Source organism: Erpetoichthys calabaricus, chromosome 11 (genome assembly GCF_900747795.2).
Source record: "Erpetoichthys calabaricus chromosome 11, fErpCal1.3, whole genome shotgun sequence".
Taxonomy (NCBI): Eukaryota; Metazoa; Chordata; class Cladistia; order Polypteriformes; family Polypteridae; genus Erpetoichthys; species Erpetoichthys calabaricus.
In genome coordinates, this window is record NC_041404.2 from 51,882,282 (window position 1) to 52,026,460 (window position 144,179).

A 144,179-nucleotide genomic window follows, 5' to 3' on the forward strand; every position below is an offset into this window, starting at 1 on the left:
CAGCAATGTTTGTAATGTAACAATGGAGTAATCAGTTCATTAGTAGAAAGATGTAATGTTACTTAAGTAGAAAGAGGGAATGTTATGTTTGTAAATGCAAAAGGCCAAATTAAATTAAACGAGATTAGATAAACTTTATTAATTCCAAGAGAAAATTTTGATGAATATAGCAACAGAAACACAACATAATAAAGATATAGAGAGGACAGACAATACAACCAATCAATCAGATAATCAATAATAAATTTATATTACGTAGAGATTGCAAAATGAACTTAAAGAGAGTCAGCATCTAGTTTAGGACATCAGGAGGAAACATCGAATTGCAGAAAAGACAGGGCAGGGGTGCTTCTAAGCCCACCTTGGTGGAATGTGCCTGTGGCTAAAAGTGCAACAAGACAGAGCGCATCCTGGAGGGGGTGGAAGGGGGTTTTCATGGTGGCGTCCAATTCTGGAACCATCCTCTTTTCCACAACAGCTTCCTGTGTGTCCAGGATAGCAGGCTTTACCGATTAGTTTATTGAGGCCTTGTGCTTCTGTTGAGCTCAAGCTGATTCTGTAGGAGAGCACAGCGTTGGACACCACACTGGCTACTATGGACTGGTAGATTATTAGGCTGGATTTAATAAACTTTATTAAACCTATGAGGAAACTCAGATGCATATAGCAGCAGATACACGAAACACAAGAATACAGACTCATGGGACAGATAATCAATCAATCAATCAATCAATCAAAACAATCAATAAACACACTGATAGATAGATAGATAGATAGATAGATAGATAGATAGATAGATAGATAGATAGATAGATAGATAGATAGATAGATGTGAAAGGTGCTATATGATAGATAGATGTGAAAGGTGCTATATGATAGATAGATAGATAGATAGATAGATATGAAAGGCACTATATAATAGATAGATAGATAGATAGATAGATAGATAGATAGATAGGAAAGGCACTATATCATAGATAGATAGATAGATAGATAGGAAAGGCACTATATCATAGATAGATAGATAGATAGGAAAGGCACTATATCATAGATAGATAGATAGATAGATAGATAGATAGATAGATAGATAGATAGATAGATAGATAGATAGATAGATAGATAGATGTGAAAGGTGCTATATGATAGATAGATATTAAAGGCACTATATAATAGATAGATAGATAGATAGATAGATAGATAGATAGATAGATAGATAGATAGATAGATAGATAGATAGATAGATAGATAGATATGAAAGGCACTATATAATAGATAGATAGATAGATAGATAGATAGGAAAGGCACTATATCATAGATAGATAGATAGATAGATAGGAAAGGCACTATATCATAGATAGATAGATAGGAAAGGCACTATATCATAGATAGATAGATAGATAGATAGATAGATAGATAGATAGATAGATAGATAGATAGATAGATAGATAGATAGATAGATAGATAGATAGATAGATGTGAAAGGTGCTATATGATAGATAGATATTAAAGGCACTATATAATAGATAGATAAATAGATAGATAGATATGAAAGGCACTATAGATAGATAGATAGATAGATAGATAGATAGATAGAATTTGTGTCGTTTGGCTTGTCCTGCTGTATAACAATAACATGTGAAACCTTCCAGGAAGGAGAATAATTTTGATAGGCACTGTGGTGCAAAAATCAGAAACACCGCCATGAATTATGAGTGTCTTCTTGGACGGCGTCTCTGCACAATTTAGCATTTATTTGTAGGGAACGCACAGCTTTTGAATACCAGTGTAAGAAAAAGCAAATTATTAATGAAAGAATGTTAACGTCACCCACCATTTCCTGCACTTTTGTCACAGTTGTGACGGGGGTGGGGGAGGGTGGCGGACCATGCGGGGGGGTTTTGGGTCTGCTAAGCCACACTTTGGTGCCTTCATAATTTATTCCCTGTGATTTCCTTGCTCCTGTAGTCCCCTGCTCACCCATCCACTAACAAGCTGAAATATGAGCCAATAAATCAAAGGCGTCTGGTTGTCAGAGCCAGGCAGTTGGCCACATCACAGACGATTACGAGATGTACAAAAAGGACAATTTCATGTAGAGCTTAGCAGAAGTACTCAGCCATCTGATATTCTGTTTGATTGAAGAAGCCACATGAAGGTTAAAAAAAAAATTAGGGCAAAAAAGTTAATCAACTTAAGCCATTATACAGAAAAATACAGAAAAATGAGGAATTTCTAGACGGTTTTTATTAGTTACTCCTTCTCTTTCAAAACTTGGAAGATTTTATTTTTTGTGTATCAGTACTGAATTTTGGACTCTCTGTTTTCCAAAAACACCACCAACACCCTTTCATGGCAGGAAGGAGCCATTTGTGGCTGGGGTGCCATCAGGTGTTCTTAGCCTTTTTGAGGCAATAAGCAGTTAGGGGTATGTTGGGGCTGAAACATCCTCTCAATGCAGACTGGGGGGCTCCCACTCCAGCTGTTGGTCCTCAAGGGGTCACTTAGCCTATTTATACCAGGAAATGACCATGGGCGCCATAGGTTAAACATTATTAACTGAAATGACAGATGATAACATTTTATTCTTACATTAAATTCTCTCAAGGCCATGTCACTTTTCACGACTTTTTCAGTGGTTTTGACTCATTGCCTTTATTTACATAATTTTAGTGAGTCGGAGGAAGTTGGCGGCGCACTCCCGTGAAGGACGGTCGCATAGCCTGACGTACCCAGCGACTCACTCTGACTTTAAGTTCACCCGTGGATAAGCCAGGGCTTTGATTTCCATAACTTTATATAGTCGTAAGTGGAAAACTCATGCCATGGTCAAAGAGATTACGATATGCTAACGCCCACCTGAGAGAGTAACCATGGAGCACACGGCCTTTTTTTTATATTCACTGTACCCACGTGACCACACAGTAATACCCAAACTATTCCGAAGTGACGTTTGCACTTATTTGTGTTTTGTGTGTCTCACACTCATATACACCTTTATCGTAAGAGCATCCCTTACCTACGATGGAGCATTCGATCAGAAGAAAATATGAAGCTGGTTTTAAATTAAAAGTCGTTGAAGTTGGTAACTGCGCTGCTGCAACAAAATTCGGTGTGTCTGAGAAACTGGTGTGAGATTGGAGGAGGGAAGAAGATGTAAAAAAAAATGTAAGTGTCGTATTTTTGAACAGGCAAACAAGTCGGGGTCTGATTTTATGACTGATTTTTTTGGGTTTCAAGACCCGACTTATATGTCAGTATATACGGTAAATTATCTTAAACCACATATTCCCGCAGGCCTTTCTCATCACGGTATGTCACATTAGGCGATCGTCTTCATGGGACCGCACCTCCAACCGGCGAAACATTTAAGTTCTCCCACAGATAATTCGGGGCTTGATTTTAACGTATAATATCCAAGATTTTATAATGTCAGTCGTATAAGTCAAATGCGGAAAACTCACACAGTTGGTTCAAGAGATTATGACATGCTAACGCCCACTTGAGAGAGTAACCACGGAGCACACGGCCTTTTTGAAGATGTAAAGATGTAAAAAAAAAATTTGAAGTGTCGTATTTTTTGAACGGGTGTCTAAGTCAGGGTCTGAATTTTTGATCGATTTTTCGGGTTTCAAGACCCGAGTTATATGTGAGTATATATGGTAATTCAAACAGATCTGATTTTGTCTTTGGTCATAGCACGTGATTGCTGATAACCGATGAATGCTCATCCAGAAGATCGTGGCATAGAATGCAGTCATAGAATGTTTTTTTCGGACACTTGGACTCACCTCCTTGTCTCTTGTGCAAGTCTGTGACCAACACATCGTAACAAGTATGGGCAATATGAGCTTTGTTAACTCAATAGCTTTATTAAGTGTTGTCACGCACGTACGCATAGGGAGCCGCGTAAAGACCCGACGAGCAACGTAACATATCGTGCCAGGGGACCAAGGCAGGGTACTAACTTTTTTTTCTTTTATTCCCACAGAAAGACAGAAACAAGGAAGTCATATCACTGACCATATTCTTTGTATGCAAAATCTGTACAGTATACGGGGCCGGAAACCCCAAACCTTTATGAGACTTTGTGTCTTTATTACACTGTATTAACTCAAAAGAATGTCACAATGGCACAGTGCACTTTGGTACAATCTCGTAAGTTCTCACATACTCACAACTGTAAACCTACTTTTGCCCACCTCTGTATACACACACACACACACACACACACACACACACACACAGGTCAAAAAATGAAGAGAACGCTTAAATCACACATCGGATCTTGATGAACGAAATATTCAAATGCAAAATCTTGAGTAATACTGTGAGAATTCGTTGAGAACAAAATGATGAACCAAAATCACCAACCCATGGAGGGCTGATTCAACATCACACCGAAAATCAAAGTGAAAAATTGACATCCCAGGCTGATCCAACTTGTGTGAATTTCCTTGCAGGAACTCCTAATGTGACTCCATAGTGTGTGTGTGACCCCCACGTGCCTGTATGCCCTCCTGACAACATCTGGGCCTGTACCTGATGAGACGCTGGATGGTGTTCTGGGGGATCTCCTCTCCAGACCTGATCAGGGTATCAGTGACCTCCTGGACAGTCTGTAGCACTACTTAACAGCATCAGATGCACCGATACATAACATCCCAGAGGTTCTCAGTTGGATTCAAGTCTAGGAATGTGGAGGACAGTCAATGGCATCAATTCCTTCGTCATCCAGGAATTGTCTGCACACTCTGGTCATATGAGGCCTGGCATTGTCCTGCACCAGGAGGATCACTGGGCCCACTGCACCAGTACAAGGTCTGACAATGGCTCTGATAATTTCATCCTGGTACCTAACAGCAGTCAGAGTAGCATTGTTTAGCACGTAGAGGTGTGTGCGACCCTCCAAGAATATGCCTCCCTAGACCATCATTGACCCACCACCAAACCAGTCATGCTGGATGATGTTTCAGGTTGCATAATGTTCACCACTGCATCTCCAGACTCTTCTACGTCTGTCACTTGAGCTCAGTGTGGATCTGCTGTGAAGAGAACAGGGTGCCAATGGTGCAGCTGCCGATTCTTTGGTGAATGTCCATTGAGCTGCACAGTGATGGTGTGTGATCACAGGTCCTTCTAGAGGACATTGGGCCCTCATGCCACCCTCATGGCGTCTGTTTGTGAAAGTTTGGTCAGATACATGCACACCAGTAGCCAGCTGGAGGTCATTTTGTAGGTTCTGGCTGTGCTCCTCCTGTTTCCTCTTTGTACAAAGGAGCATATAGCGGTCCTGCTGATGCCCTTCCATTGCCCTGTTCAGCTCTCCTCATGTAACGGCCCTTCTCCTGGTATCTCCTCCATGCTCTTGAGAGTGTGTTGGAAGACACTGCAAACCTTCTTGAGATGGCACATATGGAGAGTTAGAGAGAGAGACTTTTGGTTAGATAAACGCTCCAATCTCTAATAAACATATTCCCAGGCAGCACGCGCCCCCTACTGGATACATGCGCTGTGCTTGTTCAAATTACCCATAAACCACTGCAATCATAATAATAATAATTCTTTACAATTATTAAGTGCTTTCTCACTTCTCAAAGCACTTTTCCTAGTGAGTGGGGAGCCACTTTAACTACCACCAATGCGCAGCATCTGCCTTCATGATGTGACGGCAGCCATTTCTGCACCAGTCCCCTCACCACATATTAAGCTGTTAGGTGGTAAAAGGGTGAATGATAGTTAGTCAGTTAGAGACAGGGGATGATTAGGGGGGTCAGAAAGACTGGGCCATGGTGGGCAATTTATCCAGGACATTGGGACACACCCTACACTTTATGAAGGATACCCAGGAGTCTTTTATGATCACAAGAGAGTCGGGCCTTTGGTTTTACATCTCATCCAAAAGACTGCACCATTTTTGCAGCACAATGGCTGTTATGACAGAGGTAGCTGAGAAAGTCCTTTTACAGTTTTTCACAGATTATCCTGTGCTTTTAAGTGACTACGTTAAACTTACGTTCTGTTCAAAATAAGCAAACAGTTACTGTACAGTAATCCCTCGCTATATCGCGCTTTGACTTTCGCGGCTTCACTCTATCGCGGATTTTATATGTAAGCATATCTAAATATATAACGCGGATTTTTCGCTGCTTCGCGGGTTTCTGCGGACAATGGGTCTTTTTACTTCTGGTACATGCTTCCTCAGTTGGTCTGCCCAGTTGATTTCATACAAGGGATGCTATTGGCGGATGACTGAGAAGATACCTAATCAGAGCACACAGTTAAAGTTCCTGTGTGCTGATTGGCTCAGCGACGGAGTGCTGCATTAACCAGGAAGTCTCATCTCACTCATTCAGCATTAACGTGCTCCTGCTACTGCTTCAGGGGCCGTGTCCAAGCGCCAACAGAAGATGCAAATGATTGCAGAAAAGGTAAAAGTTTTGGATATGTTGAAGGAAGGGAACAGCTACACCGCTGCAGGACACCATTACAGCATCAATGAGTCCACGATTCTTTTTATTTAAAAAGGAGGAAAAGCATATAAGATCTACGGCGGCAGTGTCCTTTAACCAGGGCGCAAAACGAGTTGCAAGTGGACGTGATAAGGCAGTAGTCTGGATGGAATCTGCTTTAGGGATTTGGATTGAAGACTGATGGAAGAAGAATGATGGCGGTGCTACACAGTCGCCTGAAGAGGCTCCTTTAGAAGAGCTGTAACGCTATCCTTTGTTGTGCAGTAAAATTAAACTCATCGTTATCGGACAAGTCGTCGTGTCATTGTTGGTGAGTAACCATAATTAATTATCTACGTACAGTACTTATTACATGTACATAGTTTAGTGTCACTGTACACACATTTTACTGTATACAATTTTTCTTGCATTGTACGTATTTATTGCTGGTGGCCTGTCTGTCGTAATGGCTGTAACATATGTGATATCAGAGACGCTCGATATCTTTAAAATAATATTTAGGTTTTACTGTATATAAACTGTGTTTACATACATAATTTCAATGAATCTTACCTAATATCTAAGAGAATACAAAGGGTTTATGCTGTATAATTGTGCGGGAAATGTTTATAATAGTGTGGGAGAGTTTATAAGGGCTTAAAATATATAAAAAGAACCATATGAACATATGGTTTCTACTTCGCGGATTTTCACCTTTTGCGGGGGGTTCTGGAACGCAACCCCCACGATGGAGGAGGGATTACTGTATATACTTGCGTATAAGTCGGGTCTTGAAACACAAAAAATCGTTCATAAAATCAGACCCCGGCTTTTACGCCCATTCAAAAATGTGACACTTAATTTTATTTTTTTTTTACATCTTCTTGCCTCCTCCAATCTCACACCAGTTTCTCAGACACATTGAATTTTGTTGCAGCAGCTCAGTTACCAATTTCTTTTGCCACTTCAACGGCTTTTAATTTAAAACCAGCTTCATATTTTCTTCTGATCGAACGCTCCATCGTAGATAAAGGATGTTCTTACAATAAAAGTGTATGAGGGTGTGAGATACAAAAAACACAAATCAGTGCAGACGTCTCTTGAAAATAGTTTGCGTATTACCGTGTGGTCATGTAGGCTCAATGCATAGAAATAAAAGGCCGTGTGCTCTGTGGTTACTCTCTCAGGTGGATGTTAAAATATCGTAATCTCTTGGATTAATCGCGTGAGTTTTACACATTCAACATTATAAAATACCAGAAATTACAGTGATCCCTTGCAATATCACGCTTCGACTTTCGCGGCTTCACTCTATTGCAATTTTTTCTCATACTATGCATGCGCTTTCTGAGAACTTTTATCTAAGCCCCACGATGGCTCCTAAACGTGCTGCTTTTTCTAAGCCTTCTAACAATAAAACTAAGCGCCGGAGGAAGATGCTTACCATCCAGGAGAAGGTGAAACTCTTGGATATGATCAAAGATGGCAATACCCTACAAAAGCCCCCTCACGCATATGAAAAGACAGCGCCAGCAACTGCCTATCAAGATGTTCTTCAGCCGCGCACCCAGACACCCACTGCCTACTCCTAGTACTCCTTCAGCGGAAGAAGACAACGACGCACCTGCTGAAGATACTGCACCACCTGAAGACTCTCCTACTGAGCTTGTGCTTTCATAGGTTAGTGGTTGCTGTGTGTGTGTGTGTAATTAAATGTACAGTACAATAATCTACTATATAAAAGCGGTCGGGATTGTCCTTCCGTCCCATGAGTGCAAAGCGTAGCGGTATTCCGCTTATCACAGACTTACTACTTGCGGCTTGCTTTTGTGTGCAATGCGCTGGAAAAATAGACAAAATTATGTCTCTGGAAATAATTAATGTTGATGGAGTACAAATGCCTCACCGCGTAGTAAATACCGGGAGATGGTGCTTGCTTATTCTCATCTATAGCTTATTTAGTGCATGAAACTCCGTCTTTAGTGGTACAGATTGTAACGGCCGACCCCTTTACCCAGCCGGCAGCTACACCTCCAAGACCTGTGGCCTGGATAATTTACTGAGAAAGAATCTGACTATCAAGCCGTACTTCTAACCAATTAAACTTTTCCCCACAATCGACGGTGTAAATATAAGTACACAAAAGCAGAATGTAAAATTAAACGGATTAAATGTATTAAACAACAAGACATGCAAAAAATAGAAAACATATAAATATAAATATCCCTCCACCCCAGCAACAAGAAGACATCCCCAAATATAAATACAACAAAAACCCTCCCTTGCCCCTGTAACATATAAACACACAACACGAATAACAAAAATTGAATGATATATGGAAATGAATGTGAACTTGAGTCCGGTAATAAAAAACTGTCCTGAATGCGGTTGACTGAATTAGCGAAAAATTAGTCGTTTGATTTTCCCCGGACAAAATGGAGCAGCCTCACCGTGAATCCTCGGTGCATGGTGGATGATTAATTCAGACCCCGGGGTCTCTCGTGATGAGATTCTTGAAGCAAGTCCGCCGGAAAGAAAAACAAACTGGATGGAAATGCGCGATGTGGAATATAACAGGTACAGATGGCTCGTGAATGTGAAAAATTTCCTTCTCTCCTCTCCTCTCCTTCTCCTCCTGCTGGCTTAAATAGTCCTGTGACGGCAGTAATTGATTAATTGCGAACAGGTGTTTTCCAGGTTTGCGGCTGTGGTCTCCTTCCATCATCGGGGACGGCATTAACTGATACACATACAAACAGCAAACGGGACAATGAAACAAGACGCACTCAGAACTGACATTTACAACACTAACTATGTGGCCCCGCTACAAGATTCGGGCTGACATTGTACGACATGTTTTAAGTAATTGGTCAAGGTTTCAGCCATTTACAATGATGCCTTCAGGAATCTCTTATACAAATGAGCTTCAGTATCTCACTGAAATGTCAAAGTCTCAAACTTATGGTACCATTTCTGAGCTAATGGCAGCGGGAGAGTTTTTCCACTATGAGTTTCAAGTATATTATTATGGAGTCCTACACTCCAAGTTTGGACAGGCACTCGAGGGGATAAAAAAACTTAGGTTTTCGGGAGATGTTATGAAGGGGCACTTTGATGTTCTCATTCCCTACACTTACATGCCTGATGTACACATGGAGCGCACACAAATTGAGGATAAAAGTCGGTCGCCTTAAAAGGCGGGTGAGCCTAGTAATAATGATATTTGAAACGTCTAATATGTCTTATTTTCTGTTATTTTGTCTAATATATTGGGTAATACGAGTGTAATGGTGACTAAAGGGTGTCTTTCATGTCTAGAGGGCTCTAATAATATTAAAAAACGTATTTAGAAGGTCGTAAACAGGTTTTCTATACTCTAACTGCGAAAATATTTGATTTATAAATAAAGAATCCTACTTCGCGAAAATTAATTTATCAAGGTAGAGTCTGGAACGGATTAACCGTGATAAACGAGGGTTCACTGTATACGGTAAAATCAAGGCCCGACTTATCCGCGAGTGTATTCGCTATGTGAATTTTCACCTAAGGTGGGCTCTTACAGTCCCAGTGAGCACCCAAACTCCAGGCTGTCTTGGCTGCCATTTGCTTCATACTGACGTGAAGAAAGTGAATACATATACAAGCATTTTTGTTTTTAAATTTATTAATTAATTTAGATCACTTTGTAGAGGCCTGTGTTCACTTTGACATTGAAGAATGTTTTTATTTTTTTTTGTTGATCAGGGTCTAGAAATCCAAATTCAATCCACCGTGTTTCAGGGTTGTATAATGACACCTTTTATTGGCTAACTAAAAAGATTACAATATGCAAGCTTTCAAGGCAACTCAGGCCCCTTCTTCAGGCAAGATGTAATCTCTACATTCATAATGGCTAACACGGTACAACACCCTAGTACTAGGGTTGTATAACAATAAGCTGTGAAGACCACCAAGAGGTGAACACTTTTTACAAGCACCGTGTGTGTGTATGAATATACAGCCCATAAACGTAATTCCGATTCGGCAGTGTTACAAAAACAGAAGCTGTGTTTCATCTTGCACTTTTTATATTTTCTCCGTCCCTCAATGCTTTAAAGGTGAGCGGCTGCTATTTATACTGAGTGTCCTTGGAGGAAAGACTGCCCGTAAAATTCAATGCCCACCGGAGGTGTGACAGCCTCACTTAAGAAGTACTGGCATTGCAAACTAGGACACTTTCACTATGCATTAAACAATCAAAAATTACCAATTGATCTGCCAAATGTCATTCTCAACAAAAATAAAAAATAAAATAAATTGTCACCGCAAAAAAAAAAGATAAAGAAAAGGACAAGACGACCATCCACTGACAGTAAGCTTACATTCTGTGAAGAAGCGGACCAATATAAAGGGAAAGAGAAGGCGATTGACCTGTTTGAAAGTGTCGCTGTGTTTGCTTGGAGCCGAGCAGCATGGCTGACAGTTGTCATCACTAGGGACGTGCCCTGGAATTTCCTCCCTCCTGCTTTCCTCCTCCATTCTGCCAAGTGAATTTCACACAATGTCTTCCTTCCTCTCTCTGGTTGGCACCATCCTGATTCTGTCATTCAGTCTGCTCTTAAATAGTCCAAAAGAACTAATCCAAAAAAAGGACCTGATTAAAGTTTCCCGGCACGGTCAGGTAAAGGAACCGAAAAGGCGAAACGGAGGCAGCCGAAGAAAAAAGGCCTTGAAAAAGTAATGGAGTGCGAGGATTCCAATCAGTTCAGAAAGGGGACACCCGATTGGTCCAAATGGGGGACACAGAAAATGACAAATGTAACAAATGACAAATCTGTCTAGGCACCATCATGTCTCAACTCAAAGTACCCGAGGATGGAGCCGATCCCAGTGTGTCCACTAGGGGGCACTCGTTCAATGGAAATGAGTTCTTTTGTGATTGCGGCGTGTTTACTTAACTCGAATCTGTATGGATACTAGGGGACTCTGCCCCCTGCTAGCTTTGCTCACCCACCCTCGGGTTTGGTTAACCGGATATACAATTTAAATAGATTGTTATTTTCATGGGAATTGTTTCATACTCTGTTGCATCGCTTCTCCGTGATCATAAATATACACCTGACCGAATTGTGGTTTCTTCGAAATTAAACTTGTCATAAGGATGGCAGGGCGGCTCGGTGGCGCAGTGGGTAGCGCTGCTGCCTTGCAGTTGGGAGATCTGGGGACCCGGGTTCGCTTCCCGGGTCCTCCCTGCGTGGAGTTTGCATGTTCTCCCCGTGTCTGCGTGGGTTTCCTCCGGGCGCTCCGGTTTCCTCCCACAGTCCAAAAACATGCAGGTTAGGTGGATTGGTGATTCTGAATTGGCCCTAGTGTGTGCTTGGTGTGTGGGTGTGTGTGTGTGTGTCCTGCGGTGGGTTGGCACCCTGTCCAGGATTGGTTCCCTGCCTTGTGCCTTGTCTTGGCTGGGATTGGCTCCAGCAGACCCCCATGACCCTGTGTTCAGATTCAGCGGGTTGGAAAATGGATGGATGGATAAGGATGGCACGGTGGCGCAGTGGTAGCAAGGAGTAAGGAGACCTGGGAAGGTCTCCCTGCGTGGAGTTTCATCCCACAGTCCAAAAACATGCAGGTTAGGTGCATTGGCGATCCTAAATTGTCCTTGGTGTGTGGGTGTGTGTGCCCTGTGGTGGGTTGGTGCCCTGCCCGGTGTTTGTTCCTGCCTTGCGCCCTGTGTTGACTCCTGCAGACCCCTGTGTTAGGATATAGCGGGTTAGACAATGACTGACAGATCACTAACTAAACTTGTCGTAGCTTTAATTGTTGCGGGACCACAGATTCTCATAGCGTATGGTCCTGAATCGTGTAAATCTACGTTTTGAGCAATGAATGATGTGAACGTGAAAAAATTATTGTAGACTCGGATATTTTGCCTGTAGTGTTTGTGGATTTCACTTTCACCAAACATCAAATCTTTTCATTTTCACGGATAGGCCTCTTCATTGGGAACAAACACTACTTTTCCCTGATGGCAACACAAATTAGACCAGCATTTCTCAACCTTTAAGTATTTGCGACCCGAGTTTGCATAATGGTTTTAATCGCGCCCCCCCTAATGTTTTTTTGAAACACTAATAAAATTTATTCCTAGATTTTTTGCTGCTGATACACCGCTACAAGTTTAAAATTTCCCTAGCGAAATTATGCCACATATGGCAACACAGTTTGAGAACCGCTGAATTAGACGATCTACAAGTCTCCGACTTAAACTTTAAAGCCTTACAATATCTAAATACTTCTGACATATCGCCCATGTCCATAAATCTTTTTGCTCTTCCGTCATTTCACCAAGTAATAATTTCCATTTGTTTGTGCTAATGCGATCTTTACTTTCTTTTTTTTTGATACTTTCGAATTTTACTACTTTCTTAATCTCTAACCGGCTCTGCATGTGTATCGCGCCAATGTTTTTGAACGTCTTTATGAAGTCTTATATTTCTGACCCTGATTGGACCCACGAGGTTTTCAATGCCACTTGGTCTGGGCTGATTATTATTTTCCTTATTTTCAGAATCTGCTTAGTCGTTCACGTGCCATCTAGAACGTATGAAATTTTTTAGAGCTGGGAGCACATGAAGTGTGTCTGCCAAAAGCATTCCAACAACTGAGAGGTTAGATGTCCGTGATCGTGTTTAAAATTGTAAGTAGGGCGTGACGTGCAAAAGTGACCGTCTCACGGGTCTTGCTTCCAAAGGTTGTAAAGTCTAGTCCTGCGGGACTTCAAAGTGTCTTTCCGAAAAGATCACGTCTCGACCCAAGATTTTTTTATTATAATAGAGCGATAACGTAGAAGACGATACCCCTCCCTAGTGATACGACGGCAAGGAATCATGTAGGAGAAATAACTTAGCTTTGTTTAATGTCAGCTTACACTGCAGAATGAAGCCAGTGACAGGACCCAGTCCTGGAGTGGGGGCCCAAAGAGTGTCGGTGTCGTCAATGCAGATGTGGAAGGCATTCTTAGAAACAGGTGGCGATGTCTTCCATCTGTTCGTTGTCTTCAAAGGTGTGCCAGGCGATGATCCAAGGCTTTATACTGTTTCTCCACATCCAGGGCCCCCTCAGATGAACATGCGTTTCCAAACAAGGGTACAATTCTGTGCTGACTTAACACATAAGAAATAGCACACGGTTACAGCATCTCACAGTCTGACTGCAAACGGTTCCCATTTGTCCTTCTCCATCTTTATGTTGCTTGCAAGGCAGCTGTCTATGTCAACTTAATCTGTCCACGTGTCTGCTATACCACATGTGAGTAAAAATTAGATTTTATAATAATCTACTCTCTATATAGAAAATTCTAAGCCTAAAAGTGCAACGATTTTGTGCCACGATTTTATGTGACATTTTTATGTCACTTTTTTGTCACGCTTTAAATCGGGCTAATTTAAAAACCTACATATATATGTTTGGAATCATTCCTTTCAGAATTTATCAAACTTTAATGTGATGTTGTTAGATTTTCAGATTCTTATTCCGTTTTTAAATTATAAAGTAAAAAAATATCAAGAACTCACGTCCTGTCAGACAAGAGTTTGTGCAAAAAGATTTAACCACACCTGGGGCCGGAAATAAAAGAGAAAGAGTAAATAGCTGCTGTACAGGATTTTAAATGTTCGAAGTGCCGCACGAGATCTGTGAATTTCCCCTTGGGATAAATAAAGTATCTATCTATCTATCTATCTATCTATCTATCTATCTATCTATCTATCTATCTATCTATCTATCTATCTATCTATCTATCTATCTATCAGTTATATAGTGCCTTTCATCTATCTATCTATCTATCTATCTATCTATCTATCTATCTATCTATCTATCTATCTATCTATCTATCTATCTATCTATCTATCTATCAGTTATATAGTGCCTTTCATCTATCTATCTATCTATCTATCTATCTATCTATCTATCTATCTATCTATCTATCTATCTATCTATCTATCAGTTATATAGTGCCTTTCATCTATCTATCTATCTATCTATCTATCTATCTATCTATCTATCTATCTATCTATCTATCTATCTATCTATCTATCTATCTATCTATCAGTTATATAGTGCCTTTCATCTATCTATCTATCTATCTATCTATCTATCTATCTATCTATCTATCTATCTATCTATCTATCTATCAGTTATATAGTGCCTTCTATCTATCTATCTATCTATCTATCTATCTATCTATCTATCTATCTATCTATCTATCTATCTATCTATCAGTTATATAGTGCCTTTAATCTATCTATCTATCTATCTATCTATCTATCTATCTATCTATCTATCTATCTATCTATCTATCTATCTATCTATCAGTTATATAGTGCCTTTCATCTATCTATCTATCTATCTATCTATCTATCTATCTATCTATCTATCTATCTATCTATCTATCTATCTATCTATCTATCTATCTATCTATCAGTTATATAGTGCCTTTCATCTATCTATCTATCTATCTATCTATCTATCTATCTATCTATCTATCTATCTATCTATCTATCTATCTATCTATCTATCTATCTATCTATCTATCTATCTATATGGTTGAAATAGTTTTACTGTCAAACAATGCAAAGAGTACGCATGTGTTTCGCCCTAATTCTGGTCTCATCAGGCGTACACACTCACTGCAAAGCCCCTAACGTTGCGCTACGGCGTGTGGTTCGTTTATTACATATATATATATATATATATATATATATATATATATACTGTGCATATTTTACCTGCATTTCAAACTGGCCAACTAGGCAAAACAACGAAAGCTCCTAAGATGGGCCTTTTCATCTGCCCAGGCAGTACCGCATATTTGAATGCAAGAAAATGAATGAGCGTTTCTGGGAAAACAAAACCCTGAGGTTATTGATCAGCATGCTGGTGGATCCAGAATGATGAATTAACATAATACCCAGACAAATAATACAGCAAGGAGGCGAGGGTAGTTCACCGTTGGGGGAGGCACAATCGATCCCCTGCCTGGTCCATCATGTTAAGCGCAGGCTCACAATGCCTACAAATTGTTCTTCGCACACTAATTGCCGAAGCTTATTTGTGCTGGTCGGTTTGTGCAGCTTTATTTATTTGTAATTCCTTATTGTTCCTGTTTAATTTAGTACCGATGACCATTTAACAAAAACAATATGGAAATTAATCATTATAAAATTAATGAAGTAATGCTGAAAAAATCAATTAAAGCAAAGAAATTGATTTGAACTTGTTTACAATTGGGTTAAAGCGGCAGGAAGGCAGGAGTTATTTAATGTCACTATGGTCCCTTGAGGTATACAGCAAACTAAGGGGAAGCGGGTGCAGGTCAAAGCTCTTTTGTGCCCCTTCAGTCTGGGGGTAACCAGCCTTTTGCCAATGGCATGTTCTTCTGTACCCAAAGCACCACTGACTCTGGTTGTGTTTGCAGATTTGTAGCCCATTGCTCACCAGCTGTTGCCCAGCCTACACGACATCCATCTACCCATCAGCTTTTTAACCCACTGGCACAGTCAAGTGATGCAGGGGAGGTGAGACCCACTCCACTAGTACTGGGCACAAAAAATAATGGATAAAGTGCTAGCCTCACTGATACTGAGCTCATTTCAAGTCATCAGCTCAGCAATGAGTGTCTTAACAACATAACATGACATAACTTTCTCAAATCAGGACCATGGGATGGGAAGCCAGCCCCTTTCTCAGCAGCATCTGGTGCAAGGCAGGAACCAACCCTGGAGATGGTGCCAGTCCATCATGGGGCCCACTCACGTACAGACCTACCATTGCAATAACAGTGAATGAAAGAAATCTCATCTCATTTCGTTTTCATCTCCAATTCTTCTGGTGAGGTTCGTGGTGTCAGCAGACCAGGCAGGTCAGCCCAGGCATCCTCGTCATCAGCTACAGATTCCAGCTCTTCCCAGGGAATTCCCAGGCATTCCCAAAGCCAGTCGAGAGATATTATCCATCCAGTGTGCCCTGTGTCTACCACAGGATCTCTGCCAAGTGGGATGTGCCCGAGCAGGTGCTCCTAATAAAGTGCCCATTTGGTGGGCACACATGTAATGAGATTTAACTCACAGATGGCATCACTAATTTGTTATTGAATCCTGATAATTCTCATTTCTAGCAACAATACGACTTTTTAGTAAGTAAATCCTTGGCAGTCTGTAACCGATGTCTTACATGGTGTGACCTCCTCCTTTAATGCTCAAAAATACAACTGCATACCCAGGAGAACTCAAACTCATACAAGCAGGTTCAAAATCACAATGTCGGCCAAAGTGTGAAGATTACTTAATAAGCTAAGTCAGAATGTCAGGGGTGATTTAATAGCTGGCTAATTACAGATAAGGAGGTGAGTTTGTGTGTGTTTAAGCATTTGTGCTCTTCAGGGGCCGATTTACCATCAGGGTGCTCTGGGTGAACGCCCAGGGGCCTGTGACAGCAAAGGGCCTTTTTACCAAGCCCCCCAACCCTTGACTGAGTATTAGTGTGCCGAAATGATCAAGATGGACCAACCTTCTCACACTGAAATGATCGAGTAACTGTGTGCCTAAATGATCAAGGGGGATCTCCGCCACACTCAATGAAACAACTGAGTATCCACAAATCGAAATGATCAAGGAGGTCGGGAGCAATCAAGTCTCATGGCGAAATCAAAAGTGAGAAATACTGCGCTGCATTAAACTACCTGGTGTCCATGTGCTGCAGTGTTAAAAGTATCATCAACTCTCTGTTAAGGAGACAAGTCACTCAGGGGCCTATGGGGGTCTTAAGCTGGTTTTGGTGTTGCTGAATGCTAATCCAAGTGGCATGTCAGTCTCATTGTGCCAGATGAGCGAACATAACATCAGCTTCATATACATCATATCAAATTTAGAACTGATGGTCACTAAAACCAGCCTTGACATTTGAGTATTTAAAAAATTTCTGATTGGGCGATGACTAGCTGTGACACCTATCCATTACTCAAAAAGGCCTAAATGAGTACATCTTGCTTTTGATTATCATCCTTAATAAAAAGACAAGTGTCTGTGTGTCTGTCTGGTCGCTATGTCTCTGCCATTCTATCAGATGAGGCATCACAAACATTTGTAGAACATATGGTGCATCACATACATTAATACTGCTTTTGCAAGTCCCATACCAAATGGCATATACCAGAGCCAGATGCATTGCATTTGTCATTACAACAGATAGTGCATAACAAACATTTGTAGTAAGAAAATTCATTGACTTGTTATTCCAACAGATGGAGCATCACAAATATTAACACTGCTTTTACAAGTCCAATACCAAATGGCATATTACAGAGACTTATGCATTGCATTTTTCATTTCAACAGACGGTGCATTACAAACACTAACACTGCTTTTGCAAGTCCCATATCAAATGCCTTATGACAGAGCTATATGCATTCCATTTTGCATTCCAACAGATAGTACATCACAAACATTTGTACTAATAAAATGCATTGAATTTGTCATTCCAACAGGTGGACATCACCAACATTAACAATGCTTTTGCAAGTACAGTAACAAATGGCAAATAACAGAGCCATATGCATTGCATTTGTGATTACAACAGATAGTGCATAACAAACATTTGTAGTAAGAAAATGCATTTACTTTGTTATTCTAACAGATGGCGCATCGCAAACATTAATACTGCTTTTGCAAGTCCAATACCAAATGGCATATTACAGAGACTTATGCATTGCATTTGTCATTTCAACAGACGGGGCATTACAAACACTAACACTGCTTTTGTAAATCCCAAATCAGATGGCTTATATCAAAGCTATATGCATTCCATTTTTCATTCCAACAGACAGAGCATCACAAACATTTGTACTAATAAAATCCATTGAATTTGTCTCTCCAACAGATGGAACATCACACACATTAACACTACCTTTGCAAATCCAGTAACAAATGGCATATAACAGAGCTATATGCGTCGTATTTATCATTCCAACAGATCAAGCATTACAAACATTTCTTCTTATATAATACGCTACCGTGGCTCTTCGTTTGTCTGTCCAGGATTTTAAATCACCTGTAGCTCGCAAACTGTTTGACATATTGACCTGAAATTTGGTACACATATGCTACATGATGTCTACTATCCACTTTTGGGGTGATGATTAACCTCCAAGGTTATTTCTCTTTTTATTTTTATTTTATTTTATTGTAGAATCAACTCTCGGCAACGGCCAGCATGGCAGCACATGTGTATGAGCACCGTTCTCGTTCCCTACCTCCTTCACCATCACATACCCTAGTTCTTCATATCTTATTGAGGAAGATTGAAGACTTAAGTGCCAGCTTAAGTGAAAAATTAAGATAAACATACTAAGTAATTGCCACACAAGCACTGACTTAATCAGTTTTAACGTGAAAAGATGCCGGCGGAAGAAGAGAACAAGCGAGCCGCTAGGGTGGAACAAAGAAGAGCTGCTCAGGAAGCAGCAAGCGCATCAACCTCTGAGCAAATGAATGCTAAACGAACAGAGAAAGAGGATGAAAACTATATGTCAAGTGTATTCACTGCATGTTATTGTGCACTGCGCCGTTACTGATAGAGTAATAAAATGCATTGCATTTGTAATTCCAACAGATGGCACATCACAAACATTAACACCGCTTGTGCAAGGCCCATACCAAATGGCATGTAGCAAAGACATATGCAATGCCAACTGTCTGTCCAACAGATGGCACATCGCAAACATTTGTAGTAATGCATTTTTTTACAACAAATTTGTGTGATGTGCCATCTGTTGGAATGACAAGCGCAATGTAATTTATTACTACATGCATTACAAAATTCATGCAGTGTAAACATTAACATCGAGTTCTGTGTTGAGTATTTAGATTTCAAGCCGTCTTAGACATGGAGCACAGTTGATAAGTTATATAAATACAGCACCTATAAAAAGTTCTCATCCCCTTGGAATTTTTCACATTTTATTGGTATACGACATTGAATCGCGGGGGATTTTGACAGGAAATGTTAACCGGTAATTCAGTAGCATAGTGTGGCACTCCGTACCACACAATCAGAATGTGTGATGTAGTGTGTAAGGTGTACTGCAAATCAAAACCAGTAATCTTTATAAACTGAATGAGGAAACCTTTAAAAGAAAATGAAAAAAAGCAAAAAAAAATCAACTGGCAATGCGATATTCTTTAAGCCCTAATTTAGTGAATGGCTGTAATAAAATGTTTTATGAAGCTAACTATGACAATTGCCATTTTATGAGTAATAAATCAGCCCGCTTTGTGGCGATATCTTTGATTACCATGATTACACTGACACGTCTCCCTCTCTCTCTCAACAGGAACACGGAACAAAAGAAGATGTAGTGTTTATGCAGAAAATTAAAAGAATTGCTTCTTTGCAGTAGTTCAGAGTTAATTAGGAGTGGGCCGTTTTCACTTTATGCCTGGAGCACTCGTCACTTTAAACTGTAAAAGAGGGAGACATTTCTTAAAAATTCTATTTGATCTACTAACACAAAAAAGCATAACGTGAGCTACTTAAGGGTCCTTCAGGGTCCGAGGGTTTCAGAGCCAAAACTGGCAGCACTGACCTGGGGGGAAAATCAGGAAATAATTTTGTAAAGGGGCAGCAGTCCATTGAGGAGAAAACAAATCAATCAATCAATTAATCAATCAATCAATTAATCAATTAGCAGCCCCATATCTTCTGAAAAACAGTGACATAATCTCTCCAGGGGCCTCATGCATAACGTCGTGCGTAGAATTCACACTAAAACATGGCGTACGGACAAAAGCTGAAATGTTCGTATGCACAAAAAAAAAACAAATGCATAAATCTGTGTGTTCTCCGACTTCTATGTTCTTTCGCTCCATAAATCCCGGTCAGCGTGAAAAGTAACGCATGTGCACGCGCCTGCTGCCTCTTCCCAAACTCATCCCAGAAATACGCCTCTTTGAATATGCAAATCAATATAAACAGCCCTTAAGCTCAGCGTTCTGTGAAAAGGCAATGTCAAAAGCACGGGGGAAAATAGAAGAAATTCAACGAATACCAAGTGGAGGCAAAGGAAAAATGTACTATTTGTGGGTTTAAGCAGTGGTATAAACAACAAAAGGAAGTTGATCAAGTGACTTAGAGTGTTGGAGAAACTCGAAAGCTCAAGTTCACAAAGTCGCACAGTGCCGAAATAGGGTACAGAGAAAAAAAAATAAGCACATGGTGGGAAAAAAACATCAAAATGTCAACTTTAATCTCGAAATTTCCACTTTAATCACGTAGTTTATTTTGTCATTAAAGTAGAACATCATAAACTTCATCTTTAAATTGTTTAATTTACTAGTTTCTCAAATATCGTCATAACTAAAGTAGCACGTTAAATGCTTTGTTTTGTATTTGTTCTTCTTTGTGCTCTGTGAGTGTGAATCACTATGTGCTTCTTAAATGGGCTTTCTCTTCCTCTGACAGGACACAGAATCCATTACATTCAAGATATTACAGCTCTCTGAATAACTAAAATACTGAGATGTATGCTTGATATCATTTTCATGATGATAGGAGTTAAAGCATGTTATTAAACATGGGAACATGGTGGCTCAGTGATAGTTCAGTCCCAGTAAGAATGCAGTGCGAGGCAGGAACAATCCCTGAACGGGTCACCAGATCGTCGCTAGTGCTGCGCCACCGTGTCCTCACATGTTTAATTATTAACAATATAGATTATTTAAATGATGTTAACATTTTATCTGTATAATGTAATAAACATATTTTGCTGCATTTCATCTTAAAAATGATATCATCATCATATGTAAATATGCGCTTTATAAATTGGCGCAGGTTGTGCAATATTATAAATGTAGTGCAAGTTTACAGTGAGGTGATTGTACTAATAAGTACAAACAGTTCTACCAGGAGCACTTGATGGACTGATTGAGTGTGTTTAGAGTTCTTGGGATGCAACTGTTTCTGGACCACAAGGTCCGTACAGGATAGGCTCTGAAGCATGTGTCGTATGACAACAGTTCAAATAGACTGTGCGCATGGCTGAGGCAGCGTGTGCTTGATGCTGTATACCGATAATTCTCTTTCCGATCAGTTGCTGTAGAGCTGTGATTCCCCACTCAGATATAGTGATATAAATTCTCAGAGTGGTGCAGTGAGAGTAATATGGAAAAAGAGGATCAGCTGTGGCAACCCCTAATGGGAGAAGCTGAAAGAAGAAGAAGAAGGTGCAGTGAGAGTAACAACGCTAAAGCAGTTATGGTATTTAGAATAGTTTGGCCATTCCGTGGACCATTACACTGAACCCGAGTGGTGTTTTGTTATTGGACTTCTGTGCTCGTCACGGATTGTCCATAACAAACACCATGTTCAAGCATAGGGGTGTTCATATGTGCACTTGGCACCAGAACACCCTAGGCCTCAGTTCGATGATCAACTTTGTGGTCATGTCGTCGGACTTACGGCCACATGTCTTGGAAATTTGGGTGAAGAGAGGGGCGGAGCTATCAATTGATCACCACCTGGTGGTGAGTTGGATTCGATGGTGGGGGAGGATGCCGGTCAGGCGTAGTAGGCCCAAATGTGTTGTGAGGGTCTGCTGGGAACGTCTGGCAGAGCCCCCTGTCAGAAGTAGCTTCAACTCCCACCTCCGGAAGAACTTCGACCACGCCCCGAGAGAGGTGGGGGACATTGAGTCCGAATGGGCCATGTTCCGTGCCTCTATTGTTGAGGCGGCTGACCGGAGCTGTGGCCGTAAGGTGGTCGGTGCCTGTCGTGGTGGCAATCCCAAACCCGTTGGTGGACACTGGCAGTGAGGAATGCTGTCAAGCTGAAGAAGGAGTCCTACTGGTCCCTTTTGTCCTATGGGACTCTGGAGGCAGCTAATAGGTACCAGCAGGCCAAGCGGAATGCGGCTTCGGTGGTTGCTGAGGCAAAAACTCCGGCATGTGAGGAGTTTGGGGAGGTCATGGAGAACGACTTTCAGACGGCTTCGAGGAGATTCTGGTCCAGCGTCTCAGGAGGGGGAAGCAGTGCAGTGTCAACACTGTATATGGTGGGGATAGTGCACTGCTGACCTCGACTCAGGACGTTGTGGGTCGGTGGGGGGAGTACTTCGAAGACCTCCTCAATCCCACTAACATGCCTTCCAATGAGGAAGCAGAGCCTGAGGACTTGGAGGTGCACTCCCCCATCTCTGGGACTGAGGTCACCGAGGTGGTCAAAAAACTCCTTGGTGGCAGGGCCCCGGGGGTGGATGAGATATGCCCGGAGTTCCTCAAGGCTCTGGATGTTGTAGAGCTGTCTTGGTTGACACGTCTCTGCAACATCGCATGGACATCAGGGACAGTGCATCTGGATTGGCAGACCGGGTGGTGGTCCCCCTCTTTAAGAAGGGGGACCGGAGGGTGTGTTCCAACTACAGAGGGATCACACTCCTCAGCCTCCCTGGAAAAGTCTATTCGGGGGTTCTGGAGTGGAGGGTTTCTGTCGGATAGTCGAACCTCGAATTCAGGAGGAACAGTGTGGTTTTCGTCCTGGTCGCGGAACAGTGGACCAGCTCTACACCATTAGCAGGGTCCTGGAGGGTGCACGGGAGTTTGCCAACCAGTCTACATGTGTTTTGTGGACTTGGAAAAGGCGTTCGACCGTGTCCCTTGGGGAATCCTGTGGGGGGTGCTCTGGGAGTATGGGGTACCGGACCCCCTGATAAGGGCTGTTCGGTCCCTGTACAATAGGTGTCAGAACTTGGTCCGAATTGCCGGCAGTAAGTCGAACCCGTTTCCAGTGAGAGTTGGACTCTGCCAGGGCTGCCCTTGTCACCGATTTTGTTCATAACTTTTATGGACAGAAATTTCTAGGCGCAGCCAGGGCGTTGAGGGGGTTCGGTTTGGTGGATTCAGGATTGGGTCACTAATTTTTGCAGATGATGTTGTCCTGTTTGCTTCATCAGGCCGTGATCTTCAGCTCTCTCTGGATCGGTTCGCAGCTGAGTGTGAAGCGGCTGGGATGGGAATCAGCACCTCCAAATCTGAGACCATGGTCCTCAGCCGGAAAAGGGTGGAGTGCCCTCTCAGGGTTGGGAGTGAGATCCTGCCCCAAGTGGAGGAGTTCAAGTATCTCGGGGTCTTGTTCACGAGTGAAGGAAGAATGGAGCGTGAGATCGACAGCTGGATCGGTGCGCCGTCCGCAGTAATGCGGGCTCTGCATCGGTCTGTCGTGGTGAAAAAGGAGCTGAGCCATAAGGCAAAGCTCTCAATTTACCAGTTGATCTATGTTCCTACCCTCACCTATGGTCATGAACTATGGGTAGTGACTGAAAGAACAAGATCGCGAATACAAGCTGCTGAAATGAGTTTCCTCCGCAGGGTGTCTGGGCTCTCCCTTAAAGATAAGGGTGAGAAGCTCAGTCATACAGGAGGGGCTCAGAGTAGAGCCACTGCTCCTCCGCATCGAGAGGAGTCAGATGAGGTGGCTCGGGCATCTGATCAGGATGCCTCCTGGACGCCTCCCTGGTGAGGTGTTCCGGGCATGTCCAACCGGAAGGAGGCCCCACGGAAAACCCAGGACACGCTGGAGGGACTATGTCTCCCGGCTGGCCTGGGAACGCCTCGGGATTCTCCCTTGTATCTTGGTGTCTTGTTCACGAGTGAGGGAAGAATGGAGCGTGAGATCGACAGGCGGATTGGTGCGGCATCCTCAGTGATGCGGGCGCTGCATCGGTCTGTCGTGGTGAAAAAGGAGCTGAGCCATAAGGCAAAGCTCTCAATTTACCAGTCGATCTATGTTCCTACCCTCACCTATGGTCATGAGCTATGGGTAGTGACCGAAAGAACGAGATCGCGAATACAAGCGGCAAAAATGAGTTTCCTCCGCAGGGTGTCTGGGCTCTCCCTTAAAGATAGGGTGAGAAGCTCAGTCATACGGGAGGGGCTCAGAGTAGAGCCACTGCTCCTCCGCATCGAGAGGAGTCAGATGAGGTGGCTCGGGCATCTGCCTCCCTGGTGAGGTGTTCCGGGCACGTCCAACCGGGAGGAGGCCCCGGGGAAGACCTAGGACACGCTGGAGGGACTATGTCTCTCGACTGGCCTAGGAATGCCTTGGGATTCTCCCGGTAGTGCTAGAAGAAGTGGCCGGGGAGAGGGAAGTCTGGGCATCTCTGCTCAAGCTGCTGCCCCCGCGACCCGATCTCGGATAAGCGGAAGAGGATGGATGGATGGATGGATGGAGGTTAATTACAATCAGATGCCTTAAACTAATAAACAATATGCGGTTAATTTCAGTGTATATGATAAAGCTGCGTCAGGGATGTGAATCTAATAAAGTAAGGGAAACCACACTGGAACAAAAGCACTGCTTTGACGCTGGGTGCCTCCAGTTTGCAAAACCAAGCGGAGAACTTGTGTACGCCAAGGTTTGAGCTACCGTGAAAATGTGCCTGGCTTTACGCCACGTTTAGGTTTTATACATTGTGATTTGAGCGTGGAAACAGGCGTACACAACCTTTTTGTGCGTACACACTGTTTATACATGATGCCCCAGATGATAACAGCATTGAGAGTCCTTTGTATGGCAGCTCATCACATTGCTACTACAACCTTCAACCAGGAAAAGCCTGATGACAATGGTGTTGATTATAAAATTATAATGATTATGAGTGATTGCTGCCAATGTTGTTATTACTTCATGAAGACGTGTAGGTTAGGTGTATTGGCAATGGAAAATCGTTCTGAAGAGCTCTGTGACTTCAAGCGTGCTACTGTGATATGATGCCACCTTTGAAATAAGACGGTTTGTGAAGTTTCATCCCTGCTGGATATTCTGTGGTCAACTGTAAGGGGTATCTTTGTGGAAGCGTTTAGAAACAACAGCAACTCAGCCATGAAGCAGAAGATCACGTAAAGTCACAGAGCAGGTCAACGACTGATAAGGTGTATGGTGCGTAGAAGTCGCCAACGCTCTGCTGATTCCATAGCTGAAGAGTCACAAACTTCTACTGGCATTAATATAAGCATAAAAACTTCATGAAATAGATTTCCATGGCCGAGCAGCTGCATGCAGGCCTCACATCACCAAGTCCAATGCCAAGCATCGGATGGAGTGGTGGTAACGTGTTCTATGGAGTGACGAATCACACACTTGTCTGTTTGGCAGTCAGATGGGCGAGTCTGGGTTTGGTGGATGCCGGGAGAACGTTACCTGCCCGACTGCATTGTGCCAACTGTGAAGTTTCTTGGAGGAGGGATAATGGTGAGGGACTGTTTTTTCAGGCCCCCAGTGAAGACATTTTGAACAATGCTATGCTTCCAACATTGTGGAAACAGTTTGGAGAAGGCCCTTTTGTATTCCAGCATGATTGTTCCCCAAGTGCACAAAGCAAAGTCCGTAAAGACAGGATGAGGTGAGTTTGGTGTGGAAGAACTCGACTGGCACACACAGAGCCCTGACCTCAACCCCATCCAATAGCTTTGGGATGAACTGGAATGGAGATAGCGAGGCAGGCCTTCTTGTCCAACATCAAAGCCTGACCTCATCAATGCTGTACAGAATGAAAGGACACAAATTCCCAAAGAAGCACAAAGAAGAGTGGAAGCCGAGGACCTGAGGCTGAGCATCTAAGGACCCCGACCCTCTTTACTCACTGACCCCGATGTCTTACTTGTGCTTCTGAATGGATGAGTAGTAATTTTTTCAGACTAAATAAGGAGAAAGCAGAAATCTTAGTGATTGGCAAAAATTAATATAATGAGGGTATTAGAAATAAACTTGATCCATTTGGCTTAAAAGTCAAGACAGAGGTAAAGAATTTAGGGGTAACTATTGACTCTGACCTGAATTTTAAATCACATATTAATCAAATTACTAGGACAGCATTTTTTCATTTAAAAAATATAACAAAAGTTAGACCTCTTATAACATTGCAAGATGCTGAGAAATTAGTTCACGCTTTTGTTTTCAGTCAACTAGATTACAGTAACACACTCCTCTCGGGACCACCCAAAAGCAGACAACGAGTGCAGAATGAAGCTGCTAGAAACTTAACTAGGAAAAGAAAATCCGAGCACATCACACCAGTCTTAGTGTCACTACACTGGTTAATTGTGTCATTTAGAATTGACTTTAAAATACTGCTTATGGTTTACAAAGCCTTCAATAGTCTGCTCCATCTTATATATCAGAATGCCTGTCACCTTACACTCCAAATCGTAACCTTAGATCTTCAAATGAGGGTCTGCTTAGAATTCCAAGAGCTAAACTTGCAAGAAGTGGTGAGGTGGCCTTCTGCTGTTATACAGTACATCCAGAAAGTATTCACAGCGCATCACTTTTTCCACATTTTGTTATGTTACAGCCTTATTCCAAAATGGATTAAATTCATTTTTTTCCTCATAATTCTACACATAACACCCCATAATGACAACATGAAAAAAGTTTACTTGAGATTTTTGCAAATTTATTACAAATAAAAAAAACTGAGAAATCCCATGTCCATAAGTATTCACAGCCTTTGCTCAATACTTTGTCGATGCACCTTTGGCAGCAATTACAGCCTCAAGTCTTGATGAACATGATGCCACAAGCTTGGCACACCTATCCTTGGCCAGATTCGCCCATTCCTCTTTGCAGCACCTCCCATCCAACCTGATGGAGCTTGAGAAGCGTCGGTGCACGGCCATTTTAAGATCTCTACAGAGATGTTCAATCGGATTCAAGTCTGGGCTCTGGCTGGGCCACTCAATGACATTCACAGAGTTGTCCTGAAGCCACTCCTTTGATATCTTGGCTGTGTGCTTAGGGTCGTTGTCCTGCTGAAAGATGAACCGTCGCCCCAGTATGAGGTCAAGAGCGCTCTGGAGCAGGTTTTCACCCAGGATGTCTCTGTACATTGCTGCAGTCATCTTTCCCTTTATCCTGACTAGTCTCCCAGTCCACGCTGCTGAAAAACATCCCCACAGCATGATGCTGCCACCATCATGCTTCACTGTAGGGATGGTATTGGCCTGGTGATGAGTGGTGCCTGGTTTCCTCCAAACGTGACGCCTGGCATTCACACAAAAGAGTTCAATCTTTGTCTCATCAGACCAGAGAATTTTCTTTCTCATGGTCTGAGAGTCCTTCAGGTGCCTTTTGGCAAACTCCAGGTGGGCTGCCATGTGCCTTTTACTAAGGAGTGGCTTCCATCTGGCCACTCTACCATACAGGCCTGATTGGTGGATTGCTGCAGAGATGGTTGTCCTTCTGGAAGGTTCTCCTCTCTCCACAGAGGACCTCTGGAGCTCTGACAGAGTGACCATCGGGTTCTTGGTCACCTCCCTGACTAAGGCCCTTCTCCCCCGATCGCTCAGTTTAGATGGCCAGCCAGCTCTAGGAAGAGTCCTGGTGGTTTCGAACTTGTTCCACTTACTGATGATGGAGGCCACTGTGCTCATTGGGACCTTCAAAGCAGCAGATATTTTTCTGTAACCTTCCCCAGATTTGTGCCTCGAGACAATCCTGTCTCGGAGGTCTACAGACAATTCCTTTGACTTCATGCTTGGTTTGTGCTCTGACATGAACTGTCAACTGTGGGACCTTATATAGACAGGTGTGTGCCTTTCCAAAACATGTCCAGTCAACTGAATTTACCACAGGTGAACTCCAATGAAGCTGCAGAAACATCTCAAGGATGATCAGGGGAAACAGGATGCACCTGAGCTCAATTCTGAGCTTCATGGCAAAGGCTGTGAATACTTATGTACATGTGCTTTCTCAATTTTTTTATTTTTAATAAATTTGCAAAAACCTCAAGTAAACTTTTTTCACGTTGTCATTATGGGGTGTTGTGTGTAGAATTCTGAGGAAAAAAATGAATTTAATCCATTTTGGAATAAGGTTGTAACATAACAAAATGTGGAAAAAGTGATGCGCTGTGAATACTTTCCGGATGTACTGTACACCTAAAATCTGGAATAGCTGACCGATAGAAGATCACCAGGCTAATACGGTGGAGCACTTTAAACAACTGCTAAAAACACATTACTTTAATATGGCTTTCTCATAGCCTCATTGTAGTGTAACCCTGATATTCTGTATATGCATTTAATTCTCTTTTTTTTCATGGCTTCACAATCCATCTTAACCCCTACTTTCTCTTCTGTTCTTTTTCCAGTTTTCTGTGGTGTTGTGATCTGGGCCACCACCACCTGATCAAAGCACCGTGATGTGCTTACATTGATGAATTGAAGGCCAGAAATCCACATTACCATCATCATCAAATTCTTCCATGTGAACCCTGAATACCATGAGGACTGATTGAGATCATTTATATGAGGAAGAATGCCTAGAGGGGGCTGGGTGGTCTCGTGGCCTTGGAACCCCTGCAGATTTTGTTTTTTTCTCTCCAGCTATCTGGAGTTTTATTGTTTTTTTTTCTGTCCTCCCTGGCCATCGGATCTTACTTTTATTCCATGTTAATTAGTGTTCCCTAATTTTATTTTTATATTTTTCTTTTTTCTTTTCTCATCTTGTAAAGAACTTTGAGCTACATCATTTGTACGAAAACGAGCTATAGAAATAAATGGTGTTGCTGTTGTTGAAGCTGTTATAGTTGCAAAAGCGGGGACCAACTCCATATTACAGTCTATGTATTTGAATGCAGTGTCAGTAAAGTCTACGTAAGTGTAATGGCCACTAGATAATCTATCTATCTATTGTAGAAATATTACAATAAAAAAGAAACTAAACAAAAATAAATTTTGGGGACCGTCCCCGTATATTGTCCTATGTACAAAAATAAAGCAAAAATAGCGAAATAAATGATCAAAAGTACTGTATTGTAGCATTTGACAAAGTTTATGAGACAAGATGACGTTTTTGTACAAAAAGAATTATGGGAACAGGAAATAGTTAGCAGGAATCAATGAATGCAGGAGCCGGAAACGTCATTTTGGAGGAACCGGAAGTGAAGTCATTCGTGATGGCCGGATGTGATGTCATGTTGGGCTGCTGGAGGTGACGTCATGGCGGCCATTTTAGAAATGGAGGTGATTATTTTTCTTCGGTTTTCCTGTTGAAAGATGAAGAGATTCAGGTAAGTACCACGTGACAACCTCTCATCTCGTGATATTTCACTCACCTTTAGGCTTTTTGACTGCCTCCTAATCACACGTGTGTGACATGAACCCCCCCCATCAGCCCAGATCCACCGGGCCTGCAAGGAACCTTTACGATAAACAACACTAAAACAATAAGGCTGAAGGTCCAAAAACCACCTAGTGACACGAGGATTAGACTCCCGGTGAATGGACATCCACAGTAGAGCAGATCACCGGAGTAAATTCCCATCCCAATAGGTAGCATCTTAACTGCATGATAGCCCATTTAATCTCCATGGCTTCTCGCTCCACCACGGCATACCTGGTCTCCCTGTCCAGCAGTTTCCGGCTGAGGTACATTATGGGGTGTTCAGCATCATCGATGCATTGGCTCAACACGGCTCCTAATCCTGTGTCTGATGCATCAGTCTGGAGTATGAAAGGAAAAGAAAAATCAGGAAATTTCAAAACAGGGGCTGACATAAGGGCCAATTTTAGTCACTGAATGCATTATCAGCCTTATCATCCCATATCACTTGTGCCCTGCTTTGGCTGAGATTAGCTCCAGCAGACCCCCCCTCCCCTGTTAGGATATAGCGGGTTGGATAATGACTGACTGACTGACCACTTTTAAAGGTGCTCTTTTCTTTGTTAAATCAGATAAGGGCGTAGCAATTTCAGAGAAACGAGGTTCAAAACAACGATATTATCCCACTAGGCCCAGAAATGCTTGAACCAGCCTCTTAGTCATCAGACAGGGCCAATTTATGATGGCATCAATTTTGGAACACTGTGGTTTAACAGTGCCCCCACCTACCAGGTATCCCAAATATTTGGCTTCTCTTAATCCAAAAAATCATTTTTTGGACATCTATCTATCTATCTATCTATCTATCTATCTATCTATCTATCTATCTATCTATCTATCTATCTATCTATCTATCTATCTATCTATCTATATCTAAGGACTTCATCACAAGTGGAGTAAGCAGCTCCATTCTGTAGACATTCAAACTGCTGAGATACAATACGTGGGCTCATGAAATTAATCAGTGACAGCACATTGTTATCTTAACTACTATTATTCCATAGTACTGAATTAAATAAGTGAGCTCATAAAATGGATAAATGATTATTAATAGAAAAATAACAACGGTGACAAACAAGATTAATTATCCATCCATCCATTATCCAACCCGCTGAATCCGAACACAGGGTCACGGGGGTCTGCTGGAGCCAATCCCAGCCAACACAGGGCACAAGGCAGGAACCAATCCCGGGCAGGGTGCCAACCCACCGTAGGACACACACAAACACACCAAGCACACACTAGGGCCAATTTAAATTTCGCCAATCCACCTAACCTGCATGTCTTTGGACTGTGGGAGGAAACCGGAGCGCCCGGAGGAAACCCACACAGACATGGGGAGAACATGCAAACTCCATGCAGGGAGGACCCAGGAAGCGAACCCGAGGTGTCCTAACTTTATTATTATTGTAATCTTGGGTTATCTTTGCTTTAAAATTTCCCACCCATAATGAATACCCTGGGTAGATACCCTAATGAGCAACTAAGAAAATAATAAGAAACAGATTGTTTTATCTTTATAATTAACTGAATGCCCATCTTGTTTCTGACAGTTCTGCTCAGACAATAAAACAAAGGCCATTGAGTAAAGAGAACAAACAGGACACGCTATTTTACATGGCGCACATCACTTCAAAAGGAGGTCTTTTCCCTGCGTTAAATCTTTTCATTTCATTGGATTGTGGCATCACACCAAAAGCACTTGATATAAAAATTACTTCACCCTGCTATTTGGCTCTCGCCAGGCAATGCGGTTTAATTTGTTTGCAGGATGGAAGACTATTGATTTCCTTTTTTCTCATTATAAATAATATAGAGTTTATCCCCTGTTCGAGTGAATTATATTTTGATAATAAAGGCAAGCAGCTGTTTAACTAACAGTCATTGGAAAAAGAAAAGGTGTCCGTGAAGCAGAAGAGGAAGGAGAATAAGGACGAAATGGATCGAGAGAGGAGAGCACACAGGGCCTGTAAGGATTGCTCACCCCTTACACATATCGTGACCCAGATTCCCTATTGGGTTGAGGTCTGTGCTCGGATTTGTCATGTGAAACAATCCTAACGGGCTCAAAAATCTTAGAGTGATGCAGGCAGAGTGGCGGAGTGGTGGCTCTGAGGCTAGGGATTTGCACTGGCAATCAGAAGGTTGCTGGTTTGAATCCCGTAAATGCCAATAGGGACTCTGCTCTGTTGGGCCCCTGATCAAGGCCCTTAACCTTTGAGTAGTGAGTAAAGCACTATATAAATAAAGAATTATAGATTTGGTCGTACTCTTAAGATTAGGAATTAAGCTATTTGATCAGTTTTCCTAATTACGGAAACTCCTAACCTCACCAGGATTTAACTTGTGAGTTGTCCTGAGATGCTAGGAGCTGCCGGAAGATGGCGTTCAGGCGCACACAACTTGGAAAAGGTGGACTGGTTTGGACACGCTGAGCCACAATAAACTTGTAAAAAGATATCAGTTTGACAGAAATGGAATAATTATTTGGAATGTCTACGCGGAAAAGCCATGCACCATTAAATTAAGTGTCGGTAACTTTATATTTTCTGGCTATAGGGAAAATGCAGCTTTGCAGTAGTGATGATTTGTGTAGGCCTCAACCAACCATTTCCCAAGTTCTCCACCAGACTTTGAACACCCGTACACCGCGTGAGGTAATATGTCGATGGATGCATTTCCCCACAACTCTAAGGTGAGGTAATCATAAAGCAAGCTGCATTAATGCTAATCGACATTCACATCAAGATCATTTCACACCCTGTCATGGCATGGCAAAGAAGATCTTACCGGTTGTCTGATCCACTTGTAATGATACTGGTACCGTAATTATACATCCTTTTCCCTTCTCGGCTAGTTTCTGTTTATGTTTTAATTACAATTATACACGTAAATGTATGTATGTGTGGAAGAAATTACATTAGTACACTTTTATTTTTTAAAAAGGAGACTGTTTAACATCATATCCTTGGTTTACCAGTAACCCCCCGATTCTCTAAAGAATCGCAAATCCAAGAATGGCAATTACTTTCTGTTCCCTTCAATCTTTGTAGGGATGTAAGATCATGGAGGGTGGGAGCGTCCTGGGAAAGTTTTCATTTAATGAAATAAATATATTTGTAGTAAAGCTGTTTCTTTTTGGAGTCATGACTCGTTTGGTTCTGGTGTTTCAGAAGCGCGTTGTAGGCGCCTTCGTTCATTGTTTTTATCCATGCAGTCTCATTTTTGTTTTTCTATGGGTGTGTTGTTAGCTAGAAGTCGTTTGCTGTTAGGAATCATAATTGAACCCCTGACCGCAGGCACTGTGGAGTAGCTGAGCGCTGGCACTGTCAGTAGTCACCACTACCTCAAGTTTAAATACATACACATATATACAGTAGATAGACGCCGCATTCACTGTGTTTCCCAGTAGACACGATACGTCAGCCATATTGCGAGTGGCAAAAGTGCCATTTAAACTAATACAGGTAGACATGGAAAAAGCTGATGAAAAAACAATAATGTTTAAAACAGTATCGTTTACATACAACAGATTTTGGCGAATCGTTTAAATGCAATTATTTATATCCATTTATATACTAATAATGGCAATTATTAAATAATATTATAATTATTATTATTATTAACCATTCCTCCCATATAAGTAACATTTCGGGGACTGCCTTCTTCTATCTTCGAAACATTTCCAGACTTTGTCCTGTTCTTACGCAACACAGTACTGAAGTATTGTTTAATGCCTGAGTCACGTCACGTATAGATTACTGTAATGATATTCTATCTGGCATCCCAAGTTGTTTCTTCGTGTGGTGGGTACAGCAATGCACTGTACAAGTGCATACTCCCCAACTTGACTTGATTTGACTTGTTGTTACACTGCTTCACAATTTCGTCTATCTGTATACTTGTATGTGATTTAGATGACAATAAAGTTCACTTTGACTTTGATTATATTTTATGCTTATAGTATTTGGACTGTATTGGCAATAGATATCTCAATTTTAATCCTCATGCGCCACTGCTGGGGGGCTTGATTTGTTTTGGTCGTGCTCTGTCTCTAGGTATGTCAGAGGACTGGACTTTGTGAAGTGGGGTACAGCCTCACATGGGGAGGCAAAATGGGGAGGGGTGGAGGGACTAGGGGGGGGAGAGAAAGAGAGCAAGCTATATCTCAGCAGTTCTCAAACTGCGGGGCGCGAAGTAACAAAAAAGGGGGCACGAATGTTGCCATATGTGGCGTAATTTCGCTATTCGTAGGAAAATTTTAAACTTGTAGCGGTGTATCAGCAGCAAAAAATATAGGAATAAATTTTATTAGAGTTTCAAAAAAACGTTAGGGGGGCGCGATTAAAACTGTTATGAAAACTCGGGTCGCAAATACTTAAAGGTTGAGAAACGCTGCTATATCTAGTCTGTCAGTGCCAATGTAACAATAGGCTTCATGGCAATAACTCCCAGGAAAATTGCAAATTTAGCTCAAAGCTGTCTCACTTTCAGTTAAGACTACAGAATGACATAATTTCCCCAAGTATGGACGACCATGCATAGGTGAATCATAAGCGATATGACCACCTAGGTGGTCACTGATGCAAACGTATTGTAGTAGCCAGTAAATTAACCTGAAGATAGATGTGAACGTGTCCTCTGAGGAAGACAGGAATAGCTTTTTATATCAGTCACAGATGAGCACATGGATTCATGCGTTGCGAGGCAGAAGACACAGTTCTCTTTTTTCAGTCGGTTTTTATTATTTTCCTCCCTCCGCCTTCCCCTTACTTATCAATAAGCATCATATCATTTATCTAAACATTTCATCCTAAATTGCGCAAATCGGCTAACCATTTCAGTTTTGTGTACGTGTCAGAGGGGATCCTAAAGAAGGAAGATGTCCTCGGTGGTTCTATTCAATAAGGGCGCGCACAAAAAGGTGACCTTCAAAAGGGCGACCTCAATTGGGCGCGGAGAATAAAAGCGCACATAAATAAAAGCGATCTTCAAAGGGGCGACCTCGATTGAGCGCCGAATAAAGGCGCGCGTAAATAAAGGCGAGCTTCAAAAGGACGACCTCAATTGAGCGCCGAATAAATGCGCGCGCAAATAAAGGAGCGCTTCAAAAGGATGACCTTCGGAGCGAATTAAATTAATTGTCCTTGATTATGCTAATAGACCTCATCTCGAATATCTACGTGGCATTGCACATAATCTACAGCTTCAAGTGTAACTTGCTTTCACCTTTTTATATATTCAGTCATTGCCTTAATCTAATTTTCTGTAATTTTGAAAACAAGGAAATATAGAGAGCTTTAGAAATAGTTCGTTAGAAGTAGTTTGTTAGAAGTTCATGCATTAATTAATTGGATGTTTTAATATTTTTGCTTTCACCTTTTTATACGTTCAATCATTGCCTTTATCTAATAAATGTTCTGTAATTTTGTTGCGTTTGCCTTTATTCGCTGCGCCCAATTGACGTCACCCTTTTGAAGCACTCCTTTATTTGCGCGCGCATTTATTCGGCGCTCAATTGAGGTCGCCCTTTTGAAGATCGCTTTTATTTATGTGCGGTTTTATTCGCCGCGCCCAATTGAGGTCGCCCTTTTGAAGGTCGCCTTTATGTGCGCGCCCTTATTGACGGATACCGTCCTCGGTCAGCTGTCTTATAATAGACGCCTCTATGAATAACCTGCCGTTACAGCAAAACAGCTTTGTCAGCTTTTAACCCTTAGTAGCTTACAAGCAGTTCATTTTTCTTTCACATCTGCAGGGCTGGATGAGTGATTGACAGCAAAATGTCCCACAAGTACACTGAGCTTTGCAATCGACAAACTCCTGGAACACTCTCATTACACTTTACGAGTTTGAGAAGGATCAAGCAGGCAGACAGAGAATACCGAGCCTCGCAGGAAGATAAGGTGTGATCGTGAAGAAGGGACACAACACCCGAGTCTGTAAGACAATTGGGAACACAGGAAGAGTGAACACGACTTAGAGCTGAGCCTTGTTTCACAAACGGTTAATCGATGAGGCATTTCCCGTGGCCATAACAGCGGGAAGGTGATTCTTCTGAGAGTACGGCTCTGGATTACTCATTGTTAAATAAACGTTAAATAAATGTGCCCGTTATTGGGCTTTGGTGTGTCACTCGCTCTTTCCTTTTTGGTGTTTGTTAGAGTATGATTCTGGTATTGTTGTAATTTGGGGACATTTGCATGCTGCTTAGCACAATATTCTTACCTTATTATGATTCCCTTCATCTTCTAGCACTTTGAACATTATTATTATTATTATGATTATGTCTGTGGTGAAGCTTTAGTGTTAGTATCAGAAAACTAAAAAAGCATAGTCATGAATGCCAATTTGTGACAAAGGGCACCGTAAAATCAGGACGTCTTGGCTTCCTGCTCCTTGCCAGGACAGGGTGTGGGATTCTTCATAAATATTATTTATCAGAGGGAAGGATGCTGACCGCCAGAATATTCTGTCGCTCCATTGGAATCACCATTAGTTTTAATGAAGCAGCACACAATTTAGGAGTTATTTTTGAAACTATCACGTCATCTAACACACCCATTACAAAACTATCCAAAATATGTTTTTTTTCCTTCTTAAAAATGTTGGACGATTAAGACGTTTTCTAAATATGCGAGATAAAAAGAAATTAATTCCTACATTTACTTCTAGTAGGATTCACTACTGCAATGCGGTGGTCACTGAATACTCAAATCAACAACAACATTTATTTCTATAGCATGTTTTCATACAAATGGTGTGATAGATATGAAAGGCACTATATAATAGATAGATATATAGATATGGACACTATATAGCGCCCAACCAGGCACAGACTGACACAGAGGCATGTGTAAAAACACACAAGCACTTTTATTTTTCTTCAGCTGGAGGGCACGTCTTCCCCGTAATCCCTCCAGCCACAACACAGTCCCAAATAAAGCACTTTAAGGCAACACAAAACACTTTTCTGGCAGCAGCAGCACCACCACTACTGCTACTACTGCTGCTGCTGCTACTGCTACTGCTACTGCTACTACTACTACTACTACTGCTACTGCTACTGCTACTGCTACTGCTACTACTACTACTACTACTACTACTACTACTCCTCCTCCTCCTCCTCCTCCTCCTCCTCCCGTCTAGCTTCGTCCTCCACCTCCCGACTGTGGCCCTTGAGTAGTGGCTATGGGCTCTTTTTGTAGCCCCCTGGAAGTGTTCCAGGTGGTAATTGGCCTAATTAGGCTGCACTTCTGGGTGTGGCTGCATTCCAGCCCACAGAAGCTCGTTAAGCCATGCAGCTCCTCCGGGTGGTGGCCACGGAGCCCAACAGGTCTGAGTCCTGGAAGTCCCACACCTGTGGCCCCGATGTAACCCAGAAGGGCTGCCACCACGCATTCCGGGTGACGTAGAGTGCATCCTATGGCTGCTCCACCTGTCCAAGTGTTGAAGGGGTGTCCTGGCCGGTCATGGGACCTGGCCGCCCGTCACAATAGATAGATAGATAGATAGATAGATATGAAAGGCACTATATAATAGATAGATAGATAGATAGATAGATAGATAGATAGATAGATAGATAGATAGATAGATAGATAGATAGATAGATAGATAGATAGATTACATGAACATATGGCCATTACACTTACGTAGACTTGCATTCAAATACATAGACTGTAATATGGTCTGCCTGCTACTATAAGAGATGGCCCTTCGGTCTCAGCTTTTAAATCCCGGCTGAAGACTCACTACTTCAGTTTAGCACACCCTGACTAGAGCTGCTGATTAACTGTACATACTGCATCGCTGTTGTTAGTCATTAGCACTTAAACATAAGTAATATGACAGTTATAATTGTATACTAACCCTCACTTATTCTGTTTTTCTTCTCGGTACTCAAATGTGGCACTTGGTGCCATGGCCCACATGCCAAGTTGTTTTGCCTGCCTAAGGAAAAGTCATCTCTGATGGAGGATCGCAGGAATCGTGGGAAAGAGGGGTCCTTTCATCTGATTGGCTGGCCCAGCACTGTTTCAGCCGTGGAATGGCCAAATGGGGGAGGCAGCTTGAAGGATGAGGTCTCCAGGACTCTACACAAATCCAAATCTTATCATGGGATATATCATCTACTGTTAAATTCTGCTCTGTACTTCTAAAATTTATATTTTTTATTTCTTACTATATTGAGGAATTGTTCTGTTCTGTGAACTGCATTGTATTGTATTGACCCCCTTTTGACACCTACTGCACGCCCAGCCTACCTGGAAAGGGGTCTCTCTTTGAACTGCCTTTCCCAAGGTTTCTTCCATTTTTTCCCTACAAGGTTTTTTTGGGAGTTTTTCCTTGTCTTCTTAGAGAGTCAAGGCTGGGGGGCTGTCAAGAGGCAGGGCCTGTTAAAGCCCATTGCGGCACTTCCTGTGTGATTTTGGGCTATACAAAAATAAACTGTATTGTATTGTATTGTAATATGGAGTTGGTCCCCCCTTTGCAGCTATAACAGCTTCAACAACAACTCTAACATTTATTTATATACCACATTTTCATACAAATGATGAGAAAGAAAAAAAGAACAAAACATAAAAATAAAATTAGGCCAATACTTATTGCCATAGAATACAAGTAAGGTCAGATGGCCAGAGAGGACAGAAAAAATGTTAAAAACTCCAGATGAAAATCTGCAGGGGTTCAAAGGCCACAAGACCACCCAGCTCCCACTGAACATTCTACCTAACATCAATGATCTCAATCAGCCCTCATGACTTTCAGGCTTCACATGGAAGAATTACTGTAAAAGATGAGGGTCATGTGGACTTCAATCCATCAATGTAGGGACAGCACGGTGCCCTGATCAGGTGATGGGGGTGAGGATCACAACACCACAGAAAACCAGAAAAAGAACAGCAGAGAAATTAGGGGTTAGTACGGATTGTGGAGCCATGAAAAAAAGAGAATTAAATGCATGTACAGAATAGCAGGGTTACACTACAATGAAGCAATGAGAAATCCATGTTAAAGTAATGTGTTTTCAGCAGTTTTTTAAAGTGCCCTATTGTATTAGCCTGGTGAATTTCTGTTCATCAGCTATTCCAGATTTGAGGTGCATAACAGCAGAAGGCCGCCTCACCACTTCTTGCAAGTTTAGCTCTTGTTGTTATAAACAGACGCTCATTTGAAGATCTAAGGTTATGATTTGAAGTGTAAGGTGAAAGACATTCTGAAATATAAGATGGAGCAGATTATTGAAGGCTTTGTAAACTATAAGCAGTATTTTAAAGTTAATTCTAAAGGGCACAGGTAACCAGTGTAACGACACTAAGACTGGTGTGATGTGCTTGGATTTTCTTTTCCTAGTTAAGATTCCGTCAGCTGCATTTTGCACTTGATGTCTTTTTTAGGTAGCCCTGAGAAGAGTGCATTACATTAATCTAAAAACAAAAGCCATCTAATTTTTTTATATATTTCTTAAATGAAAAAGTGTTGTCCTAATTATCTGATTGACATGTGATTAAAAATTTAGGTCAGAGTCAAAAATGAACCCTAAATTCTTTACTTCTAAAAATCATTCTTTATGCAGCTTTTAGTTAATGCTGCAACAAGAATTATTACAAGAACTAGAAAGAAGGACCACATAACACCCCTGTCCTCAGATCCTTACACTGGCTCCCGGTTAAGTTTAGGGCTGATTTCAAAATCCTCCTTTTAACTTATAAACTCTCTGAGCATATCATTACTTACAAACCAAAGTACACATTAAGATCTCAAGATGCCGGCAAGGTTAAGATATCCTAGTATTAATATAATAAGAGTGGGATGTCAAGCTTTTTAGTTACAGGACCCCAAAGCTGTGGAATGTTATTATACAAGATGCCTCTTCACTCTGTGCTTTTAAATCTGGCTGGAGACTCACAACTTTAGTCTGGCATACCCTGAATAGAGCTGCTGATTCACTCTGCATACTGCCTTTCTGTTTATTAGTCATTTGTACAGAAATATAACTAATATAATTTTTCTAACTTGTTATTAACCCTCCTCTATTCTATTTCTCATCTCGGTATCTGGATGTGCCACTTGGTGCCTGCTGCTCCTCTGCCAGGCTGCTCTCCTGCATATAGAAAAGCCAAGTTCTTGGTCATCAGTTGGCTAAGCTTGGTATTTTAAATACAATAACATGAGAAAGATGTCCTATTGTCATCCTTCATTATCTCTTGTTCATTTTATGGATGTGTTGTTCCACTTTACACGATAGAATAATCCATCCAAGTCACCAGACTGTCACTGCTAATATCCTAAAAAGTACATTTTTTCTCTTCTTTTGTTTTCTCATTGGGGATTTTTATGATAAATGCAAACATTTAATTTAAGAACAAGTCAAGCTAACGAAAGGTCAATAAATGAAGATAGAAAGGTGCAATAAAATATGGGGCACATTTGTATTAACTGCCCACCTGCACTGCATCTGCACAGCATGGTATGCCACCCATTCACAAAAAAATATTTGTTAATCATTGACGTGAAAATGGTAAACAACTTTCACACTTTGGCGTGGAAACCGAAATTAAAGCACTCAAATAGGTCCACTCCATCTTTCAAAAAACAGACCCCCGTGGAACACTGACAGAATAAATCACAGTAGTGAGATAGTTTTAATGGGATTTTAATGAGTCTAATGTTTTCTGTTTTAATGAACTTCTTGCATCAGCTTTAATCATTTTAGAGAAATGAGAAATGATTGAGAAATGGCCCATATTAATTTAATTTTCTATTCAGTCTGCCCACAAGCCATTACAGTGCACAAGAGGCTAAAAGTAAGATGTCAGCTTGAATAAAGGTAGCGTCAGTAACAATAAACTCCGACGCTGGGCCTTCCAGACACGGGGCGGTCATGTGTGGGTTTAGGTGTTAATGTGCCCTGCACCTTCAGGCTTAAAAGTAAAAATGAGAGACGCAGCATAGCAGCGCAGGAGTCATCGACATCTGAGCACCCCTCATGTAGTCAATGGCTGGTAGGCAACTTTATCAAAAACTGTCACAGTTGCAGTAAAGATCTCGAGTGTGGCCAAGGAGCAAAGAGCAGCATCTCCGGGCTCAAATTTTTGGATTTCATTTTACATTGCAATCAACTGCAATAACCACAAAAATAAAAACAAACTGAATTGATGGATTGATTGATTGATTGACTGGCGACCCATCCTGGGTTGGCCTTCCTACCCTGCCGCCATAGTGGAGTTAGTGAGTTTAGACAAAAGTTAAGTCTCAACTCACCCAGCTTCACTACGGCCTCACGTCTCTTAAACAACCGTGGAATAGCAATCTCACTACAAATTATTGCATTTAGTCTAAAAAACACATTTTGTATTAATGAGTGAAACAGGTTAGAAGTTACTTTGATATCTGAGTTAACTTGGTTTACTGCCATTTGAAAAGCTTTTGGATATAGACGCATACAAAGACATAGAACGATGGTCAACAGCCACCTTTTACAGTATATGTAACCCCAGAGGTTAAGTGCTCTTTAACTGGCGTGTATTTTATAATAAAACCTCAGGGGTTAAGCAGCTATCTTAGTGTGTGTGTTAAATAGACAATATTATATATGCAACCTTAGAGGATGAGTGCCACTCTTTAGCCTGTGTTTCAGAATAAAACAGCAGACTCAATGTGTGTTACGTTTAATTCAAAGCCTGACTCTTAAAGAATACTCACCAACTATGAATATTCAGACTGCAAAGCCAGTTTTATTTTAGCTGTTATATTTCAACTGGGGGACCTTCACTGGTTGGGTCCTTATTTCATGTTCTTTTTGTTCATTTTTGAGTTATTTATTTATGTTAATGTTTAAGGTAGACAGACATGGAGATATACTATATGGGATAGATAGATAGATAGATGGATATGAAAGGCACTATAAGATAGATAGATAGATAGATAGATAGATAGATAGATAGATAGATAGATAGATAGATAGATAGATAGATAGATAGATAGATAGATAGATAGATGATACTTTATTAATCCCAAGGAAAAATTCACAAATTCATATGGGATAGATAGATAGATGGATATGAAAGGCACTATAAGATAGATAGATAGATAGATAGATAGATAGATAGATAGATAGATAGATAGATAGATAGATAGATAGATAGATAGATAGATAGATATTAATTTTAGCATAGTAGGCAGGACAGATAGATAGATATGAAAGGCACTATAAGATAGATAGATAGATGATAATTTTAGCATAGTAGGCAGGACAGATACATGGATAGATAGATAGATAGATATGAAAGGCACTATAAGATAGATAGATAGATAGATAGATAGATAGATAGATAGATAGATAGATAGATAGATAGATAGATAGATAGATACTTTATTAATCCCAAGGCGAAATTCACATACTCCAGCAACAGCATACTGATAAAAAATAATATTAAGTTAAAGAGTGATAACAATGCAGGTATAACAGACAATAACTTTGTATAATGTTAACGTTTATCCCCCTGGGTAGAATTGAAGAGTCACATAGTGTGGGAGAGGAACGGTCTCCTCAGTCTGTCAGTGGAGCAGGATGGATATGAATAGGCAACAAATGCAAATATGGGACAGAAGCTTAAAAATGGTACTTATACAAATAAGTTTCTCTTTCATCTCAAATCATATCACTCAAGCACCCATTCACATGCACATGAGTACAGTTTAAAATAATAAAATAATAAATCAACCAGTTTGTAAGATAGAAACCAGACAAAGCTAATGCAGAAAAAAAAATTGAAACTCCACACAAACAGTGACTAGGATTCACACATAAGGTTCCAAATAGAAACACATAAAAATAAATAAATAATGCAGCAGCATATCTGAAAAAAGAAAAGAAAAGAAGGGAATAATTGTGCTGCCTTGTTTTTGGAGCTGTATTTACTCCATAATCAATATTACATGGGGTGTGTTTTTTTCATTTTTATAAAACACTCAATCAAAAATGGATATTTTATACCCTGCAATAAGTAAATGTGTCATTCAATGTATGGCTTGCTTCTACAGGAATAGAATTGTCTGTGCACTGTTGACTGCACATATAAACAGTCCCAGCAGGGTGTAAAATAGTGATTCACATATAAAATCGAAAAGTGTGAGGAAGTCTGAAAACAAAGAGTCAGACAACTATTGAAATTACAAAATGGTTTGCATTTCAACAGGATAGATAGATAGATAGATAGATAGATAGATAGATAGATAGATAGATAGATAGATAGATAGATAGATAGATAGATAGATAGATAGATAGATAGATAGATAGATAGATAGGTTATCAAACAGCTGGAGGACTTCCGGGTGGGCTATTAAAGGACCCAGCAGCCTCCACTCCGGGATCCAGAGTTGAGAGGAGGAAGACGAAGTTTGCCGGAGAGGAGTGGAGGAGAAAGAGAAGATTTAATTTAAGAATTGTGTGGTACTGTGCTTATTGGGACTGTGTTGTGCCTGTGGGAACGGGGAAGGTTTTGTCCACAGACAAAGAAAAGGGAATAAAAAACTTGGATCCTAACCTTCTCTTTTCCATAGAATCACTGCTTCAGTTTCTAGGTTTTTCTGGAATGACACCTCAGTGGATAACGAGAATTGACTGAACTTACTTACATGCAACGATGAACCAAGAGACACTGAAGAGTGTTGCAGTCTTGTCCGAATGGGAGTTTGTATGTTAAGTGAGTTTTTCGGATTTCGTTAGCGACTTTGCAACTGTGAATACTTGGAAGAGGATTCTCTAAGAATGAGAGCAGTAAGACAGGACTTGCTGTTATTTGTTCTGTGTGATGTTAAAGGGATATTTTGCAGCCTGTGCCTTGCTGTGTTACAAAACAAGCTGGAAGCGTTTTGCATTTTGGTCGAAATGTTACATAATTTGTGTTGATATTGTTTTCCATTTGGTTTGTAATGCTATAAAATATTCATTTCTTCTCTTGGAGATGCAGAGATAACCCATAGATAAAGATGGAATAAAGATGTCAGTCAAGTAAGTAAGTAACGTGTTCTCTACTGAATGTGTCCCAGTTTGAGGAGGGCTGCACCAGGGATCTTCTTGAAGTCCTTATCTTTGATCTGGTTATGGACATGTTGAGTTGTGGGTTAATAAAAGGACCAATCCCCCTGGTGCAGGTTGTGTTGTGTAGCATGAGAAAAGACTGGGAGAATGGAGAAGGGCTTTGGAAGATGGAGCATTGAAGGTAAATAGGAAGAAGAAGGAAAAATATTTGAGGTTTAATGATGGTCAGGATTCAGAAGTTAGCCTGCAGAGAGAATATCTATTGAAAAAAGTGGATAAATTTAAATATCTAGGATCAGTGGCAGTCCAAGATGGAGAATAAGAGGCAGAGATAAGCCATAGACTGCAGTGTGGATGGAACAGTTGGAAGAAGGTATCAGGAGAATTGTGTGGTTGAAAGAATTAAGGCGAAGATTATAGGTGAGGTGTTTAAGAAGTGGTAGGATCAGCAATGATGTATGGAGAGCTAAGCCATGGACAGTCAAAAGGAGTGCAAGAGAAGAAGTTGGATGTGGCAGAAATGAGGATGTGGAGATGGATGTGTGGACAGAATAAGAGCTGAGATAATCAGAGGTACAACAAAAGTGGGAGAGAAATCTAAGAAAGTACAGAAGAATAGGTTAAAGTGGTATGGACATGTGATGAGGAGAGACAATGAAGATGTGGGCAAAGGAGTGATGAGAATGGAAGTCATGGGGAAGTGAAAGCAAGGGAAACCAAAGCGGAGGTGGATGGGGAAAATAAAAGAAGATCTGAAAGAAAGGAGATGGACTGAGGAGAAGGTGCAGGACCGAGCTGTTTAGAGAAGGGTGATGAGGCAGATTGACCCCACATAGAAGTGGGAAAAGAAGAAGAAGAGGAGGAGGAGGAAGAAGAAGAGGAAGAAGGAGAAGAAGAAGCACAGGAAGAAAAAGTAGTACAGGAATAGGAGGAAGAAGTAGAAGAAGAAGTAGTACAGGAAGAGGAGGAAGAAGAAGATAAATGTGTTTTCTACTGAACTGAATAATTTAGAGGTATCAATGGTACAACAGGCCAACAACAGGGGTCCCTCAAGGATCACTGCTGGGCTTTCTCCTCAACTCGCGGTACACTTCCTCACAAGACCCTATTAACATCATGTCCAATAGCTTTTCTGATCAGTGCTATGCCGATGATACTCTGCTGTCATTTCCTACAGAGGACCACAGGGTATCAGCTATAAGAAGATAAGATGAGGAGAGACAATGAAGATGTGGGCAAAAGAGTGATGGGAGTGGAAGTCCAGGAAATGGGAAAGTGAGGAGGGCCAAAGTGGAGAAGAATGGAGAAAGTAAAAGAAGATGTGAAGGAGAAGGACCCGATTGGCGAGGAAATGAAAGATCAAGCTGTTTGGAGAAGCACATCAACCCCTAAAGAAGAAGAAGAAGAAATCTTCTGTTAGTAACAATGTTGTTGAATGGCTAACACATTGTGAGGCTGAGGTTTAGTACAGATCTGTACCGGGCCCCAAATGTATAATGGGAAACCCTGAGAGGACTCATATGTACAGGACATGAGGAGAATGTGCAATCTCCACACAGACTGTGACCAAGTTAAGATCCGAACCCGGGACTTTTGACTTTGCAGGCAAGGGCATTTTCTGCCAGTGGTAAACGCTTACATATATGAACATTAGCATCAGTGTGCAAAGGATTCTCTAGCATTTAATTCATCAAAGTAATTCTATTATTTCTTTCTTTTTTTATATCAAGTTAGGTACAGTATGGATAAAGAGATCAGCTGACCCACAAGGGCTACAGTACACAGCACATTAATTACTAATGGCTGTCTCAAAATGATTTATGGTTATCCTCCTGGAACGAGGCCACATTTGTAATATGCACTTGATAAAGAATATTGCTGATGTTTGGGAAAATGGAGAGGATCTCACCTCTCCCAGTGTCAGCAATGGCTTTTACGGAGCTGAAAGGTTTTAATTATTTGAATAAATAAGCCATCCTTCAAAAGTTCATTTTGAGGTTTTTTTTTCCTAATGACTACCAAAAAGCCTAAAATGAATAAGAAAAGGTAACAGTTTAGCCTTTCAAGCACATTTCCTATCTTCTGCCAGATGTTAGCGAGGAGTGATGATGGAATGAGTTCATCAAGAACACGGGGACACAGTTGGAAACTTGTGAAGGGTAAATTTCACACAAACATTAGGAAGTTTCTCTTTACACAGAGAACCACAGACACTTGGAATTAGTGACCAAGTAGTGTGGTGGACAGTCGGACTTCAAAAGTCGACTTGATGTTATTTAAGTGGACTTTAGTGGATAGGACTTGACGAGCATTGATGGCCTATTCTTACCCAGATTGCTCGAATGTTCTAATTGTGATTCCTTTTGCTAATTTGTTCATTTTGAATGACCCATTTAAGTGAATTGATTCTTTTGATTCACACGATTCGTTCATAGGATTAGGAAAATGACGTAAAAGACAGGGATAGACGGAGATGGATGATCCACTGTGGTGGCGACCCCTAAATGGGAGAAGCCAAAAGAAAAAGGGGATGAGTGGCTTGACGCCCCAAATACTTCTTCTGGTACCTGCTGTATCTTATTTCAACCACAGTAACTAGGTGTTTGTATTATTTCTCCTCTCTTCTAGGAGCAGTTTGAGACTGGGAGCACCCCACGAAAATGTGAGAACATGTGTTTTCAGAGGTAAAATTAAAATGGACAGAATAGAACATTAGAACACTCTAGATGAGTACAGGCCATTCAGCCCAACAAAGCTCACCAGTCCTGTCCACTTAATTCTTCCAATAAAACAACAAGTCGAGTTTTGAAAGTCCCTAAAGTCTTACTGTCAACAACACTACTCAGTAGCTTATTCCAAGTGTCTATCATTCTTTGTGTAAAGAAAAACTATCTAATGTTTGTGCAAAATTTACCGTTAACAAGTTTCCAAAGGTGTCCACGTGTTCTTGATGAACTCATTTTAAAGTCACCGTCTCGATCCACTGGACTAATTCCCTTCATAGTTTTAAACTCTTCATTCAGGTCTCCTCTAAATCTCCTTTTGCTTAAACTGTAACGGCTCAGCTCTTTTATTCTTTCCTCATAACTCATCCCCTGTAGCCCTGGAATCAGCCTCGTGGTTCTTCTCTGGACCTTCTCTAGTGCGGTGTAACAGATCGAGGCTTTGTCCACCTCTTGAACTCTCAGGTACCACTCTGATGACCAGGTGAACGTATAAATATTCTTTATTTTATAATTATATTGTGCACAAAGCACTCTCCACACCACACTATTCATATAACCACTAAACTCTTTAACAATAAACAATCCTCCTCGCCCAGACACTTCGCCCTCCTACCTCCCAGCTCAGCTCAGTGTCTGGGCTTTCCCATAGTCCTTTTATATCCCCTGACCCGGAAGTGGTTCCTGGCAAAACCCACAAGTCCATTTCCTTCCGGGTCAGGGTAAACAGTCCTCTTCTTCACCCCGGGAGCACGTCGTTCCCTCCGGTCACGTGATGCTGACGCACTCCCGGGTTATAGGGCACACAAGAGCCCACTAGCCCCTACAGCGACTCCCGGTGGTCCCCAAGGTATCCAGCAGGGCTGTGTATATAAACTACAAAGTCCATGAGGCCCTGCTGGAACTCGGGGCACCATCATGCTGTCCGGAGGGCTCCTCCTAGCGGCCTGGGGGTGGCGACCGGAGTCTGTAGCCGGTCGTCCATCATAGCGGCTATGTCCTTTTTGTAGCCTGGAGACCAAAACTACACCCAGTACTCCAGATGAGGCCTCACCAGTGTGTTATTAAGCTTGAGCAGAACCTCCTGGGACTTGTACTCCACACATCAAGGTGCTATCTTGGTATCATCTGCAAAATTAACCAGCTTGTTACTTATATTCCTATCTAAATCATTTATAGATATTAAAAATAGCAGCGGCCCCAGCACTGACCCCTACTGCTCACCACTCTTAACATCGGCCAATTCTGATCAGGTTCCTCGCACCATCACCCTCTGCTTCCTGTGTCTGAGTCAATTCTGCATCCATCTAAAAACATCGCCCTGAACTGCCACTTCTTTTAATTTGATTCCCAACCTCTCATGTGGTACCTCATCAAATGCTTTCTGAAAGTCCAGATAAATAATATCATCTGCTCCACTTTGATCATATCCTCTTGTTGCCTCCTCATAGAACCCATGCTGACTGTTCAGAATATCTCCTGTCATTGCCAGGTGTTGCCCAATCTTATCCTTAATAATTCCTTCCATTAATTTTCTTGTGATCTAGAGTAGAATAGAGATGAGTCCTTATGATACGAAAATAATTGAACATGAAAAATGTATTCTGAAAAATGCAAACAACAATAATTTTTGGATATTTAATCTAGTCTTGATTATTTTGGATTTTTAGTTTCTTTCATTTAATTACTATTATCACAAGAATAACGAGATGACATCAAAAAGGTTTTGGGGCAGCCACCCGTTTATTGTGCCCTGGCTGTAAAATGGGTTTGGTTGATGAGTTGTGTTCAGGTTCAAGTCCAAAACAAAACTGGTTTTAAGGCTGTAAAGATGGCGGCTTTAAAGGTGAAGACAGGAAGTGATGTCATCGGGACTGGAAGTGATGTCATCAACGGGCCTGGCGCCAGAGGTGAAGTCATCAATGGAGCCGGAAACAGGAAGTGATGTCATCTGGACATGAATTGACACCATCAATGGGCCTGGATCAGAAGTGACATCATCAATGGTGCCAGAACCATGCTGGATTTCCCATGGATGGTCTGCAGAGGATTGAGAAAGAAAGTCAGTGCAGCTCGCCACCCCCTGGTCTGGTCTGGTACTACTATTATTCAGGCATTTTAGCTGCCTCCCGATTTCACGTGTGCGACACTATGTCTTTGGATTAAACAAAGTTAACGCGTTTTGTTGAATTATCGCCTGTGACAGAGACGGGCGTAATTGCGACATACCGTCGATCCAAAGCATTTTCTCTATTTTGTCGATTACGGTACTGCGCCTGCGTGTTCATATTGATGTGGTGACGGTGACACTAGGTGTCACAAGGCCATTTTAAAATGCCAGGTGCAGTTGTAATGGACGGTGCTGCTCAATGAATAGAGGCAGTGAAGGATAAATCTCCAGGGGGGCGCTGTACAATGGCTGACCCTGCCCTCTGACCCCCAAAGTTCATGCAGAAAGACAATTTTCTCCTTGGGGATAAGAAAGTATATCATATCAAAAACAGAGATGAGCTGACAATGATGGGGCTCATTAATAGTCACAAGCCATTGAGTGATCTTGAGAGTGACGACCTACAATCTTTAACTTTGTCTTGAGTGAAATTACTTTTCTCTTTAGTGATTCCAGTATACTAAACAAATAAATGATTAGCCATTAATAATGACTTAAAATAATGTTGAAACTAACTCTGTCAACCTTTCTATATTCTATAAAATATCGCTGAAAAAAAAAATTAGATCAACGCACGCAACGCACTATTGGGACGTGGTGAGTAACATACAGAACACACAGGAGTATTATCTGAATGCGCTTAGCAATTAGGCAGAAGTTAGCCTCAGTGTACCGACACTTCATAGCGAAATTATTCTTCTTTCTAGGTGTTCTTTTGGCTTGCTGGAGAACGAATAATGAAAATGTGCTGGGGCAGCGTTAATTAATTAATTTATTTTTAATCTCAAAAATGCCAAATTAATAAAACAGAAATGACATTCAAAGCAACTGACCATGTGTAATGTCTTTGTTACCTGATGGTGAAACCAGAGAAGTAGGGAAAAACACGAGGCGTATAAGTGGAAGGTTACACGTACGTCAGGTAGCGACTCCTATAACTGACCAACAGTAAGCAACCAATGTGCCTTTATGTAACATTAAGGAAATGTTCAGAACTACAAAAGCAAATCTACATCCTGTGGAAGATCATTTTCAATCTGATTTTCCCTGACATCAATGAAGGAACGCAAGAGCATCAGAGGTTCACACTGAGCTTCTACACCCTACAGCACAGGACACCACGAGATTTATCGGTTTAACAGATTTGCTATTCATGGGTGATTGGTTGAAGGCTGCATGACATGTCCACTTGAATCTGGAACTGGCACTGTCTCTGCATACCTGCTGAGGTGGACATCCACAAAATGAAGCGGAAAGAATTTACAATGGTATAATATGAAAGAAGAGAACTGACAGGAGCGATAATACTCAGGCTCACGTGTGTAGTCTAGATATTTACAAAATAATGTCAAAAAAATGAATAATTTATTTTTTTGTCATTTTATTATTGTTACTAGTCAGCCCTTGAGAGCTTCAACTAGAACTTATGATGCTTTCAGTTGTTCTTTTGAAATGCATAATACAAAGATTTCAGAAAAAAAAAGAATTTTTATAGTGTGCATCTTTTAATAATTTAAAAATATTTGAAAGTAAGATAGATAGATAGATAGATAGATAGATAGATAGATAGATAGATAGATAGATAGATAGATAGATAGATAGATAGATAGATATGAAAGGCACTATATAATAGATAGATAGATAGATAGATAGATAGATAGATAGATAGATAGATAGATAGATAGATAGATAGATAGATAGATAGATAGATAGACAGACATGAACGGCACTATATAATAGATAGATAGATAGATAGATAGATAGATAGATAGATAGATAGGATAGATAGATAGATAGATAGATAGAACAAGTATCTATCTATCTATCTATCTATCTATCTATCTATCTATCTATCTATCTATCTATCTATCTATCTATTATATAGTGCCTTTCATGTCTGTCTATCTATCTATCTATCTATCTATCTATCTATCTATCTATCTATCTATTATATAGTGCCTTTCATGTCTATCTATCTATCTATCTATCTATCTATCTATCTATCTATCTATCTATCTATCTATCTATCTATCTATCTATTATATAGTGCCTTTCATGTCTATCTATCTATCTATCTATCTATCTATCTATCTATCTATCTATCTATCTATCTATCTATCTATCTATCTATCTATCTATCTATCTATCTATTATATAGTGCCTTTCATATCTATCTATCTTATCTATCTATCTATCTATCTATCCTATCTATCTATCTATCTATCTATCTATCTATCTATCTATCTATCTAATATTTATAGTGCCTTCCCTATCTATCTATCTATCTATCTATCTATCTATCTATCTATCTATCTATCTATCTATCTATCTATCTATCTATCTATCTATCTATCTATCTATCTATCTATCTATTGTCACACACATGCGTTTGGGAGTCAACCAAAGGGACCAGAAAATGGCAATTCCACGTCAGGCCAGGGGGCAGCAGGTTGCACTAAATCTCTCTCTTTTCTCTCTGCAGATAAGACGCGAGAAATTCCGCCTGTATCCACTTACAGTCTGACGACATTACCTCCGATTGCAGCCCTGGTGGACAATATTTCTGGTCCCAGCCCCCGAGGACATCACTTCTCTTGAACTGCCTTAAAGACCCGCCATCCTCCATACTTGATCAGTTCTGTTTTGGACTTGAACCTGTACGCATTGTACGCAAACTTAAGCCTTTTGCAGCCAGGGAAAGGGAAAAGCACAGAGCGCCAGTGGTGGACCTGCCAATTCTGGTATTCTATGGCAAATGCCATTCAAGCTCCACGGTGCCCACTAGAGGACGTCAGGCCCTCAGGCCACCTTCATGAAGTCTGTTTCTTATTGTTTGGTCAGAGACATTCACACCAGTTGCCTGCCTGCTGGAGGTCATTTTGTAGGCTCTGGCAGTGCTCATCCTGTTCCTCCTTGCCCAAAGGAGCAGATACCGGTGGGTTCTGCTGATGGGTTAAGGACCTTCTACGAGGGGCCCTGTCCAGCTCTCCTAGAGCAACTGCTTGTCTCCTGGAATCTCCTCCATGCCCTTGAGACTGTGCTGGGAGACACAGCAAACCTTCTGGCAATGCCACATATTGATGTGCCACCCTGGAGAAGTTGAAGTACCTGTGCCAGTTCTGTAGGGTCCAGGTATCCTGGGTCCTCATGCTACCAGTGGTGACACTGACCGTAGCCAAATGCAAAACGAGTGACAAAACAGATGAGGATGGAAAAATATCAGTGGCCTACCTCCACCTGTTAATCAATTCATTCCTGTTTTGGGGGTCTTCTCATTGTTGCCCCTCTAGTGCACCAAAGCCCCTCTGCTACTTAACTGACCAGATCAATAGCCCAGAAGTGTCATTGACTTGATGCTATACTCTCATTGAAAAGTGCTCCTTTCATTTTTTTGATCAGTATATATATATACACATATACTGTATGTAGTCATAGTTTGCCCTGCCTTCCTAGGCTCGTGCCTGAACAGCAGGGGAATTCCTAAGATGAAAAGCGAGGAGCTCCAGAAGCTTCAAAGAAGGCTCTTCTGTCTTTTAGGGGAGGATGAGAGAAGCCACAGCCGCTAATCACACCAGAAATGCTTAGGCGAGTCCCATCTGTTTATATTTCCTGCTTACACAAAGAGCTCATTGGACAAAAAGAACCTAAAACTTGGATAACTTCTAGCAGAAGGCTTTAATTTGTCATGTATTAAAATTGGAAATTGTTGAGATTTCTGATTTACAGAACAGAAAACATATTTAAGGAATTTGTGTGCTGATGCTGTCACCAAACAAGAAAACTTGACCCTTACAATGAGCAGATATGGAAGTTGAACCCAGGACAGTGGATCTGTGAACTGGCAGCACTACCCACTATACCTATAACTTCTCATCAGCACTCAAGCAATGGATTAACAGTTTTTATTTTTTTAACTGTATTATTTGTACATTTTTATGAAATTCATAATTCCACCATGATGGTTTCTTTCTGCTCACACAGTGGTTTTAAAGAACTGCCTTTTAGATATTCGTGAATGAGATAACACAACACAAACCACTTTGGGGTCGAGGGTCAACAACCATCCTGTTTAGAAACACCCTGGGTTGGGCACCAGTCCACCACATACACAAACACACATTAGAGCTACAAATCAGTATAAAACACACAAAGTACATGGAGAACATCACACATGAGCCCCCAGAGAACATGCAAACACCTCACAAGTGTGGGAGACAAACCAGGACCCTGACTCAGTGAGGTAGAAGAGGAAACCACTGGGCCATCCTCATAAGGAACAGCTGCTTCGTCAGTGTAATTATTAATTTGAAGAACTGTGGATGGAGACTCAGTCGACCATTTAATGTATTGGACTGGAAGTGATCGGGCTAAAGACATAGTGAATTTGTGTAAGTAACAACATATTTTCTCCATGAACCGTGAACATCACTCAAGCAGACTCTGAAATGGTTTTACATTAACGTTCAATTGCAAACCCCTGCTGGCTGCCTGATGACTTTTCAGTGTACTTGGAAGTGCGTTCCTTCACAGGTTGTCACTCTAATCACACTTTATCAGCACTACTCTGCTTTTATGTGAGCATCTGTGTGTTCTACTGTAAGCTGCCTGGCTTCTGATCAAAATGTTATTGTTGGCAGGGTGGTTCCCAAGCACACACATTCAGAAATAGGACACTACATTTTCTCTACATATACATAACATACTCAGACCTCCGTATCCAATTCAAGGTTACTGGTTGGCTGGTGCAAAGTCCTCGCCTGTAATGGGCCAATATAGAATTACCAATTAAACTGGCATGCATGTCTTTGAGATAGAAAATCCAAATAACATAACAAAATTGAATGTGCCATGACATGACATGACATGACATGACATAATGTAATATAGGATGACATTCCGTTATATAGCATAACATAACATAGCATAATGGACCATGATATGAAATAAAATAACATAATATAATGTGCCATAATATGACATGACATGACATGATGTAATATAGGATAATATAACATAATATAATGTTGTGTGATATGATATAACATAACATAACATAATGGGCCATGATATGACATAATTTAACATAATATAATGTGGCATAATATGACAGGACATGATGTAATATAGGATAAAACATAATAACATAACATAACATAACATGGCCTGATAAGGTATAACATTACATAAAATAATACAACATAACCTAATATGATGAAATATAGCATTACATAACATAACATGATGAGCCGTGTTATGATATAATATAACATAATATAAAGTTGCATTATATGACATAACATAACATAAAAAAACATAACATAACATAACATGGCCTAATAGGGTATAACATTACATAAAATAATATAACATGATATGATATGATAAAATGTAACATAACATACCATAACACAACATAATATAACATAACATAATGTTGCATGATATGACATAGCGTAATGTAACATAACATAACATAACATAACATAACATAATGGGCCATGTTATGACATAATATAACATAATATAATGTTGCATGATATGACATAACATAACATAACATAATATAATGTGGCATAATATGTTATGGGCGGCACGGTGGCGCAGTGGGTAGCGCTGCTGCCTCGCAGTTGGGAGATCTGGGGACCTGGGTTCGCTTCCCGGGTCATCCCTGCGTGGAGTTTGCATGTTCTCCCCGTGTCTGCGTGGGTTTCCTCCGGGCGCTCCGGTTTCCTCCCACAGTCCAAAGACATGCAGGTTAGGTGGATTGGTGATTCTAAATTGGCCCTAGTGTGTGCTTGGTGTGTGGGGTGTGTTTGTGTGTGTCCTGCGGTGGGTTGGCACCCTGCCCGGGATTGGTTCCTGCCTTGTGCCCTGTGTTGGCTGGGATTGGCTCCAGCAGACCCCCGTGACCCTGTGTTCGGATTCAGCGGGTTGGAAAATGGATGGATGGATGGATAATATGTTATGTTATGTTACATCATGTCATGTCATAACATAACATAACATAACATAACATAACATAACATAACATAACATAACATGGCCTGATAAGGTATAACATTACATTAAATAATGCATCATAACCTAATATGATGAAATATAGCATTACATAACATAACATAATGGGCCATGTTATGACATATAACATAATATAATGTTGCATGATATGACATAACATAACATAACATAATATAATGTGGCATAATATGACATGACATGATGTAACATAACATAACATAACATAACATAACATAACATAACATAACATAACATAACATGGCCTGATAAGGTATAACATTACATTAAATAATGCAACATAACCTAATATGATGAAATATAGCATTACATAACATAACATAATGGGCCATGTTATGACATATAACATAATATAATGTTGCATGATATGACATAACATAACATAACATAACATAACATGGCCTAATAAGGTATAACATTACATAAAATAATATAACATAACATGATATGATATGATGAAATATAACATAACATACCATAACATAACATAATGTTGCATAATATGACATAGCATAATGTAACATAACATAACATAATATATTGGACCATGTTATGACATAATATAACATAATGTTGCATGATATGATATAACATAACATAACATAATATAATGTGGTATAATATGACATGACATGATGTAATATAGGATAAAACATAACATAACATGGCCTGATAAGGTATAACATTACATAAAATAATGCAACATAACCTAATATGATGAAATATAGCATTACATAACATAACATAATGGGCCATGTTATGACATATAACATAATATAATGTTGCATGATATGACATAACATAAAATAACATAACATAACATAACATGGCCTAATAAAGTATAACATTACATGAAATAACATAACATAACATAACATAACATGGCCTGATAAGGTATAACATTACATTAAATAATGCATCATAACCTAATATGATGAAATATAGCATTACATAACATAACATAATGGGCCATGTTATGACATATAACATAATATAATGTTGCATGATATGACATAACATAACATAATATAATGTGGCATAATATGACATGACATGATGTAACATAACATAACATAACATAACATAACATAACATAACATAACATAACATAACATAACATGGCCTGATAAGGTATACCATTACATTAAATAATGCAACATAACCTAATATGATGAAATATAGCATTACATAACATAACATAATGGGCCATGTTATGACATATAACATAATATAATGTTGCATGATATGACATAACATAACATAACATAACATAACATGGCCTAATAAGGTATAACATTACATAAAATAATATAACATAACATGATATGATATGATATGATGAAATATAACATAACATAACATAATGTTGCATAATATGACATAGCATAATGTAACATAACATAACATAATATATTGGACCATGTTATGACATAATATAACATAATGTTGCATGATATGATATAACATAACATAACATAATATAATGTGGTATAATATGACATGACATGATGTAATATAGGATAAAACATAACATAACATGGCCTGATAAGGTATAACATTACATAAAATAATGCAACATAACCTAATATGATGAAATATAGCATTACATAACATAACATAATGAGCCGTGTTATGACATAATATAACATAACATAATGTTGCATGATATGACATAGCATATGTCACGCGCGTACACATAGAGGACAGCTTAAAGGCTCTGGTGATTGTAATTACCTGCCACTCCAGGGGTCGGCGCTGTGTTCTAATGCCTGTTCTCTTGCTCCCTCTTCAGACAGGATGATTGACAGCTGTTACATCTTTGACATCAGTTCCGGTGTCTGTCTGCCTGGACCAGAAGATGGGCCATCCTGAAATCAGTTCCTGTCTGAACACCTGTCCGAAAAGACATTCCTCGCATTTATTGCTTATTTTCTGGTTTTCTATTATATGGGGTCACCAGGTGGTGCCTCAACTCTTTATCATAGTCTGTCTAATCTCTTACACATAACATAACATAACATAACAACATAACATGATGTGATGTAACAAAACATAAAATAATATACTATGACATTACATAATATAACACAATACAACATAAACATAACATAATCTAATGTAGCACAACAAAAATATCATGATATGACAAGACATGATTAATATAATGTATCATATTATAATATGGTACAAATTACAAGACATGACATAACATATGACAATATAACATGAGATGACAGGACATGATGTCATATTTCATGACATAACAGAACATAACATTACTTGACATGACATGGCATGACAAATATAACATTACTATGACATTACATGACATCACAAACCATAATATCACATGACATAACATTCTCCAGCCCACTTTATAATAATACATTTTATTTATATAGCGCCTTTCCCATGCTCAAGGCACCAAATGAGGGTCGTCTGGAGCCAACCTTAAACAGGGTGGCAGTCTGTGGTTGGGCCTGTTCATGCACACACACACCACACTCATTCACCAGCTCAGTTTAGATTCATCAGTGTCACACGTTGTCACACATTGTGACAAAGCCATGCCCATCAGTATTTATTAGGTTCATCAGCTGATAATTACAAATGGCAGTTTTTGACCAGACTAACAACCTCACAAGTTCCAGGACCTTACAACTGAACGGGTGCCCGAACTTTTGCATTATTTCTAAGTTATAACGTAACATATGCTAGTCCACTTCATTTAGAATCAGGTGCAGGGCAGGAGCCAACACTGGACAGTATGCTAGGCCTTTTTAGGGTCCACACACATATTCACCCACCCAGTTCAGAATCTGCATTTCATTCCAATCTCCAGCACATATTTGGGGGTGTGAGCTCCTGGAGAAAGAGCCTTGCAGACATGGGGTGAATTTGTAAACTCCACACAAACTGGGGTCCAGTTGTTGGAATCATGGAGTATCAGAGAATAACATGGCAGTGCCGTGCCAGCTCTGGTACTAACTCCTGCTGTTAAATTCTAAAATGGAAAAACACAAATCTTATCATTGTGACTAAATTTCATTTATGCAAGTAAATAAATATACAAAAAGCAAATCAAAGATTATTAACTGATAGTATTTATTTTCCAGCTGAAGCATCATTCCAGGACAGACACTGAACTATAAGTGTTTATTATCCGCAAGGAAGTGTGAAATCTACTCTTTAAAACCTAAATTGCACAGCAATAAGATTGTGATATGTAGATCAATATTTGTTATGCTTTTCCTTTCATAAAGCCAATTTTATAATCGTATTTCACCTGTGAGCTTGTTACAACACTCTGAGCCTGTACTCGGTGGAAAGCGCCACACATAAATACACGGAATTGAATTCAAATTGGATAAAGTCGTCATTTCTCTGAATATTTAGGCTTATCCAAATACGAATGCAGCACCTTGTTAAATTGTGCAAAGGTAGAGCAGGTGCAGCAGGTTTGCCCTTAAGAGGCACAGGCAGTTCTAGCAGACTGTGCCGCCTGTGCCCACGCCCCCTCGCTCCATTAGCTGGCTAATTCCGACTCCATCACTAAGTCTATTTTCAGCTCCAATAACTCTGGAACATTTCAGGCTGCTGGTCCTTAGCTGAAGCTTTAACTACAGATGTACAGTATGTGAAAGAGACCCCTGTCACACATGCGTGCGCATGGCAGGCAGCTATAGGGCTCAAAAAGGGGTAATTCCATGCCGACCAGGGGGTGGCAGAGTGCACCGACTCTTTCTGTCTTTCTTCTGCAGACCAGCTACGGGAAATTCTGCCTGGGCCCAATGACATCACATCCACTTCTGGGCCGGTTGACGTCACTTCTGTTTCCGGGTCCGGTTACATCAACTCCGACCTCATGTCCATTTTCGGTTCTGATTACGTCACCTCCGTGTCCTGACCTGATGACATCACATCCACTACCGGGTCCGATTACATCCACTCCATTTCTGGGCCTGATGATGTCACTTCCGTTTCTGGGTCCAATTACATCAACTCTGTTTCTGGGCCCGATGACATCACGTCCACTTCTGGGTCCGATTATGTCACCTCCGTTTCTGGGCCTGATGACATCACATCCACTTCTGGGTCCGATTACGTCACCTCTGTTTCTGGGCCCAATGACATCACATCCACTTCCTGGTCCAATCACATCACTTCTGGCTCCAGGCCCGATCACATTACCTCAATTTCCGGTCCCGATGACATCACTTCCTCTCTCCGGCTTTAAAAAATGCCATCTTGTTTGTTACAAACCAGTTCAGTGGTGGACTCGGCTCTGTAAAGAGATATTGTTTTGCTTTTTTCCTTTTGTCTTCCACCAAACCTTTTTGTGTCATTGGACACCCTCTAAATGGACCCTGCAGCTACTGTCTCTGGAAATGTGATGACATCATCTCTTTTCATGTGGACAGTAGCTCCTAGCTGATGGAACAAGCTGCTCACCTCCATTCTAAATGTTGATTCCCTCAGCATGTTTAAGAAGTGCTTGAAGCCCCTCTAATTCTGTAAATGTCTATCTATTTGATAATATAGATGTGGTGTAGTTAAGGGTCAGGGCTTCAAACCCTAATGTTGTGGATTCAAATCCTACTATGGACACTTTGTGACCAAGAAGCAAGTCACTTCACCTGCCTGGGATCCAATTGGAAAAATAAAAGATATGTAACTGATTGTATCTCAAATGTTGTAAGTCAGTCAAATAAATCAATGTGTTCTCTACTGAATCTGTCCCAGTTCGAGGAGGGCTGCAGCAGGGGTCTTCTTGTAGTCCCAACCTCTTTGATCTGGTTATGGATGTGTTGAGTCGTGTGGATAAAAGACCAAACCCCCTGGTGCAGGCTTTGTGCTGATGGCATTGTGTGGTGTAGCACCAGGAAAGTGGAAGTGGAGAGGAAGATGGGAGAATGGAGAAGGACTTTGGAAGATAGACGATTGGAAATAAATAGGAAGAAGAAGAAGACAGAATACCTGAGGTTTAATGATGGTCGGAATTCAGAAGATATCCTGCAGGAAGAAGAGCTTTTGAAAAGCACAGAGAAGTTTAAACATCTAAGATCAGTGGTAGACAAGAGCCAGGGATGGCAAAATTTTAAGGGGTGCCAAGAACAAGGCGGGGTAATTTTATGGTCATGAAGCAAATATACTAGGAAAGCACAGTGGTGTCCAAAAAAGAATTTGAGACTTAAACACCTTTTTTATTTGTACCGTGTGGGAGCCACATGCCTAACCTCTTAGTTAATGATGAGGAACATTGCTGTCTCTTTTCACCAGTGTGAGTGAGAAAGGAGGACCGGAGAAGTGTCTGAGGATTGTTCGGGATATGTAAGAGGGAGTGAGGGCTCAGGTTACAGTAACACATGAGATCCCAGTTAGAGGAGGTCTGCACCAGGGATCTTCCTGAAGTCCTGACCTCTTTAATCTGGTTATGGATGTGTTGTGTTGTAGGATAAAAGACCAATCCTCCTGGTGCAGACTTAGTGCTGATGACATTATGTTAAGTAGCACCAGAAAAGAAGAAGTGGAAACCAAGTTGGAAGAACTGAGGAGGGCTTTGGAAGACAAAGGACTGAAGATAAATCGGAAGAAGACGACAGAATATCTGAAGTTTTATGATGATCAAAATTCAGAAGTTAGCCTGCAGGGGGAGCTACAGAACAGAATGGAGAAGTTTAACTATTTAGGGTCAGTGGTAGCCCAAGATGGGGAATTAGATGCAGATAACTCATTGAGTGCAGTGTGAATGGAACAATTGGAAGAAGGTATCAGGAGGATTGAAGAATGAAGGAGAAAGTTAAAGGTAAGAAGTGGTATGATGTATGGAGAGCTGAGACATGGGCAGTAAAGGGGAGCACAGGAGAAGAAGTTGGATGTGGCAGAAATGAGAATGTTGAGATGGATCTTTGGAGATACCAAAAGAGGACAGAATAAGAAATGAGACCATCGAAGGTACAAAAATGTGGGAGAGAAAGGTAAGAAAAGCACAGGAAAGTAGGTTCAAGTAGTATGGACATGTGATGAGGAGAGACCGTGAAGGTGTGCTTAGCATCATTGTCTTGCTGGTAATCAGATCTGCGACCAAGTTTTAACTTTCTGGGTGATGTCCTGAGATGTTCCTTCAGACATTATCCATAATTCTCCCACCTTAAAATGCCATTTATTTTCTGAAGTTCCTCAGTCCACGATAAAATGTTGACACCCTCATACTTCACAGTGTTCTTCGACTCACTGTTCCTCCACCATATACAGCAGTGATCAATTATGGCCAAATAGTTCAATTTTTGTTTCATCTGATCACAGAACACTCCTCCAGAAGTTCAGGTGCCTCATGTATAAACGGTGCGTACGCACAAAAATGTTGCGTATTCCCGTTTCCATGCTCAGATCAGGATGAACCCTGGTGTATGCAAGTTCGCCACTTGGTTTTGAAAACTGGAGGCACCCAGCATCAAAGCAGTGCTTTTGTTCCAGTGCGGTTTCCCTTTCTCTTTTAGATCCACATCCCTGACGCGGCTTTATCATATAAACTGAAATTAACCGCATATTGTTTATTAGTTTAAGGCATTTTACTTGTAATTAACCTGTGACAATATAATGGTTCACGGAATGGCCAAACTATTCCAAATACCATAGCTGCTTTAGCGTTGTTCCTCTCACTGCACTTTCTTCTTCTTCTTTCAGCTTCTCCCGTTAGGGAGAATCCTCTTTTTCCATATTACTCTCACTGCACCACACCGAGTATTTATATCATGGTATCTGAGTGGGGAATCACAGCTCTACAGCAACTGATCGGAAAGAGAATTATCGGTATACAACATCAAGCACACACTGCCTCAGTCATATGCACAGTCTATTTGAACTGCTGGCATACGACAAACAGTTCAGAGCCTTTCCTGTACGGACCTTGTGGTCCAGAACAAGTTTAATCCCAAGAACTATAAAGGCACTCAATCAGTCCATCAAGTGCTCCTTGTAGAACTGTTTGTACCTATAAGTACAATTACCTCACTGTAAACTTGCACTACAGTTATAATATTGCACAACCTGCACCACTTTATAAAGCGCGTATTTACATATGATGACGATATCATTTTTAACATGAAATGCAGCAAAATATGTTTATTACATTATATAGAAAAACTTTAACTTTATTTAAATGATCTATATTGTTAATAATTAAACATGTGAGGACACGGTGGCACAGCACTAGTGATGATCTGGTGCCCCGTTCAGGGATTGTTCCTGCCTCGCACTGTATTCTTGCTGGGACTGGCACAACACTGGAACGATAGATGGATGAAATAATTAAACATGTACTGCAAAGATATTTCAATGTTCCTTAAAAGTTTTGAAGAATCGGCTTTATAAGCTTACAGATGGCTTAACGTCTATTACAGAGCTGATTGTGTAGTGATTGGTTACTTGGAGAAAGAAAAGGAAGGACAGGAATCGGAGGTTAGTACGTTTGAAAGAGACAGTACTGCTGCAATAAATTATTTCATCGAAAGTCGCGCATGGCATAGCAAACATCTTGCATGAGGCATGAACAATCTCTGGATGGGGTGCCAGCATGACACTATCACAGCGCCACCGTGTTCCCATGTTTAATAACATGCTTTAACTCCTATCATCATGAAATGATATCAAGTACACATCTCAGTATTTAAATTATTCAGAGAGCTGTAACATCACAAATGTAATGGATTCTGTGTCCTGTCTGAGAAAGAGAAAGCCGTTTAAGCAGCACATAGTGATTCACACTCACAGAGCACACAGAAGAACAAATACAAAACAAAGCATTTAACGTGCTACTTTAGTTACGATGATATTTGAGAAACTAGTAAATTAAACAATTTAAAGATGAAGTGTATGTTTTTCTACTTTAATAACAAAATAAACTACGTGATTAAAGCGGACATTTCGAGATTAAAGTTGACATTTCGAGCTTTTTTCCCACTGTTTGCCTATTTTCTTTTCTCTGTACCCTAATAAGCTTTCATATTACACTCAGACGGTGGGCTACGACTCGCCTGTTCACGGCGACTTTGATATCTGACAACTTCTTTTTTATTTTGGGCACTGTGCGACTTTGTGAACTTGAGCTTTCGAATTTCTCCGACACTCTATGTCATTCGATCAACTTCCCTTTGTTGTTTATACCACTGTTTAAACCACTTGGTATTCGCTGAAATTCTTTTATTTCCCCCCGTGCTTTTGCCATTGCCTTTTCACAGAATGCTGAGCTTAAGGGCTATTTATATTAATTTGCATATTCAAAGAGATGTAATTCTGGGAGTAGTTTGGGTGGGGCAGCAGGCGCGTGCACTTGTGTTACTTTTCACACTGATCGGGATTTATGTAGCGGAAGAACATGGAAGTTGGCGAATGCACAGATTTATGCCTCTGGATTTTTCTGTGCGTACGAACATTTCCGCTTCTGTCTGTATGCCATGTTTAGTGTGAATTCTATGCACGGCATTATGCATGAGGCCCCAGGTCTTTGTCCTGGTGATCACCATTATCGGTCTCAAAGAAGGGGTTTCTTCCTTGTGAGAGAGCATGGAGATAAAGGTAGATGTAGATTCTTTAGTGTCTATGACAGTTCCTTTCTTGTTGTCTTGTTCATCCGTGTTGTTGTGTTTCAGCCAGGGTTTCTCCCCTGGGTGGGGTTCAAAGTCACGTTTGTTCTGTTTTTTCCATCTTTGTGCCATTTATTTATGCTAATGCTTCTTTTGTTTATTATGGGCATTATTGTTTGTTTTTATATATGACTAAAAGCTGCCTTTGGTATCTTCCCATGTATTTTGTCTGTGGTCCCCCAAGAGGCGGGACCACCTGCCAACCACTGCCAGGAACTGCACTCTACCCTATAAATATGGAGGGTCCCCTATAGTTCATGTCCCTTGCGAGTAGGGTGTTAACTTGTGTTTCTATGGTACTTATTGTGGTTACCTTTAGTTTTGCTGTGTTTTTGACTTCATTTTGGAATCTGCATTGGGACTGTGTGTTTGGCTTGGATTGTCTTGCCTACAGGAATTTCTTTTTTGTGCGCCACACAGTTTCTCATGCTGCAGAGATTTTATTTTTAATAAATATAATAAATACATCTTTTATTATATAAAGATTCTTCAAGGCCCTTTTGGGTTATGTTTTTGATGATATTTCCCCTAGTGGGCAATTTGGAAGTGTTTATGGGACTTTGGTGCTTTTAGGGCCTCCCAGTTCACTACACCTGCCAGTTAATTTGTTCCACTTGACTGAACAATGCGGTGTCTCTGTGGTTCCTACATATTTGTAGAGGCTCATAGTACCATCAATTCTTAGAAAGTTTCCCCAATCTGCAATTTTTTTTTGGCTGAGCCACTTATATTTTCTCAAAGGCAACAAAGCCCTGGCTCTAAAGACTTAATTGGGAGTGGGCCTTTGGCTATAATTAACTCAATTAAGAAAACTGGCCAATCAGAAGCTTCCAAAGGTCATGACATCAGTTTCTGAAAATCAGACATTTAACTTGGTGTATGGAAACTTTTGACCCACTGAAATACCGATATATTAAAGCAAGGTTGAAATAAATCAGTTTCTTAGCTACTATTTTGACATGGCCACTTTTGGAAATAATGAACACAGCCCAATCAACTGATGACTTGACAAGTGAGGACTTTGGAAACACTAAGCCGAGGTGGATGGAAACCTTTGCTTCAACTGTGTCACTCTATTTGATTTGGAGCTCTCAATCTGTGTTGAATTTCTGTAATGTGATCAATTTTGTAAAGTGGTCCTGTGACACTTGTTCTTTAGCAGATTCTCCAGATGGATACTTAATTGATAATGTCGCTTTGGATTAAAGCTTCACAAGTGTCAGGATTTGAGTGCATTCTCAATAACATGAGAACGTGAGGACTCTAAAGGCCACATTCACCAGGTCTCACCCCAAGCAGTCGGACCCCAAACTATGCAGGATTTAGACTACACAGGCCTAAAATGGGGCAGTGACTTTAAAGTTTCAGATAGATAGATAGATAGATAGATAGATAGATAGATAGATAGATAGATAGATAGATAGATAGATAGATAGATAGATAGTGTCACGCACATGCACATAGGGAGCCGCGTAAAGACCCGACGAGCAGCGTAATATATCGTGCCAGGGGGCAAAGGCGAGGTACTAACCTCTCTTTCTTAATCTCCACAGAAAGACTAAAGCAACGCAGCCTTGAATTCACCTGGAATCCCTAACCACACACTACCACTTCCGCATTCCTTCCTTCCCTCTTGTCCACTTCTGATAATGACATGACTCCCATACACAACCCTGGTCACTTCCCAGCATTCCATCTGTCTATTTCTAGTCCCACCCCATAAATTGTTCCCTTTCGCCATTTTCATGCTGTCTGTTGTAATGCTTGGGAGCAAATCACTGACCAGAATTCTGAACTGTACAGTATACGGGGCCGGACAACCCCAAAACGATAGATAGATAGATAGATAGATAGATAGATAGATAGATAGATAGATAGATAGATAGATAGATAGATAGATAGATAGATAGATAGATAGACAGATAGATAGATAGATAGATAGATATGAAAAGTTCTATATAATAGATAGATAGATAGATAGATAGATAGATAGATAGATAGATAGATAGATAGATAGATAGATAGATAGATATGAAAAGTACTATATAATAGATAGATAGATAGATAGATAGATAGATAGATAGATAGATAGATAGATAGATAGATAGATAGATAGATATGAAAAGTTCTATATAATAGATAGATAGATAGATAGATAGATAGATAGATAGATAGATAGATAGATAGATAGATAGATAGATAGATAGATATGAAAAGTACTATATAATAGATAGATAGATAGATAGATAGATAGATAGATAGATAGATAGATAGATAGATAGATAGATAGATAGATAGATAGATAGATATGAAAAGTACTATATAATAGATAGATAGATAGATAGATAGATAGATAGATAGATAGATAGATAGATATGAAAAGTACTATATAATAGATAGATAGATAGATAGATAGATAGATAGATAGATAGATAGATAGATAGATAGATAGATAGATAGATAGATATGAAAAGTACTATATAATAGATAGATAGATAGATAGATAGATAGATAGATAGATAGATAGATAGATAGATAGATAGATAGATAGATAGATAGATAGATAGATAGATAGATAGATATGAAAAGTACTATATAATAGATAGATAGATGTGAAAGGCACTATATAATAGATAGATAGATAGATAGATAGATAGATAGATAGATAGATAGATAGATAGATAGATAGATAGATAGATAGATAGATAGACATTATAACACACTTCAGAATTTCTAAAATAAACAAATCTTTTGACAGTTTAATTTAGTCCTCCGCGTTGAGCAGGCCAGCAGTTGTGGTTCTCGAGAGGGTCCAGCTGTTGGGTCACGTAGTGGGAATGCTTTTGATATCTTGTAAGATTATATTGTTTTTGTTTATTAACCCAATCTTTACTTAACTAGAAGCTTCACCCTCCATTTGCTAGAAATTTCCAAGAACATAAAAAAATTCTGTTTATCTCCTGGAAAAGCTGTAGCAGTGTTTTCTCCCAGACTGATGGAGCTTTTTTTGCACTGTTGTCTAACAATAAACTGTGCTAACCTCCAAGGGTGTGAACACTTTGCATGAACTGCTCTTGTCTTTTAAAGTGTATCGTGGCGTTGCATCAGCACCTTCATACAGTGCGTTCATTTTCCGGCGCTCATGGCGGTGATCAGACAAAAGCGTGTTCTGCATACGCCGTTCATGCAGAGGCTTTCGCCAGCACATGTGGTTGTTTCCTCAGCAGCACTCATTTCCATTTCTTTGCTTTCTCAGAGCTCCTGTATGCACGCATGCCTCAGAAATCTGCGATACTCCTATTAAGATTTCCACAGTGGAGTTAATGGTGAACATCCAGCAGGTCCACGGCAGGCTTTATAAGCCCTCGAAACAAACTGTGAACATTTCCATATTTCTCTCTCTCAGTCTTATATGGTATTCAGTTTTATTTATTTTTTTTGCAATTACATTTCTTTGTTATGCCATTTCTTTATTGTGCTGACAGAAAATAATGATTTAATGAAAGCAGCAATAGACAGTATCAGGAAAGACTCACCTTGACCCTTTGCAGCATGACATTCTTTGTCAAGACGCACAGCTAGAATCAGCAGAAGTTTTCCCGCAATCAATTCTGACAATACTTATCAAAACAAAGCAGCATCTCATTTATTAAACTGACAGTTCTGCAAAGCTTTTAACCTTCTGGTCAAAATGGCCTGAGGTGCTCAGCTCATACATTCCCTAATTCTCAAATGGTAAGCTTTTTTTCCATTCGGTGGTGCTGATGTATCCTAAGGCGAAACTAACCACCTGGAGGTCATATCCCATGTATTATTAAGATAAATAAAATTAGATGAATATTTTATGGCCCTGATGTTTAAAGTCACTATGCAAAAAAAAAAAAAATCTGATTCTTACTTAATTTTATTTTTCATCCATCATGCCAGCCGTTCTTTAACCGGTTGTTTAATGGCAAGCAGGTACAGTAAAATGTGATGTGCAATTAATTTATTCATGGCTTAGCTAAACAAAGCCAGTGTACAGGGAGTCGCATTAGCTCGGTGACTCATAATTAACAAGTCCAGATGGCCAGCGCTCCAAGATGTGCTACGGTGATCTATTTTGTTGTCATTTTAACAGATAGGTTTCAGTGTTTCCTCTTCCATTCCATTATATCATCATGTCATTCATGATCTTCATAATTAGTTTATTAGTCTCTTGATAGTCTGGTCACACCACACTGTCTTTACAGGCATGTACTTAGACTGATGGCATCGCTTTCGAAGAAAATTGAAAATGCTGGGTTCATATTTATTAAAAAAAAGGAAAAAAATAACAAATGATGGTTTAACCAATGACGTGATGTGCAGAAAATCTTAAAGGGCACGACGTGGCACTCGATACATCATGGGTGTCATTTTGTCACACTGGAGATTCCGTGGCTGATCCACTGGCTTCAGTTCATTCCGTGAGCTGGAGGATCTGCTTAAAGATGTCAAGCAATCCTTAAGTCAGGTCTGAATGTTAGATAGATAGATAGATAGATAGATAGATAGATAGATAGATAGATAGATAGATAGATAGATAGATAGATAGATAGATAGATAGATAGATAGATAGATAGATAGATAGATAGATCAGAAAGGCACTTTAAAAGATAGATAGATAGATAGATAGATAGATAGATAGATAGATAGATAGATAGATAGATAGATAGATAGATAGATAGATAGATAGATAGATAGATAGATAGATAGATCAGAAAGGCACTTTAAAAGATAGATAGATAGATAGATAGATAGATAGATAGATAGATAGATAGATAGATAGATAGATAGATAGATAGATAGATAGATAGATAGATCTGAATGTTGAACCCCCCAATTGAAACAAAAGGTTTGTTTGAATTAGCCAACATTTCAGAAAATGACGTTGACGTCTTTTTTTTTTTTTACAGAGGAGGATTGCTCAATGATGACTAGAATCGAAAGGCTCAGGATGCCAGAATCGCCAACATAATAAAAAGAAATACAGGGCATTTGTTAACCAGGATAACCACTTGATATCTTCAAAGTCCTGTTGGAAATGGTTGCGGTGCAGTCATAGCTCAGATGATGCCACCAGGAAAGGTGTCTGCTTGGCCAATGCTGGGAGGTGTCCTATTAGTTCAGGGTGATAAGAGACTACATGTGAGGGCCTGGCCGCCAGCAGCTACCACAATCTGGCTCATGGTGGGAGTTCACGACAATGCTTAGATGATTAGATCAATGATTAGATTTCAAAATTTGTGCTTTGTCTTTGTCAATATGGGGGTTCCTCTATGTCCTGCAGGTTACTTCATTCATTTAAAAGACACCAAATTTGGCTTAGCCGGTCAGTTAGGTTAGGTCAGGTTGTGGAGCATGTACAGTAATCCCTCGTTATATCACGTTTCGCCTTTCGCGGCTTCACTCTATCGCGGATTTTATATGTAAGCATATTTAAATATATATCGCAGATTTTTCGCTGCTTCGCGGATTTCTGCGAACAATGGGTCTTTTAATTTCTGGTACATACTTCCTCAGTTGGTTTGCCCAGTTGATTTCATACAAGGGACGCTATTGGCAGATGGCTGAGAAGCTACCCAGCTTACTTTTCTCTCTCTCTCTCTTGCACTGACTTTCTCTGATCCTGACGTAGGGGGATTGAGCAGGGGGGCTGTTCGCACACCTAGACGATACGGACGCTCGTCTAAAAATGCTGAAAGATTATCTTCACGTTGCTCCCTTCTGTGCAGCTGCTTCGTGAAGTGACATGCTGCACGGTGCTTCGCATACTTAAAAGCTCGAAGGGTACGTATTGATTTTTGCTTGTTTGTTTTTCTCTGTCTCTCTCTCTCTCTCTCTCTCTCTCTCTCTCTCTCTCTCTCTCTCTCTCTCTCTCCTTGCTCTTGACGGAGGGGGTGTGAGCTGCCGCCTTCAACAGCTTTGTGCCGCCGTGCTTCGCATACTTAAAAGCCAAACAGCCCTATTGATTTGTTTGCTTTTCTCTCTCTTTCTGACATTCTCTGCTCCTGATGCGCACTCCTTTGAAGAGGAAGATATGTTTGCATTCTTTTAATTGTGCGATGGAACTGTCATCTCTGTCTTGTCATGGAGCACAGTTTAAACTTTTGAAAAAGAGACAAATGTTTGTTTGCAGTGTTTGAATAACGTTCCTGTCTCTCTACAACTTCCTGTGTTTCTGTGCAAATCTGTGACCCAAGCATGACAATATAAAAATAACCATATAAACATATGGTTTCTACTTCGCGGATTTTCACCTTTCACGGGAGTTTCTGGAACACAACCCCCGTGATGGAGGAGGGATTACTGTACTAGCACAGCGTGTTGCCAGACCCACCACACGATGAAACAGCTTGGATTCCTGGTTGGCAAACCGGAAATGACTCTCTTTCTGCTACAGCCAGGTGTTACATGGGTACCAGGATTCCAAAGACTTGGACCTTCATCCTTTTTGCAGAGATATTAGGAGAGCCACACACCTCTTTCCAGTGACCTCATGACTCCTCCATGCTTTCCCAGTACATCTGCTGACTTCATAAGAAGAGTGTCTGTCTGCGGAGGGAATGTCGACCGTGTGGAGAGGTTTACTTACTTTGGCAGCGACATTCATGTCTCTGGTGACTCTTCCTGTGAAGGTGTACTTTTAATTTTCAGACCTCCCCTCTTTGATTTTTTTTGCAGTTTCTCTGAATGAAAGACCTGTACTTCTAAGGATAATAACTGTTGCCGTTTTCTTGCCATTATCACTGGAATATTGCCCAAGTATTACGTCAGAGGGTGTAGTAACACTGTCTTCTCCAACTCTGCTTTAAGACACACAGAGGATTTTTAAGTAATCAACAGAAGTTGGAACACCTATGTAAATGTTTTGTTTCAACTTTCAAGGCTTCATTTATTTTAATTGCTGCAGAACATCTTTAGGTGGCAACCTATTAGTCGTTCCCTGAAGAAGGCCGATCTTTTTCTATAATATGCTACCATAGCTGTCCGTTTGTCTGTCCAGGATTTTAAATCACCTGTAGCTTGCAAACCGTTTCACTTATTGACCTGAAATTTGCTATGCATATACTACGTGACGTCTACTAGCCGCTTTCGGGGTAATGATTTTTATTCCTCTTTTTATTTTTATTTTATTTTATTGTAGAAAAAACTCTCAGCAGCGGCCAGCAGGGCGGTGGTATGGTGCATGCGTATGAGCGCCGTTCTCATCCCTACCACCTTCTCCATCACTTCCTCTACCTCTTCATATCTTAAATCATTTTTGAGGCAGACTGAAGACTTAAGGGCCAGCTTAAGTGAAAAATTAAGTAATTACAACACAAACATTAACTTGATCAGTTTTGACGTGAAAAGAGGCAGACAGAAGAAGAGAAGAAGCGGGCCGCTAGGGTGGAGAAAAGAAGATCTGCTCAGGAAGCAGCAAGCACATCAGCCTCTGAGCAAACGAGTGATAAACGAACAGAGAAAGAGGATGAAAACTAGAAGTCAAGTGTATTCACTGTACGATAACGCCATTGCTGGTTTGTAATATTCTGAAATTTCCTTTTTCAGTTGTTGCTAACCTAAACTTTAACTTTCAACTTCTGACAGTTTACTGCTTACGTTTTCACCATTTTAAGTCATTCATTGCATTTCCACTAATTAAATTTGAAGAAAACCTGAGGTGTTCTAAAACTTTTGATCAGTAATGTATGCCCATTCATAAAGTCCATCCTCATTTGTCCGATGCCTGCTTTATAATATCATTTTCATCATTGAAGGATCAGGATTTAGAGAATAAAATTAAAAAAAAAACAAAGCCATTCTATAACTGAAGACACGGGACTCCACACAGTGCTTGATGTACAGTCATATGAAAACGTTTGGGAACCCCTCTCAGCCTGCATTATAATTGACTCTCCTTTCAACAATAAAGATAACAGTGGTATGTCTTTCATTTCCTAGGAGCATCTGAGTACTGCGGTGTTTTACGAACAAAAATTTTTAGTGACGCAGTATTTAGTTGTATGAAATTAAATCAAATGTGAAAAACTGGCTGTGAACAAATGTGGGACCCCTTGTCATTGTGCTGATTTGGATGCCTGTCACTGCTCAGTGCTGATTACTTACAACACCAAATTGGTGTGATGAGCTCGTTAAGCCTTGAACTTCATAGACAGGTGTGTCCATCATGAGATATAAAGGTATTTAAGGTGGTCAATTACAAGTTGTGCTTCCTTCCCTTTGACTCTCCTCTGAAGAGTGACAGCATGGGGATCTTCAAAGCAACTCTCCAAAGATCTGGACACAAAGATTGTTGAGTCTTCTGGTTTAGGGGAACGCTACAAAAAGCCATCTCAGATGTTTAAACTGTCAGTTTCAACTGTAAGGAATGGAATCAGGAAATGGAAGGCCACAGGCACAGTTGCTGTTAAACCCAGCAGGTCTGGCAGGCCAAGACAAATACAGGAGCGGCATATGAGCAGGATTGTGAGAATGGTGACAGACAACCCACAGATCACCTCCAAAGACCTGCAAGAACATCTTGCTGCAGATGGTGTATCTGTACATTGTTGTACAATTCAGCGCAATTTGCACAAAGAACATCTGTATGGCAGGGTGATGAGAAAGAAGCCCTTTCTACACTCACGCCACAAACAGAGTCACTTGTTGTATGCCAATGCTCATTTAGACAAACCAGATTCATTTTGGAACAAAGTGCTTTGGACTGATGAGACAAAAATGGAGTTATTTGGTCATAAAAAAATGTGCTTTACATGGTGGAAGAAGAACACCGCATTCCAAGAAAAACACCTGCTACCTACTATCAAATGTGGTGGAGGTACCATCATGCTGTGGGGCTGTGTGGCTAGTTCAGGGACTGGGGCCCTTGTTAAAGTTGAGGGTCTGATGAATTCAATCCAATATCAAGAAATTCTTCAGGATAATGTTCAAGCATCAGGCACAAAGTTAAAGTTATGCAGGGGTTGGATATTCCAACAAGACAATGACCCAAAACACAGTTCGAAATCTACAAAGTCATTCATGCAGAGGGTGAAGTACAATGTTCTTGAATGGCCGTCACAGTCCCCTGACTTGAATATCATCGAAAATCTATGGGATGATTTGAAGCAGGCTGTCCATGCTCAGCAGCCATCAAATTGAACTGAACTGGAGAGATTTTGTATGAAGAATGGTCAGAAATACCTCCATCCAGAATCCAGACACTCATCAGAGGCTATAAGAGGACAGCGTCTAGAGGCTGTTAGATTAGCAAAAGGAGGCTCAACTAAATATTGAGGTCATATCTCTGTTGGGGTGCCCACATTTATGCACCTATCCAATTTTGTTATGATGCATATTGCATAGTTTCTGTTAATCCAATAAACTTAATGTCACTGCTGAAATACTACTGTTTCCATAAGGCATGTCAGATATTAAAAGAAAGTTCAGCCAATGAGAAACAAAAATCCAAAGAATTAAGAGGGGTTCCCAGACTTTTTCATACGACTGTACATGGCTGTATGGTTTGGTTTTGACTGCTTCTTGATCCTTCTCACAATGCTGCTCAAAATTAACACAATTTCTTAATCAAACTTTCCATATTGGAATTTTGACAGGACTACTATGCATGTAATACATCTAAGGGGTATGGGGGGGATGTTATGGTGGGGTCCATCTTGGATTTTCATACATATACGTCTTAATACATTGTGATGATGTTTGTTTTGGTAGAGCAATGTTTTATTAGATGGCCAGCTTGTTAAAACGAGGACATTTTGATATTCTTTATTTTTTTATTCATTTCTTTTTTTCTTTTTTTTCTGTTTATTAATTTTTATTGTAATCATTCCATACAAATAGATCAATTTATAATCAAACAAAATTGAAGACAAATTAAACCCCACCCCTGATTTATTTATTCATTTTTTTTATTGAATTTATGAAACGTTCCATACAATCAAGTCAAACTTAACAGAACTAAATTCAATTCATCCACCACCCATGAGAAAGATAGGATGGCCTTACAGCCAGAGTAAACTTTTCGATAGTAGTTGTTGTGATGTGATATTTTGCATACAAGTTGATAAATATTTTGTATCTTTATTTGTAACTTTGGCAAAACTAAGTCAGGAAAGTGAATTTTACAACAGAGTTGGGGAAAATGCCTGAAACAAGTTTGGCTAATGTTACTCTGAAGTCTCTTAACATCCAATAATGGATTCTCCTAACATCTTAAAAATGTTAGGAAAAATGTTAGGAAATTAAGGCGCTTTTTAAATAGGATTCTGAGAAACTAATTCATGCATTTATTTCTAGTAGGATTGACTACTGCAATGCGGTGTTCACTGGATGTTCAAACTGTTCTTTATACAGCCTCCAGTTAATCCAAAATGCGGCTGCAAGAATTATTACAAGAACAAGAAAATATGAACACATAACTCCAGTTCTTAAATCCTTACACTGGCAGATTTCAAAATCCTTCTTTTAACATATAAAGCATTAAATGGTCGAGGTCTGGCTTACTTGTCTGAACTTATCATGATTTACAAACCAGAGCGCACATTAAGATCTCAAGATGCCGGTCTGCTTATGATTCCAAGGATTAATAAAATAACAGTGGGAGGTCGAGCTTTTAGTTACAGGGCCCCTAAACTCTGGAATGGTCTGCATGCTACTATAAGAGATGCCCCTTCGGTCTCAGCTTTTAAATCCCGGCTGAAGACTCACTACTTCAGTTTAGCATATCCTGACTAGAGCTGCTGATTAACTGTACAGACTGCATCTCTGTTGTTAGTCATTAGCACTAAAACATAAGTAACATGATAGTTATAATTGTATACTAACCCTCACTTATTCTGTTTTTGTTCTCGGTACTCAAATGTGGCACTTGGTGCCATGGCCCACCTGCCAAGTTGTTTTGCCTGCCTAAGGAAAAGTCATCCCAGATGGAGGATCACAGGAATCGTGGGAAAGAGGGGTCCTTTCATCGGATTGGCTGGCCCAGCACTGTTTCAGCCGTGGAATGACCAAATGGGGGAGGCAGCTTGAAGGATGAGGTCTCTAGGACTCTACACAAATCTAAATCTTATTATGGGATATATCATCTACTGTTAAATTCTGCTCTGTACTTCTAAAATTTATATTTTTTATTTCTTACTATATTGAGAAATTGTTCTGTTCTGTGTACTGCATTGTATTGTATTGACCCCCTTCTTTTGACACCCACTGCACGCCCAACCTACCTGGAAAGGGGTCTCTCTTTGAACTGCCTTTCCCAAGGTTTCTTCCATTTTTTCCCTACAAGGTTTTTTTGGGAGTTTTTCCTTATCTTAGAGAGTCAAGGCTGGGGGGCTGTCAAGAGGTAGGGCCTGTTAAAGCCCATTGCGGCACTTCCTGTGTGATTTTGGGCTATACAAAAATAAACTGTATTGTATAAACTGTATCCAATACAAAGCCGGGCTGCCTAACCGCCAAGCTTTACCTCAACATATGGTTTTGGGGGATGGCAGGCTTTAAGATGTTCTTTGAATCATTGGTCTGAAGTATGGCTGTTTGGAATTGGCTTGTATCAAAAGCCTTTATGTACTATGATGCCCTATTGGCTGTAGGGGTTGGACAGAAAACCTATAAATTTGATTGCTTTACCCAGTTCTCTTTCTCTATCTCTTACCAAACTGATGCATGAACTGAAAAGGAAAACACAATGAAGAGCGCAGCTCGGCAGCCATATTGAGACAGGCATACGGCCTGTTCTGAAGAAAGCTGACCACAAATGAGGCCTTAACAAGAGACATTTTTAAGTAACTAACAAGTCTGTGTGCCGCCTGAAACTACACATCAACATTTATCAGGTTGTATGGTTGCCAATATTCAAATGAACTTTGCATATTATTATTATTTATGAATATTATCAATAATACATTGTTTAAATTGTAACTTAACTCCTGCTTGTCTTTTACTACACCTAATTGCCTGAGGTTGGAGATGTAGAAGGGAAGGTGGGGAGGTTATATACTACAATACCTTATAAACAATGGTAAGTCTGTGAGATTTGAAGCATTCTGACAAAGGCTACATATTAATAATACAAAAGGGGAAAGTAGAGCAATATATTACTCTACCAAGACAAAACAGTAGTAAAAGAGAGAAAGGAGTCTTCCTCCCCAATATAAGTGCTTACTCTAAAATATTATTGATTAGGTCCTGCAGGGTTTTAAAAAAGTTTTGCAAAAATCCTCACAGAGTGAGAATTTGATTTTTTCCAATTCCAAATAGTATATAACATCAGCTACCCACTGACTTAAAAGAGGTGAGTTAGGATTCTTCCAGCTGAGCAAGACAAGCCTACGTGCTGATAGTGAAGTAAAGGCAATTCCAGTTTGTTTGTCCTTCTCCACTTTAAGCCATTCTGGGAGTCCACCAAATGCAGCTGTTAAGGTGTTTGGAGAGATTGTGACCCCAAGGCTGTCTGATAGGCATGCAAAGATTTTGGTCCAGAATGATGTTAATTTGGTGCAGGCCCAGAACATGTGGCCCAGTGAAGCTTCTTCAGTTATTTATCGGCACGCTTGGCTTGCCCTGGTCACTTGGACGTCTGGCCACCCTAGTAAAGTGTAGTATAATCTGATAATGATGGAGATGTGATGCGTTTTGAGTGTAAGGCTAATGCAGAGGGTCAAGTCAAGTCAAGTCAACTTTATTTATAAAGCACTTTACAGTGCACAACACGGGGGTACTGCATTCCCATCTTCATAACCCTTTTGCATTCCTTGATTGCATTTTATACTTTTGCAGTTAAGAAGATCATTCAACTTACATGTTAAAACTTAGAGCATTGAGAGGAGTGATTTGCTGATGTGCTGATTCGATTCCATTTGCACTCAATCGGCTGGGCAGACACCATAAAGCCCAAACAACTGGAGAAGTTTCCATGCGTGCCCAGCTGGAGTTGCTGAGAGACGATCGCCATCCCACACAGAAATGAATCAGCCAGTGACTGCGAGGTTCTACACGGTTCGCACACAGACTTCTGACATTTCATTAACTTGTACTGGGGATCTGTTTGCTTTCAGTAGCGTCAATCAGATTTACAAAACAGGAAAATATGCAAAATTCACAAACTGGTGTAATTGCTGTCAAGGTAAAACCAAAACAGTAAAGCAAAGTCGCACCGAACTTTTAATAGTTTCATGACAGATGACTTTTGTAAATTCTCGAATGCTTTATAGCAAGAGATTTTAAAACTGTCTCCACAAATTCCCTTGAAGAATATGTACCACTTTTCAACAAAATTTTTCCATGGTGGGTGAGTTGTTTCATGTGGATAGAGAGATGAACAGACAGAGAGACAGACATGACTATTACAATAGGTGCTTCGTGGATAATACGCAAACTCACCTTAAAATGGGTGAAGAAATAATGAAGTCGAGTAACAAAAAGAATTTCAGAAAACATGAAACTTGGATTGAAAACTAACTGCCGGTAATTCTTTAGAGGAATTTCCAGATCACGAAGGACACCTGTGCCACCATATCTATAGCATCGTATTCGATGACAAAAATGATGGAACTGGATTGGTCATGTGACAATGCTCAAGCATCATGTAAACAGTGAAAACAAGGAGTTAAAAAAATAAAATTTTCAATTCAAATAAAAATATAATTAAAAAAAAAAGAAACAATATCCTCATCATAAACAACTATAAACTGAATTAAAAGCATACGTGTAAAACTGCACTAGAACTGACACTTGATGCCTCTGCGATAAAATTCAAATTACCTTTTACTTTATTAATCACACTTCAAACAAGGAAAGAGCCACAATCATCAGATTCTCCACAGATGATGCCTTTAGATGCAAACAGAAAAAAATATTTAAAGAGAAATAAATTTTTTAAGGTAATGGATCACGACATGCAGTTAAACCATTTTTGTTAACGCCACTTTTATTTACGTCCTGTTCAAGCTGTCCACTAATACCGAGAAACAGGGCGCACAATTTAGCTGAGGACCATTTTAATATTAATGCTAATCCTTACTTGACTTCAAAGTTAATTTCTTTTTAATTATGCAAATTGGCATATATGAGCCATCTGCTGACTCTCACGGCAAGTTTTCAGTACTTCATATCATTTGGATAATCTGCAGAAAAAGGCCGGGGTGCCTGCAATGGCTTATAGTTCTTCAATGTGAAAAACAGATTATATCAAGAATATTAAATAATTGACTTTAATATGAGTTTCAAGCTAAGGTGATTTTTTTTTCAGTTGCTCTTTCAAAATGAGAGCACAACTAATTATTGTCCTTGAGGATGGTATCTAAAATGATATTTTTTCTATGAAACAGAAAAATGAAAGAAGGAGGTGAAATATAAGCAATGGAATGCTATTATACACATGCACTGGTGGGTGGCATGCAACAAGCACCGGGCTCAATGGAGTTTATGTAGAACTGTGGACATGTGGGACTGATAAAGATTACAGATGCCATGCCAACAAGGTGAGGTGGCAGGCCATATAGTCAAAGTGAGCGCATTAGAAGAAGAAATTATGTGTGTTGTCAGAAACAAAAAATCTATATTCTATACTAATAAAAGGCAAAGCCCTCACTGACTCACTCACTCACTCACTCACTCATTACTAATTCTCCAACATCCCGTGTAGGTGGAAGGCTGAAATTTGGCAGGCTCATTCCTTACAGCTTACTTACAAATGTTAGGCAGGTTTCATTTCGAAATTCAAAGCGTAACAGTCATAACTAGAACCTCTTTTTTGTCCATATACTGTAATGGACTGCAGCTCGCTGGCCGTGGGAGGCGGAGTTGCGTATCGCGTCATTACGCCTCCCACGTAATCACGTGAACTGACTGTGAACGCAGTACGTAGAAAACAAGGAAGAGCCCCAAAGAGCGCTGAAGAAAACATTCATTACACAATTGAGAAGGCAGCGAAACAATAAGAAGCGAGCGAGTGACGCATACAAGCATATTCATAAGTGGTGCTAAGGCGGAAACAAAGCACGGTGTAAACCGTAAGTTTAAATTAAGTTTGGTAAGATTGCTTTTCTCCTGTACAACTATACGTTGGTTTCTCAACAGTAAGCTTGCACGACTTGATCATATTACAACTGGAGTGCTGAACTGACAATGTGGTATACAAAGAGAACTGTAACAATCGTAATAAATGAACAATAAAACGGCGGAGAACCCGTGGATTAAATAAAAAGGCTGCTTCCTTGGCGAAGCAAGGAAAAAGGATGGCCTTATATGGCGTTCGTTTATAAAGCAGCGGAGAAACTGTGTAAAGACTGCTTCACAAAAAACAGCAGAGCGCCTTATATGAGCAGGCAGTCAGCTAAAGAAGGGAATCAATAAATAACTATTATCGTAATAAACGAACAAAAAATAGCGGAGAATCCGCGGATTACATAAAGGAAATGGGTACCTGAACAGAAAAGTGAGTCTCAAATACCTACACAATAACTATAACAATCATAATAAACAAACAATAAAACAATACAGAACCGCTAAGCAAGGAGAAAGGATGGCCTTATATGGCGTTCGTTTATAAAACAGCGGACAGGCTGTGTAAAGGCAGCTTCACAAAAAAACAGATCCTTAACAAATTGTTATTGGTATATTTTCCCTCAGTTTAAAAAGGTTTTCTTTTCTTCTTAATTAAAATTTAAAAGCAGTACTTCACCGCTGCGAAGCGTGGGAATTTGGCTATATTCAGTGAGTGTGTATGCCTGATGAGCCCAGAATTAGGGCGAAACACGTGTCGCGTACTCTTTGCATTATTTGACAGTAAACTATTTTCAACCATTCTATGATCTGCTTCTCACAACTGAGGGCACTGTGGCGGATGTTAGCTGACTTGCTGGCCAACCATAAGCGTTACCTGGTAGGTAACCACCCATACAATCAGATTGTGATTCATAGATATGTATATATATATATATATATATATATATATATATATATATATATATGTGAATGTATGTATGTATGTATGTATATATGTATGTCTATATTTATATATATATATGTGCATATGTATATATATATGTGTATATATATGTAGATATGTATATATTTATATGTATATATATATATGTACATATTTGCAGCTGGAGAAAAAATGAATCACATATCATAAAGTAGTTTTTATTTATTATGACCAAGTGGGGCGTCAGAATAGCACACAAACCCACGAACAATTTGCGCACAGTCCTCTTTAATGCCAAAAACAAGAAATCGACAGCAGAAACACAAAACGCAGTTTATAGTATCCCATGCAATTCTTGCTCAGCGGTATACATAGGACAAACTTCAAGAAGAATCTCAACACGTGTACAAGAACATTGCAACGCCGTCAGAAGAAAGGACGCACTATCTTTGATCTATGCACATACTAAATCAACAGGACACACATTCAACTGGGACAATGTAAAAGTAAAATTTAAGTCCAGTACTAAAAGTGCCAGAGAGTTGGCCGAGTCTTGGCTATCAAATGAAAACGCCATCAACAGACACTTGGACATAAATCCAGCATATGCTAACTTAAGAAGAACATGTACATAATAAATAAACTATACAAACCCCTTGATCATACTGACTTAGTCACCTCCCCCTAACTTAATGTGTTGCTATATATTGCCTTTGATTATTGTAAGTCTAAGCATTATCCTCTAATGAAGACCCCTGGTAGGGGTTGAAAGCTCAGGAATAAAAACTACTTTATGATACGTGATTCATTTTTTTCTCCCTTTGTGGATCTCCAGCTGCAAATATGCAAACCGTATCACAGACCTTCTCTTCCATATGTACATATGTATATATATATGTAGATATATAAATTTGCATATGTATATATATGTATGTATATGTAGATATGTTTATATGTAGATATGTATATATATGTTTACATAACCTCTTTGACACACTACTTCTCCTCTGCGAAGCGCGGGTATTTTGCTAGTACAGTATAAAAGAAAAATACCACTGAGTCACTCATCGCAAATCTCCCAAACCAGGAGGACTTGGAACTTGAAATTTGGAATGTAGGTTACCCTTAGCCCATAGGTGCTCGCTAAGAAACGGTTTGAAAAATTTCATGGTCAAAGCACGAAATTTCTTATAGTTTTTTAGACCCATTTGTATGTCTGTCCGTTTTTCACGAGAGAACTACTTAATGTATTTAGCTCGGGTTTTCTTCTATAATTTGCTTGAACATTCCGTTGATTTTGCGACTATCTCATCAAGTATTATAGTTTGATTGCGGTACCGATTTATTAGCACGAATCCGAGAGAGACTCATCGGGCTACGGGGCCCTCCTCACTCACGCGTCTGCCTCGGGGCGTAACCTTAACTCCGCTTAGTTAGCGAATGAGAGAACTGCTTAACAGATTTAGATCTTTTTTTTTCTAGAATTTGCTTGAACATTCCAGTTGATTTTGCGACTTCTCTCATTGCGCTAAGAATCATAGTTCGCCTGCAGGAGGAATATATTCACGCTAATCCGAGACAGAGGCTGCAGGCCGAGGGGAAGGTGAAGAGTGACATCAGAAGTGGGGAGCCAGGTGGGGCCCTCTTCACTGTCCTGTTTCACTAATACAGGGGCAAAGCTGTGGAGGATAGCTAGTCAGTAAACAAAGAATAGTTTTGAGTCATCGTTATAAATTTATCCACAATAAAACAGTATAGAGTAACGGGCATTCTGGAAGAGAAATGAAAAAGAGAGTGCAGGCAGGGTGAAATGGGTGGAGAAGAGTGTCAGGAGTGATTGGTGACAGACGGGTATCAGCAAGAGTGAAAGGGAAGGTCTACAGGACGGTAGTGAGACCAGCTGCATTATATGGGCTGGAGATGGTGGCACTGACCAGAAAGCAGGAGACAGAGCTGGAGGTGGCAGAGTTAAAGATGCTAAGATTTGCACTGGGTGTGACAAGGATGGACAGGATTAGAAACGAGGACATCAGAGGGTCAGCTCAGGTGGGACGGTTGGGAGACAAAGTCAGAGAGGCGAGATTGCGTTGGTTTGGACATGTGCAAAGGAGAAATGCTGGGTATATTGGGAGAAGGGTACTAAGGATAGAGCTGCCAGGCAAGAGGAGAAGAGGAAGGCCTAAGAGAAGGTTTATGGATGTGGTGAGAGAGGACATGCAGGTGATGGGTGTAACAGAACAAGATGACGAGGACAGGAAGAGATGGAAAAAAATTATCTGCTGTGGCAACCCCTAACGGAAGTCAGCTGAAAGAAGACAGATTCTTGGGACAGGATTAGAAATGAGGATATTAGAGGGTCAGCTCAGATTGGACGGTATGGAGATAAAGTCAGAGAGGCGAGATTGCGTTGATTTGGACATGTGCAGAGGAGAGATGCTGTGGTGAGAGAGGATATGAAGGTGATGGGTGTAACAGAACAAGATGACGAGGACAGGAAGATATGGAACAAAGTGATCTGCTGTGGCAACCCCTAATGCGAGCAGCTGAAAGAAGAAGATATCCCACAAATGGATAGCCTTTATTTACACCAAGTGATGAATCTCACCATGTGAGCAGCCGAGTTTTCCAGTGGATCCCTGATCTATCTTAGCAGAACCACATCCTTTATCAGTAAGGTACAATTACATATAATAAGTAGAAATCATTTCAGTTTTCCCAGTTAGCACACAAATACATGAGACATTTCTTAAACATCCTCATGCTATTCATCAGTCAGTCAGGGCTGTCCGTCAATCCGACAATCATGTTCACCATCCATTTGTCCATTTCCCTAATCCCCTTGTGTACCAGACCTGGGGGCATGATGGGAAAGGGAATTGCCCACCACAGATGCAGTGGGTTGGTTTTGATGGTGATGTCTTGCCTTAACATTCACCTCTTGTTGATGCGTCCATTGTCGTTCAAAGTGATGGAGTCCTTCAGTTATTGTCCATCTCCACAGTGCATGGCTCCCCAGCAAGGATCTCAAGCTGCATACATGGAATGGAGCAGGCCTTGAGAGGACACTTCAATTAGTCCCTTCTAAAGTTTCATCGGTCCACCTTGAGTTCAGGATCCTTCAGCGAATTCACCATACAGGATCCTCTGGGGAAGCCGTGACTCATCCATATGGATAATGTGCCCTGCCCAGAGGAAGACACGGCTGAGCATCATGGCCTCAAGTAGATAGATAGATAGACAGATACTTTATTAATCCCAAGGGGAAATTCACATACTCCAGCAGCAGCATACTGATACAAAAAACAAGATTAAATTAAAGAGTAATAAAAATGCAGGTAAAAACAGACAATAACTTTGAATAATGTTGACATTAACCCTCCCGGGTGGACTTGAAGAGTCGCATAGTGTGGGGGAGGAACGATCTTCTCAGTCTGTCAGTGGAGCAGGACGGTGACAGCAGTCTGTCGCTGAAGCTGCTCTTCTGTCTGGAGATGGCACTGTTTAGTGGATGCAGTGGATTCTCCATGATTGACAGGAGCCTGCTCAGTGCCCGTCACTCTGCCACGGATGTCAGACTGTTCAGCTCCATGGCAACAATAGAGCCTGCCTTCCTCACCAGTTTGTCAAGGCGTGAGGCGTCCTTCTTCTTAATGCTGCCTCCCCAGCACACCACCACATAGAAGAGGGCGCTCGCTACAACCATCTGATAAAACATCTGCAGCATCTTATTGCAAGATAAGTATCAAGATTCCAGAATTTTAGTGTGTAAAACTCTGTCCTCCCAAGCGATACCCAAGGTCTTCTGGAGGCAGCAGCAGATTCTGAATGGTTCTAGTGTGCGTATTTGCTTGCAGTAGGGAGTCCAGGACCCACATCCATAAAGGAGTGTTGATTTACATGCCGTGTGATATACCACAACCTTGGTTGCCATGTGGAGATTTTGGTTACATAAGACGTACTCGAGTAGGCGGAGGAGGCTAATCGGACGCGGTTCGCATTTTCCTCATTTATAGAGGCACAGAGGAAGGATTGTGTGTTCCCCAGTGTTTTGCTGCCTGTCTTAATGTCCACTGGAGTATCTGCGTGGTGGATGGTAGTCTGAAGGGTCAGTGTCCCAGAGGTACTGATTATCTGGCCCATCCAGGAGTCAACGGTCCTCTGAAGGCTCTCTGGGTGAAGAGCTATGCCCTCAACATACTGGGCCCATCCTATTAAAAACCATCTAAAAGTCCCAAAATAGTTAATCATTTTAAACTCTTGGGTAAACATCTGGTTCATTGAAATATGACTTCTTATGTATAAACAATCAGAAAATAAAAAATAAAGTTAAAATGTTTTATGGTCTTATCTCTAATTGAAATGTGCTGGTTTAAATGATATCAGGCAGGCAGTTTCAATCACTTTTTCCCTTACAGTTCCTCCCTTTTGTTCCCTCAGAACAACTAACTTATCAAAGCTTTTAACCAAGTTTTTAACACCATCATAAAAGTTATAAATGTCGTCTTATTTACTCTAAGTCTTGGTTTGAACAGAGATTTCATTAAATATGAGAGCATTGATGTCATCTCTGATTTTTAAAAAGTTTATTGTGCACACTCTTGATAGAGTTTCTGGTTAATTATATGCTCAATGGCCACTTTATTAGGTACACCTTGCTAGTGCCGGGATGGACTCCCTATTGCCTTCAGAACTGCCGTAATTTTTTGTGGCATTGATTCAACCACATGCTGGAAACATTCCACGGGAACTGTGGTCCATATTGATACGATAGCATCACTCAGCTGTAGCTGATTTGTCGGCTACACATCCATGATGTGGCTCTCCAGTTCCACCACATCCCAAAGGTGCTCTATTAGATTGAGATCTGAAACTGTGGAGGCCATTTCAGTCCAATGAACTCATTGTCATGTTCAAGAAACCATTTGGAGATGGTTATTCTGCTGGAAGTTGATTATTCTGCTGGAAGGAGCCATCAGAAGATGGGCACACTGTGGTCATAAAGGGATGGACATGTTCAGCAGTAATACTCAGGTAGGCTGTGGCGTTTAAACGATTCTCAGTTGATATTAAGGGGCCTAAAGTGTGCCAAGAAAATATCCCCTTACCACTACACCACCAGCAGCTGCAGTCTGAACTGTTGATACAAGGCAGGATGGATCCACGCTTCATGCCAAATTCTGAATCTACCATCTGAATGTCACAGCAAAAATCGAGACTCATCAGACCAGGCAACGTTTTTTCCAATCTTCTGTTGCCCAACTTTGGTGAGCCTGTGCGAATGGCAGCCTCAGTTGCTTGTTCATAGCTGACAGGAGTGATACCCACTGTGGTCTCCTGCTGCTGTAGCCCCCTACCTGCTCCAAGGTTTGACGTGTTGTGCATTCAGAGATTCTCTTCTGCATACCTCGGTTATAACGAGTGCTTATTTGAGTTCCTGTTGCGTTTCTGTCAACTCAAACCAGTCTGGCCATTCTCCTCTGACTTCTGGTATCAACAAGGCATTTTGAACCGTGGCTCACTGGATATTTCCCCTTTTTCGGACCATTCTCTGTAAACCCTACAGATGGTTGTGTGTGAAAATCCCAGTGGATCAGCAGTTTCTGAAACACTCAGCGCAGCCTGTCTGGCACCAACAACCATGCCACATTCAAAGTCACTTCAATCCCCTTTCTTCACCATTCGGTTTGAACCTCAGCAGGTCATCTTGACAATCTCTACAGGCCTAAAATGCATTGAGGTGGTGCCATGTGATTGGCTGGTTAGGTATTAGCGTTAACTAGTAGCTGAACAGGTGTACCTAATAAAGTGGCCAGTGAGTATACATAGATTATCGGGTTTTGATACACATTCTGAGATTTGTTTTTGTGTTTTGTGTAGCTTAATACAGTTTAATTTTTTATTTTAAATTTTCCGCAATGGCATTTTGTTTTTTCAATCGGGATCCACAAAACGGAGACAGCAGTTCCCATGATGCTTCCACCTGTTGCTGGTGGCATGTTCACAGACTTTATGAACCTAACCTCGTTAATAAGTAAGTAAGCAGTGTGGCCACCAGAGGGCGCACCAGCTTCCCAAACACCCAACACAACAGACACGGCCAGCAACACACAAGACTTTATTTCAGTGGGAAACGCTTTTCACTCATTTCCCACCAGCAATGCACAGTACAAAAGCGCTAATAATGAAAGAAGCACACAGCAATGTCTTTTCTTCATCTCTTTCTCTTCCTCTCTCTGTCTCTTTCTACCTCCTGTCCTCCTCCAGCAAGCTTTTTCCTCCACCTCCCGGCTTGGGCTCCTCAAATGGAGTGAGGCGGCTCCTTTTATAGAACACACCTGGAAATTCTCCAGGTGTCTATTGATTCCCTTCCGGCAGCAGTTGGGTGGAGGTACTACAGTAAAGGGCGCAACAGTTGTCCATTCAACTCCGTCCAACTCTGTCTTCTCTTTCTCTCCCTGCAGCACCAAGAATTTGCCCATTTCTCCATTAACCCCCTGGTGGTGACCACAGACCCCAACTGGGCTAAGCTTCCAAGTTCCAAACCTGTGGTACTGTACAAAACTAAGGGGGCTTCCCTCTGCTGTTCTGGGAGAGGTAATGTCCCATATAAATTCTCTTGCCTGGTCCTTCCAACACAGAGGTGTACCAGCTGAGTAAAAACCCAGGCTGTCCATCACAGCAGGTAACTTCTTATTTCCATCCATCCATCCATTGTCTCCCGCTTATCCGAGGTCGGGTCGCGGGGGCAGCAGCTTGAGCAGAGATGCCCAAACTTCCCTCTCCCCGGCCACTTCTTCTAGCTCTTCCGGGAGAATCCCAAGGCTTTCCCAGGCCAGTCGAGAGACATAGTCCCTCCAACGTGTCCTGGGTCTTCCCCGGGGCCTCCTCCCGGTTAGACGTGCCCGGAACATATTTAAAAACACGTGAGTGCCATCTAAATTGGTATACAGCATTAAAAGAACATAACCAAAATATTAAACATGAACATAGAACTAGGGTGTTGTACAGATCTCTACAAGAAGGAACTAAAAAAGATAGTAAGTAGCTTTCCTCTTGACATCAGGGATCATATATGCAGTTTAATTCCTATGAATCCCTAAATGGGTTACTTCTACTTGCTTCCTAGGGAACCCAGGAAGTCCTATAATCTCAGGAATTGGATCCCTTACAGAAAATGTTTCAGGTTGGGTGGAGCACATCCTTAAACCCCTCGCCCGCAACACAACCAGCTACATCCAGGACACCACTAAAACAAACTGTCTGCTCTAGGCCCCTTAACTGGGGGAACCTTATCGGTCACAATGGATGTTGAGGCACTTTACACAAACATCTCCCATGATGATGGCATATTGGCATTTGAAACGTACCCTAAACACCATGGTTTACCCACAGAGTCAGTTATACAAATGAGAAAATTCACTCTGGACACGCAATTTATTCTAATTTGGACAAGACTTTAACGTGGGGACTGCAATGGGCTGTCGATTTGCACCTCACTGTGAAAAGCTAATTACCGTATATACTCGCAGATAAGTCGGGACTTGATTTTACTGTATAATTTCTGGTGTTTTAGAATGTTACTCGTATGAGTCGAATGCGGAAAACTCACGCTATTTGTCCAAGTGATTTTGATATGCTAACGCTCACCTGAGAGAGTAACCACAGAGCACACTGCCATTTTCTTCTAAGTGGTGCTGTATCAGCGTGTGTTCCTAACCTCTCTCTTTCTCTCTCTATTGTGCCTACGTGACCACACAGTAATACCCAAACTATTCTGAAGCAACGTTTGCACTGTTTTATGTTTTTTGTATATCACACTCTCATACACCTTTATCGTAAGATCATCCCTTATCTACGATGGAGCGTTCGATCAGAAGAAAATATGAAGCTGGTTTTAAATTAAATGTTGAAGTAGTGAAAGAAATTGGTAACTGCGCTGCTGCAACAAAATTTGACGCGTCTGAGAAACTGATGGGAGATTAGGGGAGGCAAGAAGATGTAAAAAAAAATTAAGTGTAGCATTTTTGAACGGGCGTACAAGTCGGGGTCTGATTTTATGATCCATTTTTCCCGACTTATATGTGAGTATATACGGTATGGCAAAATTGGAGGATTATTTTATGTTGTATCTCCGTTACACAGATGACATCTTCATAATCTGGACTGCCAGTGAGAAGGACCTCCTCCATTTTCATAACGAATATAACTCTTTCCACCCCAACATAAAACTAAAGACGTCAACTTCCTAGATACCACCGTTCAACTGAAAGATAACATCCTTGCAATGTCTGTTTTACACAAACTGACAGACAGACGGACTTAACTGAGAAGTGATAGCTTCCACCCCAAGCATATAAGGCACTCCATTATTTTCAGCCAAGCAATACATTAAATCCGTATTTGCTCAGACCTGGGATAAAGAACTGCAGGAGCTTAGTTGAGATTTCATCAGACAAGGTTATACCCCCAAAACAACAGACACTCAAATAAGTAGGGCTACTGTCATACCCAGAGACAACCTACTGGAATATAAAGACAAAGACAACAAGGACTGCATCTCCCATGTTGTCACCTATAACCCACATCTTGAAGCACTTTGAAAAATTAAAAAAAGAACTTCAGCAAATGCTAAACAATGACCAAACGCTGAAAAATGTATTTCCAGAACCACCACCCCTCCTGGCATACAGACAACCATCAAACCTGCAGCAACTAATTGTCAGAAGCTCCCAGAGTGAACCAACAGAAAATGGCACATCTCCCTGCCTACAGAAAAGATGCTATCTATCTATCTATCTATCTATCTATCTATCTATCTATCTATCTATCTATCTATCTATCTATCTATCTATCTATCTAAAACGTGTGCCCACATTTATGATGCAGATGGTGTAGTTATACCACACTGCCAACTAGAACATCGCATAAAGCGATCATTCTCCTACACATTATCTAATTTGTTCTACCTAATTCTCTGTATGAAATGTCCTGACACTGCATTCTGTGTGGAGAAACTGGACAAACACTCCACCAGGGAATGAATTAACACAGTGTGATGGATGGCTGGGGACGGGACGCCCTTCATATGAGAAGACCTCGGGAATGGGCGCACTACCAGGAGTACCTCACACGGGACACGAGAGGGCATCCCTGTGGGTTTACATCAGGGCCATGGATTTGGAGCTCAGAAGCTCAACTTGCTGGGGGTCCGTTGTCATCACCAGGGGGAACCTGGACAGCTCCAGAGTCTGGGCATACAGCGCTTCCGCCACACCTGGAAGTGCTGCCGGAGGTTAATCGTGGGACACCTGGAGCATTTCCGGGTGCGCTATAAAGGAGGCTGCCTCGCTCCATTCAGAAACCAGAGTTGGGAAGAGGAGGACGAAGCTTGGGAAGAGAGGAGTAGAGGCGGCGAAAGGGAGAGAAGGACTGAATACTGTGTTGGAGCACTGTGTTGTGTGCAGGACTGTTAGTAATAAAAACGTGTGTATTTTGGACATACGGTGTCTGTCTGTGCCTGGGGCCTATCTTCTACAACAGGTTCCATATTAACACTAGAATCCCTGAAGCCTACGAAAAGACTCGTAATCCCAGGCCACCTTAAATTCCTTTGCACCTCTCCATCAGTGTCTTTTGTTTTTTAAATGCGTTGATCAGCAACAGCAGCAGGCAGCCTGCTGTCCCATCCACCCCCCAAAGACGCAGCTGAAATTCTCCCAGCTCAAGTCTCTTTATCATGGTGTGAGGTGCCTGGAGTTGTAGAGGGTAAATAATATATTGTTATTTGGAATACAGTACATACATTTCATGTGTGTTCCGTGTCTACAAAGATCTGAGTAAGTGCAGGATGATAGGAAATGTGAGGCAAGAAATGCTGAACACATAACTAAAATAGAAACTTTTTCCATGTTATACTAATAATGACGTGAAGTGTATAATGTGTGAAGACTTTAATCCATATATTAAATAAACACGTGCGCTTTTATTCAAGAATATAACCAAAGGAAAAAAAAAATCATTCGATTTACATGTTGCTGTCAATGATTTACAAACCCAAGCTCAAATGTCAATCGACAGAAAGTTACTACGTATTTTTGGATGGTGCAGAAGTAAGAACTGCTGCCTTATAACCAAAAGGTTCTAGGTTTGAGACCAGGTGCTCTGAATTTTGAGTAGTGAGCTGTTATTATTATTGCTATAATATAATAAAAACATACATTTGATTTGAGTCTGTAACACCTGGTGTAAATTTTGGCTACCTGTAAAAGTCAGCACTTGTTTTTTTTATTCTTCAGTTTTATTCTCTCAGTGACGTTCACGCGATACAACGAACTCGCCTATCCCTCTATGAGTTGATGGTGTTTATCTCCAATTCTTTCACAAGAGCAGTAATGACCACCGTAACAACAGACAGCTTCTCCCCAACGCTTTCGCTGGCTAATAGACTTCTGCACTGCAATATAACTCTGCTTGGCACCACAAGTAAAATGGGACTTCCACCTGCAGTTAAAGTCACTTTAGTACATAAGTACATATAATTCGCCATGCTAGTGTTTAGATCTGGCATTTCTTGCCTCGCATTTCGTGTCATCCTACACTTTCCCAGATCTTTGTAGACATGGAACACACATGAAATATATGTACAGTGATCCCTCGCTATATCGCGCTTCATCTTTCGCGGCTTCACTCCATCGCGGATTTTAAATGTAAGCATATGTGAATATATATCGTGGATTTTTCACTGCTTCGCGGATGTCTGCGGTCTACAGTACGTGTGCTTCCTCAGTTGATTTGCCCATTTGAATTCAAACAAGGGACGCATTTGAATTCAAACAAGGGACGCTATTGGCGGATGGCTGAGAAGCTACCCAATCAGAGCACGCGGTTAAGCTCCTGGGTGCTGTGCTAACTCTCAAGCGTCTCGCGACCATTCTACGAATGGCAAAAGATCTCCAGACATCAGTTGAAGAATGGGACCCGCAAATGATTCGTTCTTTGCAATTTAAAAATGCTCTTGACGGCGCCACGGAAGTGTATAGGAACCTCTTTACACAAATGAAAAAGCAGTGCCAGCAACTGCCCATCACGATGTTCCTTACACGCAAAACACTGCCTAGTACACCTTCAGTGGAAGAAAATGACGGTGGTGCTACACAGTCTCCTGAAAAGGCTCCTTTAGAACAGCTGTGACAGTGCAGTAAATGTCATCGTTATCTGACAAGTTGGTGAGTACCCAAAACTATTTTTCTACGTACTTAGTACATGTATGTATGTTTATTGTAACTGTGCACACATTTTATACAATTTTTTCCTTGCATTGTTGCTTTTATTGCCGGTGGCCTGTCTATCGTAATGGCTGTAACAAATGTGATATCGGAGATGCTCTACAGTATCTTTAAAATAACATTTTGGTTTTATGTACAGCATTTACATGTTATAGATTTTTCACATATTTTTATATTACCTACTCAATTACAATATGTTTAAAACTGTATTACGTATTAAATAAAACTCCTCAATGATATACGATACGCATGTTTGTGAGTAGTATATAAACTGTGTTTACATACATAATTTCAACGAATCTTACCTAATAACTAAGAGAATATAAAGGGTTTATGCTGTATAACTGTACGGGGAATATTTATAAACCATGTAGGAGAGTTTATAAGGACTTAAAATATATAAAAATAACCATATAAACATATGGTTTCTACTTCGCGGATTTTCTTATTTCGTGAGTGGCTCTGGAACGCAACCCCCGCGATGGAGGAGGGAATACTGTATTCCAAATAACAATATATTATTTACCATATACAACTCCAGGCACCTCACACTCAGATAAAGAGACTTGAGCTGGGAGAACTTCAGCTCCATCTTGTTGAGAATAGCAGGCTGCCTGCTGCCGGTGCTGATCGACACATTTGCAAAAGAATAGACACTAATGGAGAGGTGCGAAGGAATTTAAGGTGGCCTGGGAGTACGAGTCTTTTCTTAGGCTTCATGAAAAGTGTTAATCATGGCAACAGAGATGTTCCTGTAGCAGCCCACCTCAACAGCCATGGACACTGTGAGAGGGACTTTAAAGTCCCAATGGTTATATGGCAAGTTCAGAACACAGCAAGAAAGATAAGAATGGGAATTTAAACGGATGCTAAAATTGAACACATTACAACATGGTTTGAATAGAGACAAGAGTTTTATGGCCAGATATGAGGATCTCTCGGACTGACACAGACAACCTGACTATAGACCCACATTGTACGGAAAAACTCATCAGAAACTTCAAAAGACTTTGTTGGACGGTTATCTTATCCAAAGATCTTGACCACACATTGTTCTTCTCTCTTGCTAAAGTGGTCTATTAATTTTTTACATTTAAGATGTCTCACTTAAAGGTTTTCCATGCTGGATCTGTCCTGGTGTGTATATAAACACAGGGAACTCCAGTTTCTGTATTACATATTGCATGAAGAAGGGGCCTGAGTTTCCTCAAAGGCTTACATATTGTAATCTGTTTACTTAGCCAATAAAAGGTGTCATCTTGCTTGACTTCTCATTACAAACACGAACATAAAATTTCAACACAGACAATGCTTATTATTGCACACTATTCAGCAACTTTATACAGTTTATTCAAAAGCCACTGAAACAGGTAAGTCTTAAGGCTAGACTTAAAAACCGTGACTGAAGTTTCAGATCTAATTACAGAGAGTATGCTACTCCAAAGGCTAGGGGCTGCCAACAGTAAAAGCTCCTGTAGCCTTTATGCTTTAACTCTTTTAGGGCGGATGTCGACTTTTGTTGACACAAGGGGCTGAGGATGCATATCAGGGGATGAAGGCAAAAGAAATAAACATAATTATTTACATTTATATAGCGCTTTTCTCACTACTCAAAGCGCTCAGCAATTGCAGGTTAAGGGCCTTGCTCAAGGGCCCAATAGAACAGAGTCCCTATTTGCATTTACGGGATTCGAGCCAGCAACCTTCCGATTGCCAGTGCAGATCCCCAGCCTCAGAGCCACCACTCTGCCTGTAAATGCTGATAAAACTCACCATTATGTTTTAGGTAGACCCTCTTTGCTCGGAGGACTGCTAGACTCGTTGACCTGACGTTGAAATCCTGCATGTACGTGAGTAGCGTAGAGTAAGCCACGTCTAGAATGGCATCGACATCGAGCAAGTGAGTGAAGCAAATGCACAAAGCAAAAATACTGTGCATATTATTTGTTTCTTTTTTTTTTTTTTGCGTATTATTGCTGAAACGGACTCTGACTTATCGAACTCCGATTTTGATACAAGTGATCTGGAGATCGAAAACGAAAGTCAGGTACCTGCATCAGCTGATCGGTCCCCAGCTGATCATAGTGCTGGACACACCAACAAAAACGTTCGCCCTGGGAAGGCTACACAGACATCGATCTGTGGGAGATAAGCTGGCAACTGGACTTCACCAAACAATGTGCCCTGCTGGTGGACACTGCGGATTAGTAGCCACTCGGCTACTTCAAACCGTTTTTTTTTTTTTTTTTTTACCAGAAAGTGCCTTTCAGCTTATGAGTGATGGGACAAACACGTATGTAGTAAATTTGTGAATATGCCTATTGTAGGGGCTCCTGGAACATAAAACAGAGTGACATTTGCCATAAATAAGTATTTTATGTTGATTTATGTGTGAAAGCATTGCTTTGTGTGCTTTCTAGAAAAGTCAGTTTTTTGGAAAAATATTCAGCCCTGGGACAAAAGGAAGAAAAAATAATTAACCCTAAAAAAGTGGCTCGAGGCATGACAAGCAGAAGCTGATCTGAAGTCCTGACTGAACGGAATGAGATCTGTGGTTGGTGCAGAACAACAATATAAGAAAGCACCAAGCCATGAAGAGCTTCAAAAAGCCAACAATAAAGACCTTGGACTGTGCCCTAAAATAAACTGGAAGCCATTGCAATGAGGCTAAAACCCGTGTGTTATATTTCTTCTTCCTAGTGGAAGTCAGCAACCGTGCAGCCGCATTGTGAACCGATTGTAGGCGTGACAGAGCTGACTGGCTCACACTGGCTCAAAGGGGATTACAGTAAGCTGAACAAATAATAATTAAAATATTAATGTTTCTAGGTCATTAGTACTAGGGTGTCATACCGTGTTAGCCAATATGGATGTAGTGAGAAGTTAAGCAAAATGACACCATTTATTGGCTAACTAGACAGATTACAATATGCAAGCTTTCGAGGCAACTGAGGCCCCTTCTTCAGGTAAGATGTGATCACATCTAATTACCTATGGCCTGAAGAAGGGGCCTGAGCAGTATCAGTCAGTCAGTCATTCTCCAACCCGCAATATCCTAACACAGGGTCACAGGGGTCTGCTGGAGCCAATCCCAGCCAGCACAGGGCACAAGGCAGGAAACAAACCATGGGCAGGGTGCCAGCCCACCGCAGGGCACACACACACACACACACACCAAGCACACACTAGGGACAATTTAGGATCGCCAATGCACCTAACCTGCATGTCTTTGGACTTTGGGAGGAAACCCACGCAGACACGGGGAGAACATGCAAACTCCACACAGGGAGGACCCGGGATGCGAACCCAGGTCTCCTTACTGCAAGGCAGCAGCACTACCACTGCGCCACTGTGCTGCCCGCTGAGCATTATTGTTGAGAATAATTATCATAGTTTATTTATTTACTTTTCATAAAGCAATCTGCAGTCACTGGCATTTGACTACACAAATGAAGTCCACCCACCTGCGCCTGCCAAAAAACCTTAATTCAGGTACCATCGCAGAATTTAATCAGAAGGGAGCTCCTATTCAGAACAGGTTGCCCGGTCCCTTAAATTGTAGCTGTCTTGTCTTGCAAGAATGCCTGAAGCCACTTGGGGGGGTGGGGTTCCAGCTGGACAAGCATTTATCATTTAATTGGTTTAACTTTAAAATTATAAAGCAAAATTATCTAGTGAATAGAGAATCAAGACATTCCAGTGGGATAACGTCACGGAGACAAGCCACTTTAGCTTATTAGCAAAAAATTCAATTTAGGAACAAGTTGGGTCACAAATGAATTGGCAACACAAAAGGTCTAAATAGCAAAGTTTAACATATGAAGTTTGGAGAGTTCAATTAGAAAGAAACATTGGCCTGATAAAACTGGGAAAGACCTCAACTAATGCAGTCAACAATTCAGCATGGAAGAAAGGCACAAAAAGACCGGAAAAGGAGACATATAGTGTATAATCAAAGTAAAAGTTCCAAGAATGTTCCTCTAGCCCCAATTTGTAAACCAGGCAGCAACATCGAAAATAACATAGACAGAAAGTTTTCTAACCATAAAAGTGAATTGGAAAATGAACTCAAGCAAAGTGGGTGGCACAGTGGCACAGTGGGTAGCGGTGCTGCCTCGCAGTAAAGGTTTGCTTCCCGGGTCCTCCCTGCGTGGAGTTTGCATGTTCTCCCCATGTCTGCGTGGGTTTCCTCCGGGTGCTCCGTTTTCCCCCCACAGTCCAAAGACATGCAGGTTAGGTGCATTGGCGATCCTAAATTGTGCTTGGTGTGTGGGTGTGTGTGTGTGCCCTGTGGTAGGCTGGTGCCCTGCCCAGGGATTTGTTTCTGCCTTGCGCCCTGTGTTAGGCTCCTGCTGACCCCCCGTGACCCTGTGTTAGGATATAGTGGGTTGGGTTATGACTGACTGACTGACTCAAGCAAAGTCGTTAGGAAATCCACAATCTTAGACAGTGACAGGATGTGTAAGTGTAAGTGACATCACGCAGGAGCACCGAGGGGTCGTTGTCAGGGTGTCCTATTTTTTTGTATGCAATACAGTTTATTTTTGTATAGCCCAAAATCACACAGGAAGTGCCGCAATGGGCTTTAACAGGCCCTACCTCTTGACAGCCCGCCAGCTTTGACTCTCTAAGAAGACAAGGAAAAACTCCCAAAAAAACCTTGTAGGGAAAAAATGGAAGAAACCTTGGGAAAGGCAGTTCAGAGAGACCCCTTTCCAGGTAGGTTGGGTGTGCAGTGGGTGTCAAAAAGAAGGGGGTCAATACAATACAATACACAGAACAGAACAAATTCTCAATAAAAAATAAAAAATAAAAATTTTTTAGAAGTACGGAGCAGAATTTAACAGTAGATGATATCCCATAATAAGATTTGGATAGTTTTAGACTCCTGGAGACCTAATCTATCAAGCTGCCTCCCCTATTTGGCCATTCCACGGCTGAAACAGTGTTGGGCCAGCCAATCCGATGAAAGGACCCCTCTTTCCCACGATTCCTGCGATCCTCCATCAGGGATGACTTTACCTTAGGCAGGCAAAACAACTTGGCAGGTGGGCCGTGGCACCAAGTGCCACATTTGAGTACCGAGAAGAGAAACAGAACAGGTGAGGGTTAGTAATAAATTCTAACTATCACGTTACTTATGTTTTAGTGCTGACTGACAACAGAGATGCAGTCTGTATAGTTAATCAGCAGCTCTAGTCAGGGTGTGCTAAACTGAAGTAGTGAGTCTTCAGCCGGGATTTAAAAGATGAGACCGAAGGGGCATCTCTTATAGTAGCACGCAGACCATTCCACAGTTTAGGGGCCCTGTAACTAAAAGGTTTACCTCCCATTGTTATTTTATTAATTCTTGGAATCCTAAGCAGACCGGCATCTTGAGATCTTAATGTGCGCTCAGGTTTGTAAGTCATGATAAGTTCAGACAAGTTAGCTGGACCTCGGCCATTTAATGCTTTATATGTTAAAAGAAGGATTTTGAAATCTGCCCTAAACTTGACCGGGAGCCAGTGTGAGGATTTAAGAACTGGAGTGATGTGTTCGTATTTTCTTGTTCTTGTAATATCTTGCAGCCGCATTTTGGATTAACTGGAGGCTGTATAAAGAACAGTTTGAACATCCAGTGAACACCGCACTGCAGTAGTCAATCCTACTAGAGATAAATGCATGAATTAATTTCTTAGAATCATGTTTATTTAGAAAGAGCCTTAATTTCCTAACATTTTTAAGATGGAAGAAGCATGTTTTGGACAACTTTGTAATATGCGCTTTAAATGACATGCTAGAGTGAAAGATAACTCCTAGATTGCGGGCTGATTCAGTAAAATTAATTGGGATTCCAACTGAATTAAATGATGACAAAATATTGTTATGCTCAGCGTCATTCCCTCCAACAATTAACATCTCTGTTTTATCTGTATTTAAAGACAAGTAGTCTTTAAATTTTAAATTTGTATTTAAAGACAAATGTATCTGTTGGAGTTTTTTGGTTTCATTTAGTTTTGAATTATATGATTTTGATTTTTGATGTCCACCATTATTCCACTGCCCTTTTGATAGCACTATTGTTGATTCCCGTTGCGAGGAGTGTCACTGTTGTAAGTCGCTCTGGATAAGAGCGTCTGCTAAATGTTGTAAATGTAAATGTAAAAATGGAGATGGGCGTGTCCTCAGAGGTCATGACCTGTCAATCGTAACGCTGCCTCATCCGACTACACAGTCTCCTAAGCTTATCAAACTGTTTTTTGGTGTTTTCTTTGTTTTGTTTTTTGGTTTTTGAACGAGCTGCGATCCTTCGGACTTCAGTTTTGTCTAGCAATTCTTGGCTTTGAGCGTGGGAGAGAAGCGTTAGATAAATAAAAATATATTATTGGATACTGAGGGTTGTTCTCCTGGTTTTGACGCTTGACGGTTTTTGGCTACGTCCTTGACTTCCATTTTCCCTGTTAAGTCTCATGCCTGCTGGTATGACAGTTGCGCCCAAAGTGGCAAAACAACAAATAGCGGAGTTCATGGGGAATAAATGCAATAAAAATAAAAAAATACAGTATAAAGAACCACTGATATAAAATAGGAGTAGGGTGGGAAGCACAGATATATGGGAAAAGCTCAGGGTAGAGCATGGAGAGGATCAAATTGAGGTGGTTCAGGCTTCTGATACGGATACCTTCTGGATGCCCCCTTATTGAAGTTTTACGGGCACGATCAGCTGGAAGGAGACCCCAGTGAAGATCCAAGAGGACTGTATCGCCCGGATGGCCTGGGAATGCCTTGGGATCCCACAGGATGAGTTGGCAAGTGCAGCTGGGGAAACAGATGTATGGGCCTCCCTTCTAGGACTGTTGCCCCCCGTGACCTGGCTTTGGATAGGTGGTGGAAAATGAATGAATGATAGAAATGAACGCTCTATCATTCAAAAGTAACGAGGATATGCTAACATAAATTCCAAAATAAATACCAAATAAAAATAATTCACAACACGAATGGAGTGTAAACTCCAATTATTCCTTTCCTGCTCAGGATATGTCAGAGAAACATTTCTTTTTTGTCTTTTATCTCTAAATGTATTAATTTTTTTGATCCACAATTTTATGCTCTCAATATAATTTCAGTAACTGCATAATCAAGAGCACCATGATGTTTAATTTCTAATGCTTTCATTTTGTTCTTAGGTATCTTTCTTATGGTTTTGGTTTTGTATCGTTCTCTGTGATTCTAACGGAATGACTGGTCTCCTCTTGTTCATCAAATTATACTGACTCAATATAGGAAAAATTAGCAAAAATAATAATAACAATAATAATTATGCAGACAAAAGTGGCATAATTTTCTTTGAAATCCTGACACCTGACAGTATTTACCTAGATCATTACTCCATTTACACAGTACGGATAATCTTTAGTTACCTGTAATTAACACTGAAGAATTAGAGGCTAACGCTGTGATATGAGGCTCAGTCTGAAGGGTAGTCCAGTTAACTGAAGGGTCGGCTGCCGATAACAAAACTACATGGACGAAAAGGGTATGGATGTGTGCAGGGGCCTGTAGGGCGACATCTACTGGAGTCAGTGCAGGGCTGCATCAACGTGTGTGTGCAAAGGAAAAAAACGTAAAAGTTACACCGAAAGGGAACAAAGGTAAAAGACACAATGTGTCATCTGTATAGCCTTAATCAGGTGGGCAACTGAAGAGGAACGAGCAGGTAATGAATATAGAAGGGGACAAGGCCAAGGCAGATGAATGGAGGAGGCTAGGCGAGGAAAAGCTGCCATTAGAAAAGATGAAGGGGTAAATAAAAAGGTTAGTTGTTCATTGAGACCGGGAGAAATATGGGATTACAGGGTGGGAATGACCTTACTGTAGCTTCTTCTGGTTTTGTTTCAATAGAATCTTTGATGCCCTGTGAAAGAACATAGATAGATAGATAGATAGATAGATAGATAGATAGATAGATAGATAGATAGATAGATAGATAGATAGATAGATAGATAGATAGATAGATAGATAGATAGATAGATGATAAGAAAGGCACTATGAAAAGTTAATTAGATAGATAGATAGATGAAAGGCACTATATAACTGATGGATAGATAGATAGATAGATAGATAGATAGATAGATAGATAGATAGATAGATAGATAGATAGATAGATAGATAGATAGATAGATAGATAGATAAGAAAGGCACTATGAAAAGTTAATTAGATAGATAGATAGTGTGATATAATTTCACAAAAAGAAAGAAGCCTTCACAAAAAGAAGTGTCAGGGACTGTCCCCGTATATTGTCCTGCGGACAAAGTAGTAAATAAATGATCAAAAGTCCCAAAAAAGAGTAACATTTGACAAACTTTATCTCACAAAATGGCGTTTATGTACAGAAGTGGGTTTTGGGAATAGGAAATGGTTGACAGGATGTGACAATGAAACAGGAAGTGATGTCATTTGAAAGGGCCGGAACTGACGTCATCTCATGTGACCGGAAGTGACGCTGTGGCAGCCATTTTGGAACCAGGAAGTGGTCGTGTAACCGATCGACATTTTTGGCGTAAATTCGTTTGACTTCCTCGTTTCTCGGTGTTAGGATTGCCAGTGTACTCATTTCTTCTGTTGATAACTTTGATAAATTTTGTGAATTTCCCTTTGGGATTAATAAAGTATCTATCTATCTATCTATCTATCTATCTATCTATCTATCTATCTATCTATCTATCTATCTATCTATCTATCTATCTATCTATCTATAACCCTTCGTGTTGAAACTTTTCAATAAGATTTGGACATAATACGTCTTCTTTAATTGGGAACTTAAAGTGAGGAAAACGTTAAAATGTATAAGAACTGAGAGCGCAGGAAGTCTGTCTGACAAACGCATTCACAGGAATGAGCGGTGAGAGGACCATGGTCTTGTTTGAAAATGTTTGCATGGAGGGCGTGACTTTTAAAAATATCATGGCAATATTCTCGTCTGGTGGGACTTGAAAAAATCTTTTCCAGAAAGTCTCGTCTCCTAAAAAGTCTTGTTGCGTCAAAAGATTTTTTAATATAATAGAGAGATAACCTTCAAACATTGTCCACTTCTCTCTCGGTGGAGAATTGTAGTGATTGCTTCCCGTATCGGGCAAGAGTTACAAAGTAGGATGTGCTTCAGTGATGAGTCAATGGCTGCCACATGGGAGTGCACCTCACATCACATGAGGGCGACAGCTCACACAAGATGCAGGCCACATATTGATAAATGCTTATTAACTCTTTCCGGGCGAATGTCGACTTTTGTCAAAATTCAAGGGTAGAGGACGGCAACCAGCTGTAAACTGCAACAAAACTTGTCATTACATTTGAGTTTGACTATCTTTGATAGTTAGCTTCTGTAATTTGACCTCAAATCCTGGCGTATGCATAAGTAGCAAATGGCATTAATAATAATAATAATTCATTACATTTATATAGCGCTTTTCTCAGTACTCAAAGCGCTATCCACACAGGGAGGAACCGGGAAGCGAACCCACAATCTTCCACAGTCTCCTTACTGCAAAGCAGCAGCACTACCACTGCGCCACCATTGACATCTGGCGAGAGACAAAAATGAATGCGAAAAGCAAAATAATCCATGGACGATATTTTATGTATTATCGGTGAATTGAACTCTGACTGGGCGGATTCGGATTTTGATGCAAGTGATCTGGAGCCAAAGATGGCAAATGAAAGTGAGGTATCAGCATCAGCTGATCGGTCTCCAGCTGAACACGTTTTAGTGTAGCAGAGGCACCTAATGGCAATGTTCGCATTGGAGGACCACCACTTATGATGACAAGAGGTACAAAACAAATTGCATCGCACACCTGTGGCATGAAGACAGCTAAGCCAGGCAGCCGGCCCACTGTGCATTCCTGCTGGCTGTTGAGCCGCCCACCATACAGCCGCTGCCACCAGAGATGCCAAACAGGCACAGCATGCTGCAACAGACTTCGATTTATGTGTGAAACCATTGCTTTGTGTGCTTTTCAGAAAACTGAGATTTTTGGAAAAAATATTCAGCCCTCAAAGAGTTAATGGAAGCCGTTAGAGTTAAAGTCCCAGGGAAAAGAATTTAAAGGAATGCTTACCAGAGGCAGAGAAAGAGAGCTGTGCGTCCGCTTGAGATTAAGATTCCAGGCTTGCGGTCGACATCACAATAAGGGCCCTGATTGGCGATTGAGGTGATTGGCCACACACTGTTGTCGGGGGACAGTTTAAGGGCTTGGATAATTGTAATCTTACCCCGGAAAGCCAGAGGGGGCCGTCGACTAATGACTTTTCTCTTTCTCTCTCTGTAGACCGGAAGATTGACAACCATGACACCTCTGACACCACTTCCGGTTTCCACCCGCCTTGACCTTCCACTTCCTGCCAAAAACCTTTATCACCGGAAGCAACGCCATCTCAATCAGAGACTCATGTCGTCACAATGGTTTCTTTTCTTTTCTTTTCAACGTGCTATACCTCGGGCTTTATTTGAATACAGTCATATGAAAAAGTTTGGGAACCCCTCTTAATTCTTTGGATTTTGTTCATCATTGGCTGAGCTTTCAAAGTAGCAACTTCCTTTTAATATCTGACATGCCTTATGGACACAGTAGTATTTCAGCAGTGACATTAAGTTTATTGGATTAACAAAAAATATGCAATATGCATCATAACAAAATTAGACAGGTGCATAAATGTGGACACCTCAACAGAGATATGACATCAATACTTAGTTGAGCCTCCTTTTGCTAATCTAACAGCCTCTAGACGCTGTGTTTTTGGGTCATTGTCTTGTTGGAATATCCAACTCCTGCGTAACTTCAACTTTGTGACTGATGCTTGAACATTATCCTGAAGAATTTGTTGATAGTGGGTTGAATTCATTTGACCCACAACTTTAACAAGGTCCCCAGTCCCTGAACTAGCCACACAGCCCCACAGCATGATGGAACCTCCAACAAATTTGACAGTAGGTATCAGGTGTTCTCTTCCACCATGCTAAGCGCTTTTTGTTATGACCAGATAACTCCATTTTTGTCTCATCAGTCCAAAGCGCTTTGTTCCAAAATGAATCTGGCTTGTCTAAATGAGCATTGGCATACAACAAGCGACTATGTTTGTGGTGTGAGTGCAGAAAGGGCTTCTTTCTCATCACCCTGCCATACAGATGTTCTTTGTGTAAATTGCACTGAACTGAAGAACGATGTACAGATACACCATCTGCAGTAAGATGTTCTTGCAGGTCTTTGAAGGTGATCTGTGGGTTGTCTGTCACCATTCTCACAATCCTGCTCATATGCCGCTCCTGTATTTTTCTTGGCCTGCCAGACCTGCTGGGTTTAACAGCAACTGTGCCTGTGGCCTTCCATTTCCTGATTCCATTCCTTACAGTTGAAACTGACAGTTTAAACCTCTGAGATGGCTTTTTGTAGCCTTCCCCTAAACCAGGAGACTCAACAATCTTTGTTTTCAGATCTTTGGAGAGTTGCTTTGAGGATCCCATGCTGTCACTCTTCAGAGGAGAGTCAAAGGGAAGGAAGCACAACTTGTAATTGACCACCTTAAATACCTTTATATCTCATGACTGGACACACCTGTCTATGAAGTTCAAGGCTTAACAAGCTCATCACACCAAGTAATCAGCATTGAGCAGTGACAGGCATTCAAATCAGCACAATAACAAGGGGATCCACATTTGTGCACAGCCAGTTTTTCACATTTGATTTAATTTCATACAACTGAATACTGTGTCACTAAAAATCTTTGTTCGGAAAACACCGCAGTACTCAGATGTTTGTAGGAAATGAAAGACATACCACTGTTATCTTTACTGTTGAAAGGAGAGTCAATTATTATGCAGGCTGAGAGGGGATCCCAAACTTTTTCATATGACTGCATATGGGGTTAGCCCAAAGATTTATTATCTGATCTTGTCTCTTTGTTACACCATATAAAGGAACAAGTGAGATGTTAGAGGAATTCTTACTGGCAGAAGGACGCAAACTAAGAACACGCGAGTGACAGAGCTAATGCCAGATGATGGGAGAGTAAGTGGGGGAAATGTTACTTACTCAAAAGTGAGTTTTTGTGTTTAGATGCATAAGCCTTTTTCTTTTCTTGATTTTTGTTATTGAAGATGAAATGAAAAAGGAGTTGATCATTTTTGTTGTAAATATTTTTTTCTTTCCGGGTCATCAGGACTGTGAATTTACTTTGTACTCTTTAATGACATGCAACTGTTTTCCTGCACTTTAATTAATGGAGCTCATATTCTTTTTGACATCTTAAAACAGTCAGCATCTCATGTTTCTGCATCACTGTTCAGCTCGGGTACGACTCCAAATGCCCTGAGTCTGACATGTGCCTGGGTTCACAAGACATGGGGCGTCACACAGCCACACACTTATTCTGGGTCAGTTTACAAATATAAGATGAAAGCAGCAAATCTGGAGACAAACACACAACCTCCACACAGGCCTCGATTACCCGAGGCAGCCGCAGCACTAACCGCTGTGACACCGTGCCGACTGATTTGTATTCACTGCTTACCAGAAATGATCGGCTTAATTTGTATGTTTTTATGAAGTCCTGACCCACTGCGTTCATTTTATAATGCATATATGCATTTCAGATTTGCCAAGTTCAAACTGGGTTAATCAGTGTAAAATAAAAAAGCACATTTGCCTGAACTGAAAATATGTACTTGCATGTGTGTGCTTGGGTGTGAAAGAGAGAGTTTGTGTGCACTGAATTTTGCCCATTTGCGTTAAAACACTGATCAGCCCAATTTCATAAATATTACTCTGCATAAAAGCCATGTTGGGCACTCAGAATGAATGCATCTCAATACTGCCATCTATTGACCACAGAGCAGATGACATGCAGGAAAGTGGCTTTTCCATGAAAGTTTCCAACATCTTATCAACTGTAGAGGATAATATACAGACAATGGTGAGGTCCTCACCCACATTGTTAGATGCCCCTGTTCATTTATCTGAACACAGGTAAATTTATTGCCCATTGGGCAGCTGGAGCAGTGAGATACACAAGAATGAGGTGCAGCCAACGTTTCAACTCCCCCATAAATCAATGGCAGCAGAATATGAAGATAAAACACGAGGGGTCATATGATGTTTTCACTCTAAACAGATTACCTATACATATAAAATATTATGTATGTAATATGTAATATGTATATAGTATGTAATTAATATATACAGGAAAACCATATATATATATATGGTAGAAATAGTTTTACTGTCAAATAATGCAAAGAGTACGCGACACGTGTTTTGCCCTAATTCTGGGCTCATCAGGCGTACACACTAACTGCACTCCCCTCTCGGGTAACTGAACCTCGGACGTTAGCAACACATGTCACATACTCTTTGCATTATTTGACAGTAAAACTATTTCAACCATTCTATGATCTGCTTCTCGCAACTGAAAGAGGGCACCGTGGTGGATGTTAATCGACTTGCTGACCAACCACAAGCGTAACCACCCATACACTCAGATTGTGATTCAGACTACAAATGCCATAAATATATATATATATATATTGAAATAGTTTACTGTCAAATAAATGCAAAGAGTACACGACACGTGTTTCGCCCTCATTCTGGGCTCATCAGGTGTACACACTCCACTGCACTCCCTCTCGGGAATCGAACCTCGGACGTCAGCGTCAGAGGCGACGCCCCTAACGTTGCGCCACGGCGTGTGACACGTGTCGTGTACTCTGCATTTATTTGACAGTAAACTATTTCAACCATTCTATGATCTGCTCCTCACAAACTGAGGGCACCATGGCGGATGTTAGCAGATTGCTGGCCAACCACAAGCGTTACCTGGTAGGTAACCACCCATACAATCAGATTGTGACACAGACTACAAATGCCGTGAATGTAATTACCCCGATCTACATGCTGTCAAATAAACGAACCACACGCCGTGGCGCAACGTTAGGGGCATCGCTGCTGACGTCCGAGGTTCGATTCCCGACAGGGAGTGCAGTGGAGTGTGTACACCTGATGAGCCCAGAATGAGGGCGAAACACGTGTCGTGTACTCTTTGCATTTATTTGACAGTAAACTATTTCAACCATTCTATGATCTGTTCCTCACAAACTGAGGGCACCGTGGCGGATGTTAGCAGATTGCTGGCCAACCACAAGCGTTACCTGGTAGGTAACCACCCATACAATCAAATTGTGACACAGGATACGAATGCCGTGAATGAATATATATATATATATATATATATATATATATATATATATATATATATATGTATATATATATATATATTGTATATATAAATATATATATATATATATATATATATATATATATATATATATATATATATTATATATATATATATATATAGGTATCCATCCATCTATTATCCAACCCGCTATATCCTAACTACAGGGTCGCGGGGGTCTGCTGCAGCCAATCCCAGCCAACACAGGGCGCAAGGCAGGAAACAAACCCTGGGCAGGGCGCCAGCTCACCACAGGGCTAGCTATATATATATATTATATGTGTGTGTCTGTATATATATATATATATATATACAGTAAATATATATATGTATATATATATATATTACAGTATCTCTCTCTCTCTCCCTCTCTCTCTCTCTCTCTCTCTATATATATATATATATATATATGTATATTGTGGCAGATGGCCAGGACCCATGCCCGGCCGGGATGCCCCTTTCACACTGGATTCAGGGAAGCAACCATGGGATGCATACTACATCCCCCAGAACTCTTGGTGGCAGCCCCCCTGGGTTACACTGGGGCCATCTATCCTGGAACACTGGAGCTCATCACGGGAGCCAGAGTCACGAGGATGAGGACAACACTTGCCAGGAGGAGTGGTGGCAAAAGAAGATTTGGTGTTTTGTTGGTGCCTTGTTTTTTGTTTTGTGTGCTTCTGGGACTGTGTTGTGTCTGAGAGTACGAGGAAGGCATAAAGCACAGACAAAGAAAATAAGTCTTTTTTGTTTATTTTTCACGTGTCTCCGTTGTCAGTATGTGTTGGGTAGGTGCTGGTGAAGAGCTTATTCTCACTATATATATATATATGTTGTGGAGGACAGCCGGGACGCCCCTTTGTCACTAGATCCGGGGGAGCAGCCATGGGAGCCACACTGCGTCCCTCGGAACCTTTATTGGTAGCCCCCCTGGGTTGCATCGGGGCCACTTTTGTGGAACACCGGAGCTCATCTTGGTTGGGCTCCGTGGCCTCTGCCGCGGGAGCTGCATAGAGCTGCACGGCTTAACGACTCCGTCTGGGCGTGAGTATCCACACCTGGAAGTGCAGCCGGAAGTAGGTCAACAAGCACCTGCAGCACTTCTGGGCGGGCTGTAAGAGGAGCCTGCAGCCACTACTCAGGGCGCCAGAGTTGGGAGGAGGACGACGAAGTTGCCCTGGGAGGAGTGGAGATGGAAGACAGAGAGTGTGATTTGGGGTGATTTTTCTTTCTGTGTTTTGGGGACTGTGTAGGGCCTGTGGGACACGGGGAAGACGTGCCCCACGGCTGAAGAAAAAGGAATAGTTTGTTTATTTTACCCGTGCTTCTGGTGTCAGTCTGTGTCCGGTCAGCACCAATAAAGCGCCTTTTCCACTATACAGTGCATCCGGAAAGTATTCACAGGACATCACTTTTTCCACCTTTTGTTATGTTACAGCCTTATTCCAAAATGGATTAAATTCATTTTTTTCCTCAGAATTCTACACACAACACCCCATAATGACAACGTGAAAAAAGTTTACTTGAGGTTTTTGCAAATTTATTAAAAATAAAAAAATTGAGAAATCCCATGTCCATAAGTATTCACAGCCTTTGCTCAATACTTTGTCGATGAACCTTTGGCAGAAATTACAACCTCAAGCCTTGCTGAATATGATGCCACAAGCTTGGCACACCTATCCTTGGCCAGTTTCGCCCATTCCTCTTTGCAGCACCTCTCAAGCTCCATCAGGTTGGATGGGAAGCGTAGGTGCACAGCCATTTTAAGATCTCTCCAGAGATGTTTGATCTGATTCAAGTCTGGGCTCTGGCTCAAAATGTGGAAAAAGTGACGCGCTGTGAATACTTTCTGGATGCACTGTATATATATATATACCCTCTAAACACACATAGCTCTGATCTGTTTCTCTGAAAAACATCACATTTTACTCCTTAACAATCTACAGATGATAATGTCCACTGAACAAACAGGTATCGCTAGCTAAGAGGAGGTAAGGTGCACTCCAACACGTGACAAGAGATAGCACGACTTCAATGGAGGCTGGCACGTGAGTGAGGAAGGCGCCTCCCAGCTCCACACTCATGAGATCCCGCCTCCCCTTCCCCTTGGCCTGCAGCGTCTCTCTCAGATTCGTGCAATTAAATCGGTACCACAAGCGAACTATGATACTTAGCGCGATGAGAGAAGTAACCGGAATGTTCAAGCAAATTATAGAAAAAAACACGATCTACTGTAAATCTATGAAGTAGTTCTCTTGTGAAAAGCGGACAGACATACAGACAGACTTCAGATTTTATATATATATAGATAGATATACAGTGTCACGCGCACTAGGGGTTACCTACCAGGTTCACCTAAATTAAGTAACACCACCCTTGGACAATAGGTGGCGTTGTCACTAAGAGTCTTATCTCCTTTATCCCCTCACAGCCTCAAGTAAATGTCGCTTGAGGGCACTGAAGCAAAGGAGGCCCCGCCTCTTTGGCCTGCCTGGTATAAAGGAGGATGCTTCCGGAAGGCGGAGTCTCATTCCGATGCTGACCTTGCTTCTGTGCAGACCTAAGCCTGAAACATTCTCTTCTAGTTTCAGAGATTACTATACTCTAATGTTTTTTTTTGCACCACAGGGATTTGGTTTTGTCTTGCGTCTACGTTCACCCTTCTACTATATACAGTATATTGAGTCCAAAGCCCAAGACACAGTAATACCCAACATGTTACTATCCATCCATCCATATTCCAACCCGCTGAATCCGAACACAGGGTCACGGGGGTCTGCTGGAGCCAATCCCAGCCAACACAGGGCACAAGGCAGGAAACAATCCTGGGCAGGGTGCCAACCCACCGCAGGACACACACAAACACACCCACACACCAAGCACACACTAGGGCCAATTTAGAATCGCCAATCCACCTAACCTGCATGTCTTTGGACTGTGGGAGGAAACCGGAGCGCCCGGAGGAAACCCACGCAGACACGGGGAGAACATGCAAACTCCACGCAGGGAGGACCCGGGAAGCGAACCCAGGTCCCCAGATCTCCCAACTGCGAGGCAGCAGCGCTACCCACTGCGCCACCGTGCCGCCCCGCATGTTACTATGATAAACGATATTTATTTAAACAAAGCACTTCTCAGCAATCACCGTTTACCATAACAAGGTGCACAATACACAAAAATGAACAATTCTTTCTCCTTCTGTCCTCTGTTGAGTGTTGCCCGCTGCCTCCCGACTCATTGGGCTTCCTTTTAAGATGGATGCTGTGCTATGCTCTGTCTCCTTGGAAGCACTTCCAGGCCATAGAGAAAGCAGGGAGGTCCTCCCCTGGCAGTGCCTTCTATCAGTCCCCAGACAGGTCTGCACTTGTAGACCCCATCTTCCAAGCACCATTGGGGGTGTCCCAACAGGGCTGTCATACGAGGACCACTGCCACCAGGTGTTTGGGGGATGGATTCCTGACAATTCTTGACTGTCGGCTTCTGATAATCCATCAACTGTATTATACCAGCCGGGCACAAAGTTATTTTTCCATCCTACCAGCTTGTCTATCTGATGTTCCACTCTGGCCTTCCGTCCCGTGTGGCCTATCTCTATACAGTGGAACCTTGGATTGCGAGTAACTTGGTTTGCGAATGTTTTGCAAGACGAGCTAAAATTTTTAATAAATTTTGACTTGATAAACGAGCGATGTCTTGCAATACGAGTAGTATGTATACGCTTTGACTGCCAAGTGTCATGTGATCACAACTGAGCTGATGGTTCTTCTCGCTCTTGCTGCGGGATTGTGGGTAATCATCTCCCGTTCTCCATCTGAGTCGGCATGCCTCACTGATATAGTCAACATCTGTACGAGCGTATACTGTTTACTACAGCATTGTGACCACGTGTGTGTGCTGTGACGTGCGAGTCCCCATCTTGCTCCCCAAAACACGAAGCTGAGTCTCAGTACTTTAGCGACACCAGCTTTATTAAGCTTGAAACAGGAACAGCGCGGTTATTTATTGTAGCGGGATCTGCCGCTCTCCTATACACAGACACAGCAGTCAGGCAGGATCGTGGCCAAGTAATACTGTGCATTTATAATGTTCCTGTATTACCCATCAACAGCAGGTGCTTATAGCATGTTTGCGATCATTTGGGATTCGCTTTTAGGGCAAATTGCTACACGCTGGGAGCCTGCGATTGTTTCGGGACGCTCTTCCGCCTGTCGTCCCGTTGGGTGGAATCCCAAAAGAGTTTAGAAACTCACTCACAACAGCCATGATTCTTTTCAAAGGTAAACTGCAGGTTTTTTTGTTTTATGTATTTTTACTTTATATTTTGTATTAATCATTTTAATATGAATAGTTTTAGGTTGTGGAATGAATCATCTGAGTTTCCATTATTTCTTATGGAGAAATTTGCTTTGATATATGAGTGCTTTGGATTGCGAGCACGTTTCTGGAACGAATTACATTCGCAAACCGAGGTTCCACTGTATATATAAAATCCAACATCTGTCTGTCTATATGTCCGCTTTTCACGAGAGAACTACTTAATGGGTTTAGATCGGGTTTTTTTCTAGAATTTGCTTGAACATTCCATTGATTTTGCAGCTTCTCTCATTGTGCTAAGTATCATAGTTTGCTTTATTTACATGATTCCGAGAGACACGCAGTGGGCTGAGGGCAAGGGAGCAGGGCCCACCTCACTCACACGTCAGCCTCTGGGTGTTTCTTACCTCCGCTTAGCTAGCGAACGAGAGAACTACTTCACGGATTTAGATCGGGTTTTTTTTCTTGAATTTACTTGAACATTCCAGTTGATTTTGCAATTTCTCTCATCACGGCAATTTTCAGAGTTTGCTTGTGGTACTGATTTATTTGCGCGAATCTGAGAGAGACCCAGAGGGCCGAGGGGAGGAGGAGCGGGGTCCTCCTCACTCACGCTCCAACCTTCATTCTGAAAAGAATGATACCAAAGAGCACAAACTAGATCCACTAGAGCGCAAACTAGGTGTCATTAGGACTCTACAACACAGAGCTAACACCATTCCCACAGACTCAGAGGCCAGGGAAGCAGAAGAACACCACGTTAAAAAGGCCCTGAGTACATGTGGATATCCCAGCTGGTCCTTTGTCAAAGCAGGGAGGACACCTAAAGAATACTCCAAGCAATTCATGAGAGAGGAAGGACATCCACTGCCTAAGCGAAAACCCTTAGTGATCCCGTATGTGTCAGGAGTATCGGAACAGCTGAGGCGCATTTTCTCGAAACACCGGGTCTCAGTGGCTTTCAAACCCCAAAACACGCTACGCCAAAGATTGGTCCATCCCAAGGATCGGGTCCCACGGCACAAACAGAGTAACATAGTTTACGCAGTTAAGTGCCAGGAGGAGTGCCGTGAATTGTACATCGGGGAAACCAAGCAGCCATTGGCTAAGCGCATGTCACAACACAGAAGAGCTTCCTCGTCAGGCCAGGACTCCGCAGTCTATTTACATCTACAGGATAGTGGTCACTCCTTTAAAGATGAAGAGGTGCACATCCTGGACAGGGAGGAGCGCTGGTTTGAGAGAGGAATCAAGGAGGCCATTTACGTGAAAAAGGAACGACCATCTCTGAACAGAGGAGGGGGCCTAAGGGTACATCTGTCGCCATCTTACAATGCTGTGATTGCAGCCATTCCTCAACCCTCTATGAATGGTTCATACGTCTACTAATCAGTGGACAATTTGCATATCACTGATCAACTGGCCCTTTGTCAATGGTGCTAGTCTCTGTGATTAAGCAAAGGTACTGTTTATAAGGTTGGGGAAACCTGCAGTCAATTGAGACTGAGGAAGAGACTTGGATAAGTCTCGAAATATTTCTCCCACTTAAAAACTTTGTCCAGATGAACAGAATCAAATTTCTAGGAATGATACCAAACATATACAGTCATATGAAAAAGTTTGGGAACCCCTCTTAATTCTTTGGATTTTTGTTTCTCATTGTCTGAGCTTTCAAAGTATCTTCCTTTTAATATCTGACATGCCTTATGGACACAGTAGTATTTCAGCAGTGACATTAAGTTTATTGGATTAGCAGAAAATATGCAATATGCATCATAACAAAATTAGACAGGTTCATAAATGTGGACACCCCAACAGAGATATGCCATCAATACTTAGTTGAGCCTCCTTTTGCTAATCTAACAGCCTCTAGACGCTGTCCTCCTATAGCCTTTGAGGAGTGTCTGATTCTGGATGGAGGTATTTCTGACCATTCTTCACACAAAATCTCTCCAGTTCAGTTCAATTTGATGGCTGCCGAGCATGGACAGCCTGCTTCAAATCATCCCATAGATTTTCGATGATATTCAAGTCAGGGGACTGTGACAGCCATTCCAGAACATTGTACTTCTCCCTCTGCATGAATGCCTTTGTAGATTTCCAACTGTGTTTTGGGTCATTGTCTTGTTGGAATATCCAACCCCTGCATAACTTCAACTTTGTGACTGATGCTTGAACATTATCCTGAAGAATTTGTTGATATTGAGTTGAATTCATCCGACCCTCGACTTTAACAAGGGCCCCAGTCCCTGAACTAGCCACACAGCCCCACAGCATGATGGAACCTCCACCAAATTTGACAGTAGGAAGCAGGTGTTTTTCTTGGAATTAGGTTTTCTTCTTCCGCCATGCAAAGCGCTTTTTGTTTTGAGCAAATAACTAAAATTTTGTCTCATCAGTCCAAAGCACATTGTTCCAAAATGAATCTGGCTTGTCTAAATGAGCATTGGCATACAACAAGCGACTCTGTTTGTGGCGCGAGTGCAGAAAGGGCTTCTTTCTCATCACCCTGCCATACAGATGTTCTTTGTGCAATTTGCACTGAATTGTAGAACGATGTACAGATACACCATCTGCAGTAAGATGTTCTTGCAGGTCTTTGGAGGTGATCTGTGGGTTGTCTGTCACCATTCTCACAATCCTGCACATATGCCGTTCCTGTATTTGTCTTGGCCTGCCAGACCTGCTGGGTTTAACAGCAACTGTGCCTGTGGCCTTCCATTTCCTGATTCCATTCCTTACAGTTGAAACTGACAGTTTAAACCTCTGAGATGGCTTTTTGTAGCCTTCCCCTAAACCAGGAGACTCAACAATCTTTGTTTTCAGATCTTTGGAGAGTTGCTTTGAGGATCCCATGCTGTCCCTCTTCAGAGGAGAGTCAAAGGGAAGGAAGCACAACTTGCAATTGACCACCTTAAATACCTTTATATCTCACGAATGGACACACCTGTTGTTGTGATGTGAGATTTTACATATAACTTGATGAATATTTTGTATGTCTTAATTTGTAATTTAGGCATAGCAATGTAATTTAGTGTTTATCCCCCCTCTTAGGAATGGGTCTGTTTGAATTTTACGACAGGATTTGGTGGATGTGTGTTTTAAACCAGTTTGGCAGTGTTTCTTTGCTAAAGTCATTTCTATCCCCGCAAATGGGCTAAGGTGTACTTTAACATATGGTTTGGGTGGCAGGTGTTAAGATGTTCTATTTCCCCCATTGGTCTGAATTATGGCTGTTTGGAATTGGCTTGGTTCAGAAGCCTTAAAGTACTACGACGCCCTATTGGCTGTAGGGGTTGGACAGAAAATCTATATATTTACTTGTTTAAGCTCACACTCTCTCTCTTACTAACCAACATCTGAAAGAAGCATCTCTCTTGCTAACCTGTGATGATGAAGACAACACAATGAACAGCACAGCTCAGCAGCCATTTTGAACAGACATGTGGCTGAAAGCTGAGCACCAATGATGCCTTAACTAGAGACATTTAAGTAACTAGAAGTCTGTGTGCCGCCTGAACTACATATCACCATTTAATCAGGTTGTATGGTTGCCAATATTCAAATGTACTTTGATTTTGTTATTATTTATGAATATTATCAATAATACATTATTTAAACTGTAACTTAACTTCTGCTTGTCTTTTTACTACATCTAATTTCCTGAGGTTATAGTTATAGAAGGGAAGGTGGGGATAAGTTATATACAATAATACCTTATAAACAGTGGTAAGTCTGTGAGATTAGGCATTCTAAGGTTACATATTAATAATACAATAGGGGAAAGTAGAGCAATATATATTACTCTACCGAGACAAAACACCTGTCTATGAAGTTCAAGGCTTTACGAGCTCATCCAACCAATTTGGTGTTGTAAGTAATCAGCACTCCCCTCCTTTAACCGCCACCTTATCGTGGTGGAGGGGTTTGCGTGTCCCAATGATCCTAGGAGCTCTGTTGTCCGGGGCTTTATGCCTCTGGTAGGGCCACCCAAGGCAAACTGGTCCTAGGTGAGGGATGAGACAAAGAGCGGTTAAACAAACCTCCTATGAAGAAAAACAATTTTGGACGGCGTTTTCCCTTGCCCGGACGCAGGTCACCGGGGCCCCACTCTGGAGCCAGGCCTGGAGGTGGGGCTCGATGGCGAGCGCCTGGTGGCCGGGCCTGCACCCATGGGGCTCGGCCGGGCACAGCCCGAAGAGGCAACGTGGGTCCCCCTTCCCATGGGCTCACCACCTATGGGAGGGGCCAAGGAGGTCGGGTGCAGTGTGAGTTGGGTGGTGGCCGAAGGCGGAGACCTTGACGGTCCGATCCTCGGCTACAGAAGCTGGCTCTTGGGACGTGGAATGTCACCTCTCTGAAGTGGAAGGAGCCTGAGCTAGTGCGCGAAGTTGAGAGGTTCCGGCTAGATATAGTCAGACTCACCTCGATGCACAGCTTGGACTCTGAAACCAATCTCCTTGAGAGGGGCTGGACTCTGTACCACTCTGGAGTTGCCCCCAGTGAGAGGCGCCGAGCGGGTGTGGGTATACTTATTGCCCCCCGACTTGGAGCCTGTACATTGGGGTTTACCCCGGTGGACGAGAGGGTAGCCTCCCTTCGCCTTCGGGTGGGGGGACGGGTCCTAACTGTTGTTTGTGCATATGCACCGAACAGCAGTTCGGAGTACCCACCCTTTTTGGAGTCCCTGGAGGGGGTGCTAGAGGGCAGACCTTCTGGGGACTCCCTCGTTCTGCTGGGAGACTTCAATGCTCACGTGGGCAATGACAGTGAGACCTGGAAGGGCGTGATTGGGAGGAATGGCCCCCCCGATCTTGAACCCGAGCGGTGTTTTGTTATTGGACTTCTGTGCTCGTCACGGATTGTCCATAACGAACACCATGTTCAAGCATAGGGGTGTTCATATGTGCACTTGGCACCAGGACACCCTAGGCCTCAGTTCGATAATCGACTTTGTGGTCGTGTTGTCAGACTTGCGGCCACATGTCTTGGACACTCGGGTGAAGAGAGGGGCGGAGCTATCAACTGATCACCACCTGGTGGTGAGTTGGCTTCGATGGTGGGGGAGGATGCCGGTCAGGCGTAGTAGGCCCAAACGTGTTGTGAGGGTCTGCTGGGAACGTCTGGCAGAGCCCCCTGTCAGAAGTAGCTTCAACTCCCACCTCCGGCAGAACTTCGACCACATCCTGAGGGAGGTGGGAGACATTGAGTCCGAATGGGCCATGTTCCGTGCCTCTATTGTTGAGGCAGCTGACCGGAGCTGTGGCCGTAAGGTGGTCGGTGCCTGTCGTGGCGGCAATCCCCGAACCCATTGGTGGACACCGGCGGTGAAGGATGCCGTCAAGCTGAAAAAGGAGTCCTACAGGACCCTTTTGTCCTGTGGGACCCTGGAGGCAGCTGATAGGAACCGGCAGGCCAAGCGGAATGCGGCTTTGGTGGTTGCTGAGGCAAAAAACTCGGGCGTGGGAGGAGTTTGGGGAGGCCATGGAGAACGACTTTCGGACGGCTTCGAGGAGATTCTGGTCCACCATCCGGCGTCTCAGGAAGGGGAAGCAGTGCAGTGTCAACACTGTATATGGTGGGGATGGTGCGCTGCTGACCTCGACTCGGGACGTTGTGGGTCGGTGGGGGGAGTACTTCGAAGACCTCCTCAATCCCATTAACATGCCTTCCAATGAGGAAGCAGAGCCTGGGGACTCAGAGGTGGGCTCCCCCATCTCTGGGACTGAGGTCACCGAGGTGGTCAAAAAACTCCTTGGTGGCAGAGCCCCGGGAATGGATGAGATACGCCCAGAGTTCCTCAAGGCTCTGGATGTTGTAGGACTGTCTTGGTTGACACACCTCTGCAACATCGCATGGACATCAGGGACAGTGCCTCTGGATTGGCAGACAGGGGTGGTGGTCCCCCTCTTTAAGAAGGGGGATCGGAGGGTGTGTTCCAACTACAGAGGGATCACACTCCTCAGCCTCCCTGGAAAAGTCTATTCAGGGGTCCTGGAGAGGAGGGTCCGTTGGATAGTCGAGCCTCGGATTCAGGAGGAACAGTGTGGTTTTCGTCCTGGTCGCGGAACAGTGGACCAGCTCTATACCCTTAGCAGGGTCCTGGAGGGTGCATGGGAGTTTGCCCAACCAGTCTACATGTGTTTTGTGGACTTGGAAAAGGCATTCGACCGTGTCCCTCGGGGAATCCTGTGGGGGGGTACTCCGAGAGTATGGGGTACCGGCCCCCCTGATAAGGGCTGTTCGGTCCCTGTACGATCGGTGCCAGAGCTTGGTCCGCATTGCCGGCAGTAAGTCGAACCCATTTCCAGTGAGAGTTGGACTCCGCCAGGGCTGCCCTTTGTCACCGATTCTGTTCATAACTTTTATGGACAGAATTTCTAGGCGCAGCCAGGGCGTTGAGGGGGTCCGGTTTGGTGGGCTCAGGATTGGGTCACTGCTTTTTGCAGATGATGTTGTCCTGTTTGCTTCATCAGGCCGTGATCTTCAGCTCTCTCTGGATCGGTTCGCAGCCGAGTGTGAAGCGGCTGGGATGAGAATCAGCACCTCCAAGTCTGAGACCATGGTCCTCAGCCGGAAAAGGGTGGAATGCCCTCTCAGGGTTGCTAGCGAGATCCTGCCCCAAGTGGAGGAGTTCAAGTATCTTGGGGTCTTGTTCACGAGTGAGGGAAGAATGGAGCGTGAGATCGACAGGCGGATCGGTGCGGCATCCGCAGTAATGCGGGCGTTGCATCGGTCTGTCGTGGTGAAAAAGGAGCTGAGCCGCAAGGCGAAGCTCTCAATTTACCAGTCGATCTATGTTCCTACCCTCACCTATGGTCATGAGCTATGGGTAGTGACCGAAAGAACGAGATCACGAATACAATCGGCTGAAATGAGTTTCCTCTGCAGGGTGTCTGGGCTCTCCCTTAAAGATAGGGTGAGAAGCTCAGTCATCCAGGAGGGGCTCAGAGTAGAGCCGCTGCTCCTCCGCATCGAGAGGAGTCAGATGAGGTGGCTCGGGCATCTGATCAGGATGCCTCCTGGACGCCTCCCTGGTGAGGTGTTCCGGGCACGTCTAACCGGGAGGAGGCCCCGGGGAAGACCCAGGACACGCTGGAGGGACTATGTCTCTCGACTGGCCTGGGAACGCCTCGGGATTCTCCCGGAAGAGCTGGAAGAAGTGGCCGGGGAGAGGGAAGTCTGGGCATCTCTGCTCAAGCTGCTGCCCCCGCGACCCGACCTCGAATAAGCGGGAGACAATGGATGGATGGATGGATGAAGTAATCAGCACTGAGCAGTGACAGGCATTCAAATCAGCACAGTGACAAGGGGACCCACATTTGTGCACAGCCAGTTTTTCACGTTTGATTTAATTTCATACAACTAAATACTGCATCACTAAAAATCTTTGTTCGGAAAACACCTAGGAAATGAAAGACATACCACTGTTATCTTTATTGTTGAAAGGAGAGTCAATTATTATGCAGGCCGAGAGGGGTTCCGAAACTTTTTCATATGACTGTATATGTAGGTTTTAAAATAAGCCGATTTAAAGCATGACAAAAACGTCACATAAAATCGTTACACAAAATCGTTGCACTTTTAGGCTTAAGATTTTATGTATAAAGAGTAGATTTATGGTTTGAGCTTCCTGTCTTTCTATATGGTTGTGAGACATGGACGCTACCCAGTGACCTGAGATGAAGACTGGAGTCCTTCAAGTGTGTCTCTATGGAGAATCTTTGGGTCCTGCTGGTTTGATTTTGTGTTGCTCATGGAGTCCCGAATGAGGCACATGACCTGCATGGTTAAGGAGAGTCAGTTACGGCACTACGGCCATGTGACGCGATTACCAGAGGGTGATCTGGCTTGCAGGATCCTCACTTTTGATGACCCAATCGGCTGGATCTGGCCAAGGGGATGCCCACGTAACACCTGGCTGTGTCAGATAGATGGTGATTTCCATGTGGGGTGGTTGCCAACCAGGATCCTGAGATGTTTTGTCATGTGGGGGGAACGGCAACTCACTGCACCAACCTGACCTGACGTGACCTGTAACCACAGGCTAGCAGGTCTATGGGATGGACCGTGCAGGTTGTCAAAAGCCCATGCCAGGTAAGCTCCTCTCCTTCTGTCCATTTCTTCATCTCAGTCAGCTTTTCATTGGTGGACTCTGTGCTTTCCAGGAGTGAGAAAAAGCAGGACTGACAGTAAAAAGGCACCATTTACTAAAATGAATTCAAGCAGTCGGGCTTTAAAGGCTGGGAAGTTGACCGACGCGTCTTGTGTGCCAAAAACGTATTTTAATAATGCGCAGCCAGCCCCACCAACTAAAACTGGCAAGCAGCGAGAAAGTCCATTGCAGACTGCCATTTAGATTGATTAGCTGAAGAGTCGCCTCCGGCGGTGTCTGTCCCCAGATCATTTGCAGAGGTTCTCCTCATCCCTAGGCTCACTTAACATCTGCTTGGTTTTGGGGACTGAAGATTTGTTTGCTGCAGGGTAAAACGCTCCTCTGAAACCACACGGCAAGGAAGGCTGCTTCTGATGTGATTGATAGAGACACTTGTTGTTTTACAGAATGCCACGCAGTAAATAAGAAACACTGTTACACGGGGCGCGCACGCGGATCATTACTCTAATGCGAGATCTGACACTAGGATTACGTAGCGATGGCTACGTCTGAGCCGTCGAAGCTGTGAGTGAAAGTGATTCAGTGGCGGCTAATGGGGAGTCAATCCCAAAGAGAGCACACGGTACCTGAATGTTCCCTTTGCTTCATAATCGTATTTTCAGATGGGGATTCTCCGAGGTTCTCTGTATTTCATTCAGGTTTTGCCTTATCTCTTTGTGCTTTTCTTGTCAACTGGAATGGGCTGACATTCCATTCAGATTTGGTTCCTGGCTTGTGGATGAAACTTCTGCGATTGGCTTCACTTTAATTGGATTAACTGGGTCTGTGATTTTTATACTTTCAATTACTGCCCACCCTCCAGTGCTGGCTCTGTCTTTGCACCCAATATTGCTAGGACAGGCTCCAGGACCTCAATCCAAAACCTGATTTGAATTAATTAATCACGTGTGATAAAGGCGCTATATATGCACCCGACCCGAAACAGACTGACAACGGAGGCACGTTTTAATCAACAAAATGATTTATTTTTCTTCACCTGTGGGGCACGTCTTCCCCGTGTCCCACAGGCAGTACACAGTCCCAAAGCACACCAAATAAACACAATTAAAGCACACTTTTCATCATCACTCCTCTCAGCAAGTGTTGTCCTCCTCCTCCCGACTCAGCCTCCTCAGTGGTGGCTGCTGGCCCCTTTTATAAGGCACCCAGAAGTGCTCCAGGTGCTTGATTGCCGAGTTCCGGCTGCACTTCCGGGTTTCGTGAAAACACTGCCCATAAGGGCTCGGGAGTCCCAGCTGCAGCACCCCTTGGTGGCACCTGCGGGACCCAACAGGGCTGCACCAAACTCCAGTTCCCATGGAGCCCTGCAGGAGACCGAGGCACTGCTCCAACCCAGGGGGGTTGCCACCTAGCATCCAGGGGGAGGTATTGAATAGTCCATGGTTGCTGCCCCTGAACATATAGTGAAGGGGCGTCCGCCTCACACGTTATGAACATGTCACGGTGTATTTGTAAAACTCGGCAATCCTGCCCAGGGCTGGCTCTTGCCATGCACTCAGTGCTGCTGGGTTAGGCACCAGTTAGCAATGACCCTGAACTGGATTAAGAAACTATGTGTTTGTGTATGTTAAGTTGTATTATGTTAATATTGCTGCTCCACCCTGGGTAGACATGAGCCCCTAAATTGGAAACGCAAATCTAAGATTATTGGGTATTCTAACAATATATTTTTAAAACATTAGGGATAGATAGATAGATAGATAGATAGATAGATAGATAGATAGATAGATAGATAGATAGATAGATAGATAGATAGATAGATAGATAGATAGATAGATAGATAGATAGATAGATAGATAGATAGATAGATAGATAGATAGATAGATAGAAAGGCACTATGAAAAGTTAATTAGATAGATAGATAGATAGATAGATAGATAGATAGATAGATAGATAGATAGATAGATAGATAGATAGATAGATAGATAGATAGATAGATAGATAGATAGATAGATAGATAGATAGATAATTTAATTTTTAAAGTAACCTTTATTGTAAACAGTAACAAAAACATTAACAAAACATTATACACAGTCAATTTACATAAAAAACCAAGTGTCAGAATAAACAAAAGAGCCATACATCCGACCCCAACTACTCCCCCTTTACACTCCTCCTACTCTGCACATTAATAAGAAATTTAACAGTTAATAATTCATTATAACACAAAGACCACCTTTACTTCCTCTGTACACTCCTCCTACTCCGCACAATAATAACTACATGATGTTGATGCCCACCATTACTTTATGTTATTCCTAGTTGAACACCAGTTCACCCCCCTCCACAGTACCTGTCGTGTCCCCCACATGTCGCTAATAGATAGATAGATAGGAAAGGCACTATATAATAGATAGATAGATAGATAGATAGATAGATAGATAGATAGATAGATAGATAGATAGATAGATAGATAGATAGATAGATAGATAGATAGGAAAGGCACTATATAATAGATAGATAGATAGTGCCACTGGACAGAAATCGTTCAGATTGTTCAAGATGGAGTTGGTTCCTGCCTTGCACTCAGTGATGTAGGAATAGACACCAGCTCCCTTGAACTGAATTAAGACACTAAAAACAGTATGTATGCGTATTGTGACCACTGCTGCTTGGGAACATGGCCACTCTTCACGATTTCTGGTACCACTAGTCAAGCTTGGGTCACTTTATTGCTGTACTGGCAGTTACAAACGCAAGTCTGGCCTCACAACGTGACAGGCCCCCCGACTCCTGGTCAAAAGAACATAAAGTCTTCCACTTCAAGTGGGTACAGCAGCTTGGGAGAAGCGGGGGGTGGGGGGGTCTGGGGGAGAGAGGACAGGAGAGCGTTTTTCCAGGACACTACCTCCCCAAAACCGCTAGGTGGCAGCTCCCCTGGAGTGTATCAATGCCCCAGATTCCCGCAGGGCATCCTGGGACTTGGAGGAGCTGTGAGAGGACCGGAGGAGCCATGCCACATCCATAGCCGAGAAGTACTCCTAAGTCCTGAGGACGAGACCCCTGAAGTATTTTCAGGCTGAAGATAAAGCCAATTCTCCATCTGACCTGGAAGTGTGAGTAAGTCACATGGGCAGAAGGACAGAAGCACTTCCGGGTCAAGGACTATATAAAGGACTGTTGGAGACCCAGCAAGTGAGCTGGAGTCGGGAGGAGTGTGACGGAGCTTGCTGGGAGGTGTGGTGGAGAGAAGAATTGTGTTTTTGGTATCGATTTAATTGTGTTTATTGTGGCTGTGGTGCATTGAAGGCACTGTGCAAGAAGAAATAATTAAAAGAACACGTCTTGGTGCTTTTACCCTGTGTCCATGTCTGTCTATTGGGTTTAATGGGGCAACAGTGCCCCCAAGCGTCTTACAATATATATATATATATCCATCCATCCATCCATTATCCAACCCACTATATCCTAACTACAGGGTCACGGGGGTCTGCTGGAGCCAATCCCAGCCAACACAGGGCGCAAGGCAGGAAACAAACCCTGGGCAGGGCGCCAGCCCACCACAGGACAGACACACAAAAACCCATACACCAAGCACACACTAGGGACAATTTAGAATCGTCAATGCACCTAAACTGCATGTCTTTGGACTGTGGGAGGAAACCGGAGCGCCTGGAGGAAATCCACGCAGACACGGGGAGAACATGCAAACTCCACATAGGGAGGACCTGGGAAGTGAACCCGGGTCTCCTAACTGCAAGGCAATATAATATATATATATATATATATATATATATCCATCCATTTTCCAACCCGCTGAATCCGAACACAGGGTCACGGGGGTCTGCTGGAGCCAATCCCAGCCAACACAGGGCACAAGGCAGGAACCAATCCCAGGCAGGGTGCCAACCCACCGCAGGACACACACAAACACACCAATCACACACTTGGGCCAATTTAGAATCGTCAGTCCACCTAAACTGCATGTCTTTGGACTGTGGGAGGAAACCGGAGCGCCTGGAGGAAACCCACGCAGACACGGGGAGAACATGCAAACTCCACACAGGGAGGACCTGGGAAGTGAACCCGGGTCTCCTAACTGCGAGGCAGCAGCACTACCACTGTGCCACCATGCCGCCTATATATATATATATATTAATTTGTCGTTGGCATGATAATATTTTATATGTCAAGGTAAACTATTCTGTTTAGAGTGAGAGCATTATATGATCCCTCATGTGTGTCTTCTTCATATTCTCCTGCCATTGCTTTATAGAGGAGTTGAAACTTTCGCTAAACCTCCATATATATACAGTATACAGTATATATACAGACTAGCAATGCTGTCTGTCAAAGACAGATAATAGAATAAATTGCAAATATTTGCTCTCTCTAGCCCTACATGTGGCCTCAGTGCCTTTCTTGGTGTCCATGTGTGTCTGAATGTCTCCTTACTGGTGCTCCTTCTCTCAACCGCATTCCCAGAGGGCCTGCTCCTCAGGCTTTGTCCTCGATTTCTAGACGCCTTTCAGGCCTCCTGTCTACTTCCCGTCTTTGCAGGCGCTTCGTTCAGCGTGCCTGCTAATCCGTTTCTCCTCCTTGTGTTTCTAACATTCGCGCGTCACCAAAGCCGAACTGACCAACCCTTTTGCTCTAACGGACAGGACACCCACCCACAGACCCCTAGTGTCTTATTATATGGTAGTTTCTTTGTAATTCTTTTTGCTGTTCTTTATTTCTTGTAAAGCTACGTGTTTAATATGAAAATGTGCTGTAGAAATGAATGAAGTTGTTGTTACTGGCTGTCCATTAACAGAAAGCTCCTATCCTGCCCCTCAAGCCACCTGGTTTAGGCCCCTGAAGACACTCTTCAAAAATAGCCAGAGGTGGGATTCAAAAATACTCTGTTGTCACGTGTCAACAAACTGATTGGTGGTGGCTGTTATTGCCTCTTACAATATTGCCTCAAATTTACTAAATTTCATAACTTCATATTTGTGCTTATTTCATCTTTTCACCAGCAGTTTCAGTCTATGACGTCAATGAAAGAGTAAAATGAAGCTCTCAGTCTATAACTGCCCACTAATTGGAGTATACGTATGTGATGGGGTGGCAAGGTGGCAGGATAGAGCTGAAGTAAACGCTGGCACTTCACGTCTCCAGGAGACTGGGTTTAAATGTCGGCCAGGTCACCGTCCGCGTAAGGTATGCTCATGCTCTCTCTTGCTCCCTTTGACCTTATGGTGTCTTCTCTGGGGTACTTAGATTTTCCTCCTAAATCTCAAAAAGTGCATAGTTTGGTGATTTGGCCTATTATGACGGTGATCTTAGAGCCAGATGTATGGCAGTTGCAGAATAGCAAAGACACCAGCATGTCTAACAGCAAGTTAGCTGATTTGGGGTTCACGTCCCACCTGCATTGTTTTTTTTGTCTTTCACCTTGATCTTATATTTTTTGTACTGTATAGGAAGCTATGCTTGAATATGCAGAAGAATAATTATCAAAATAATGTAACTGATAGCAAAGATGAAAAATCAGCTCTTCCTTATAATAAACTTACAGTCGGGTCCATAAGTACAGTGACATGATTTTCACAATTTTGGCTCTAAGAGCCACCACAATGGGTTTGAAACAAAGCAATCATTATGTGAATGTAGACTTTCAACTTTAATTCAAAGGGTTTAACAAAATATTGAATATCTATCTATCTATCTATCTATCTATCTATCTATCTATCTATCTATCTATCTATCTATCTATCTATCTATCTATCTATCTATCTATCTATCTATCTAATATATATAGTGCCTTCCCTATCTATCTATCTATCTATCTATCTATCTATCTATCTATCTATCTATCTATCTATCTATCTATCTATCTATCTATCTATCTATCTATCTATCTATTATATAGCACCTTTCATATCTATCTATCTATCTATCTATCTATCTATCTATCTATCTATCTATCTATCTATCTATCTATCTATCTATCTATCTATCTATCTATCTATCTATCTATCTATCTAATATATATAGTGCCTTCCCTATCTATCTATCTATCTATCTATCTATCTATCTATCTATCTATCTATCTATCTATCTATCTATCTATCTATTATATAGTGCCTTTCCTATCTATCTATCTATCTATCTATCTATCTATCTATCTATCTATCTATCTATCTATCTATCTATCTATCTATCTATCTATTATATAGTGCCTTTCCTATCTATCTATCTATCTATCTATCTATCTATCTATCTATCTATCTATCTATCTATCTATCTATCTATCTATCTATCTATCTATCTATCTATCTATCTATCTATCTAAAATCCCAAGTTAATGGTACTCTGAGTGCACCATTTCCAGTCAGGAGGGGAATTCGGCAGGGCTGCCCCTTGTCCGGCATGCTCTACGCTTTGGCCATCGAGCCGTTTCTTTTTCAGTTGAGGCAGAGACTACAGGGGGTGACATTTCCGTCCTGCCCAAATATTAATTTCAAATGTTTGGCCTACGCTGATGATATTATTGTTTTTATCAAATCAAAGGGTGACATTGAAGTTTTGATTTCTTGCCAACAAATTTTCGAGAGCATATCATCAGCAAAAATAAATTGGACTAAGAGTAACGCCTTCTTACTGGGCTCCTGGTCTGGATGTCCTTTACCAGACTTGCCTGGTGGCCTGACATGGAACAGGAAGTGCTTCAGGTATCTTGGGGTGGTCATGGGCAGTGAGGGGGTGGACGAGAGTAATTGGGAGGGACTTTTAGAGAAAGTGACCTCTCGTCTGAACAAGTGGAAGTGGATTGTACTTAAACTGTCATACAGAGGGCGGGTGATCGTCATCAATAATTCGGTGGCCTCAATGCTGTGGCACAAACTCATGTGTGGTGACCCCCCTCTGGGGCTTTTGAAGAAGATCCAAAGAGTTTTGGTTGATTTTTTCTGGGACGGCTTGCATTGGCTAAAGCAGAGTGTGCTGTTTTTACCATTGGAAGAAGGCGGTCAGGGACTTCTGGATATCCCCTCAAAAGTCGCAGCCCTCAGGCTCCAAGTCCTACAGAAGCTTTTCTGTGTTTCATATTCCCTGAGTTGGAGGGAGTTAGCACTAAGTTTCCTTCATCGTGTGGGTGGGCTTGGGTTTGATAAAGCACTTTTGGTAATAAATCTACAAAAAATGGACCTTTCTGTGTTGCCAAAATTTTACAGAGGTGTCCTATTAACTTGGCACTTGGTGTTTAGTAGGAATTTTAACACAACTGGCTGGCTACAAAATGAGCCTTTAATTTTTAATTCTGTCTTTTCATGCCCTCTCTTGCACAGTGAGAGTTTTGTTTCAGTTCTTATTAAGCATCAGGTACTGAAACTGGCACAGATTTATGATGCCAATACCAAGTTATTTATTGATGCTGAAGTCTTGGCTTCTCTTCTAGAAGTAAATTCAGTCAGGACGATTCAGCACCTTCTCTCCTCTGTTGCTAAAGACTATCACTTGCTAAGTGACTCCATCAGCTCCACTTGTAATAGCTTGGATGTTTGCCCCGCTGTGGACCTCTCATTACTGCCAGACCATTCAGTTGTTAAGTTCACCAAAGGAACAGTGGTGGGCTTTGACTCACTGACCAAGAGAGAGCTTTATGAGTACTGCGTTAAGGTGACTCACTTCCATGCATTGGAGTCTGTGCTGGACACTCCATGGAGGGAGAAGCTGGGAGTGGAAGGGCACAGGGGGCCTGCATGGAGGGAGCTCTACAAGCCACCGAGCAACAAAAGAACTGTAGATTTGCAGTGGAGAATTGGGCACGGGATCATTGCCACCAACCCCTTTTTAAACATTATTAAAGAAGCGGATAATGATTCTTGCATATTCTGTGGACAAAAAGAAACAATTTTTCATTTGTTTTTGTATTGTAATCGACTGGCGGGATTCTTCAGGTTCTTTGAAGCTTTGTGTACCAATTTGATAGGAACTTTTAATGAAGTCCTGTTCATTTTTGGAAGTAAATATAATAAGAAAACTCAATGCAGGATTCAGCTGTTTAACTTTCTGTTAGGTGAAGCAAAGCTGGCCATTCTCAAAAGTCGAAATAATAAGCAATGTGGGTCAGAACCGACGGATATTTGTTTAATTTTTAAGTTGAATGTTTATTCAAGAATAAGACTGGAGTTTGCTTTTTATAAAAAGATGAATAGAATGGGGGTGTTTGAAAATGTGTGGGGGGTGAAGGGGGTGCTGTGCTCAGTCGATGAAGGGGAGCTGAAAATGAATTTCTGATTTCACTGTGGTGGGCAAGAGAAAGAAATGGTGGGCAGCAATACCATGTGATTATTAATGTGTGGAGTAGGAGGAGCGTAAAGGGGGAGTTATGGTGGTCTTTGTGTTGTAATGAATTATTAACTGTTGCTTTTGTTATTAATGTGCGGAGTAGGAGGAGTGTAAAGGGGGAGTAACAGGGGTCTGATGTATGGCTCTGTTGTTTATTCTGAAATTTGGTTTTCTTTTCTATTTATTGTGTATGTAGAGCAGGCTGCTGTCAATTATGGAGAATCCACTGCATCAACTGAACAGGAGCATCTCCAGACAGAGGAGCAGCTTCAGCGATAGACTGCTGTCACCGTCCTGCTCCACTGACAGACTGAGGAGATCGTTCCTCCATCACACTATTCGACTCTTCAATTCCACCTGGGGCGGTAAACGTTAACATTATTCAAAGTTATTGTCTTTTTTTACCTGCATTTTTATCACTCTTTAATTTAATATTGTTTTTGTATCAGTATGCTGCTGCTGGAGTATGTGAATTTCCCCTTGGGATTAATAAAGTATCTATCTATCTATCTATCTATCTATCTATCTATCTATCTATCTATCTATCTATCTATCTATCTATCTATCTATCTATCTATCTATCTATCTATCTATCTATCTATCTATCTATCTATCTATCTATATAGTGCCTTTCACATCTATCTATCTATTATATAGTGCCTTTCACATGTATATATCTATTATGTAGTACGTTTCACATCTATCTATCTATCTATCTATCTATCTATCTATCTATCTATCTATCTATCTATCTATCTATCTATCTATCTATCTATCTATCTATCTATCTATCTATCTAATATATATAGTGCCTTCCCTATCTATCTATCTATCTATCTATCTATCTATCTATCTATCTATCTATCTATCTATCTATCTATCTATCTATCTATCTATATAGTGCCTTTCACATCTATCTATCTATTATATAGTGCCTTTCACATGTATCTATCTATTATGTAGTACGTTTCACATCTATCTATCTATCTATCTATCTATCTATCTATCTATCTATCTATCTATCTATCTATCTATCTATCTATCTATCTATCTATCTATCTATCTATCTATCTATCTATCTATCTACCAAACTTATTTCTTAAATGCTGAAACGCATCGCCTTTGACCCTAGTTGTCCAAGACCTGGAACATCATAACTAAAAAACGGGACGTGCTGCTGGACTAAAACGGTTTTCAGATTTGGAGTCAGCAAGTAAAATTTGTTAAAGTACAGATGAAAGAATCCCAGTAGCAAAATGCTTGCTGACCAGTGTTACCAGTGGCTTTTTTGTCTCTGTTTGTGAGTGTGTGAGGGTCGGGCCAAGGCTGGGTGCGTCCCTGGAATCTCCACCAAAAAAAATAAATAAATGACTGTCTCCTCGACAGTGTGAGTCTTAGCGGCACCGGCCCGCTACACCAAGCTGGAATTGCTGTCCAAGGGGGCTTCAACTGAGTAAAGAGAGAAAAGGGTGTGAATACTTGTGTCAACGTAATATTTCAGATTTTTTTTACATTTTTATTTTTTATTTAATTTCTAAAATCCTGTTTTTGCTCTGCCATTCTTGGTTATTGAGTGTCATTCAAGGAGGGAAAAGAAATGAATTTAAATGATTTTAGGCCGCAGTAACACAAAATGTGTAAAACGTGAAGGGGTCTGAATACTTTCTGAAGGCACTCTACGCTGTTTCTTCATTTTCCATATGCCACATCCTATTGATGTTTTTACTCCACTATTATTATGCGCCTTTCATGCACTCTTTTTACATTCAAATTTTTTTATATTGTTAAGTGCCTTGTGATTGTTAATGTTATGGAAGGCACCGTATAAAAGAAAGACATGTTGATGCAGGTAATTACTATGTAGTTACCCTATAATTAGGGGCATTGACTGTAGCGAATTGGCAATTGTTCCCCTTAATTGACTGTCGATACACACGGCCATTTCTCAGTAATTATCTTCATGATGCCGTTGCTCCATTCTCAAGCATTTGGGAAGCACAGGAAGTAAATAAAAATAAAAAGCTTTTCAAACTGACACGGCTCTCTCTAGACATCTGAAATCATTCAAAACTCAACAAGCAAAGTTTGAAACCGACGTCCATACAAGCGATGTATAAATAGCCATTTAATGGTCCCTGGCTGTCTCTAATTTACCCGAGACGTGGTAATGTGTGAGCCTGTGAATGCGATTAAATTATGTTGAGTCCGTCCAGGAGTGGGCATAGCTGAAAGAAAGAAAAAAAAAAAAAAGCTCATGGAAAACGGTTTGCCTCTCTTGACAAAAATATAAAAAATGAGAGCTGTTATTCAATCAGCCATCTGGAAGAGCATGTTGAATATTTTAACAATTTAAGGAAACAGTCGAGATTTGGTTGACTGGTGCCAAGAAAGCTCAATTTAGTTTGAAAAATGAATCTGACAAAACGGCTGACAGGAAGTAAAAAGCAGTTTCCTTCAATAACTACAACAAAGCATCATTTTAAGTACACCCCATCTTCCCCTTAAACGGCAGCAAAATGCAAACTCCGTGTCGAATTTAAATCCAATTCAGTATTTACTGCAAAAAGGCCAGCAATTAGCTATGGAGCCTCGCTGGGGGAGCGAAATGCTGTACATGCTTGGCACCGATCTGCAGAATCTTCAATGAGACACAGAGAGAGCCGCAGACATCTCTGAGTGTCTGCGTATCAATAGCTCATTCAGAAGAGCCACACTCTGAATAGATTATTATTTTGCTATTTTAATTACATCATGGTTAATCAATGGATCTTTATTTCATTTCTCAATGGATTTTCTGTGAAGGGCCACACTCGGCTCCAATCTCTTTGGGGACTCGGCTTGGCGCTCAATAACCCCCTTCTAGTTTAGGCAGCTTGAGCAGCTGCATACAAATAGGAATCCAAAATGAGCGCTCCCTCCTGCTTGGGTGTTTGACATTAAAAATGACAAGCAAAAAAGTAAAATTAATTACGTGTCTTACAGTAGTGCTTCTGCATTAAGGGTCAGTGTGGCCCACCAGATGTTGAGCATGATAAGTAATAAGCTCCCCCAGTAATAGAAATTACTATGAGAATGTTTATAAGTGAAGCTCGCTCTATCTATCTATCTATCTATCTATCTATCTATCTATCTATCTATCTATCTATCTATCTATCTATCTATCTATCTATCTATCTATCTATCTATCTATCTATCTATCTATCTATCTATCTATCTATCTATCTATTATATAGTGCTGCAATAAGATGCTGCAGATGTCCTATCAGACAGTTGTGGCGAGCGCCCTCTTCTACGCGGTGGTGTGCTGAGGAGGCAGCATTAAGAAGAAGGGCGCCTCACACCTGGACAAGCTAGTGAGGAAGGCATGCTCTATTGTAAGCACAGAGCTGGACAGTTTGACATCCGTGGCAGAGCAACAGGCGCTGAGCAGACTCCTGTCAATCATGGAGAATCCACTGCATCCACTGAACAGGATCATCTCCAGACAGAGGAGCAGCTTCAGCGACAGACTGCTGTCACTGTCCTGCTCCACTGACAGACTGAGGAGATCGTTCCTCCATCACACTATGTGACTCTTCAATTCCACCCGGGGGGGTAAACGTTAACATTATTCAAAGTTATTGTCTTTTTTTTCCTGCATTTTTATTACTCTTTAATTTAATATTATTTTTGTATCAGTATGCTGCTGGAGTATATGAATTTCCCCTTGGGATTAATAAAGTATCTATCTATCTATCTATCTATCTATTATATAGTGCCTTTCACATGTATCTATCTATTATGTAGTACCTTTCACATCTATCTATCTATCTATCTATCTATCTATCTATCTATCTATCTATCTATCTATCTATCTATCTATCTATCTATCTATCTATCTATCTATCTATCTATTATATAGTGCCTTTCACATGTATCTATCTATTATGTAGTACCTTTCACATCTATCTATCTATCTATCTATCTATCTATCTATCTATCTATCTATCTATCTATCTATCTATCTATCTATCTATCTATCTATCTAGTGCCTTTCACATCTATCTATCTATCTATCTATCTATCTATCTATCTATCTATCTATCTATCTATCTATCTATCTATATAGTGCCTTTCACATCTATCTATCTATCCATCTATCTATTATATAGTGCCTTTCACATGTATCTATCTATTATGTAGTACCTTTCACATCTATCTATCTATCTATCTATCTATCTATCTATCTATCTATCTATCTATCTATCTATCTATCTATCTATTATATAGTGCCTTTCATATCTATCTATCTATCTATCTATCTATCTATCTATCTATCTATCTATCTATCTATCTATCTATCTATCTATCTATCTATCTATATAGTGCCTTTCACATCTATCTATCTATCCATCTATCTATTATATAGTGCCTTTCACATGTATCTATCTATTATGTAGTACCTTTCACATCTATCTATCTATCTATCTATCTATCTATCTATCTATCTATCTATCTATCTATCTATCTATCTATCTATCTATCTATTATATAGTGCCTTTCACATGTATCTATCTATTATGTAGTACCTTTCACATCTATCTATCTATCTATCTATCTATCTATCTATCTATCTATCTATCTATCTATCTATCTATCTATCTATCTATCTATCTAGTGCCTTTCACATCTATCTATCTATCTATCTATCTATCTATCTATCTATCTATCTATCTATCTATCTATCTATCTATCTATCTATCTATCTATCTATCTATATAGTGCCTTTCACATCTATCTATCTATCCATCTATCTATTATATAGTGCCTTTCACATGTATCTATCTATTATGTAGTACCTTTCACATCTATCTATCTATCTATCTATCTATCTATCTATCTATCTATCTATCTATCTATCTATCTATCTATCTATTATATAGTGCCTTTCATATCTATCTATCTATCTATCTATCTATCTATCTATCTATCTATCTATCTATCTATCTATCTATCTATCTATATAGTGCCTTTCACATCTATCTATCTATCCATCTATCTATTATATAGTGCCTTTCACATGTATCTATCTATTATGTAGTACCTTTCACATCTATCTATCTATCTATCTATCTATCTATCTATCTATCTATCTATCTATCTATCTATCTATCTATCTATCTATCTATCTATCTATCTATCTATATAGTGCCTTTCACATCTATCTATCTATATAGTGCCTTTCACATGTATCTATCTATTATGTAGTACCTTTCACATCTATCTATCTATCTATCTATCTATCTATCTATCTATCTATCTATCTATCTATCTATCTATCTATCTATCTATCTATCTATCTATCTATCTATCTATCTATCTATCTATCTATCTATTGTGATAGACAGCTGCACAGTCGGGATGCCTGGGACGTGGAAGGACCAGGAGATCGCCAATACCTCCCCCGGGACACGAGAGGGCTACTGCACTGGGGTGCAGGGGAGCCATAAGATCAGAGCTGGGAGGCTCCACCCTGTTGGGGCATGTGCCCACCACCATGAGACACCCAAATGTTCCAGGCAACATGGACTGCAGCACTTCCGCCACAACAGGAAGTGCTGCTAAGCCTGAGGACAGGTACACCCAGAAGTGCTGCAGGAAGCTCGTCGGGAAGCACCTGGAGCACATCCAGGTACTGGATAAAAGGCTCCACCTCACTCTATTCCGGGAGCCGGAGTTGGGAGGTAGCGTGATGGAGCTTGTCGAGAGGAGTGGAGGCGGCAGGAGAAGAAAATAATAAGGACTGTGCGTGATTTGTGCTGTACTGGAAGGAGAAAACACAATAAAAGAGTGTGTTTTGGACAAAGCTGTCTTGGTGTCTGTTCGTGGTCGAGGCCGGTCTTCACAATGGCATCCCAGATGGGACTCTCTGCCTGATTCAAGGCAGGGACCTGTCATTAAAAAATAATTTTGTGAACGGCCCGACGTGACAGCACCAGTCACGCCACAGTGCAGCTGCACACATGAAAAGGACCTTACCTGCAGTAATGGGGAGGAAGAAGTCCAGGACACCAAATACTTTTTTCCTGCACTTTTCAAGGAAACATCACAATTCACCAAAATAAAAGTGACATTTTAATGGAAATACTGCCGCAACACTGATCATTTTACACACTGCCAATGAACTGTAAAAACTATTAAAAAAACTACTGCAACAATCTATTATGATATGTCCAAGGTGCAACTGATGCCATTGATGAAATTCAGTAAATCACCGAGGCAGCTGCACTTGAACTGGCGGCACACAAACACACAGAGGCCAACGCTGATGACTGCAGGCTAGTCTAGTGCAGCGGCTGAATCTCAGGGACAGTGACGCTGCAGTGCTGCAGGGGGCGCCAGCGGTCATGAGCTGGCTGCTCAACAAAGGTACGGCACGGACTGATCAGCGCCGGCATGCTGGCAAATTGCACTGGGAACTGACTATAGTTGGCTGCGGTGGTTTAAGGGTTAAGGAAAGGGTTATAATGACAACCTGCAGTCACTGCGGCCCTCTAAGACTGGAAGTTAGGGACCCCTGATGTAAACAGTCTGCAGTTCAAAAATGGAAGATTTTCTAATCCGGGACAGATGTTAAGCCGAGCAGTCCTCAGGCATAGTTGGGTTACCAACCTGTTTAACCTAAGAGTCCAAAAAACAGAACTGGACCAGACGCTCAGGGGAGTGCAACAAAAGATAAAAGTCATATTGATGGTCTATAAGGCTAAGGAGGCTTTTCAACACAGAAGGCTCGATCGAGCAGGTCAGGCTCGGGGACATCCTTCATACAGAGGGTCTGGTTCCCAAATTTGAGCTTCTCTTCTGAATTTCTATGGCCCAACCAGAAGGGGTGGGGCTCAGTTGCCTTGATTGGGATCATTGTTGGGTACTGAGGAGGGATCTGGAGGTGATACCATCAGTTACAGCGCCCTCTATCGCTCTGGAGTGGTATCACAAGCATCAGTGTGAAAGGTGATCCTTCAGGCACCCGTGTGTGACACGGGGTATTCCAAAAATGTTCCCAGATCTTGCAATAAAAGTTTGTGAGATGTGACATACATGAAAAAGAATTTATTCAGGCTTTTTTTTTGTCACAAATAGGGGTGTCCTTCTCCCTACTAGATAAGTGGACCTAATGAACCGGACCCTCGGTTTATATCTCATTACGTCTGTATGAAATGCATACAAAATAATTCATAAAGTAGATTTGAATATTGCTATCTAGCTACAGCAAAAATAATTCCATTTTCTTTATTCCTGGAAACAAGGAAGAAGACATTTCCATTTTATTATTATTTTTTTTTTTCCTGTTTTATTTTGGCAGTTCAACAGACGAAATTAAAAAAAAAAAAGGTGCCTAAAATTACTCAAAAGGGGCCATTTCAATGAAAGCGGCCAAAAGCCATCTGGGTTTATTATACACAAATGTTTACAATAAACAAAACCGATTCATTATTGGCAAAACTAATCAGATTTAAAGTTCTTTATAATGTAAACTCGCCGTGGAAAAAAAATTATATTATTGTGAGGAGCAGATAATGGCTTTTCATTAAGTCTGCCGGCTCAGATCTGGCAATTCGCATGTGCGCCACAAGTCCTGCATATCTAAATTAAGATCATACATTATCGTTTTTTTTATTATTCATAATTTTTTTTTTGTCCTAGCCCACCAAGTTTAAAATTAGTCTCCTTATTAAAACTAAGCTGTGGTGTCAGGGAACATTCCTCTTTTAGTCTTTAACAATGCAAATCTCCATTTTACTTACCGATTTGTTTAGGTCTCTTTTTCTGCTCAAATGAACAGACTTTAGGCTCCATAGCTGAGATGGCTAAAATACTTTTTAAAGATAAGTTTAAAGTTATTTCTTTACAATCTTAGAATACAGTTTATTCATTTGAAATTCTACTTCTAAAGTGAAGCATCTACTGTATCATAAAATGCTACTGCCGATGTGTGTGTGTGTGTGTGTGTGTGTGTGTGTGTGTGTGTGTGTGTGTCTGGTCCCTCCGAGCATTCTGATTGGTCAGTTTTACTTCGGCCTGATTTGTCTGTTTGGCTTTGGCCTGATTGGTCAATTTGGCTTTTGCCTGATTGGTCAGTTTCACTTTGGCCTGATTAGTCAGTTTCATTTTGGCCTGATTTGTCTGTTTGGCTTCGGCCTGATTGGTCGGTTTCGCTTTGGCCTGATTGGTCATTTTGGCTTTGGCCTGATTGGTCAGTTTCACTTTGGCCTGATTAATCAGTTTCATTTTGGCCTGATTTGTCTGTTTGGCTTTGGCCTGATTTGTCTGTTTGGCTTTGGCCTGATTGGTCAGTTTGGCTTTGGCCTGATTGGTCAGTTTGGCTTTGGCCTGATTGGTCAGTTTCACTTTGGCCTGATTAGTCAGTTTCATTTTGGCCTGATTTGTCTGTTTGGCTTTGGCCTGATTGGTCAGTTTGGCTTTGGCCTGATTAGTCAGTTTCACTTTGGCCTGATTAGTCAGTTTCATTTTGGCCTGATTTGTCTGTTTGGCTTTGGCCTGATTGGTCACTTTGGCTTTGGCCTGATTGGTCGGTTTCGCTTTGGCCTGATTGGTCAGTTTCGCTTTGGCCTGATTGGTCAGTTTGGCTTTGGCCTGATTAGTCAATTTCATTTTGGCCTGATTTATCTGTTTGGCTTTGGCCTGATTGATCACTTTGGCTTTGGCCTGATTGGTCATTTTCACTTTGGCCTGATTTGTCAGTTTGGCTTTGGCCTGATTGGTTAGTTTGGCTTTGGCCTGATTAGTCAGTTTCACTTTGGCCTGATTAGTCAGTTTCATTTTGGCCTGATTTGTCTGTTTGGCTTTGGCCTGATTGGTCACTTTGGCTTTGGCCTGATTGGTCGGTTTCGCTTTGGCCTGATTGGTCAGTTTGGCTTTGGCCTGATTAGTCATTTTCACTTTGGCCTGATTTGTCAGTTTGGCTTTGGCCTGATTGGTCAGTTTGGCTCCAACTCGTTTAGTCATTTCATTCTGTTTCATCGTGACTTATCTCTATCGCACTTTAAATCAGGGATGGACAGTGTCGGTCCTGGGGGGCCGCAGTGGCTGCAGGTTTTTGTTACCACCCAGTTTCTTAATGAGAAGTCAATTACTGCTGATGAAGCACTTAGTGCTCAATTGACATTCAGATGCTTCATTTTGGAGGTCTCGCTTGTTAAGTGCACCCCTCCACTCACCCTTAATTGCTTATTTCAACCTTAAACAGCTACCTTCCCTGTTTTTAATAGCTCCTTATTAGCAATAAGACGCAAATGACAAAGGAGCCAGCAGTCCTCTTTCTAACTTGTTTCAATTTTCTACTGTGTGGATTCATCAGGCTCTATTTGGTTTGATGATCCATTTTTGGCTTCAAATCTTTTGGATGATATCCTTGGAAAGGAAAAAAAAATTCTACGATATATGAACATTACATTGCAGACTAACACGTCATAAAGTTAAATAAGATCTGAGACTGGCAAGGATGGGTTTCTAATTAAGCAACTGGGTTAGAACAAAAACCTGCAGCCAGCCACTGCAGCCCTCCAGGACTCACATTGTCCACCCCTGCTTTAAATGATATGCAGAAGTATGAGATATACTGTATATGACAATGATCTCCACATTAACTGAGAAGAAAACATCATACATGTAGTCTTCGATGAGATCCCACTTTTGTCAGTACAAAATCCTAGATAATGGCGTCCTCCCATTAGCCCCAGTACACTCCTGCTGCATGATGGGAACTGTAGTCCCCATGTCAGCAATTTGTTTTGGGTGGCCCGCTGCCCAATACACAATATTGCTTGTATTTTAAGTTGGATCAACAGTAACATTAAAGCAACCCTAACTCTAAGACGTGAAATTCACCTCAGCTGTTTAGGCCTAACAAACACACAGACACAGACGATTTTATTTATGCACTGGAGATATTTGTAACAATACATATATTTTTGCTATAGTTCTTTCTTTTACTTATAGTAACGCATTTCAGCTACACTTTTTGTTTGATTATTTTTTTTTACTGTTATTATTCCATTGGGAAAATGTAGACGATTAAAAAAGACGCGTCCTCCCCCATGAATCTTCTTCTCCGACTTTGATATTTCCACCAAGAAAACACACGGCTTGCAGTTTCATTAAGGTATGTTCATCTTGATTGTTAAAATTTCCCTTTCTTTGCCAAGCACTCTAATGCATTCATGTGTCTTGATTTTGTAAGTTGCCTTGGATAAATGAAAATAAAAATAATAATAAAGGGCAATGACATTCACAAACAAGCTCTCCGCCGGGCAGATCTCATGGGTAATATTCGATTCAATTTATTTTTATAAAGTACACTTCCACTTAGATCACATTGTCTACGTGCTACACACTATTAGAAATACAGAGAACGCTAAACTAGAAAACAAAATGGAAAAAAACTAACAACATATCAGTGAATACACTGTGGGGGGGGGGGGGGCAAGTCAGGGGGGCCTACATCAAGAGACCCCGCTATTGAGGGTCCACATGCAAACTTCAGCTGACTGTGTGCCCCATGGTTTTTAAATAGTCACAGTGGGGCACCTTCTAGCATCTCACTCAGATATTGTGGGGGTCTGAGTGCCCTTTCTGTTCTGTTAGCTTTGGTCTCCACAGACCTGGGGGTCCTCAGGCCTGGTGTGTGCGCGCTAAAGAGAATGTTGGGATGGGACGGGCTCAGAAATGAGGGGATAGAGAAAGGATGGATGGAAGGATGGATGGAAAACTGAAGAGACAAATGGACAGACAGACAAACTGATGGATAGAATGGTATAAGGATGGATTGATGAATGGATAGAGAGACACAATACCAAGAGATTTATTAATAGATGGATGAGAGGGTAGAAGAATGGCTGGGTGGATGGAAAAAAGGGAAGGGCAGTTAGAGAAACTGACTTATCCATAAAATGTTAGATGGATGGATGGATGGATGGAAAACTGAAGAGACAAATGTACAGACAAACAGACTTATTCATAAAAGGGTAGAAGAATAAATGGATGGATGGATGGATGGATGGATGGATGGATGGATGGATGGATGGATGGAAAACTGAAAAGACAAATGGACAGACCAACAGACTTATCCATAAAATGGTAGAAGAATGGATGGATGGATGGAAAACTGAAGAGACAAATGGACAGACAGACTGATGAATACAATGGTATAAGGATGGATCAATGAATGGATAGAAAGACACAATACCAAGAGATTGATTAATAGATGGATGGGTGAGAGGGTGGAAGAATGACTGGGTGGATGGAAAAAGGGAAGGACAGTTAGACAAACTGACTTATCCATAAAATGTTAGAAGAATGGATGGATGGATGGATGGATGGAACACTGAAGAGATAAATGTACAGACAAACAGACTTATTCATAAAAGGATAGAAGAATGACTGGATAGATGGATGGATGGATGGATGGATGGATGGATGGATGGATGGATGGATGGATGGAAAACTGAAAAGACAAATGGACAAACAAAATTATCCATAAAAGGGTCAAAGAATGAATGGATGGATGGAAAACTGAAGAGACAAATAGACAGACAAGCAGACTTATCCATAAAATGTTAGAAGAATGGATGGATGGATGGATGGATGGATGGATGGATGGATGGATGGATGGATGGATGGATGGGTGGATGGATGGATGGAAAACTGAAAAGACAAATGGACACACAAACAGACTTATCCATAAAATGTTAGAAGAATGGATGGATGGATGGAAAACTGAAGAGACAAATGGACAGACAAACAGACTTATCCATAAAATGCTAGAAGAATGGATGGATGGATGGAAAACTGAAAAGACAAATAGACAGACAAGCAGACTTATCCATAAAATGTTAGAAGAATGGATGGATGGATGGATGGATGGAAAACTGAAGAGACAAATGGACAGACAAACAGACTTATTCATAAAAGGGTAGTAGAATAAATGGATGTATGCATGGGTGGAAAACTGAAGAGACAAATGGACAGACAAACATGGATCAATGAATGGATAGAGAGACATAATACCAAGAGATTGATTAATAGATGGATGAGAGGGTGGAAGAATAGCTGGGTGGATGGAAAAAGGGAAAGACATTTAGACAAACTGACTTATCCATAAAATGATAGAAGAATGAATGAATGGATGGACTGAATAACAAATGAACAAACAAAGAGAAAGATTAACAGATGGATAGTTGGATTAAAGAATACATGACCCTGTGTTCGGATTCAGCGGGTTGGAAAATGGATGGATGGATGGCTCAGGTAACATGCATGATGTGCTAAAAGCTGCATTAATGCCTGCAGAGATGAGTGAATTGATTAATGGATCAATGCATGGATGGCTGGATGGATGGAATAATAAATAAACAAACCAAGTGATGAACTGATGGATGGAAGAATAAAAGAGTCAATGGATGGATTGATGCACAGTCCTGATTGGAGTAACTGCTGGATGGATGGATTGATGGATAAAAGAATCAATGGACAGATCAATAAGTATGTATGATGTACCAAAAGTTGGATTAATGTACAGTATACAGGGATGAGTGTACAATAAAATGTATTATTTTTATTACTACTAGTGAATCATTTGATGCAAGGATGGATGGATGGATGGATGTTTGGAATTGTGAAAAAACAAACCAAGAGATAGATAGATGGGTGTATGAATGGAAGAATTAAAGAGTTGCTAGATGGATCAATGCATAGGCATGGGTGTACTAACAGCTTCATTAATGGATACAGGAATGAATAAATTAGTGGATGGATGGATGGATGGATGGATGGATGGATGGATGGATGGATGGATGGATGGATAAACAAAACAAGAAATGGATGAATGGATGGATGGACTGAAGAAAAAAAAGAGTCAATGGATGGATTGATGCACAGGTTGTAGTACCTGTTGCAATAATCGATGAGAGGATAAATTAAGAAGTTGATGGATGAATAGATGGAAGGATTCATGAATAAAAGAATCAATGGAGAGATCAATAAGCAATTGTTGATGTACTAGACATTGGATGAATGTATGCAGGGATGAGTGAATTAGTGGATGCAAGGATGGATGGATGGAATAATGACAAAACAGACCAAGAAATGGATGAATGGGTGGGATGGATGGATGGAAGAAAAGATGTCAATGGATGGATGATTGCATAAGGTTGGTTGTACTAACAGTTACATTACTGGATACAGGGATGGATAAATTAATGGATGGTTGGATGCTGGATGGGTGGAGAGACAAAATAATGAATAAACAAATGAGATAGATGGATGGACAGATGGATAAAACAATCAATGGATGGATCAATGGATGGTTATGGTTGCATTAACATCTGTATGAATAGATTGAGGGATGAATGAATGAGTGAATGTGTGGATAAATGGCTGGATGGATGGCTGGAGAGATAGAATAATAAATAAACAAACCAAGAGATGGAAGGATGGAAGGAAGGATGGGTGGGTGGACCGATTAATGAAAGAATAAAACAAACAATGCATGGATCATTAGGTAAGCACATGTAGCAGTGCCACGGATTACTGGACAGCATTTCCCAGCTGCCCCAAGGGTATTGCCCTGATTGGACATCCCCAACGGGCATAGGGGTTTCTGAGGACTAGAAGGGTGGGCTAAGCAGCAATTGACACATCCCCCAACCATTGTTTGTATTTGTGTTCACCCGGTTGTCTCATCTGCATTACCACCTGTGGAATATCATCAAACCAGTAAGGACGTACGGACTGTCTTGGGCCTGATGGTCACGTGAGTGGATTTTGACTGGTCACTGTACTTCATTGGAGGGAGCGCTCCTCAGGTCTCTTCACCCCTCACCGCATCAGGGCTACTGGTAGGACAATTTGATACATTACTTACAGAAAGCTGTTACCCTGGATTGCCATCTTTTCCTCCATCTGCTACGGTTGAATTTGGACTGTTTATGGACTCGGCCATTAATGTTAATTGTTAGATGCTTATTGTTGTGTTAATATTTAATTTTGTTGCGGGGAAAAGGGAGGGTTCGCTGTTTATTGGTTGTTTGTATTTTTGTTTGATTCAATACAGTGGTGTGAAAAACTATTTGCCCCCTTCCTGATTTCTTATTCTTTTGCATGTTTGTCACACAAAATGTTTCTGATCATCAAACACATTTAACCATTAGTCAAATATAACACAAGTAAACACAAAATGCAGTTTTTAAATGATGGTGTTTATTATTTAGGGAGAAAAAAAATCCAAACCTACATGGCCCTGTGTGAAAAAGTAATTGTCCCCTTGTTAAAAAATAACCTAACTGTGGTGTATCACACCTGAGTTCAATTTCCGTAGCCACCCCCAGGCCTGATTACTGCCACACCTGTTTCAATCAAGAAATCACTTAAATAGGAGCTGCCTGACACAGAGAAGTAGACCAAAAGCACCTCAAAAGCTAGACATCATGCCAAGATCCAAAGAAATTCAGGAACAAATGAGAACAGAAGTAATTGAGATCTATCAGTCTGGTAAAGGTTATAAAGCCATTTCTAAAGCTTTGGGACTCCAGCGAACCACAGTGAGAGCCATTATCCACAAATGGCAAAAACATGGAACAGTGGTGAACCTTCCCAGGAGTGGCCGGCCGACCAAAATTACCCCAAGAGCGCAGAGACGACTCATCCGAGAGGTCACAAAAGACCCCAGGACAACGTCTAAAGAACTGCAGGCCTCACTTGCCTCAATTAAGGTCAGTGTTCGCGACTCCACCATAAGAAAGAGACTGGGCAAAAACGGCCTGCATGGCAGATTTCCAAGACGCAAACCACTGTTAAGCAAAAAGAACATTAGGGCTCGTCTCAATTTTGCTAAGAAACATCTCAATGATTGCCAAGACTTTTGGGAAAATACCTTGTGGACTGATGAGACAAAAGTTGAACTTTTTGGAAGGCAAATGTCCCGTTACATCTGTCGTAAAAGGAACACAGCATTTCAGAAAAAGAACATCATACCAACAGTAAAATATGGTGGTGGTAGTGTGATGGTCTGGGGTTGTTTTGCTGCTTCAGGACCTGGAAGGCTTGCTGTGATAGATGGAACTATGAATTCTACTGTCTACCAAAAAATCCTGAAGGAGAATGTCTGGCCATCTGTTCGTCAACTCAAGCTGAAGCGATCTTGGGTGCTGCAACAGGACAATGACCCAAAACACACCAGCAAATCCACCTCTGAATGGCTGAAGAAAAACAAACTGAAGACTTTGGAGTGGCCTAGTCAAAGTCCTGACCTGAATCCAATTGAGATGCTATGGCATGACCTTAAAAAGGCGGTTCATGCTAGAAAACCCTCAAATAAAGCTGAATTACAACAATTTTGCAAAGATGAGTGGGCCAAAATTCCTCCAGAGCGCTGTAAAAGACTCATTGCAAGTTATCGCAAACGCTTGATTGCAGTTATTGCTGCTAAGGGTGGCCCAACCAGTTATTAGGTTCAGGGGGCAATTACTTTTTCACACAGGGCCATGTAGGTTTGGATTTTTTTTTCTCCCTAAATAATAAAAACCACCATTTACAAACTGCATTTTGTGTTTACTTGTGTTATATTTGACTAATGGTTAAATGTGTTTGATGATCAGAAACATTTTGTGTGACAAACATGCAAAAGAATAAGAAATCAGGAAGGGGGCAAATAGTTTTTCACACCACTGTATACCGCGTAGTTACACCAGCAGTGTGTCTGTCAGTGGAGAGTGTCGACCTCGTCGAGAGGTTTACTTACTTCAGCAGTGACATTCATGTCTCTGGTGGCTCTTCCTATGAAGTCAAAAGACGGATTGGAAGAGCATGGGGGGGGGGTCATGATGTCACTGGAAAGGAGTGTGTGGCGCTCCTGATATGTCTGCAAAAGGACAAAGGTCCAAGTCTTTAGAGTCCTGGTGCTTCCTGTTTGCGAGACATGGACTCTATCCAGTGACCTGAGATGAAGACTGGACTCCTTCAGTTCTGTGTCTCTTTGGAGAATCCTTGGGTGCCACTGGTTAGACTTTGTGTCGAATGAGTGGTTGCTCAAGGAGTCCCAAATGAGGAACATTACCTGCATTGTGAGGGAGCGTCAGTTATGGCACTACAGCCATGTGGCGTGATTACCTGAGGGCGATCCAGCTGACAGAACTCTCATTTTTGGGGACCTAACAGCTGGACCAGGCCAAGGGGACGCCCATGTTAACATTTGACTTTGGTTTGGTTTGGTTTGACTTTGTGTTATTCATGAATTCACGAATGAGGCACATTACCTACATTGTGATGAACTGTCAGTTATGGCACTCAAAAGGCTGAGTGAGGAGTCTGAGTGTCTGGGCTTGTGAGCATCCTGATAAAAACCAACATCCAGGCCTTTAATGACCTCCTAGGCACGGCTGTCAGCAATGTGTCTGTCTTCGGAGAGAGTGTCAACTGCATCGAGAGGTTTACTTACCTTGGCAGTGACATTCATGTCTCTGGTGACTCTTCCTATGAAGTCAGTAGATGGATTGGAAGTGCATGGGGGGTCATGAGGTCACTGGAAAGGGGTGTGTGGTGCTCCTAATATCTCTGCCAGAGGACGAAGGTCCAAGTCTTCAGAGTCCTGGTGCTTCCAGGACGCTATCCAGTGACCTGAGACAAAGACTGGACTCCTTCGGTATTGTGTCTCTATGGAGAATCCTTGGGTACCACTGGTTAGACTTTGTGTCGAATGAGTGGTTGCTCAAGGAGTCCCAAATGAGGAACATTACCTGCATTGTGAGGGAGCGTCAGTTATGGCACTACAGCCATGTGGCGTGATTACCCGAGCGCGATCCAGCTGACAGAACCCTCATTTTTGGGGACCTAACAGCTGGACCAGGCCAAGGGGACGCCCACGTTAACACCTGGCTGCAGCAGATAGAGGGTCATTTCCGGAAGTTGGGACAGAACCGCATGTCTGCTTTGGGGTTTGCCAACCAGGATCGTGTGGTGCTGTACCATTGCATGCTCCCCAACCTGACCTGACCTGACATGACCTGTTATTTATTTGATGTGCTGTTCATCCCTGTCTCTGTGTTGTGAGTGGCGTGAATCAGGCCAAGGCTGGGTGCATTCCTGGGATCCCCACCAAAAGAACAAACAAATCACCGACCCTTCGACGGTGTGAATCTGAGTACACATAAATGTATTAAAAGTTGGATTTACGGATGCAGGAATGAACGAATTGATGCATGGATGGACTGTTGGGAGAATAAAATGACAGATGAAGGAATGGATTGATGGTAATAACCAATGAACGAATGGATGGACGCACAAATGGATGCAATGGTAGACAAATACAGTAGAAGGAAAGGTGGATGGATGGACAAACAGAAGAATCAGAAGTTTAATCAACAGAAGAACAGATATATGGATGGACGGGCAATTTTTGTATTCCGGTCACTTGACTGTAATTGCTATCAGCATTTGAGGAAGTCCCAGAGAAGAGCAGACCTTTTGTCTTCCAGTCTCATACTACATGTTTTCCGTAGCCTCTTTTATGTCTAATTTCGTGATTTCTTTTTAAACAAATCTATTATAAAAAGAAATCCTGTCCCCTGTCCTGATAGTCTACAATACGTGATCTTTCTCGGAAGATAATTTAAAGACCCGCGAGACGAAAGAGACCTGCCACAGTGCGTCTCACGGGAACATAGAACAAGAGTCTTGCAAGACACACCCTACTTACTAGCAATATCAAAAAAAATAAAAATCAGTAGTGTAAAGGCAGTCATGCAGCACACACAGCTCCAGGGCTCTCAGTGCATATAAAGTGTATAAGGTCATTACGGTAGAAATGAAACATCGACGATTAAACGAAGAAGTGCGGAGAAAAGAGACTCAAATGCGTTGGACAGAAAAGAGCAAAAAAGAATAATCAAGGTGCAAATTCAGAAAATAAGGAAAGTAATTATCAGCCCGGAACAAGTGGAACTGAAAAAAAAGCACGTCCAATCCGGCTCAGAATTAAATGACAGTGACTAAAAGACAAAGTAGAACTTCATAGAGACGTTTACAAACGTTGACGCTAAACACATGTAGAGCAGGTTAGAGACTATGAAACCAGTGAAATTAGAAAGGCTCAAAAAAAAAATAAAATAAATAACGTTGGCGCTATACACATGTGGAGAAAGTTAAAGGATTAAAGGATATGAAAGTAGGAAAATTAGAAAATATAAAAAAGTAAAGATCGCAGTAGCGCAAACAAACAAACTGCCTCATTTAACTATGCACCAGTCTAACTTTGGTTTTGCACAATAATTACTACACTATTGCACCTTAACACTTAATTCTACTTTATTCACATAATTTTACTTATTTAATATGTTCTACTATACTGTTATTTTTCAATCTATGACTTTTTGTTAATCTAACTGATATTCTTCTAACTTTGCACAGTTTTTGATAAGCGGATCAGGATGCATTTCACTGCGTGTTGTCCTGTATAACTATGCATGTGACAAATAAAGAATCTTGAGAATTTCAAAAACAGAGTTTACCGCACATGCATTTATTGGTTACTTTGTTCATGTATATATAGAGTATAGGAACCTAATCAAGGACTTTGTTAAATGGTGCGACTCAAACC